Here is a 144,179-nt window from a genome sequence, read left to right as displayed (position 1 = left end):
AAACACGCAAAGAAGTGTGCAGTGTGTTATCATGCACATGCTGATATCAGTTTCTCATCGACCTGTAAAGGTCCAGCGTGTAATGTTTACAGTTTGCTTTTTGTGGACAAAGCCATTTATAATGTACTTAAGGCAAGAGCCTTACTTTACAGTGATGCTTTACAGTCTTGGATTTCCATGTTTCTACAGTAGCCCAAATGGACATGCCAGCCACAGGGTGCATTTCACAATATTGAAGCAGAAGACTTCCACACATACGAAGAAAAATGACATCCATTCTGCAAGGTTTTGCTCACCATGCACACACACAGATCACGGACAATGCATCTATTTATCTTTATGCCAACAAGACAACACCATAGGTGACTGCTGAGAGTGAACAATATATGTCTGAAGTCCTTTTCCGGGCAGCTTTTTCTTGACCTCAGTTGAAAATGTCAACATTTATAAGGATTGGTATGAAAAGACAGACTTAAGTTCCAAAAGTCATTGAATCTGTAGCAACTGAACTTGTAGAATGAAGCCCAGTGACAAAAAGTAATGAATGATGACCTACACAGACAGCCATGCTATTAACAAAAATAACCTAAATAAGTCTATAGGATGGACAACAAAAGGCCCCATGTTTACAGTGAAGCTAACTTCTTAGCAGCTCGAGATTTTCAACAGCTCTTACTGTGGCTGTCACTAAGACACTTCTGTGTCACATGACTCAGTCAGAAAACTTCCTCGGGTTCAGGCCCGTGTGAAAGCACAGCGTCCACAGACAACAATCTCTCTGACCAACACTGACTGAACAAGCAGCCACACAATAGCAACAGCAAGGTGCACGTCACGCAACGAGGAACAATCGATCACGTCTTACCTTTGACATTTTCTTTGTTGCTTCTTCATGACGGTGGCTGACACTGATTGTTTGGACTCTATGTATGTTCTGTTTTACTTTGAAATCACTATCTTGTGTTTTTTTTTACTTCCTGTCTTTGCGTTTCCCCCCTCCTCCTGTGATTGTCTGCCCTGATGTGTTTCACCTGTTCTCTGTCACCACATGCATGTACTATAGCCCATTTAGTCCCAGCAGTCCTTCAGTCTGTCTGATTTTTTTTTTTTTTAGGTTCTTTTATTTTCTGAAATCTGAATTTTGTGGGCCACAGTTCATGTTCTTACTTTTGTCTGTTACTCTGTTATTCCTTGTACCTGTTGCTGAATTGTGGCTCTGCTTTCCTGCCTGCTTGTCATCCAACCTGCCAGTAAGCCCTTTTTTTATTTATTTATTTATTATAGGACCACTTCACTGCTTCAACCTATGTGTGCATTTCTACATGTTTTCAGAAAGAAACCAACCTTGAAAGCCTTGTCTGACTGGATTATAGACTTTATAGAGACCTCAAGCCTAACTTTCAGCATGGCTTCAAAATGACCAGCATCTCTGTTGACAAGTATTTGGGCCTGTTAGCCACCAGCCAGCCTCCAAATCAGCCATGTTCTAGTTGTCAGTCTTGGGCTCCAGAGTGACGCTGCATGTCTACTTTAACCTGAGGGTCAGAGGTCTTCTGCTCTGTGGCTGCTTTAGGTTCCTCCTTGAGAAAGACAGTTAAACTTGTCTGTTATGGCATTTGGGCTGAAAGAGGACAATTATTTTTACAAACCTGGATAAAACTCAATGATATTTCATAAATGCAAAGACTGGAATTTAAAAAAATAAAAGCTTTGATGCCAAACATGGGTTGTTGTAAGAACATATTGGTGATGGAATTAATAGATTAAAGTATCAAATTGAACCTAACCTATTTTTGTTATTAATGCTAAGTATGTTGGGAATTGCTTTGAAAACAGGTAATCGTACCCCCACATGTATCTATGTAATCATTTTTCTATAAATCACTTCTTAAAAAAACATTTCTTGGACAGCTAATGCAGAAATGGGATAATCGGGCACATAAAGGCAAAGCCGCAAAAGTCAGGACACCTTATGTAAGTGAGGAAAATAAGAGTGATAGAGAAATAAAACGATGGATGGATAAGATGAGAGCAAATAAAGGAATAAAAATAAGTAATAAAATACAAGATGAAAAGATAAAAGGATAGAAAGGACGATGATTGGATCTGGAGGGAGGCGGTGCTGCGTTAGGCATGGCCGTGCCAACTGCCATGAAAGCATCAAAAGAAAAGGTGAAGAGGAGGCAAAGAAGGCAGTAATGCAACATTATTGACAGCCTAGTGGAGGTTTGCACATTGAGTTCTTTCTCTACTTTTTCCTTAGCTCCTACTTCATTACTCATCTTCTGACCTCTCAGATGGAACTGGTGACCCTTTGTACGGGGGCTGACCTCCATTTAAAAGTGTCTTGCAGTAAGATAAAAATGTGAGTATCTTTTACATCACCACCGGTAGATCATTAAATCAAAGAATTACAGACCTGAACATTTGCTAAAACTCAAAAATAGAATTTATGAATAGCATTTTAAGACGGACAAAATGAGGTTAAAACAAAAATATATTTGGAAACCAAATGTCATTGTTCACAAAATGCCACAGCTTTTCTAAGATAAGATACTTTTAAATTGCTCATTGAACCCAAACGTGTTTCACTGTGGAGCTCGAAGCAGTTGGAAACGTTAGAGCTTTTAAAAATCTGTCATTTTGATCAGTTCAGTTTGAGCTCTCTGTAGTTTTTAAGGTAATGAACCTAGTGCCAATTGTAACGCAATTGTAAAACACTATCAACCATTTGCTTTTAATTTTATACATTTTGCATGATCAAGTGCACAAAATTACAAAGATTAGGGAGAAGTAGAAAATCCATTGGATTTACAATATTTAAAGCCTCCACCTAAATAAGAAAATGCACTGTAATACAGCAGATAATGAGCTGAGGCCTGACTACAAGACCAACATGTTTACAGAAAATATCAGTCACTATCATGGTTCCATTGTACCCATAATATTCTCACGTGTGCAATCCTGTGCAAAACCAGAATGAACCAGAGTGTTTCATTTGGTGGGATTACATAATCCCTCGAATGGAAACCTGTATACAATTGCAATAACTGACTTTCACCACACGGTGGCGTCTTGGGCAAATGGAGGCTTTGTGTGTGCAGAGGCAAATGTGCTGGTGAACATTTTGTTTAGACTCCATCTCTAACAAAGAAGTCGTTTTTCCACCTTAAATGCGCTCGGTTTGCAGTTTGGAATCTTTTCACATTGTAATTCCTCTTCATTATAAATGCACGTGAGGATGATGAGGACGCACGCGGACACCGACTGTGTGTGGAGGAGGGTGAGGGAGGATGTGTGTGTGTGTGTGTGGTGGGGGGGGGATCACACGCGGATGAGCTTCTGCTAGAAGGCGTTACAGCTCAGTTTCCACCGCGTCCAATGAGCGTCCTCCGTGCGCCTTCACTCAGCCTGGAAGAAACTCGCTGGCGACCAATCAGAGACTCGCCGTCCCAGTTCTGCTCATATAAAGCTGGCCCCTGCTCTGTGGTCGTCGGTACCGGAGAATGAGAGAGACAGAAACAGAACATCACACGACGAGACACTGGACCTGTCTGTCCTTTAGTTTTTATTTCGATTTCCTTGTTTCTCCAGGTAATTATGCTCCTTTATTTCCAAGTACTGTGTGTTATTTGTCTGATTTGTGACCACGTAATTTAAAATTACGGATTTGGTGAAGAATTTTCTTGGAATCTAGATTATGATTATAGGAAGATGCTTTTCTAATTTGGTGGTGCTGTGGGGAACAGATTGTCCTTTTTACGCACCGCCTGACTCGGTCATTCTTTGTGAGGCTCCATGAATGTCTGTTTACGTTGTGTTCTCTTTGTGAGCACTCGTTTCACTGCAGTGACTACAGCGTGTGTGTGTGTGTGTGTGTGTGTGTGTGTGTGTGTGTGCGCGCGCGCGCGCTACTCGTCTTGGTTATGTGTTTCTGGTGGGGTACAATACATGCTACATTACCACGAGGAAGCCCCATGATGCAACGTTGCCTGACTTTGTCTGTGTGCTGTAGTAACCGTGACAACAAGCGTGTAGGCAACAGGATGTACAGCAGGAGATGCGCCGTGTTTACTCTCGCTTGTCTTCGATGCGGGGTTTTCCTTAATGCCAATGAACATGTGCTTGGTGGTTTTCCATGAGCCATCGTCTGTGTGCTGACTCCTGTCTTTGTTAATTGAGACAAAATGGAGAAAAGTGCCTTCCTGTGTGGGAAAACCCTGGAAATGTGCCACATCTCACCTCCTCGGCGGGTGTTGTCACCCTCCTCGTTTCGGGAATAAGAGACAATGGAGGTGTTTTTGCGCCCCCAAACGCGGTTACGCAACGTGTAAACGCAAGTGGTGCAGTCTAATGCCTGTTCTGTGCTCTTCTTCTCCTCAGGGGTGTTATAGAAGGAAATAAGATGGCCACGTCTGAGAGTTCCAGCTTGAGCAAAGCTGTTAAGCAGCAGTACATGGAGCTTCCTCAGGGAGACAAAGTCCAAGCCATGTACGTCTGGGTCGATGGCACCGGAGAGGGGCTGAGGTGCAAAACCAGGACACTGGATTCAGAACCCAAAAGCATCGAAGGTAAGCAGCTCTTTAAATCCTCCTGTAGCTGATAAGGATAAGTGTAATGGCTCAGGCTCCAGCTGTTGCTCCTCCTCATCATCACCACCTTCCTCTTGTAGATCTCCCGGAGTGGAACTTCGATGGCTCCAGTACTTACCAGGCTGAGGGCTCAAACAGCGACATGTATCTGGTTCCTGCTGCCATGTTCCGCGATCCATTCCGCAAAGATCCCAACAAACTTGTTCTGTGTGAAGTGATGAAGTACAACCGCAATCCTGCAGGTAAGCAGCTCTCTCTCCACTCTCATGAGTAAAAAAAAAAAGAATAGTACAATGTGTGTACTTGATATGAAACCGAAGTTAATCTGGTAATATCAAAAGGATGTGGATAAGTAGGGGCATAGACACATGATGGATGCAAATGAGTGGACTGAACTAGATTTGGTGGATAATTACCCGACTTTAAGGTCACTCTAACTTTCATTGCATGGGAAAACATAGTGCAACTGGATGAGAGGGTTAATCTGCGTTCTGCTGAGGAGAACATTCTTTAATTGTTAACTTACTGCAAGAAGCAAATAATATACAAACATTGGATGTGAAGCAGCAATAATGCAACCATGCATCAGCAGCCACTGATGCTCTTCGCCACTAATTGAACTGGGCACCTTTTGTTGAAGTGAAGGAATGAATAGCTCAGTGGTGGTGACTCTAATTTAACGTTTTGCCCACTCGTGGCTTATCTCGGGAGAACTGACCCAATATTTTTTTGAATTTAACAATTTGTTATTGTTTAATTATGCTGAGGAGCAGAGTCCATGACATTTATTTGGTAGTTTAATGTGATTTGGACACATTGGGGATTTTCTAATAGTTTTTCTTCCCTTCTCTGCAGAAACCAACCTCCGTATTAGATGTAATAAGGTGATGGACATGGTGAAGGACCAGCATCCATGGTTTGGCATGGAGCAGGAGTACACTATTCTGGGCACAGACGGACACCCATTTGGATGGCCATCAAATGGTTTCCCTGGACCACAGGGTGAGAAGCTCGGTCAAAGCTTTTTGTGCGTGTTGTCTGTATGAACATGACTCCCAGTTACTGATTGATTTAACATTTTCTGTATCTGCAGGTCCATACTACTGTGGTGTGGGAGCTGACAAAGCCTATGGCAGAGATGTTGTGGAGGCCCATTACAGAGCTTGTCTATATGCTGGAGTCATGATTTGCGGCACTAACGCAGAAGTGATGCCTGCTCAGGTAATGACAGTAAAAGTGTTTTGTTTTTGTATGGTTTTAAACGGTGGCTAAGAAATGTAACTTAAAAAGAATGTTATGTGTGTTTAGTGGGAGTTCCAGGTTGGACCCTGTGAAGGCATCGAGATGGGTGACCATCTCTGGGCGGCACGTTTCATCCTGCACCGTGTCTGTGAAGATTTCGGTGTCGTCGCCTCATTTGACCCCAAGCCGATCCCTGGCAACTGGAATGGTGCAGGCTGCCATACAAACTTCAGCACAAAAGAAATGAGGGAAGATGGTGGATTGAAGTGAGTGTCAAAGACCCTTTCTTTCGTTTTAGGTGCAGGGTCGCTGCAAAAGTACGATTTTTAAAATTTCCTCTTGACTAACCTTGTTTTTTCTCCGCTTCCAGAGCCATTGAAGAGTCCATTGAGAGGCTCGGGAAGAGGCACCGCTATCACATTCGTGCCTATGATCCCAAGGGGGGGCTCGACAATGCCCGTCGCCTCACTGGCCGCCACGAAACCTCAAACATCGACGAGTTCTCCGCAGGCGTGGCTAACCGCGGCGCCAGCATCCGCATTCCTCGCAACGTCGGCCAGGACAAGAAAGGCTACTTTGAGGACCGCCGCCCGTCGGCCAACTGTGACCCGTACGGTGTGACCGAGGCGCTCATCCGTACCTGTTTGCTGAACGAGGAGGGAGACGAGCCTACGGATTACTAAATCCACAACTCATGGACTGACTCTCACTGCCCTCCTGACTTTATCTTTTCTTTTATACTAGTACTGTATCTTTTTTTTTCTTCCCCCCTTCCTCCCCCCACTGAGAGGGTTTAACCTGCATTTAATGGCTTAAAGTTGGCTGGTCAACTTAAAACATGATAAGGTAACTGAGATACTTGGTAGTTATAAGCTGGTTAATAGCAGGGTATATCTTTCCCCTCTACTTTAGAAGGGATTGGCTTTTGTAACACTGTTTTATAACCCATGTCATATTTCCTTTTGTCTGTAACTGGAGATAAAAACTAAAGCACATGGACACTGAAGAGTAGAGCTGCTAAGGCTGGACACCGTGTCAGACTTTAATAAATTTGACTAGTACATGTATTGTTAATATATGTTGACCTGCCTTTTCAAATACCCAGTCTTTGATGTTACTAATTGATTTTTATGAAGTGTCTATTTTTTAAATGGCAACGTTTGTCGTCAGATCTTTTGGCACACACTGTTGATTTTGAGGAACTTGTGGTACACTCTGTAGATGTCTATACCCAGACGCATGTTGTTTAAAATGTGGTAAATCTGTCCATAATGCCATTTGTAGATTTCCTCAAGGAGTTTTATCCTTTTGTTAACTGCGATATTGTAATGCACCCGATTTGGTAAAATGTCACGTTTACTGAACCTGGTGTTTTTTATTGATGCATTTAAAACTTTTATTTTTATCACAACACAACTGTCTTGACTCATGACTTTAAAAACAAAAAAAAAGATTAAAATATGAGGTCAATGTTTTGGGAAATATGTTCCTTTATTGCAACAGAGTTAGAGGAGTATTAGTCGTGAGTGGAGACCTGTCCAAAGCTCACTACTTATGACACCGGTACCTTTGAAAGAACCAAGCTGGCTGTACATGAAGCTCATGAGCTATTACCTGTAGTTTAAAATAGAATAATATCGATGTAGGCCTTTGTTTCAAGAAGGTTTGTTATTGATTTTCCTTTTCCAGTGCAGACTGGGTAATTCATAAAACTCCACATGTCGGGGTCAAAGCTCAAGTGATGGTGAAACAACAGTGTTTATTTCTTGGCACTTGGTCATCATGTGGCCACAAATTCAATAGTGCTCCTTCAGTTGAACTGAAGGAATGACCAGTGGTTTTAAACATATCATGATGCAGCATTCTCATATTGGTACACAGCAAAATCAAAAAAAACAAAGTGCACATGAAAGTATTTCTAGTTCTGCTTTCTGTCTGTACTTTATTTTGGTAAGTGTTCTGACGTTCCAGTCTGGCAAGAGCTCAACAGCAGCTTTGTTCAGGCCTGTTTTTTTGTGGGAAGTAACTGGAAACTGGTGTACTCACGAGACCCTTATGAGACTCCTCCACTGCAACAGCCCGAGGCCGCAGAAGCCAGAAGTGCTGTGTCATAAACGACTACAAAGATTATTGTGTCTGAGGGCTTGCCTTGTCATGACCCTGCTTTTTCTTAGGACGAGAACAAAAACCTCGAAGAAAACAACCTTCATGCAGTATCGTTTTGAGGTATTGCTCTGAATTTCATGAATTCAGTGTTTACATATATGTCCCAACACATGACATTAGCGGAATTTTACAGATAGAAACACTATGAAGACATTCTTTGTCTCAGTGCTGACAACAAGAATTAATTTCACTCCCGACACACTACACATGACTTGCAGGAAACTCTCGTCTCCTTTTTATGGGTCACAAACATTTACTTTTGCTGTCGACTCCCCACGTCGGGGGAAGGGCAACAAAGTTTGCTTTGAGACCTTTCCCCTACATCCCAGCTGCCTTCACAACAGAACATTAGTCAGCTCGCTGAGTGGCTGTGCAGGCAGCAAGTTAACCAATCATAAAGCTGAGGGCAAGTTGAGTCCGATAACAAAGGATGTTCCTCGGCCTGCAGCCAACACGTGTGCTCAGACGTTGTTTTCTTTGGTGTTTGTTTTTCGCCAAATCTGGAATATCGCTGCTCTTTACACTTTGCACTGTGCATGTATTTTCAGGCTGGTGTGAGTCACTGAGTGCACAGTTTGAGGAAAATTTGTAATTTGTTTACACTGTGAAATGAAACATTGGTGCTATAATACTTAACATAAACAAAAAAAGCATAAAGGCTGTTTATGGCAGAAAAGCAGATCCATCTCTGCTTACATTCAAATATCTTATTTGTACTCATAAGTAGATTTCTTATGCAGTTTTAACACAGTAGCATCCTTTGACAAACATCTTCCACACAGCATAGGCATAACAGACACAACAATAAGCCACATTATTAAAAAAAAAAAGAATAAAATAAAAAGATAAAAGTGTTCCATTCTTAAAATATGTAAAATAACAGAACCAGTCATGCAAATACAACCAAAGACCTTGTCTAGACATATCCAGTAATTCAGTACATTCACATGCCGTTACAGGAAAAACCATTGATTGTGTACATGTACACGTTAGACCAACTGTAATAAATCAAATTTCGCCACATAGCGCAGTGGAGGCGGCCACACTTTATTCAATAAAACGACTCCGTGCTAGTGCTTGTACACTGGGACAAGGACAAGGAGAGCAGTCCAGACGAATGGCTACAACTGCAACCTGACTTGACCATTCATGGAAAATTACTGAGTGGTAGTCAGCTCCTAGTATTCCTAGTCAACATTCCCAGGCACAGCCAGGGACATTATGTTCTTCTTCCCCAGCCCATCCACCCACCCCATTTGTTACGCCCCTGTAGACACATGAAAAGGCAGAACATTAATATACACATATATGTGTGTATATATATATATATATATATATATATATGCACACACCCAGTCACCATCTTCCACTTAACTGCTTTAAGTCTTAATTATGAACTTCAGTTTGTAAAGAGGATCCAAACTCCCTCCTGCCTGGAGAGCTCAAACGATAGCTGGGGGGGGGGTGCACTGGACACAGACAGAGAGAGATGCTGGCTTGTTGCTATGACAACCACCGGATCGTTCAGGCTGGATCGTGGTGGCTCTCGTCTGGAGTGAGAAAAAAAAACATATCCCTCTTATGTAAGCATGAAATGGGGTCTCATAAATGGGACTGCACCATAGCCCCCCCCCCCTCCCTGCTGTCAGTTCATGACCACTCACACTATAGAATCAGGAAGAGCAAATACACACCAACGGTGTATGTTTCTAAATATTATAAAAAACAGTATGTGACATGGATGTGAAATAAAATGTGTGCACTGAGCATCATTTTGTGGTTTTCTCTGAGTCCAAAAACATGCAGAGGTTAATTGGACACTCTAAATTGACCATAGGTGTGTGAATGTGTGTTTGTCTCTGTGTGTTGGCCCTGCGATGGACTGTCCTGTCCAGGGTGTGACCCCGCCTTCGCCCTATGTCAGCTGGGATTGGCACCAGCAGCCCCTGCGACCCTCAGTTGGAGGATAAAGCGACAGACAATGGATGGATGGAATGGATGGAATGGCTTTGCTGTCAGTGGACTGCACGAATGTCCTTCCTCGTGTTGTCTTGTTGTGTAACACATCATACTAGTTCAAACCAGCGTAAGCTCTGGAGCGAAAGAAGAAGAAGGGAACCGACCTCTCTCCATACTAAGTCATTAGTATGGAGAGAATGATGATCTTTGCAAAACAGCATAGAATTACTTCATACCATTTCTGCAGGTGATGCAGAGAAAACACAAGGACTACATATTGTCTCATGACTAATTTATTTGCAATATGAGATACTACTACTACGACTTATAATAATAATAATAATAATAATAATAATGATCTAAATGGGTGCGTGTGTTTCTTTGAGATCACAGTGACAAAAATATAGTTGTTTACGTGAGCGTGGTTTCACCAGAAGCTAAATCCAAATTTCGGAGAAAAGCTTAGAACCCCCTCTTTGCAGGTCCGACTCCCACACATGCTCTCAACACTCACGCTCACTTGCACAAGAGAAACAAAAAATAATCACACATGGTCACAGGAATTCTTGGAAACACATGTTCTCGCTCAGCCTTGTGTGCAGAGGAAGAGAACACCAAGGCTGCTGCATGTCCGCACACACACACACACACACACACACACACACACACTAGGCTTGGACTGAAGGCATCCTGACTGGCTGAATGCTGCGGTGTGATTGGGCTGTTGCTCGAGCTGATTCAGCCACTTCAGTCTTACCTGCCTTCCGATTGGTCACGTCTCTATGTACTGTATGACACAGTGACACATTTCTGACTGTAGTGCTGCAGCACAGCTACAGTCAGTCTGCAGACAATTCTTCATGGAGGAGGCAGTAGATTGTTGACAGATTTACTGCTGAGCATATTATTTTATCTTGTATGCATTGAAGTTTTTACGATTCTGATGCTCTGTTTTTATATTTACTATTTATTATAAAGGCAGATAGATGTATGAATGAATGAATGTGCTCATGTGTGTATAGTGGAATAAATGGTTGGACTATCAATCTTTCTTCTCTTTCCTCTTCTTCCTATTTAACCAAGTAAAAGCAAATATCTGTTTATGTTTTAAGGTTATAATCCATCCACCCGTCTTCTACCACTTTATACTCCACATGAGGGCCAATCCCAGCTGATATAGGGCGATAGGCAGTGTTCACCCTGGACAGATTGCCAGTCCATTGCAGAGCCATACATAGAGACAAACAACCATTCACACTCACACCTCTCATTTTGCATGTTTTCAGACTGCACACACACACACACACACACACACACAGACACACACACACACACACACACACACACACACACACACACACACACACACACACACACACACACACACACACACACACACACACACACACACACACACACACACACACACAGGGAGAACATGCAAACTCTCAGAAAGGCCCTTGTTCCGACCGGGTCACAAACCTGGGTCTTCTTACTGCAAAGGCAGGTGTGCTAAGATTATAATCCCACAACTAAAAATAAAAGGTTGGACAGGTGGGTTGTTGCACTGTAGTCATACTTGGACTGCTGCACAGAATCGGAATATAAATGATTTGCCCCTTGAGTAAACACTTCTCTTGCTCTGATGCTTTAAAATTCTCCTTTCCGCAAAAAACATGTTGCCAAAAACTTTGGTCTTCTGCTTGAGCAATGGGATCATAACTGACCAAATGTGGCTTTAGTTCACAAGCTGTTCCGGTCACAAACAGTCCTGCTCAGTTTCCCTGTTGTTCAGACACTCTATGACTTAAATGGCTGGACAGATGCCAGTACTCTTCCACAACCACACACTCAAGAAGCTCCCCCCTCTCCCCTGAACGCCTCTTGCTGATTTATCTGCGGGGGGTCGTCCCCTTTTTTAAACACAAAACAAAAGCTGACCCCCATACCCGCCCAAACCCCCCACTTCCACTTTCTGTGTATTTTTCCATGATGTGATGCAACAACAGGACGGGGGAAAAAAAGCTGTGTTCCAACTGAAATTTAGTGATGTTTATCCAGTTAGACTGATCAAAAATATCAACCAAAACTGGTTTATGTAGGACATGCGATCACATGGTGGTCATTCAGTCTATTTAAAAACACTTACCCACAAACACGTTAATGTTTCAGGTCATTTTAGCCAGTGAATGAACACTTGTGCCAAGCAAATACTTGATAAGCAACAACAACAACACCAGCAGCTTATGATGACAGCAAAGAGTTAGTAGATATTTGCAGCGCGAGTACAATATTTGCGTATTTAAGTACAATATTTAAGTACTTGACCTAAATAAAAGCACTTATTTTCCTGTCACGAGAAAAGACTAGTACATAATAACCGGTACAGTTCATGACTATAATAATAAGATGTATTGTTTGCATGGAGGAAACATGTACATAGGAAACATAGGCCTCCTTTCACCAAAGCAGCATTTGGCTCCAAACTTCTTGACATGTTGTAGAGTGAAGTTAAAGTGACCTGTGTCTCATTTTGACCTGTTTTACAGTTCACCATCTAATCAAACGTGACATTAATCTAATTAAAATCCTCAAGGAGGCAAATTAGATTTTACTACATAACATTTGCTTTGCTGCCTGTCACGATGTTATACTGAGCAAATAATCAGAGCAAGCAGGTTGTCAATAAGGTAGCGGAAAAGAAAAAAAAAAAATACACACAGGAGTTTCTTTTCAACAATATTTGTGGCTTTCTCTGTAGGGAAAAGTGGGGAGTGACTTCCTGATGGATTCCCTTTAATTTTCTATCAACTACAGACTTATTTTCATATTTTATGGAATAATAACCAATCGTGTACCTGCTTAGCTGCAGATTTCTCCTGACATCCTCTCTTCATGATTACAGGCAGTCTGATGCACAAGCTCCTCAAACTGAAGCCTTTTTTTTTTTTTTTAAATAAACTACACTTATACTCTCTGGCTTTATTATTAACTTATTTACTTTTTCCCCCAGAGCTATGTTCCTTTTAAATGTATAATTTATTGTTAAACCAAAGCTTGGAGAGAGTTTGGGTCAATGCAGTTTGGTTGTGTTTTCCATGAACAATCATTGCTCTTGCCCACACTCTGGGTCCCCCTGCAGGTGAGTAAGTGTAACACACATGTACTGTATATCACGGTTGTAAACAGAAGTTGTGTTTTGAGACCCTCCATAGACAGCATGCTCACACCTGGATCTGTTGTCAAACTAACAGAGAAGAAACAAACTAACCTGAGATGTAATGCATACGTGTGTATGTGGCTAATTTTCAAGTTACAAATTACAGGAAGAAATCCACGCCGTGTCCTTTGGCAAAGTTTATATTTGGATCAGTGACTACACATGCTGAACTGAGCAGCATATGGCACAAATATTCCACATGGTACTTTAACAGTTTTATTGCCTCTGCTAACAAGGTTATGTGTTTGTGTTTTTGGCCCATAGAAGAAATTATTAGATTTTGGTGATGATACAGAAACTGAGCAGCCTTGGCAAAGATTTACACTCTCTGAATCCATTCTCTGGTTGGATGTGACATCAGTGATAGTGACTGTAGAAATAATGAAAGAACTATGGAAGCATGTTGATATGCTGTAGTTAAATACTGCTTGCATTATGCGAGTATCGGAATACCAGGATAATGTGCACATAATACATACTACATACTATATACTCAATAAAACACAGTAAAACATAAACTCCAATTATTGTGTGATAGTGGTGCAACAAATGATATAATGAGCCACATTTGACAGGTTTTCTGCATTAGACATGATAATAACACCTAACTCCAGATGCATTAGCATAAACACCAGACTTTATAAGGTGATGTCTGCTGTTTATCAATTAATTGCATTCACTTTGTGGTGAATGAACGTAGCAGTGAATATGAACTCCTACTTGCCTTGGTGCAATGTAAATACTATGTACTGCACTGTGCAGTTGTTTTGGCCTGATATCACCATTAAATATGTGCGGACAAAGAAATGGTTGAGTTCTAATAATAATAATAATACTACATCCTGATATCTGAATGTTTTGCTCTTAAATCTCACTTACTTCTTAGCTCAAACTATCACAAGAAAGAAAGGCATTACACGATTAATACTTTGTGATACAATCATTTACAGTGTGAAAAATCTCATTAAACTGCTTGTAAAACTGGACGCACAATCATCGTTCTTCCCCTCAGCTGAGCTCTATCCAATAACAGCGCACGACACACAAACAGCTGTAAGACAGAACTGTACTCAGCTTAAGACAAACACTCTGGGTAAAGTCCGTTGTTGTTGCTTACGGGGAGGGAGTGATCTCCTCATGTCCAGAGAATGACAATGATTGTCCAGAGCGTAAAAAAGCACCAATGCTTTGTTTTTCTTTGTTCACATATCCACATGTTTCTGGTCCTGACCAGTTAAGACAGGAGAGGCCCGTCTGTCTGTTTCCCCTATTGAACCCCTCTCACTATTGTTTTTTTAAAACAGAACAAACAGAATGCTTATTCCTCCAGGATTCATGTTGACCTTTTTTTTTCCACCTCCCTTTAATTGCACGCATAAGCATAAACTTCAGCTTCAGGGCTCAAACTACAATGTCAGTCTGTTTCTTCATCATGGAGACAACAATAAGAATTCTCCTTTATGTATGACCTCAGTCTTGATAAGGCACGTAGGTGCATTCAACGACTTCAAATTTCCAACATGCAAACAATAAAGGTATTTCTCTCTGAGACATATTAAGATGCTGCATAAAGAGCATGATGATAGCAAAAGTATATGCTTTGGACTGGTCTCAGTAAAAGACCACTTTAGAAAAGACCACTTTATTGTGCAGTTTATCAAAATAAAAACACCTTCTGGGATTTGAAATAAGGGACAGAGGACCGGTCAGTTTCTGCTACGATTACTTCAGTCATTCATTCATCTTCTACCGCTTTATCCTCCACATGAGGGTTCGCGGGCGAATGCATAGTTTTCCAGATTTCTTGTCTTGAGTACTGTCACACACCACATATTGGTGGCCTAAGGACAGATTTGTGTACAAAAAGAATAGGAGCGTCCTGGTTGCATCACACTTGAAATTAGAGACAACCGTTGTGATTGGGATTATCCAAAACGCATGTTAATGCCCAGGTGAACGGGGCGTTAGTTCTCTCTTTTTTTTAAATGATTTGTATATGAAAGGTTACTCACAGAGACACTGGCAAACACATGTTTTCTTTTACAATGGAGTAGAAGTAGTAAGCACTTCAAGTACTCGAGTGTGAATGCACTTGTGTTCCATATGCAGTGACACACCCTGCTCAGGGAATTGTGGGCAATACACACCCAGTGTGTGTCACTGTAATCTCACCCCAAGTTTTGTCATGTTGTCATGTCAGGCGTGTTTTGATGAACATAAGAGAGAGGACCAGTCGAGTTATAGGGAAGCGTTTAGTTTCTCCTCGGTTAGTCACGCTGGGCTGGACGTTTCTGCAGAAATGCACATACAAGTTTGGCGTCATTCGAACCAGCTCAGCAAGATTTAACAGACAAAGGTGATTTGAGGACGTCCCATAGTGAGAACATTTTAGAGTCTTAATCTGTAATGGCCTGCGATATAAACAGGTGATAAGATGAAAGCAGTGATGTTAGATTAATGATTACAGACGTAAACTGTATTCCTTGCTTTTATTTATTCCCCGCACCCCCATGAGTGATATGCTCTACAATGGGATTATGTAATCTGGTTGTGTGTGTGTGAGCGAGCTAGAGCTAGAGAGAGAGATGCTGCAACACATGTTTGGTCTCTGTGTGAGGCTGATTTAGACAACAGAGAAAGATCGTGAGGATTACATAACATTTACATTGCAACAGCAACACATAATACGTCTTTGGCTTTGGCTGGAGTTTGCTTTGAGGAAATTCATTGAGCACTTGTGTTGTCTGGAGTTTCCCATCAATAACTGGTCGTCCAAACGTCTGCATTTCCATCAGCCTCAGTGGATCAGCCTGAAATGTCTGTCAATTTGAATTGTTAATTCAAACTGCATGAAGCCATGGATGAGTATTTGTATATTTATTGAACATTATGTCGTTTTTTAATCACAAAAAAATTAAAACGTTACTACTTGGTTGCTCATGTATACACGTTTTAGTTTTCTCATTCTCTCTCTAATAAAGACATAGTTTGATAGTAGTGTGATAATGCACTTTGTTCACATCACACCACACCGCATCACATCACGTGTTTCAAATCACAGAAGCCGCCAGCCGCTTGCTGTTGTTGCGTAATTGCTTCAGAGCCAAAGACGCAACCTCACGCACGTCTTTACGTCTCCTTTTGTTGTCTTGCAATCTGCCGGTATTTGTCTCGGGGAGAAAAACAAATCAATTTGTATTAAATGACGACAACAAACGGCAGACAAATCGCTCAGTGAATACTTAAGGCCACCTTCTAACCCAGAGATTTCAAAACAATTACACAAAAGCAGTGCCCTTTCCACCCCCATAGCCCTTTCAGCTGCAGTAAGATTAAAGGCTGATCATGTATCTGATGGTGCCACACCAAGTTTTTCTTACTGCCAAAGGCCTAATCCCTGTAAATCTGTTATTCTCCTTAGTACATCCAACAAGTCTGGTTCCCTTGACGTCACAGAACATTGCAATGACTTAGATTACTTTCATGGAGACTTACTCTAACCTTAACCATAACAACTACTGGCTTGTCGTCGCCCAAAACGTAATAATTGGCATTATGGAGGCTTGCTTTTTTGTCCCCATATGGAAGACAAGTCTTCATAATGTGACTGTGCCAAAAGATTTAGGTTCCCACAAAATGAGTAACACACAGATCTAATAGCATTAACTGACCCAAAACAAGTCCTGGTGAGTAAAGAAGCGGAGAATAAAAACTGCTGTGTCGCTTCTCAAAGGACTGTCATCAATGCTGAATGGGTTTGTCTTCTAATCCATAGCCAGTAATCAAAAAAGAATGATGCACAGCAGATGGGTGTGACGCATTCTCCCATAAGACTGATTTCTTGGTGTCCGTCTGTGACCTGTTCAGATTAACAGGATCACTGCAGTGAAGGGCCAGAGGTTTGGAGGAGGTCATGAAGCAGTGGGGTGCAGCAGGCGCTTGATTGGACAGATGCACTTTTTGTCCAGTTTGAAGCCAAAAAAAACAAGCGTCCCAGCGCGTGTGTGTGTGTGTGTGTGTGTGTGTGTGTGTGTGTGTGTGTGTGTGTGTGTGTGTGTGTGTGAGAGAGAGAGAGAGAGGATTCAATTCAATTCAATTCAATAAAAGAAAAAAAATCATGAAAGGAGGGTTCTTTACCAGTGTCTTCAGATTTGGGATTGATCACATTGCTCAATCTTATATGATGCAGGACCAAAATGTGAGCAAATAATTAAAAAAGGGATTTCTTGAAGTACATGATACATACATCTACAATTATGTGGTGACTCCAAGAGACAAGAAACATCACATCAAGAAACCAGGAAGTACACAGGTCGTAGAGCCTTAATAATGTATTTTTTCCCTCCTTTTTGTCTCCAAAAACTTTACCTGCAGAGAGTATGCGTTATCATTATGATAAATCTTTGCTTTGAAATGTAACTTTTACAATATATGATTTGCAAGTAGCACAATTTAATGCTGAACTGTTTCTTTTCTCTTAAAGGACTCATAATCAAAATACCATAAGAATGAAGCACTACAGCAGTTCAATCACCCTGCCAAAACAATTGATATCAGCCACAGAGGCTACTGGGAGCTAACAGCAGTTAGCTTTAGGAAAAGTGATCATTTGCAGGCTCTAGCAGACACATTGCCATCATATATAACATGTATCCACTGGACAGATAAATCCTCTGAGGCTGGAAGTTTGCGTAGGACTCTGTGCTGCACTGTGGAGCCAAGAATAGAACTTTTCGCAATTTCTGTTTTTTTTCCGCGAGACAACAATTCCAGGAATTTTGCGCATTGTGACGTCCCAGTGAGCGCGGAAGTCAACATCGCGTGTTTCATCTCCTGTACTTAGACTGAGGAGGACCACAAAAACACGAGTGAGTCATCTTTTTTTCACACTTTGTTGACTGATAGGACCTCCAGAGTCCCAAATATAAGGATTTACATGATGAAAAAGTTGATTTTGCATAATATGGGACCTTTAAAACCACAGCACTCATCATCTAAACCTTTCAATGACACGTTTATATTGTATCCACAACACTGACAAATAGAGCCCAAAAACATCTCAAAACATAGTGGTTAGTACAAGACCCAGGTTCATGACCCAGTCAGATCAAGAGCCTTTCTGCATGGAGTTTGCATGTATTCTCCAGCTTCCTCCCAGTCCAAAAACATGCAGATTTGGGGATTAGGTAAATTGGACGCTCTAAATTGACCGTAGGTGTGAGAGTGGGTGGTTGTTTGTCTCTGTGTCATCTGACTTACTGATTGAGACCATTATTGAGTTCTTACGCAGTATTGAGATAGCAGCTATTTACGTCGCATTAGCATTTTACTGATTTGTAGCATTAGTATCAGTTTTTTTTTTTATTAGTCTTTTGAAACTTTTACTTTGCTATAGCTTTGTTGTTCCATTTGCCTTGAAGTGATTATGTTACATTGGACTGTTAAGAAGACAGACAGGAGCAGAATGAAGTTTAAGGATTTATTTCCATCACAACCGATCAGGCAGATGGTAGGTCAGGAACACTCAGCAGTGGAGAGTTAGTGCGGCAAAACAGGATCACAATTTTAACAAGCGTATGCAAAGACACTACTGAAACAGCTTGGCAGTGTTACCACAATCTGGTCACGAGTGGGAGGAGAGCTGCTGTAGATTATAGGGAGCTTGATGAGGAGATTGGAACCAGGTGTGTCGGAGGCGAAGACCAGGTGAGCAGCTGATTGACACACACACACACACACATTCTTGTACTTGCTGCATACTGAGGACTGGGTTGCTGACAAAGTGAGGACCAGCATTTCCACTTTATAAATCAACACAATTACAAATATCTACTTCATGAATGACATCTACAAAGAACGCCTGGTTGCAGTACCATAAAATGTCTTCAGGTCGAGCCCCAGAGCCAAAAGGACTGGAAAACGTATAGTTTTTTTTTTATATAAAATTTTTGGTCCAAAATTTTACAATAACATCATACTTATACTATGTCGACCAAAATTCAAAAATAATTTTGACCAAAAATGTTTGGTCCAAAGTTTGACAAAAACGTCATACTTATACTATGTCGTCCAAAATTTGAAAAAAAAATTTTTTTTTAAAAAACATAATGAAAAAACATTTTGGTCCAAAATTTGACAAAAAAAGTCATACTATACTATGTCGTCCAAAATTTGATTTTTTTTTTTTGACGAATTTAGTATAGCATGTTATAGCAACCCAAGGAAGAGATTTCAATGAAAACAAAGTGAGGACCCGCCAAAATGTCCTCACTCCGTAAAAATGACCTCACTTTGTTGGTTAAAAACACACACACACACACACAGAGATTATTTGCTTTCTATAATTCAGGCGATAAATAACTATTCTCTCTCTTGCATGGCACCAACTACACTGAGTTTTCTCATCCAACGATTAACAAAAGAGGAAACTATGAAATAATTTGTTCCAAAAATATTTATTGGGTGCAACTGTTATGTCTGTGACAGCTCGTTTTCTTCATTACGGACGGTGTTCACACCACTCACCTTGGCTTGAAGAAAAGCACTAACCTTGTGTGATCCTCCGCTTGGGCTGAACACCAAGTCTTTACAAACAAAAATAAAGTAGATATCACACTGATAATCGTAGGCGGTGCAGCTGTGTCTCCGTGAGACAAATGCGTCAGCAGTAAGGTAAACCTGCAGGGTGGATAGACAAACCATAATCTCTCCCACAAATGTTTGGTTACTCCCACGGTGCAACGGAGATGTTGACATGCAACTCTATCCTTCAGATAAAAAGACGCACAACATTGTGTAGCTTTTGTAGTTTGATATGTCAGTTATGTAAATTCACCATCATGAGAGGCTGTGAAATGTGTCGGTTTTCAGTTAAACGCTGAGCCCTTTAAAGAGCGTGAGAGGTGAAAGAAGTGTGAAGGCTTTAGAATCCTTCTTCAGACATCAGATTGTTCCAAAACTCCAGATGGTTTTGTTTTTACACCTGCTTGTTGCTCCGTCACCAAGTCCTCTCCGACTTTCCATAACATTAGCTGGACAAATAATCTTTGGTAAACAAGGGCTTATTTTTGAAAATGAGCATGAATTTCCAAGACCCAGGGGTGTCTCAAAGTTACCCCAGAGGAATAATAGCGATAGATTGGAAAGGGGGGGAGGGGGGGGGGCAATGAAACTGTATAGAGCCATTACAGCAGGGGTCTCAAACTGGCGGTCCAGGGGCACCCCAATTGATTACATGTGGCCCCTCACTTAATAACACATTATAATGAAAACTTGGCCCACGACCTCACCTTCTTTTAAACAGTGTGTAACTGAGGCACAGCTGCCAGCAAGGTGATAGAATATAATACATGTTTGCTAGCAATTATTTTTATAACAGTAATAATAAGACATAATTATCACATTATTAAATGTATCATATACAATATTCAATTACACATAAAGTAGCTTGTTAGGGCCAGAGCCACAAATGGCAGAGTCCGAAACAGCTCCTGGTACACACTATTATTTATGTAATTTAAATGCCTGTTTTTGATATTTATACATTAATTTCGCATCATAAATAGTATAATTAAAGGTGCATTATGTAATAAATCTAAAACAATTGGCCATAAAATCCTCCTAATATGTCACAGAGACTCAGGAATAATATTCATATAACAAACTGAACTCACCAACAAAAACAATACAGCCAAAATATTTGCATTAAAAAAAATATTTTGCAGACTGCAAATCATGTTTATGTTTTGAAATCATGTTTTGGCACGTGGCGCCACCTACTGCCGCCTACCAATCATTGCAGTTAGTAGAGTCTCAGCTGCCCAGCAAACACGGGTTGCCAGTTACGTCAGAAAACGAAACCTAAAAGACCTCGGTATTTTGAATTTGAATGTAGTAACTGTTTTTGGCCACATTCTTACATATGGCACCTTTAAGAATACATGTGATATCATGATGCAATATGGTGAACAGTTGTTTTTTTCCCCCACTTTTTGTTCTTGAGACCAGTCCCCTCTTGACCACAATAGATGGGCATTGGCCCCCAGGTCATTTGAGTTTGAGACCCCTGCATTACAGGCTTCCTTAAAAGCACTAAAATGATTAAATATACCACCAGCTGTAATATAATACCAGCTGACTCAAAAACCAGGAGACCCAGAAAACACAAAACGTAAGGCAACGGCTGCCCGGGAGACCTTTGATAAACCAAAAGGCTGAAGTCACGACAAACGCTCCAGCGCCACAAGTAATACACTGGGAAACAATTGACATCAAAACAACACGCAAAGGAGTTGGTGTTCAGCGATGCATCAACAACTTAAGAAGCCACAGGGCGAAGCTCTCACTGCCTCTGAAGGTGAGACAGTGAGTCAGCACAGAGCACTGGAGACTCAGGGTAAATGAACACTCCCCACACATGGGCTTAATCAACGCCAATCAGTGCCACACACACCTGACTGCAGTGAGCTGATTCTCCCACCGAGCCGGAAGATTGAGTCCCCTCACATATGTATATATAGTTTAAATACAACAGATTTTTTATGTAAATTGTAACATTTCAAAATGAAAAAATGACAACATCATTAGTCGTACCAATGTTATTCTGATTGAGATGGAGTTTACTGACCAAAGCCATTGTGATGGTTAGAAATGTTGGGTTGAAATTGAATGTACGTATAAAGATTTAGTGAATAAAAGCACTGCTATTTCCACTAAAACTGTTTGACTTCCTTTTTTTAGTTGCACTCACGAACCACTCTGAGGACAGTGATTGCCTCCAGCGGCCACTAGAGAGGGGATATGGAGAAAGAAAGCAATGTTTATGAGGAATAGCTTAACTATAGATATGTATATATATATAGATCTTACAATGGCAACATATTTAATTTCATGACAAACTCACGTGAATAACTTTACCAACATCTTCATTATGTCTAACATTGAAAGCAAATTCTAAGCAAAAATTTAAAAAAGACAGACACTTATTCGATGTCTGTGCTTTTGTCTGTCATGACTAAAAACATTATCACTTGCTGATATACATTTGGATTTTATACCCTATACGTCCTCTTTATGTAAATCCAATCTGAATCCATTTTAATACAACATTTTGTTGATTTTGTCATGATCCCACTGGACTGGTCTTTCTGTTGTCTTGACCCTGGGCTTTTGGTTCTGGTTTTCTGTTCCTTGATTCCTTTTTTTATTCTGTACTTCTTTGAGTTCCTGTCCTGTTCCCTGTTGATTAGCTGTTGATTAGCTGCTGCGCCCTAATGTGATTCACCTGTGTCCTGTTTGTCTCACCTGTGTCTGAATACCCTGAATAACCCTCGCTGGTGTATTTAGTCTCTGTGCTCCCAACTGTCTGGTTGATTAATTTTGTCTGTATCAGGTCACTTTGTTCAGTTTTTCCAAGTGTTTCCCCCTCTTGTCATCTGTGTTTCTACTCCCTGTGTTTTGAGGACTGTTTTTGTTTAGCAAACCCTTAACTGCATAAAACACGATACCTGAAACTACACTCGCTGTGACTCGGCATGAGAGATTGTTTCAGATCTTTCCAAAGTAAATTTGTCAGGAAAGTATTTGTTTTCTAAAGTGGTAGAAGATGATGACAGTGATGTCTGGAAATGTGCCCTCTGGAGAAACACGCACCTTTACTGAGCTGTTTCTTCTTTTTTTTTCTTTGTGTGTGAAATCTTCCTTTTAAGCACATTCACTTCTACATTGTTTCCCCAAAAAAGTTTTCACTTTTCATTATCATCAATAAAATGTATTTGTCTTTGCCTTAAAACAAGAGTACAAAGTGATTGCAAGGTTTTGAAACTATAACAGCAGACAAAATTGTTTATTTAAAGGTGCATTATGTAATAAATCTAAAGCAACTGGCCATAAAATCCTCCTAATATGTCACAGAGACTCAGGAATAATGTTCATATAACAAACTGAACTCACCAACAACAACAGTACAGACAAAACATTTGCATTGAAAGAAATATTTTGCAGACTGCAAATCATGTTTATGTTTTGAAATCATGTTTTGTCATGTGGCGCCGCCTACCGCCGTCTACCAATCATTGCAGTCAGTAGAGTCTCAGCTGCCGAGCAACCACGGGTTGCCAGTTACGTCAGAAAACGAAACCTAAAAGACATGGGTATTTGAATTAGAATGTAGTAACCGTTTTTGGCCACATTCTTACATATGGCACCTTTAACAAAACTGCAAAATAAAAGGAAAAGGGTACAATAAAACACAATTAGAAAAAAGAGGGAAAAGGCTTCACTGATGAAGCAGTAACTCAGAACCTGGAGTTCATGCAAAAGTTCTGAAGTAACCTTTCATTAGTCACTTGAACTGTAATGTTTTCATATAGTTTTTTTTTTAATATATATTCTCACAGCTTCCACTAAATCAGTAAATAATTTCCTTGCATGCGAGGGAAAATAAAGACTCTCAGGTAAACACACACTAGTGCTCTAATTACACCACACAGTCTGTCCCAGGTCATTCACCATACCGTGGGAATCGGTGTCTGTAGAGATCGGTGCATTGTGGCACAGCAGCAGTCAAGAGGGACAGCAGGATAAAACAGGGATTGTCCTTCAGCATGGACCCAATTCATCCAGTTGGCACAGAGCGGCCTGTTCGTGTAACAGTGTAAGGTCACCTGACTCGACCCGAACCAAGTCAGGCTTTGATGAGCATCTGATTGCTCCTCTCTGGGGCGCAACAGTGAGCACAAAGTGAAGGCAATGTTGTTCGGGCCAATGCTGCTTCAATGCAACCCATGCACGCAGTGATTATGCTGAGTCATCAACAAGGACAACAAACGGCCTCTTTAGGTTACAGTGACTCTCTGACACCTGCGTCTGGGTTTTAACGAGATATTTTTCTTATGGAGTTCCCACAGGGTAAATGATTTGACCGCAGAACGAGGATGAGTTCATGGGTGTAAAATCGGCCATGAGTTCGTGTGAGCTTATCGCTGTCGCCGTAATGATAAAATTTTACCACCTTGAACTTTACCGTCCTTAACTGTGGTTACAAAATGTCAGAGGAGACAGTTCTGTGTCAGTGATGGATAATATACAGTGCTAATACTTTATACTACAGTACAACCACAACATGGTATGGCGGCAGTATTATGCTAGTACTGTCTTCTAATGCAATTTCCACATTTTTAATAACAATGATAACAGTGTGGTCGCAAGGGGGAAATGTGATGTTATTTCAGTCTAGATTTGATCATTATTATAGAAATAAGATGCTAAAGATGATAGAATAACTAATCCATGAATCTAAATAAATCCGCAGCATTGTCTGGTCAAGAAAAAATGCTTATTGTACTCTCACTGCCAGTCCGGTGCAGTCCTACTTACTCATCAATTGATATCTCCATCGTTATATTGATATCTATTCAGGTCACATTTCTGTGTAAAAGGCCACAACCTTTTTGCTGCAGTGTGATTCTGGAGCTACAGTACCTTTATCCTCAGTTGACTGTGTGCGCTCCTGTTGGTGGACACGGGTCAAGGAGAGGTCGGGCCTCACATAAAGGAAACCTAATCAATAACCTCACTCTTGGACTATTGGTCTCAGTGCTACCTGCAGCAGGAAACGGGATGAGTGATGACCCAGTGGTCATTGTACTGTATGTGGGCTGTTAAATCCCAAGAATTTCGAAAATGCTTTCAAATCAGATCAATACTTTCCACTTATGCTATTGCGTTTTAACACCGAATGAAGGAGCTCGCATTCTTCCTTCCATTATTTCCCTGGTGTGGGACCAATAAAGTCAAATCTTATCTAATCTTTGTTAAATGGGTTATCATTTGAAACAATGGTTTTAAAAATTGTATCACACTGCAGTAAAAGAAAGAGGAGATGTCACCAAATGTCCACACCCGTCATCACGCAAAGTCCAAACTAATTCTGACACCATGAAATTTCATTCGGAAGCCTATTGTGTGAGGCTGTATGATAATTAGAGCTGGCCTTGGTGGCCGTTTATGTAACAGGGGCTTTTTTATTCATACTGAGTTCAGTTTCTGTGAAAGCCCATTTGGAGCTCAATGGCTCCATTATTAGGAGAGTGAGGTTAAAGCCTCTTTCAAACTTCAAACATTAGAAGCCGTCCACGCAGGCACAGTGTGGCTTGGTGATCTGCAAATCTAGAATGTAATTGCTCTGCATATGTGTGCAAAAGTGTGCAGAAAATTGACAACAATCTCAACATATGTTGCCCCTTTTTTTATAGCTTCCTAAATTGTTAATATGCAAGCTCTGTTCTCCTTCTAACTGTCTGGGAGACACCTGAGTTTGCTGTGCTCCTGTGTGAATCTGTGACTACAACACCACTGCAACGCAAAATCTCTCCATATGTTCTTCATGGCACCAACCAAGGTGAGAACACCTACACACAGCTGGGCCACTGTTCGTAATAGTGGCTCAGGAGTGTGCAAAGCCTCATTAGAGCGGATGTCTATAAGCCTCTTTAACTGAACTCTCAGTGCCGACAGACACTGAACCAGGTACGAGCTGCAAAGTAACATTAGAAAATAGCATGTTCAAATCCTGATTCATGAGGAGGGGAAGTATCTCCATATATGGTTATGACTGTGGCATCAGATCAATATGCAGAGTTTATGGCTGCACTGTGTGTAGAGAGGTCTACAGTACACATCCCTTATTCACTGTGGTGTACCTTTATTGTATTCTTTTACTCAACGTCCACTTCACTCTCTTTTTACCTGTTCACATAGAGCACTGGTTTAATAAAGACGTGATCCTCAAACGCAGAACAAGCAGATGCACCGATATGTTTCTCATCACATCTGGTTTTAATGCATCAAATACAGCAGTATTGTCCAGTTGCTTGCCTTTTTACGTTGTATTAACTGACAGAGGATCTACAGATCTGGACATGTGCGAAAGTAGTGTCACTTTGTGGCATCCTGATTACGCTGATCTCACCATCACGATGCCTGCGTCACAGAGCTGACCATTTGCCAACCACTGGGTAAGAGATGCTGACACCATGCACCGTTGTCCAAGCATCTCATAAAAAAATTTGAACCTAAATGAAAAAGTGTGTTGTACAATTAAGTTGGAAAAAAATTCGAAAAAAAACAATACTCAAAATGTTAAATGAAACAGACAACATTCATGCTTCCAGTTTCAAATACGCAATAGTGAGTTAAATACAAAATAAATGCAGATGTATTCATTTCCATTTGTCAAGTTGTCAAAAATATAACCGCATCATTTTAATTATACAGTATTAAAGTAGTTATTTGAACATTATGTCCATTAGATTTGGGAAATTGACAAATAAGTTCACAAAACTATATCTTCATTTCTATGTGTAGTTGGATTTAGATCACCTTTCACCCGGCAACATTCCTGCAGACAGATGGCAGCAATATCACCATTGCGCTAGTAAAGCAAGACAGATGCAAACCGTTTCAGAAGTCAATTTTACAGCTTGTTCAATGGTTTGTTCGGATAAATGCTTGTTGCTCCACCTTCCTTTTGCTGGCCCTGCATACACACAAATGCTCCCTCAGTTGGGTCTGATAGTAGTGATTGACAGAGCCTGTTTCCAGATGAAGGATCAAGATCATGTTCACAGAAACCAAACAGAGGCATGACATTAACGCCAAAATAAAAAAAAAACATCTTCTAAATGTATACACATTTTAATAAAATATATTATTTTAATTAGAAATCCTATTTTTGGTCAAATGTTAAGGATAATAACATCACTGGTCACTGGGTTGTAAATTCAAACTTACAAATGTCACATAGGATATTTGGACCATGAACATTTTGGATTTGGACAAAATGTTTTAAATATTGTGCAAGCGAAATACTTCAAGACTTTCCTTTCCCCATTCTAAGTCTGCCTTTTATACAGTGATGACATCCAAATACGTAAGTAAAAACCACCTCCTCCAGTGTGACCACAGTGTACCCAGTAACCAGTGTGTCAGCGTTGTGCAAGGGAGGCGACTTTACTCTTCATGAGTCAGCTGTGTCCAGACTTGTGTCGAGCGAAGTTGAGGAAACAGCTGTTTCCTTGTGTCGCCTGACACTTTTATTTTTCCACTGTGAAACACTAAACCTGACTATCTCACACAATGACTTTCTGCTCATAAGTGTCTCCCATATACTCATGTATCTAACTAATACACTGCATGGTTTTGTGGATTATAGTGGACAGTTGGATCTCCAGAGGAGAAAAGCCTCTGAATGAAAAGGTGTTCTAACACCTGCCTGAATGTCTGTCTGGCATTCACTTTGTCCATCTCAGTAACTCGTCTTAATGTCTGGTGTTCAATTTCATGTGATTCTTTCATTAGTCCTTTCTCTTGGTTTTCCACGGCTCAGACACAAAGAGGTGAATACGTGTAATCAGATCAGGGAGAGACAAGGAGTTGTTCAGTTCAGGTAGGTCACTGCCCACTGCAAACACCTGTTCAAAACAATGTTGACCACCCCCGGCCAGACCACTGAACTGGTCTGGCCGGGGAATCCATTTCACAATATGTTGCTCAGGGATGAACATATCAACTCTCCCCTTATTTCCCTGTTGTTTGTGTTCACTAGAACTGCACATGTGAACAAAGTGATACTCTGAATTGGGGGGGGGGGTGCATTGCATCAAATCCATTATTGGAATTGAGCTCAAAGCATATCTGTGTTTAAATGCAATATGTGGTCAGCATGTATTTGACAGATAACAGATCTGCTGTCCACCACAGGTTTTTAGATAAGAGATTCAAAAGATCAGCGCGTGTGTAAATGACCTAATTTCAATTGCAGCAATAAAACACTTTTAATGACACTTAACATACACTCCTGTCTGGTTATGATATGCACTCATACACTCACTACTCTCAGGAAGGATTCTTTTTTATTACTCATGCTATCACCTGCTGTAATCCACTTTAACAGGCCTTCTTTGCTGACACACTGTAGACAGGACAGTGCTCACTCTCTTACGGCTAAAATTAGCGTTCACGTACTTAACCTTGACTCGTGCATAGCTTTGACGCTTTGTAATGACAAGGCAAGTTTTCAAGTTGAATCAGCACCAGAGAAAACTGAGGAACTGTCATATTTTAAACCAGGAAGTTGACCGGTAAAACACACAGTAGGTCATCTAATCTTAATTAAAACCTCTATTTGTTTTAAAGTGACTTTTAGTTTTCTGTTGCTAGGAATGAAACAGAGAAAATTATTTACAATTTGTTAATTATTGCCACAAGGTTTGTTGTTTGTGGGTGATATCAAAGTCAAGATCTAACCGTCTCATGGGTTTCAATATTTTTTTTCTTTCTTTTTTTTTTTTTATGTTTTACCTTATTGGTGTCAGAAGTTTGGATGAAATTGTTTGCCAAACCTCTTATATGTTATTGTCCATTTTGTACATATTGTGCAATATTTTATATAAAGATCAGAGTCTGATCTGGCCATGGGCAATAATGCTGTAATTCTTTTTTCTTAAAGTTTCCAGAGATTAACGTTGGAGAGACCAACCATGCACAATGATCCAGTCAACACATTGCACACGTCACATAACTGGCTTTGAAATCAACATTTGTCTTGTGGAGCTAACATGTGGGTTGTGTGTTTGGAGCAGCTCCTATTGACATTACCTTCTGGTGTTGTCATACTTTTGTTTTTCTGTCTGCAGCCAACTTGAACAAATCAGACAGGATTGTTTGCAAGGGGTCAGAGGTCATGTGATAATAGCAAGTGACTTCATATTTGCTTTTATAAACCTGAAACAGAACATCTGAACAAGAGCAAGTACCTGGAAAATACTCTTATACAATCACAAGTGAAAGAACACATTGCCTCAACTGGTTTAAACCTGATGCCCGCACTGGCTGGTGACTTTACTGGGGAAGTAGATGCACAAACCCCAATTTGGGTTGGGGGGTGTTTCAATGTGTCCGTGTGTTGGATCCAGAGAAACAATCAAGCTGTGGGGACAATACCAAGGCTGTCCACTGACTGTAGGCCCCACACCACATAAAGACCTGATTATCCACCCCATCCTCTCCACCCCCCACCCCTTTGGCTGGCCTTGTGGAGTGGACAGACAGTGAACTCAGTATTTCCCTTCCTCTGTGGAGCAGTGGGGACTCTCCTCCAGTCTCAGCCAAGGCATAGCAATTTAAGGGGAGCTGTTGTTTTGGAGAGGCACTGTGGGAAAGTCATTAAAGAGTAAAGCATCTCTCTTTTATTTCCCTCTAAAGGACTCCTGGAAGAGGCATCCACCACGGCGGTGGATGGTAATGAGTGCTGACACAGATCGGCAAACCCCATCGTGCTCTGTGCAGATTCCTGCTGGCACGGCAAACTGGTTGTCTGATTAAAAAAAGGGTCCAGTTGGTCGCAAACTCGGACGTGCTTTCTCTCCTCCACAGGTGGCCATTGATGGCAAGCAAACTACTCAATCAGGTCCATTCTCCTGACAGGAAAAGGCCTCTGGTGGCTGGTGGTGGTGTGTTTGTGTGGTGGTATTCCATCATGTGCTCCAAACATCGGTCTCTCATTATTTCTTTTTTTTTTTTTTTCAAAGAAGCCATAGGTAGTAAACACCTGATATGCAACACGTAGCTTTTAGCGATGCTGAGATAAGGCCTTAAATTTAATCAAAGGTCACTCCTCTCGCTGATTATGTAATTACATTTCCATATAATATATATTTAAGAGGTAAACTGCGGAGTGTACAGGTGAGCGCAAAACTATCATTCACCCGTGACATGACCCACATAGCGAGCTACTGTATTATCACGGCATTACAAAACCACACAAGCAGATGTAATGGCACCCATGGGACAAAGGTACAATAAGTGGCTATTTTCACAGCATTGTAATGATAGGAGAGTGCCTTTACTGCAATGGAAGTTTCCTTTATACAAGTTATAAAACAATGTGACAAATACAATACTGACAAATTGTGTTTTATGTAAATGTCCAGATCACTCTGATGCAGTAGGAGAGACAGTATAATGTTGCAGAGTATGGCAACCTCCTTTAAATGTAGAGCACACAAACCGGTCCAAGGCAGCCTGCTAAGGAGAAGTGTTGTCTTTTTTTCACCAATTGTCCCTGAGTTTCCTTGAAGAATGGGGACCTCTGCTGGAACCTGTTAGTACCACAAGTTGTTTACCAACCCCTTGTACCCAACGACATCCCAATACAGTTATCACTTGGCTCTCTTTGGTCTGTAAGCATGCAGCCAGGTTTTATTCTCAGTGATCTTGTGAACCCGTCACAACATGTTATTTTGGTTTGCTGGACTTATAAATAATTGACCATCCTCAAGTATTAGCACACCACTGTTCTATTTTCAGTCTGTCTATTGATTAGTTTGGGTAAAGGGTAAACGGGGCAACAAAAAAAAGATAGCATTCACAGAAAAGGTCAAAGACACTGTGTTAAGGTGAAGAGAAACAAGTGGAACTGTACACAGTGTGTGTGGTGGTAATACTGAAATCTATTGGCTCGGTTAATGATGATTGATTTGAATGCCACTGAAATAATGCAATCCATAGATCCTTGTGGACACACCACTGTAAACAGGTTCTAGTGCCTCTGTGATTTCCCACAACTGTTTTGGGATTCTGTTGCTGTACACTACTGTGTGCATATGTTTCCATCTCGCAGGGCCCACATATAGACCCGCGAAAGACGAGGTTATGCAACAGCCCCGGCCACTTGAATAAACTGCTTTACCAAGAGTGAAAGGAGGAGTTGAGAACGGTGAGGAACCCATTGTCAGTGGCCGTTGGTATTCAGACCACAGCGGCATTACAATTAGGACCCTTGTTGATTTTAATCAAACTCCATTGTATCTTTAACCCTGAACTGTGAGGAGCTTTCTTCTCAGTGTCACCACCAACACCAACAGCCCAGCAGTCACGAGTCCCGCTCACGCGTAGCACATGGAAAACCAAAAAAAAAAAGAAGACCACTTGACAACTCTGTCTCCTCATATGGGGTCAAAGGTAATTTGCGACCAATCTCGAGTTAACATGTCCCATGCCAGAGATAGACTGAAAAATGCTGCTAAACCTATAGACCGTAGATAAAAAATGGGCATAGTCTTCCAGTTTGCTGGTCAAGGCCAACCAGGAAGTAAGAGTTTCTGGAATAGCATCCAGAGGAAATCCATTTGAGTGGAATGCTATGAGAATTCTAACTTGTATTCTTCTCACTTCACATTTTATCACACCAGTAAAAGAGTTTTCTTTGTTCTTCAACAACCAAATGTTGATTTTGTAAATTATGTGTATACATGGTGGGTCAGTTTTTAAAATACTGACATACAACTATTTTGATGCTCTGTTTGAAGTTCAGCAGTTTGTCTTGACCATGTTTGTGTGCCTAAATGCATCAAGTCGATTAGATGTTTGTATTAATGAGCAGTTGGACACGTGTACCTAATAAATTGGGTATGTTAACGCTTTTGTCTGACAAAACAATCTGTCAGGTCTTTGTAGACCTGGGGGACGCAGTGTTTGAATGAGAATTTGAGTCCCATTGTTCCATGAACCAGACAGTACTGTACGTGCACATAACCAATGACCTGGTTCATTTTAGTCTGATCACAAAGATTCACTCCAGTCCAGTAAATACTCCTTTCCCACCCTCAGAGTCTGTCTTTGGAAGCAGAGGGAACTGGGTAAGGGTTATATAACATGTGCCTGCTCTGCTCTCACAGATCCTCGGCAGCTCGTCTTCCCCTAATCTTTTCAGCTTGATTGTGCCCTCCATCCCACCCCCTCCCCCCTCCTCTGCCGACTCATTCAACTGAGAGTTTTCTCACACACAAGCACATCCATCGAGGAGCGCGTGAACACAGTGTCAGGATCCGCCGTGCACCGGTTCAGAGCGGATGGAGCACTTGTGTTTGCAGGTGTGTGTTGTTTTGGAGAGCGTGCGTGTGTGTGTGCTCGCTGCATCTCGATGTGACAAACAAGGCGACATGCAATGTCTGCATCTGAGATTAGCCGTTCCGTGCCTGAAATTTCCGGACCTTTCCAGTAGTTTGCACCATATCTCAGCACCAAGAACAATCAATCTCAGTCATTACTACAGCTTTGATATGAGTGTGATGTTACAATCAGCTTGAAGATGTCAAGAAAAAAAGAGACTGTACCCTGATAATACTTGACATATTGACTGCCTTGTCAGTTGTTTTGAAACACACAGTGGTGCTGAAAGGAGCGTGCTGATACTTGAAGTGTTTCTGCGATTCATCAGTATGGATGCGGCACACAAACAGTTTATGAAGGGGTGTCAGCAGTTACTATTGCTCGTTCACAATGTGTCTGTGCCCCTTTAAGGCATTTTCTGTCACCGTTTCCCACATAACAAAAGCTTAATGTCACCATTTAAAGAAAGAGAGTGAGGCCAAAAGATTGAATACTTTTTCTATAAAAGCATATGTGGCATGAAACAGTCACGCCACACAAGAATCACAATTTAAATTCAGCAAAAAATGGTGAGAGCACCCTTTGTGCCCATTGCTCAAAAGGAAAGGAACTGATGTGAAAGTGTTTTCTTTCTTTTAGTGCTTATAAAAATGGATTTTAAGAGCGGTTTGAGGACATGGGGAGACATGGTGGTGCAAAGGGCAGAGGTTGATGTCCATTTCATCCTTCTTTTTTAACAAGTAAGCTAAATTGCAGCAGTAAACCTCTGACGCATCTCATTACCTTTACTTTCCAGGAGCATAAACATGTAAATATACGCCTCTCGCTCCAGAATACCTACACACCTTTTCACCTTCACAAGGCAGTAAATATTCCAGGTCCCTGCTGGCTAAACAGTTAATGTGTTTTATGAGCCTCTTAAGTGAAGGCCAACAAGCAAAGGATTCAGGAGATTGTCATATTTCATCCCGACCCCATGGGAAATGCTTTGTGTCAATGCACCTCAGACTAGTAAGAAGGTGAAAGTTGAAGAGTGGCTTTGTGGATTCGGAGGTTTCATATTTTCTCACAGTATTAACTGTTTGGGTGCAGTCTTGATCGCACAAAATCCCATTATATGCTGCAAATATATGATCGCCTCAGAGTCTTGGCTGTGTGCTTTGACCGGCTTATTCAGGAACAGTGACAAGTCCAGACGTACACTGCTACTTCAAACTCAAATCTTAAAGGTGCATTATGGAATAAATCTGAAGCAACTGGCCATAAAATCCTCCTAATATGTCACAGAGACTCAGGAATAATGTTCATATAACAAACTGAACTCACCACCAACAAAAGTACAGCCAAAATATTCACATTAAAAAAGATCGTTTGCGAACCGCAAATCATGTTTGTTTTGAAATCCTGTTTTGGCATGTGGCGCCACCTACCGCCATCTACCAATCATTGCGGTCAGTAGAGTCTCAGCTGTTTCAGCTGCCGAGCAATCCACGGGTTGCCAGTTATGTCTGAGCTACAATGGCGGAGAAAACAAAACCTAAAAGACCTCGTTATTTTGAATTTGAGTGTAGTAACCGCTTTTAGCCGCATATGGCGCCTTTAATGACAGTTGCAGGCCATTGTCTATAAGCACTGTCGTTGTTGTGGAATAACTTTCTTAGCTTAACAGGGAAGCTGTGACATTGCGGATCTAATCTCAAAGTCAACTGTAAAAATTCCCCTCCGTGCTTATGGGAGCCTCTCTAATAATAATTTTAAAAGGTCCCCGAGTCCATTTTGTCATCTGTGAGCTGCCGCAGAAAGTGGGACAGCTCAGATCTGTGCCTCCATCATTTCATGAGCACAAGGGACATAGTGGAGCTTTATCAGCACTGTGGATATTGAAGACAATCTTCTCATAACGTGGATGTAATTAGCCGAGATTGCCAGACACAGACAATGCCGGGATTTCACTCGGTGATAAGAAATCTTACAGAAACAACGTGTGGACCATTAACACTTTTATCTTGCAGACAAAGCTTTGTGTTAACATCAGATCATGTCTACTGATTCTTACTCTTGTGCTGTGTGCAGTGTAGTCCGAATCACTCAAATGTGATCTCATACATCATTTGTCCTCTGAAAGGCCAGAGACAATGGCCCTGAGATACTTGCTGTGATGTACTGACATCTACTGGTTTGATGCGAAACGACATTTTATGTAACTTGTGTGAAAAGTCATACACGTGGCTCTGGGTCCCTCCAGTGGCGACAAATTCACACTCACACGTAAACAGAGCCAGATGGAGCTGGATCTTTCACTTAAGGCCACCAAGATTATTTTCAGTTCTTCACACCAGCCCTCGTAACAGCCCACCATACATTTGAACAGCAAAGTGTTTGTCGCTGGAACTGAAACTGTTGTTTAGACTGTTATTCACTTATTCAAATGGCTGCATCTTGTTTTAATCAAATAACAGTTGCATCACTGGACGTGACTTGTGACTTCATTATAAAGTCACTAACTGCTATTCCACCATGCGTCTAACATCTGATATCCTTCAAGATCACAGTGAATTTGAATCAGATTTTTTTTTATTATATGTAACACATAGTTGTTTTTTTACTTCATGATGACACAAAATGTAACAAGTACACCATGACACCATGTCATGCCACACATACATAATGAGACAAATGTGTGTGTGTGTACTGAAAGAGCCTCTTTATTTATGTTTTACACGTCATGAGTTACTTTCAAAATAAAGAAAATGAAAATCTTCACAAAAATACCATATCCTTTACATTTTACACTGGATTTTTGTTTAAGTGCTACACACATTGAAATACACGAATAACACTGATAGTTCACAACAGTGTGATTGCATTCCCATAATTCAGTTCTCTGAACATGCAGCGTTAAGCTCGGCACTCTAATTAGGCTTGACAGGACAGGCAGCCTTGACAGGGAAACTGATCCTTTCAAGGAGCAGAGTCCCAGTAATCAATGGGTAAGTGAACGCTCTGGTCAGTGCATGTGTGTATGCAGGAGTTTCAGCTCCAGCTATCATTTGATTTCAGAGATGAAATGTTTCAAAGCCATTTGCATGCATTTGTTACATCCACAAAAACAGATGTTGAGGCTTTTCTTAACAACATGGAGTAAGAATCCAGAGGCAGAAAAAGAAAGGTTTTCGGAGGAAAACTGCTATTGTGCATTTTTATATAGCCCTCGTTAGTTTGATCCTGATATCTGTCTAAGGCAACTTTCTCCAAACCAGTCAGGTTTATAATGCCAAGAAGACTTCACAGTGATGGGGAACAAATGTTTTTTTTATGCAATCTGAATATCTTGTGGCTTTTCCATAGGTGAAGCAGAGGTTAAGGTCCATCTTGTCATGGTAGACATGAACAATAAAAGATTCACATGTTCTCATTGAGCCAACAATGTAACCGCTCTTTCTGTGTCCAATCACACTGTATAATTCAATTTCTAGCTGTTTTACAAAAGTCTCTATTTTACATGGATCATGATCCAAACTGCATATGCTTGGATCATGAGACTTAAAACTGACTTAAAAACGCAATGCTTATGGTGTTTAAGTTTATGTGATGATTTGTCTCTTGTCAAACTACGAGAATCATGATTCCTCAGGCCAACATTGTACACAATTACATGTTAAGATACAGTAACACATACAATGTTCATTACAAAGCTGTTGGTTGTAGACAAGTGTCACGGCATCACTTACTTTTAACTCTAAATGGCTCGAATTTAATCTCGGGTGCGACCGTGTTGCTTTGGGACACAAGTGACCTTTAATATTCTATGCACCCAAAACAAGTTCATCATGGAGGTTGACAAAAAAAAAATCAAATGTCATCGCATCCATGCACGTCTGTACAGATCAACTCTGGTTTTCAATTCTGACCTTTCACATTTAATCTTTTACATTTTAAGAACAAGTCAACAGTCACATTTTTTTTCAGAGGAGGCTCCTCAAACCAATGCTGGCAGGACAGGTTTTCACAGACAAGACGAACAGCTACGGATAAATGTTTATGGTTTCAGACACTGAGTTCAAAACTGTTCACAATGCCCTAGTTAAAACAAAGACTTCGAGGACAGCACAGCAGATGTAGGAATTTGAATTCCTCTACCCATGAGCCATATGATACTTGGATTTTTTTTTTCTTTCTGCATGCTAGTTACTAGTGGGCAACACAGCGAGGGAAATCAAAAGCATAACTGCTGAGAACTTGTCACAACCAGAAATATTTCACTACGTAAACTAGATGACACAATCACACTCAGCCGGCCCTTAACTCGGAAGGATATTTACACTGCTACCACTCTGGCCTTGGAAGAGTTAAAGCCCTGCTAGGTGACGACTTCCTCGCGAGGCAGATTGAGCCTCACCTCCCCTCCTGCTGCTGTGGAGGCCGAGTAGACTGCTGTGGCAGAAACAGAAGAAGGACCATTGGTCTCCATGGTGAAGAGTTTGCAGGAGCTTAGTGGTGCTGCATCAGGAGCCTCCATCTCTGGGCTGGACGCCCGCGATGATCCAGGGGAAGATGTGGGGCTGAGTTGCACAGCTGTAGTATCCTGCAGAGTGTGCTCGCTGGTCTCAATTTCAAATGCTGCACCACCAGTTAGCCCAGTGTGTCCCATCAGTCCTGTGCCTTTGCCACCCACCTTTGACCTCCTTGAGCTGTGGGGAGGCGGCAGACGGCTGCACACACAGCAGGCCCCGAAAAAAGAAAAGGCCACCAGAAGAAGGATAGGGCCAATGATGATCGGGGGGTTGGCAGAAGGCACCAGTGTGCTGAAGGCGAATGCTCCAACCAGAGTAATGTTGAGTCCTGCCAGCATGATGCATAGGCCACAGGCACAGCAGAGGGCTGGAGAGGGCAGACCATGAGGACGAGATTTCCTCCTCTTCTTCTTCTGCGACTCCTTTTTAGGTACAGGAGTTCCAGTGTTCCTGTCTGTAATGACCATGTTTGACTCTCCTGTTCTCTCTCTTTCACTTTTTCTCCTCCTATAGTGCTATTAAATCTCCCTGTATTTCAGTCCGAACTCTTCCCCATGGCACGGTCTAAATAAACTGTGTCCAACTGACAGCATGGAAGCGTCTTTGTCTGTGAATGACAACACATGACAGATGTTTTTAGATAAGGAAAACAGGTGTGACTGTGATAAGTGCAGAAGTAGCACGATGTAATTCAACAGCGCAGCTTTGAACATTCATCACACTGCTCTGCTACCTTTACACATTACAAACACATACAATACATTTAGTCGAAATAGTGAATAAGACTGTCTTTCTTCTGTAATAACATGAAAGTATATTTTCAAAATCTGAAAATCTGGCACACTTGATGATGACAGAATGTTGTGGTTGTTGATGATCAATACCTAAAAAGTTGGCTATTCATGTGTCTAAGGTCTGACACAAACATCAGGAAGGTTTGTTTGTTCAATTTATGTTCCATGACCTGGTGTATAACAATAAATATCAATAACTAAAACATCGGTTGGAGGTGCCGTCTACTGCTGGCACCGGAATCTTGTCTTACATGGTCCAAAATGTACCCTAAGTGCAGAGCAACCCACTGTAACTGTGTCAGACAACAAAAACATACAGTATTTAAAGATGAAAGTCATCTAAATGTGATAGCCTGGTGAGAGCAGCTGTGTCTACACTATAGCTACACAGTAAGTTTAAAGTCACATGGTTGATATTTCATATACTGATGAGCCACAACCTTCAAAACCAGTTGCTGTTATGTTATGTGGCACTAAGTGTCTTCTTTGCAGTTCAAAAATCACCTGTTATACATGTACAGGCACAATGCAGCTGCTTCAGTTACACCAGATATGCTATATGCCACTGGTGAGTCACTATAAACAACAACACCAATAATAACAATGTTTTTTCTTTTAATTGTTGTGTATATTAAAAGACAGTATATCATTTTCAGTAAAATCGATGACCCTGATTTGACCCCTCATTTAAATAGGTGTGGATATGAACTGGGTTTTTGCCCAGAACACAAATAAATGTGCTGCATTGTTGTGAAATAAAAAAATATAAATAAGAAAAGCATCTTACCTTGTGTGTCGATAAGCTGAAGGTCTCCCCATCGTTGAGTCTATTGATTTGCAGTGCGCTCCCACAGCCTTTAATTAGCGGCTGTGATTACCGAGAGGCTGAAAGGACGCGCAAACACCAAACGAGGGACTTCCGATTTTTACACAGCTTCACGCTCCTGAGGGCACAAGTCATGATGATGAGGAGGGTGATGAGGAGGGTGATGATGAGGGTGACAGCCGTTCAATGAGCGGTCACGCAGACACGAGCAGAGGCGCGCGCTGACCTGCAGAGGAACACAAGAAGAGGAAGGAAGAATGAAAATCCGAGAAAGAGAAAGGAGGAATCACTTGTGTGATTTTTCTTCTGAGTGAACACACCCACACACACACATACACGCACACACACACACACACACACACACACACACACACACACACAAACACACACACACACACACACACACACACACACACACACACACACACACACACACAGAGACGCACCATGACCGTGATCCGCGAACGCAGCAGCCGACAGGTCATTATCCTGCGGCTGCGGACGTGAAGGAGAAGCCGCTCATGATGAAAGCCACTGTCTGTCCAGTCTGTGCCACTGCTGTGGCTGTCAGCGTGAAAGCGTCACATTATTCATTATTTCATACCAGAGGAGCCCCACACTCATCTGGACTCTCCTCCTCCTCCTCCTCCTCCTCCTCCTCCTCCTCCCAGCATCAGCTCATCCTCTACCACTGTTCAACCTGTTGTAATGTATGTGTGTGTGTGTGTGTGTGTGTGGGTATCTCTGTGAGGATCATGGCTTTATGTTAGGTTAATTTAGGGTTAGGCATTTAGTTGTGAGGGTAAAAATATTTGTATCTAGAGAAGTGGAGAAAAAAAACAACACCGAATTATAGACCTAGTCCTTCCATTGTTTGTGGTAAATTGATGAAATGAAAAGTACCCCACTTATATTAAATGATATTTGGATTGCATGTACATGTACAAATGTGTACTTCTTCATGTACTGCATTTAAGTGTCAGAAATGGCTTCATATTATTATTATTTTAATATTTGGCATTTGTGACACACAATAAAACATATTTATTTAAAGGTGCATTACGTAATAAATCTAAAGCAACTGGCCGTAAAATCCTCCTAATATGTCACAGAGACTGAGGAATAATGTTCATATAACAAACTGAACTCACCAACAACAACAGTACAGACAAAATATTTGCATTAAAAAAAACATTTTGCAGACTGCAAATCATGTTTATGTTTTGGCATGTGGCGCAACCTACCGCCATCTACCAATCACTGCAGTCAGTAGAGGTTGCCAGTCACGTCAGAAAACGAAACCTAAAAGACCTCGGTATTTTGAATTTGAATGTAGTAACCTTTTTTTTGGCCACATTCTTACATATGGCACCTTTAACGCCTTAATCTCTAAATTAGAGATGTTCACTTTGACTGAAAAAAGCTAAGAGCCACTGCAGAGGAGCTGAATAAGGTTGCAGACCCCTAGGCTAGAGAATGCATTAGATCTATGAGTGTCCTCACTATGACTGTTGCACAAACATGTTTGTTTGGTTTTCAAAGCCTATTTATAAGCCTCTTATACGTCATTCCGACAAGGATCTCCTTGTTTTACAGAGGCCACATAATTGAGGAATGTTTCAATGTGAAATAGGCAGAATAACGTCCTACATGTAGGACACCATAGTTTCTTGATGTGCTCGGGAAAGGAAAGGTCCATGCGTGTGTGTGTGTGTGTGTGTGTGTGTGTGTGTGTGTGTGTGTGTGTGTGTGTGTGTGTGTGTGTGTGTGTGTGTGTGTGTGTGTGTGTGTGTGTGTGTGTGTATATGTCCAATGTACTTATATTCTACTTTTTTTCCAGAACAGAAGCAGATCATTTTGATAATTTCCCATTTTATTTAGAAATCAAGTGAATTTACTTCATTTGTTACCACTGTCAGGCTGTAATGGTTGGATCAAGCCTTTGATGTAGACCATAATGTGGTGTACAACCAGCACAGCTCTCTGTGGACTACATGCATTACATCTCAATGCATACATCAGTGCAGCTATCCCCATGTTGTTCTGGTTGCACACCGTTAGATAATACTACACACATATATATATATATAGTACAGTACAGTATAGCTGTGCAGTTTTACAATACATATGTCACTTTAAATTAACACATTTTTCAAGAAGAGAAAGACACAGCTTCTATATGGGTGTTATTTAGTGTAACCTGCTCTTACACTTGAACAACAGACGATCTGTTGCACCAGGTTTATTCAAAACATGCTTGAGCATTACCTACACATGAGTAATGAGTAAGACCCACTTTCAGTCACATCCAAATGCCAATGATAACAGATTTCCCAGACATGAAGACTAAAAAAAAAGCTGGTGGTGCCTTGAGACTTTTGCACAGTATACTGTATACTTGTTTTTTGACTGTACACGCATTCTGAATGATGTTCAGTTAAATTGTGTCTCATGCCATTCAATGTTTGTCATGCAGACAAAGGGTGGCTGTGGTGAGGCATTGTAAATTGAAGCCTGGCAATCAAACTGATGGTTGTCATCATGGCGCAGCATAGTCCTTGTGCTCCTGTTGCAGAAAACCACACATCAACACGGCCCGGCGTTATTCTGCCTCAAAGCACCTCACGCTTTTTTTTATCAGAGCACAGCGTTCTTTCCCCTGCCACTTCCCATGCAGCACCCATTCTGTCTGTGCTCTCCTGAATATCAATGCTTTATGTCTCACTGCGGGGTGCAGTTCACTGTGTGCATGCATGTGTGGACCTACACACCATGCATGTGTTCCCATTAGTGCCACTCGTATCAAATGAAAGCCAGGGAACTTGAGCTAAATCACACGAGTCCCATCATCACATAATGGCCATAATTATTTCTTAATTGGTAGCTGGGAACATTGTGTGAAGATGAGATGAGCTGCAAGCAAGTGGGGTTACGCTGGGCTTGATATGGTTCACTGAGTATCAGGAAGAGTAAAAAGTACTTCACTGAAAGTCAGTATTTTGTCTTCAGAGGTGCAAATTCTCAACAAATACGACAAAAGATTCAACACAGCTACAGAAAAATATTGTGTCACACTTGAAAGAAGCATGGTGAAAAAAATCAGAAGCTGAATCATGAGGGTCAGACAAATCATATGATGACATCAAGGCAGGTCTTGATCGGGAGATGACGGCTTTTGTTTCCATCTTGATAAGACATCTGGCATTTCTGAAGATGTCCTGCAACAGACCAAAGCATGAGTCACGTACATGTCTTCCTGTCACTCAAACAACCGTTGTTATTTCACTCTACCCATGTGTACAGAGCTGCAACATGACTGAACTATGATAGATAAAAGTGCAAAGGGGTTCTTTGTGGATAAGAGCAATAGTCTGTTTAGAATGTGGATAGTAATTGTCCTTTCAATTTTAAGAGAAACATGCATTCTGTCAGGTCGGTCCATTGTGGCGACGCACTCAGTCGCAGAGGCTCGGCTCAACCCTCCATCTGACTTCGTAATGTATTTGTCCAATTTCGGTTGTATAATAACAATAAAGATCATTTCCTTCATTTGTTTTTTCGTTTAGAAAGCCCATAAAGTATAACAGACCAGAGCTGTGGCTACTCTTAAAATAGCCATGATTTAATAAAGGATTTCCATATTTTTCTCCATTGTTATCCCTTTCTTTGGACCACCATTTACACTTTATGGACTTTCTCTGAAGACTGAAATGTCAGCCAATATTCAGAATTTTAAGTGTACCATAAATGAAAGATTGTTGGCTTTTATTTGAATAGTAACATTCAGACTTTACGGCTTTAAGTGCATTCAGTCTCATATAGTCATGCTGAGGTGTTACTGCTTCGAGACTTGGCATGAATTATTAATCAAACTTTTATCAAAATCGCAGTGAGTGAGTGATCTAATCTGACATGACAGAAATCTATCCACTGTCTGGCGTTACCACAGCAACTACATCCCAGGTGACAATAAAAAGGAGGCGATGCCATGTAATGCTCACTTTTGAAAGTCCCTCTTTTCTGCTCCTAATGGACTAGACAACAACAACAAAAACATCTTATGTAAGGTGTTTATAATACTGACAATTTTGCCATGATAAAAAAAATAATAACTGTCCTTAATTGAACTTTGAACTAACAAAATTCTGCAGAGATTCACTTCTCTAAAGACCATGTTGTGCCTTTTCGTCAGCAACAGCAACAGCCAGGGCCTGAGGCTTTTTTAGGTTCAGGTTACTCATCCATTCGCATGCTTGTCGCCCCACGTTCATGTAAAGACCATATCTCCTGAATTTTCTGAGAGATCTGGTACAAACGGTCACGTAGACTTTTGGATGGACTGGTTTTTTTTTTACTACTGTTTAATTTTGAAAGTGGTATCTTCAGAATAAACTACTATTTTAATGTGGATTAAAAGATGAGCAGATTCGATTTTGGTTTTGCTGATGGCCAAAGGTCAAGGTTGCAGTAACCCAAGATTGATTGCTTTTAATGTCCTTTTACCCCTCATCCGGGTTGGTCTCAGCCATCGGTCCGCCATCCACGAAGGTGCCCATTCGACTCTTGCAACGTTCCAGATTAAGTTGGCTCTGTGTCCCTGAAAGAGATAAGATAAGACACACATCACCAGTCAGTGTTACATCCAACACACTAAGAAATCAAAGTACGAGACTGTACCTAAAAAAGTACAAATGCTTTGTCGCTCCAGTTGTACCCTATCAGGGTACAAGCACTGTACCTTAAAATTAGTACCTGCCTGTTTGTACCTCTAAAGAAACATTTCTGCACCCCTAGTGACAAAAATGTACCTGTACACACTGAGAAAGGTACAGTGCTTGTAGTCTGATAGGGTACAACTGGAGTGACAGCAAGAGGTACTCTTGTGGTTTGATTTATTTGTGTGTATAAAAGATGTTGTATAAAAACTTGGATTAATAAGTTACAGAGGTTTGTCAGAGGAAAGCTACCTGCCTGTTTCACATAACTATGCTCCAGGCAGACACTAACCCACACATGTTGTGAGGAAACCTCTCTGATGAGAGATGAAAATGCTGTTAAGAAACTCTTTAAGAGAGTCTAGTTGCTTTCTTCCTGAAAATGCTGGATGGCAGAGAATATTCACAGGCTTTTCTTGTTCTTGTGATGTTTTCTATTTTGGTCCCTTGCAACTTTAAAAAAAAAAAAATCAAAACGGGTGTTGTTAAGATGCTCCTTCTGCCCCTACATGACAGTGTCCCAAAGGGTGTCCTTAGAGGATATGATACTCAATGCTGTGCCAGGCTCCTCTCCTGTGGAACCAGCTCCCAGTCTCATTTTGGGAGATGGACACTCTCTCTGTATTTATGCATGTATTTAATATCACATTAAAACATGTCAATAACCTTGTCCTTTCTCTCCCTAGTGTGCTTTTCCTTCCTGTCCTCTCTCTCTCTCCGTCATCCTCATCTTGCCGGCTGCAGGATCCAGATCCAGTTTCGATATGCTATGGTTACCTTGAGCCTACCAGTGGTGCCTGCCCCAACTGTGCTCTGTAGGTGCCCTTTTAATTTTCACCCCTTTCCTTCCAAATGTCTGTGCACATCACTGACTCAGACAATCATGCTCACCATCTCTTCTTATGGTTTCAATTGCTTGTTCCGGTGCAGGATTGGCAGCTGCAGGATGCACTCGGAAATTTCCTGTTGAAGTTAAGAAATATTTGGAACCAAGCTGTTTCTTTGATAGAAAATGTAATGAACAAAATCCAGATGTGTGACGGTGTGATGGAACGAGATATGAATGTGTAATTCAACTTACCAAAGGATGGAAGAATATGGTTGATGTTCAGCCAGGCTTTGATGAAGGGATATATTGATATGAGCAGGCCTGTAAATAAGTGGCCATGCATCATGAAGTATGCCACATGATGCATGTCTGTGCCTAAAATGTCATGAAACTGCAGAGGGAGCGAAGAGAATCTGGCAAGGACACTGTGTTCATACTTATTAGTCAGCCTATGTGTTGGAGGAGTCAACATGTCTCATAAGCCCTGGAATACACAAGTAGCGTCAGAGTGAATGTTCCTGTCAAGCTGCTGTGCACAGTTTTGAATTGCCAATTTTTTTGTGTACATTTTAACCATCAATTATTGAACGCTAATCAAATCATCAGTAAGAATGTGTTTCACATTAACTATATATGACGATCTTCCACAGATCAGAAGTCCTGTCCTTTTGTCTTCCCATCCAGGAAAGCAGTCTCATTTATCTTGAAAGTGCAAGTCCTCCAGCTATCAGCTGGTTCCAGTTACACTGTTGTATCAGGTGATGACTTGGACATGGTCTGTTTTTCAAGAACAGTGGAAGCAAAATGTCACAAGCCACAGACCTTTATTTTTGACATTTGTTTAAAAACAAACCCAAAAAATAGTATACAAGAGAGAAGAGTCATATTTGGACAATTGGGTGTTATTACCAGCTCCTCTTATACATTGTATATTCTGATTTTGTTCTTTTTTCTTTGCCACAACCTTACCATGCACATTTAATGAAAGTGACAAAATATGAAAAGAAAACTCAGAAACTATGAATATTAATGTTCATGTTAACTAGTTGATGTGTATAATATTTTCCACTTATCTTAGCTTTTTCCTACTAAAGTGAAATTTGTAAATCACTTACTCTCATGTACCAAAGTCCATGGAGAAAATCAACCTTTTTAACTAGTGGGGAAAGTTTGTGTCACTAAGATAAATCTGAACAAAGGTTTTCAAATACCGAAAAGTAACAGGATAACACACTTGAACTTACTGATGGAGTGTGCTGTCATGTAAAATTGCAGATTTTCCCTATGGACAGTGAGACTCAATGTAAAAGCTTAGAATATCATATACTTAAGCATGAAAAGACTTTTGCCTTATAGCTCTGCTGGTATCCATGTTCTTAGTACAACCACATCTGAACCTTAACTAGCGATTTTAATCATTTAATACATTTTCAAAGTCAGTCTTAACAAGGAACAAAGAAAAACTCACCAAGGCCCCCCGCTCCCAGGAAGATACCTCCTACAGCATCAGCATCACACTCCCTGGAGACCCCAATGATGATGCAGCCCGCCACAATGCCAAGCAAGGCTGAGCCCACCCGTAGCCCATGATACTCCCCGACACTAACAGGGTTCATTCAGCAGGTGTAGGCCCCCCCGCTGTGCTCTGCCTTGACTTTGGCCCTTTACAGTCATGGACACGCGCCTCCCCCTCCCTATAGTTTCACTCTCTCTGACACAGAAGCACTTTCTCTGTCTTTAGTCTCCACCTCTGCGCTCTGTTGTTCAAGATGTCTCATGCATCTTTAAAGATGGAGCTCTGGTTTCCATTGCCACTGAAAATTAGGAAGCTTGGGGTGCGGACTCTTATGACAGTGATATGGGTGTTACAAATCTGATCATTGCCTTCTTGATACCAGCACTGGCATCCAGTTTCAGTGACTGCCCAGGGTCTAATTTAAAAAAAAAAAGAAAAGACAGTGCATTAAAAAAAAATAAACAGCTGTGCTTCTGTCTCGTGCATAGAGTGTTTCAAGGACTTAAAAGAAAGACAGTCGTATTACATAGCAGTGGAAAGATGAAAGAGAGAGATGGGGAGAGAGGACGACAGAGTGTAAGAGTATGTACTACTTGTGTGATTGTTCTGCAAGCTTGAAGGGAATGTTTAATGAAAGGTTCAGAGAGTTCTCTATGGTGGGGGCCCGAGGCCATCCATAAAGGCCTGCCGTTGCCATAGGAATAGCATATCCATGGCAACAAAGGGGAAAATGGAGTAAGCGGGATTAACACCAGTGACTAGGATAACAAGTGAACTTACAGTGGAGCGGAGCAACAGTGAAGTAAACTGTAAACATCTCTCAAGATGCACATGTCAAACACCATCATTTGATTTATTGATATTTTATTAATCCCCATAGGGAAATTCCTCTCTGCATTTAATCCATCCTCTATTAGGAACGTTCCTAGAATAAGGAGCAGAGGGCAGCACTGAGTTACCTTGCTCAGCCCTTTGACATGGGTACACACTAGGTTCCCATTCCACTTGTCCATGGGTTTCCACTGGTGCTGGTAATGTGGGGTTTGTGTTTGTGGGACATATTCAGACTATAGTCTATGGTCAGTCTATGGTTCGTCTACAGCAGGGGTGTCTAACTCATTTTCACTGAGGGCCACATCAGCATAATGTTTGCCCTCAAAGGGCCAGATGTAACTTTAAGACAGAATAAATGTAACTAAATGTAAACGCACCCTCAGGAAAAGACTTGGAAGCATGGGTGATTTCTTCAGCCACAATAAAGCTAGCTTTCACTGCCGCATTGTTTTTGGTTATGGCTTTTGTGAACACATTCTGCTGCAATCGCAGTTTCCCTTTTAATTCTTTGACAATTTGTGTCTTGAAGGCTAACTTTGGCATACTTGGCTCCTTGTTTGGTGTCAAAATGCAGACATAGATTGTACTCTTTGACGACCAACAGCGCCTCATAACACCAAAGACATACCGGTTTTTTTCTCCTTGAAGCACAAACATGTATTCGCCTTCCCATCTTTCTTGAAACTGCCTTCCATCTGCATCAATCTTTCTCTTCCTGGATATTATGGGATCATTTGTGGATATTTCAATCTCAATTTCAATCGTCGCATGACGCATATACAATGCTACACATCTAGTGGCGGGATGCCGTGACTTCACAGTAACACAATCGCCATTCATTGCGGGAAATGTAATTTATGGTCAACACACGCATTAAAGCAGCTTAGACCTCGTGGGCCACATACAATGACGTGGCGGGCCACATTTGGCCCCCTGGGCCTTGAGTTTGACAAATGTGGTCTACAGTTTGCAACCCATGCCTATTGACTGTGGCGAGTGATCCTTGACGCAAAGTTAGCACACAACTTCAAATGAGGTGAAATCTCATCAGCGAAACTCAAGCAAGTTGCCAATATCTGCACTCCAAGATAAAATGACCTGGAGGACTCTGAATATTCATTGACATGTTTTCACACAACCTTAAGACAGTATATTTCAATGTTAGCACATAAAAGCAGAGTGATTGCCAAGCTTGTGGATAATCTCTTCTTTTGCGTTTTTCGACAGCAAATTAATCAATTAGAGAGAATCTTTAATGGACTTAAACCTCACCACCTAGGAATGGCAGGGCAAACTAAAAGTACACATAGCTTTTAAAGGTGCATTATGTAATACATCTAAAGCAATTGGCCATACAATCCTCTTTATATGTCACAGAGACTCGGGAATAATGTTCATATAACAAACTGAACTAACTAACAACAGTACAGCCAAAATATTTGCATTCAAAAAATATATTTTGCAGACTGCAAATCATGTTTATGTTTTGAAATCATGATTTGGCATGTAGCGCTCCAACCAACCACCGTCTACCAATCATTGCAGTCAGTAGAGTCTCAGCTTCCGAGCAACCACAGGTTGCCAGTTACGTCAGAAAAAGAAACCTAAAAGACCTCAGTATTTTGAATTTGAATGTAGTAACCGTTTTTGGCCACATTCTTACATATGGCACCTTTAATGCTTGAAAATGAAATGTGTCAGACACCAAAGCAAAGCTTGACAGAGAGTTGTAGGAGCCTTGTTGAGAGAAAGAGAAAAGGAAGAGAATGAGGATGGATAAAATAAAAAAGCTAAAATTAAAAAAACAATATTTGAGAGGAGAACAATGCAGGAAAAGCTTTTACTAGGAGTAAAAGAGCTTGGACCAAAGCAGCTGCAACATATGCTGTTTTCACTGACATACATACCAGTTATCACACACAGGGTCAGGACCCACAGTTGGTTTAGGAGATATATTTTTGGCTCACCACATACATTTGCTGAAATGTTCAAGTCTTTTTGTTGAGATTCATTGACTAACACATGTACATTTTAATGATCTGAGTTTGTGTTCCTGTTATAATGAGTTCAGGCATTTATACCACATTGTTTTGCTTATTTTTCGCAGGGGGCAATGTGGGTTAATTGAGACAAATTAGGGGGCAACTTGTTGTTGCTGTTGTTGTGGTTCCGGGTGTAGGAGGTGGAGCGTTGTGCTCTCATCTTGCCTCCTCAGCATAGAGGTTATATTATGCGCAGATTTGTCACCATCTTTTGAAAATTGATAGTTTGTTGTCTTTTAAGATGCACAAACATTTATTCTATCAATACATTTCACCAGATGTCGTCACCCTACCAGCCAGTCTGGAGCGAAACGCAGCCTGAGAAAAGGCACGTTTGTTTGCAGTGCTCCTTTGTTGTGTCAGAAAACACACACTTCCACACTATACTTTAGAACAAATACAAGTGTTTGTTTCATTAGTTTATTAAAAGGTGCAGGTTTCACGTCCATTCTCTGACTGAACTGTAAAGAAAAATGAACAGAAACCAAGTGGTAGCAGCCTAACCCAATAATTAATATTCATCTCTGTTGTGTTGGCTATGAACTTATCCAAATTCTGTATATGAAGGTCTTAAACTGTAAATATTTACATTCCTTTCAGATGTGATTAGAAACCTATGATAATCTCAAGGCACAGCAGTTTTGCACCTGCATTTTAAAAGCTGCCTTGCAGTGTTTCTTGAATCTTTAACAAATGCGAAGAAGAAATTGACATTTAATGCCCATTTTTGGATGACTGACAGTTAACTGGTGAAAGCAGGGTCTGATGTGGAGTTTGAGGGTCAAGGTTTGAGATTGTGGTAGGTCGGCTGGGAGCTGGCAGAGTTTTGATATAATTAGTGGCTCATGTATTTGTGATATCTATGGATGTCAATAAAATGCAGGCAACGTCCCTTCAACAAGTAATGCAGAGTAGCCTAGCACCATCTACTGGACATAAGTTGCTGTAACACATACAATTCCACTATCGCCTTCACTGGCTGCACAAGATTGTGCTTCATGCAAATAACATGAAGTAGATTTTCCACTGCAGAGTGAATGACTCTGAATGAATCTCTCTAACAGCTAACTCTTTAAATTGCAAATTGTATTATTTCTGTGGAGCAGTGGTAAATGAAGAGCTCGTAAGACAAAGTGTTTCCTTGTGCTCCTGGCAGCACGTCTGCATCAGTAAATGTAATGGGTCGACTTTCAAGAGCTGTTTATAGCAGGATAATTTACACCTGCCCGCGAACAAAGGGGACAATCTGAAAACAAAAATGTATGCGTTGGCCGGGAATCGAACCCGGATCAACTGCTTGGAAGGCAGCTATGCTAACCATTATACCACCAACGCCGTGTAGCAATCGGCACGGTGTTTTCCGGAATCTTTCTTAACAGTCAGTATTTCAATTTCATTATTGTTTTCTAAAACTGTATTCGAGTTTTAGTGATGGTTGCAACAAAAAAAAAAAAATACGAAGAATGTCCTTACGTTTATCAAAACGGGCGAACAGCGCCCCCAAAATCCCTCTAGTGGCCAAAGATATATTACAACAGTTGTCCTTCTTAAATGTTTCCAATGCATTCTCTATGATAGCACTTACCACTACGGATGTATTATATTTTTGACCACAAGTAGGTTTTGGGGGCGCTGTTTCCCGCGTGGCATAACAGTAAAGAGACGGCCTTTACTGAGTTCCTCGACATACTAAATTTTTGAACTTTTAAAAGTGAGTGAAGGCTCTTTTCGAAGTAAGTGAAGGCTCTTTTGTTCAATCATTGAGTTAATGCTTTTTAGTCATATATATGAATACTGTTTTATAATAACTGGTTCCAGGTATATAATAGGATATATAATATATCTAAATATTATTATTAATAGATGTTATAGTATTATATATATTGTATGTATATATATGTATATATATATATATATATATTGTATGTATATATATATATATATATATATATATATATATATATATATATATATATATATATATATATATATATATATATATATATATATATAGTGGAAACTAAAATGTTTATTATTTATTTGGCAGATAAACTGAGTCCACCTTCCAGCTATTCAATAGCTATTTTCTTGCAATGTGGGTGATGATCTATTGATGATAGAATTGCACACGAGCCACCACATTGGGCCTTTGTGCATCCACCATACACTGCCACCAACTGGCCAGGTAGTGCAAGTGCAACAAAAACCAACAAGATGGCCGACGGGGGGGAGGGAAAAGCCAAGTAGCTCGGGAATATCCTGCCGATCCTTCTATAATAGAAGACCCTTGCAGGTAAAAAAAAAAAAATGGTAACATTGTCTGACAAGTAAAGAGTAATATAATTTAAAAAAAATTAAGGGTAAGCCTAACCCTAACCCAGCTCCATAAAAAAAAAAAAAAAATTGTTTGTTTGTTTGTTTTTAAATAAATTCAGAATTTTTTTTATGGCCAAAGGTATAAAAACACTTAGGGGAAAAAAATCCTGACTGAGGTTATCATAATTCATGCATGAAAGGGTAAAAGAGGAAGTCAGCAGTGCAGCTAACCGGCCATTTTCTGGAACGTTACGTAACACTTCCGGTAAGAATTTCGTAGGAGTTTGACACTTTTTGCGATCAATAAGTTTTACCTACTTCTCTCTTCCTCATACATTTATAACATATACTGAATGCACAGTGTTGTTAAGCAGGACCTCGTGGCGCAACGGTAGCGCGTCTGACTCCAGATCAGAAGGTTGCGTGTTCAAATCACGTCGGGGTCAAAGTTTTTGCATTTGTCGGAAAGGAAAAACAATTATTTTTTGTCAAGCATTCTAAATGTACTTTAAACGTTAATTAGAAAAATATTCTAAACGAATGTCGAACATAAAGTCAAACATACAACATTTAATCAAACACATTAAATACTGTATTTTTAGTTACACCCTATCGGAGTGCTGTTCTGAGAAATGTATTGACTATTCTGACGTAAATGACTTTAAATTGTCTCTTTAGTTCATATTGTATGTAGCGAATTCAAACAAAAACAGAGGGCTCGTCCGGGATTTGAACCCGGGACCTCTCGCACCCTAAGCGAGAATCATACCCCTAGACCAACGAGCCAGATGCGACGGTGTGGAGCTTAAGTCACAAGAAATTCATACCAACTGTCAATGTCTTGTAATTATTAAAATCTGGTAAGCCCGATTCGTTACTTCGGTAACAATATAGACTCGCTGGACAGATAAGACACAAAGTTTTATTTAAATGATGATCTTATTGTTAATCTTTACATCTGAGTTGCATGATCTGACTTAAATGTAATGCTGCCCATAGAAATGAATGGGGAACAAAGATAAAAGGCAGACTTTTGCATATGAATGCAATGTTTTAGGTAGCAAAGTTTCAGATGAGAAGATACTCACTATTCAAACATATGATATAAGGATAAAAGGGTGACATAAACATCAAATATATGTCGGGGGCAAAGAAGGCAGATTGTAAGAGAACAAGAAGGCACAATCACAACGCTATGGATGCCAGTTTTCGTAAAACACCAACAAACAATCGGATGACATCACATGAAGGCAAGTCTTTCACCAGCATCACTGTTTTTCCAAGGCATTAATATAAAAGCAATGTTTCAGTTACAGTAAAAGCCCTGCAAATTAATAATCAAAGTGATATAAAATTATTTGTCATCGTTTCTACCAGAGGCAAAATAAGAATAACATTTACAACAATAAAAACAACTTCAAAGTCATTCATAAATGCAAATATTTAGTGCTCTGCTATTATTAGTCTACAGGTTGACTAATAATACTCAAATGAATGTGCATGTACTTGGAAACGGTGTGCTTTTTGATAAATCATTTAATTTTACTGTATAAAAAAGTTCCCTCTTAACAATTTCTACACCAAAGAAGAAGAGGCATACACAAACTGTTTCCTGTTTTCCTTTTTATTAATGTGAGGTTCGTCTAGCATCAGTAACGGTTGTGTGTCGCATAGGAACGCCTCTTCGCCTAAGAACACGTAGCAGTCAGCAAATGTTACCGAAGAGGCATTCGGGTTTTTTCGGGTATCATGTGACCTTCGCTCAGCCATCTTGTGGAAATCGGAGAGAGAGGGAGGGGGCGAGAGGGGGAGCGAGAGAGTTAGAGCTAGAGTTAGAGAGAGAGAGCGAGAGAGAGCCACTCCACTCGATTACAAACCTTGTGCTGTCAGAACAAGCAGAGGTAAGACAGCAAAAGTTTAATACACTAGCAAAGGGAAAACGTTCATTCGATCAAAGTGCACGTCATATAGTCATGTTCCGATGAGCTGCGGCGTTTATGACTCTTGTTAAACCAACATGTTTCCTTGGCCTCGCAGCACCGGACTCTCGTGTCTGTGCGTGCGTGTCCTGGACGTGAGAAGTGTGGGACGGCCTGACGAGGAAATGTTGTTGTGGATCTCGGCAGCTCAGCAGGCCGCGTTAGCTAGGTGTTAGCAAGGTGTTAGCATGCTAGCTACAAGTGTGGAGAATATGGTTAGGCTACACGAACAGTGTAATTGTTTTTTGTCAACGAGGAGATATGCCACTCTATATGACCCCTTCCCCTGTTGGAACATAATTTGCTGCCAACAACACGCGTGCACATTAATTCACGACAGCGATACATGAGTTGGGAGAAAACGCTGCTTGCTAGCAGGGCTGTTAGCCAGAGCCACTGATGGCTTGTCGTTAAAGCTCTGGTGTGGCACCAGCATGTATCAAGTTGCACCTTAAAAACACATGTGTTAGCCCAACTTTAACCATACCGTCAACTTTTTACCGACAGTATAGCATGTTGACTGTTGTTAGTTGTTCAAGTTGTGTTGATGATGTTAATTTGGTTGCTTAACCCAATGCTCTCGCTAGCATAACGTAGCTAACAGGAGTATGTCCACTCGGACCTACCTCGGTAGATTGTGACTCAACTTTTAGCATAATTAACTCGTGTAACAGTTGTCAGTTTCACAATGGACCAGTTTGTGTTCACGTGTTTGCGGTATCCTCACTTTAACCACTCTCTACTCGACGTTAAATTTTACACGGCGACCAGGACAACTTCTCAGTAATGCAGTGATCAGGCATAAATCCACTCTCCTGCTGCCCCCACTCATCTGAAGTCAAACTCGAGTTGACCAAAACTGATAGTAGTTGTATTTGTTTTTGTGGCAGAATCGTCCTTAGACAGTTTATAAAGTTAAGTGAAACAACCAAAACCATTGGCTTTCACTTTATTTTGGTGTTACCAAACGTGCCAAGTGATAAGGAGAGTTGTCAGAAATGTTGCTCAACTTGAGTTGCAAATGCTCTAACTATATACACGTGGCTTGTCCTGTCTTCCATATGGCCAGTGGCAGGCATGGCACGATTTGGGGTAATGCTGTTAATGATACCCCGACACATATTACAACATACCATTGTGATTGTATCGGCGACACGTACATATACACAAGTCGAGACTTAGTTAAATATTTACAGTGTTGGATCTTTAAAATTAGACAAATCAGTACCATATAAGATGCCTTTAAATTATTAACTTCTTATGCAATGAAAGGATGTTGACTGAATATATGAATTGTTTACGACGTGCACGTAGCTTTTTTTAACTGGCTCTGAAAAAAATAGAAAGAATACATTAAAGCAATTTTCTCATTGCTTTGTTTCAAATTTGATTTACAGTGGACACACATGAACAACACATTGCTGACATGTAGCTATTTACTGATTGATTGTATGATTGTAGGAAATACTATATCTGTTGTCAATTACAGGTGTCTGAAATACCCCCTACTCAGACTGGGGGACGTCCTAAAATAGCTTTAGCAGATTGAAATTGTACACTGGTTGTGTGCTGGTAGGATGGGCTATAACTGAAGGGGTTGGAGTGCATTAAAGTGAGTTTTACAAAATCCTTGCCAACAGAACTGTGCTGTGGTTAAACATTTACAGATCTAGATAAAAGAGGATTGCACATTTATTAAGTTTGTCCACTGTCAGTAAAGTATAAACAATAGTTTTAACTTTAATTTATTGTCAAACAAATTTGACAGTACTGAATATGTAGTATTGTCCAATGTTTAGTGAATTTATATTATAGATATTTATCTTCTACTGTTTATTGGACAAAACATAACATTTGAAGTTATAGGTTTAGGAATATGTTGCATCATTGACCACTAAACCAAACATTTGGAAATATTTTATTATGGATTTGACTTTTATATGTATGTAGGATAATTTTATTATCTGTGCAATTGGGGGATTGAACTTAAACACAAGAGTGCTTCATTTTTGTCTTGCTGTCATAGTGGTTCTAATCCCTTTTTCTATTTGTAGAACTTCAAGGAGGAATGGCTGAAACCCAGACACTTAACTTTGGACCAGAATGGTAATTGAACTTGCATGCATTTATGATTAATCTGATGATTCATCTTGGGTGGGGCAAGTAATTTATATGTTGTGAAACTGATTTTAGTTTAATGCTTGGTGCAGCTTTTCTATACATGTTCAAACATGCAAGTTGCCACCACAGCTATAGTATTGTCTGTCCTTCCTCTGTCCCCTCTAGTTTTAAAACCTTTTCTCTCCCTGCAGGCTCCGCGCCCTCTCTGGAGGTGGGAGCAGCAGTGGTGGGGGTGGAAGCAACATTGTTGCCTCTCCACCCCTCTCACCTGCTTTGCCAAAGTATAAACTTGCCGATTTTCGCTACGGGAGAGAAGAAATGTTAGCACTTTATGTAAAGGATAATAAGGTGCGTATAACTTTTTAGTAGTTGCTGAAGTCCTGAAGTCAACATGCCTGTCAACATAAGATTAGTTTTACACCTTTCCTATTCAGTGTGTTATAATGCATCATATCAGCTACATCTTAACGGTTAAGCCTGTGATTGTTACTTTTTATCCTCCAGATCCCTATAGACCTACACGATAAGGAGTTCCTGCCCATATTGCAAGAGGACCCCTTGCCGCCTCTGGCACTTGTGTCCTTTACAGAGGAGGAACAGGTTGGAAACATGTCAACATATCAGGTCACTATCTTGATAAGAAATAGTAAATTCAGATATAACCTATGAATTGTTGCGATAATATGGTTGGCTTGTAATTGCCATAACTTGGAAAATACTTTTCCGTCATTCGAGCCACCAACTCCAGAACAAGTGTCAAGAAGAGAGCCAAGTGTTGCCTGTTGATCTTCTTTCCCTGTTTGTATTTGCAGAGAAACTTTTCCATGTCTGTAAACAGTGCCGCAGTACTTAGGCTGACGGGCCGAGGAGGTGGTCCAATAGTAGGGGCACCGAGAGGTCGAAGTACCTCAAGGGGTAGAGGTAAGAATTAAACTCGGATCATACATTTTCATATATTATACATTGCAAGTAGCTGCAGGTGGACGCAACACTGGAGGTAATATAGTGGCTTTGTACTTCAAATGGGTCTATTTATCTATTTATCTATTTATATATTCTGTCTATTCAGTATCAGACTGGCAACAACTGCAGATGGTTAAGATGCCTTTTGAAGAATTCCACCAATTTGGTCACAGCTTGAGACAAGGGATGTAATGTTAGCAGTGTATAGATATTGTGCTTCCTCTTTGATCACAACTTGAGCTCATTGATCATCAAATTGATCATTGAACAACGACCCTGTTTTAAAACCAGAATCAGAGTTATTTGCATGATCAATTTCAAAACAAAAGTCCTGGAGTAATGGCAGGAAGAACACAATGGGGATCCATGATCCAAGTTCAAAAACTTCAATAACGTGTGTCCACCATTAGCCTCATGCAGAGCGGTACACCTGCGACATCACCAGGTTGTCAATCGTGGCCTGGAGTGATCGTAGAATGATGCACATTCAGTTGTGTTGCCACAGCTGTAGCACTCAACCCAGCACTCAGCATGCCAATGGCACACTCCCTCATGATTTGTGACATCTGTGGCATATTGACAAGTGACAAAAGTCCATATTTTGGTGTGCCCTTTTATTGACCAGACCATAAGGAGTGTCTGTGTACTGGTCACTCATATTGACCACCACTCTGCCATGCTCATGACTCTCGTACACTAGCAACGCAAACTAAAGACGCAGATTTTTTATATGGGTTTTGGTGCGTGAGAATGATTGGTCTGCACAGCAATGCAAACTTTAGTTCCTGGTCAAAACAGGCTGAGGTAAAGCAGTGGACAACATATCGTTTAATCATGCACTTGGATGAGATTATTTGCAGTGAGTGATTATAAAAGTGTTCATGACAAAAAACGTACAGCCAATTCATTCTTATAATCGGCCATGACACCTTGTCAAAAAAGTAAGACTTTCTGTTCATCTGTCGTGTGAAATCTCAAATTTTAAACGCTATCAGTGACACTGTGTCCTCTGTTTGTAATGTTAAATATACATACCACCTATTTTTGCTGCTACATTTTACAGTCATGAGCAAATAGAGCTCATCAGGTCGTTTTTTGCTTCTTTCAACCTGTGATTGCTTTCAGGCCGGGGAAGAGGAGATGGAGGGTTTTACCAAAGAAGTTTCGATGATGTGGAAGGATTTGGTCGTGGAGGCAGGGAGATGCATCGCTCCCAGAGCTGGGAAGAAAGGTATTGCACTCATGTTTGATGTCAGGTTTTGCTGTAAAAAAAAATGGGCCTTGTCTTCACGACAAACAAATATTCGATATAGACATGTGTTCTTTGTATTTACTTGAGCTGTGTAATTTTTTTTTTATCTTAACCAGGGGAGATAGACGGTTTGAAAAGCCAGGCCGTAAAGACCCAGGTTAGTTTCAAATCTTTAAATCAAAAAAACATGAGGTACTCTTTGGCAAGTGCAGTGACTGACCGCTCCTCTCTTTGAATTCAACAGAAGTTGCTCCAGGACATTTTCAATTGAATCACGGTAAGTTTGTAACAAAGGAAAGTTAAAGATTAAGTGAGTGAGATAATTTTGACAAAAAGTCACTTTTGTTAATGAGTGAGAAAGGACTGCACTTTTCACCACTGCCATAACCACTTTCGTCTTCTTTGCAGTTCGTGGAAACTATGAGGACGGCGGGACAGGCCTACAGAGGAAGCATGACCTTATACGTTCAGAGAGTGAGAACTGGCGTACTTCTCGTGATGATCAGAATGGTGAGGATGATGAGGGGGGATGGCGATTGGCAGGTTGTCGACGGGACAGTGACCGGTGGTGCCCCCTGAGCCCAGGTGGCCACCGGCCACTGACTGTGTATTAGTATTTTACTGCCATTTGTATGGACTGTCTCAGGATAAGTTATATTTGTTTTGTTTTGTTTTTTTACCAACTAACCAACTTGCGTTTTCTTTCTGCTTTGGAACCATCTTACATGTTCTATGTAAGAAGAACACTTCAGATGCACTACTGACTTCACTTGCACATGCTCAAAAATCACACTTTCATCCTGTGTTATTGAATGTGGATACCCTTTAGTTTGGTTACACTACTGGTTGCCAAAAAGATGTCTATCCGTCTCATTGAAACTAAGGTTAATTGTGAGTTCAAGACTGGTTATACAATACTTGCCTTTATTTTGTTTTGTGCAGATGCGCCCCGGTCAGCAGGGTGGCGGGAACATCCAGACCAGCGCCGCCGTTTCCCCTTTGATGCGAGAGAAGATGAGCGTGGATACAGAAGGCCACGGTCAGGCAGCGGCAGCTTCGAAGATGAGAGAGACAGCCTGCCAGAGTGGTGTCTGGAGGACGCTGACGAGGAGGCAGGCACCTTTGACTCATCGGGGGCCTTTCTCTCTCTTAAGGTGAAATAAGACTTTTGGGTAGTTTAAAATAAATCGGTTAAATTAAGTACTGATGTGCCTTATTTGTAGTAGCTACTAAGAAGCCTTCTAAGATGGTAAAGATTCATATGTTTAAACTTCATTGGCTTCTCTGTAATTTTATGCTTTCCTGTGTTATTAGAAAGCGTCCAAAGAGCCCATCCTTGAAGAGGTAGAGCTTGACTTTAAGCCCTTGGAAGAGTGTGAAGAGGGCCTGGAGGAGGAGGACGGTCAGGCTAAGGAGACCAAAGAAACTGAAACAAAGGCCAAGAGAGAGGCTGACCGGAAAGGTCAGTATCTTTACATGTACTTAGAATTTTTTAGGTAACATGCATGCATTGCACATGGAGTCCTCTACCTCACAGCCAGAATTTAAAGATGATCTATAGAAAAGCAACACTGAAGCCGTTTCCTATCTTAATGACATTCAGGAATCAAATGGGATTTACAATATACTGTGTTGTTGTTGTTGTTGTTGTTGTATGTTTTTATTTTATTTTATTTTTTTAAGAAAAGAACCTCACAATTTATGTGATCTCATCTATTGTTTATTTTTAAATAGATTTGGCCAGAGTTTCAGAGGACAATGTTAGTCCACCTGGGGCACCAATGGTCGAGCCTCAGGCCCCTGCCCAGTCTTCGTCCACAAGCCACCCCTGCAGAACAGACGAGATTGAGAGGCCAGCTGAACGGCAGCCTCCCCTGGAGCTCCCACCAGAGCCCTGCAAAGTCCCCCTGCACATCCCTTTGTCCAACAGCATGCTGGAGTCCCTGCCCATGACCCACATTTCTATCAAGCCTTCAGGTAGGCAATTGTTCTTTAATTTCACTCTGTCCTATATATGATTTTTGTGGTCAAGATTATTTCATGTTCTAAATTGTCCTGATGCTTTTATCTGACTAACTTGTTCATTGTCCTTTTTTAATGTATGCATTGTCTCTTACTTTTTTACATTTTAAATGTAAATATATAATATAATATAATATTTTTTTATTTTCTTTCTCTTTGATATGTTTGGGAAAAAATTTAGTTTAATTTTGAGCCAAGAAAGAGTATACTTTACATATATTAATATACGTTTTTTCATTGTTTATATTCATTTTGTCATTGTTCATAATGATATGCAAAATCATTTATTTCACTGGTGATGGTTTGCACACACACAGCCACACCCTATTTAAGATGGCTTCTCATTTTGGAAGAATTGTTTGGATATGCAAAGTTTTTTCTGCTCTCTTTTTTACGATGAATCCTCATTGACATCTGCTTTTATACATTTCCCTGTGCTATGCAGCTGCTCCACCGCCCAGTATACACCTGTCGCAGCAGAAGCCCATGGACGTTCCTGTAGCAATGAACCATCCTTTGCATTTCTCTTTAAGTATGGCACCTATTGGCAGGCCCACACCTGTACTACATGACACGGATGAAGATGAGGGACTAAAACACTTTGAGCAGGTAAGGCAGAAGCCTTAAAACACATGACTGCTGTCCCCCTCCACAATCCCTTCAAGTAATCTCAGATTGCTGGGTTTGGTTTGTAAGGTCCATAAAGCAAGTTGTCAAAAGATGCCTGACTTTAACCCCACCAATCATGTAGATGACTAATGCGCCCTGTTAAGTTGTTGTTTATAAATAGGGTGAGGAATAATATAAAATGTATTTAAAAAAAATAAAATAAAAACTTTCCAGGAGGCAGAAAAGATGGTTGCATACCTACAAGATGGTGTGATCGATGATGACAGACTTGCACTGAAGATTTTGGAGAAACCCAAGTCGGCAAGCCTGCCCCTTACCCATGAGGCTGCTCTCAAGTGGTTCTACAAAGATCCCCAGGGGGAGATACAGGGTGAGACTGAACGAGATGCATGTGCTTAAAAACATTTTTATTTTTTGTTATATATGTATTTTTTTTTTTTTTTTTTTTTAATCCCCCCTTCTTTTTTTTTTTTAATTTCCATCAGGTCCCTTCAGTAACCAGGAGATGACCGAGTGGTTTCAGGCTGGTTACTTCACAGTGTCTCTGTTGGTAAAAAGAGGGTGCGATGAAGTATTTCAACCACTGGGAGATATCATGAAGATCTGGGGAAGGGTACCATTCACACCAGGCCCTGCACCTCCACCTCTACAGGTATGTGTGTGCAAAATGTGGTCTACTATTTTACCCCATATTCAACGGTTGTCTTTGTACATCACCTTTAGCAATGACCTGCAGGTGGTGTTACACTCCACGCTTTTGACCAGAAATCTGTATCTAAGGAGTCCTTCAGATATCATTGTCCGTGTTATACTGATTATTTAGTTACAGACAGACACAACATGGCTGGACGTCAAATGTCTGAAGGGCTACGGGGATGTGAAAAGTTTGGGAACCACTGCACAAGATGAATCAAGCTTTTTTCTTTTTTTTTTCTTTTTTTTAAGCTGCCTTTGGTAATAATTATTTGTCTGTTTTTCAGGGTGATGGTGATCAAGAAAGGTTGAAGAGGCAGCAAGAGCTCACTGCGCTCAACCTTTACCAATTACAACAGCTCCAATATCAATACCTCCTCAGGTACTCCAGCCTCTCAACCCCAAAAACAGATTTAGCCTTTGGTACATTATGCATTGATAGTATTTGAAACTTTTGATTTATCTTATCCACTGGTTTTCCATCCATCCTCAGGCAGCAGTATGCTCAGGCCCTGGCTCAACAGAAGGCTGCAGCTCTTAGCTCAGCTCCTCTACAACAGCAGCAGCAACATCAACAGCAGATCAACCTGCTACTACAGCAATACCAGGCACTCAAGATGAGGTCAGCATCATGCAATATTGTTAAACAAACATATTGTGCATACACAGAAGCTGTAAATCTGCATCTATCATGCTAGCATTGTCTTTATTACTTTGTTTATTTGGTCATGTTATTGTAGAGCCTCCGAGAGCCTCCTACCTCCTGTTACCCGGTCCTTGTCTGTAACAGACTCTGGTTCTGTGTGGGAAATGCAGAACCCGTCCTCTCAGGCTTCCTGCACACCAAACCTCCAACAAGCTGCTCCAAGCAGTGAGTGTCAACTTACACTTTCCTGCCACATTGGTTTCCTTTGACTCATATGAGAGGGAAAAAAAATATCTTGCCTAATGCATTATATTCCATCATTGTCAACAGCGTGGGATGGCAGCAGTGTTTGGGATTTACCCATAGACTCCATGGCACAAGCGCCAACAATCGAGCAGATGCAACAATTAGAGAAATCGAAGGCTGCCAAGGTAAAGAGTAGTTTTGCACATTATTTTCTTTCCTTTTGTTATGTAACTAAGTCCAGCTCATTACGGTTTATTTTTAATAATACACAGATTTGCACACAATCATACTATTTAAGTTAAGTGTTTAATCTTAAACTTTGTATGAGGAGTGCAGTGAGGTGAGCAGGCCAGATAAACCTGAGAAGGAAACCCTTAACATTTGGGCCAAGTTAGAAATGTGCTTGAATTTTTCCATCTGAAGTTGATAACGTGTGTATTTTTATTTTTTATCATCCACCAGTTGGAGCTAGAGCGGCGTGAAGCAGAAGTGAGGGCCAAAAGGGAAGAGGAGGAAAGGAAACGATTGGAAGAGGCCCTGAGAGCTCGACAAGAGGAGGAACGGAAACGCTTGGAGGAAGAGGAGTTGGTACGGCAAAAACAGGTTTGAACATAATGTTGAAAAAAAAATACCAGTCATAAGCATTTGAAGCCATGTGAACGACGGTGACTTACCCAGAATTGTCAATACTTAGGAAGAGGCTTTGAGGCGGCAACGAGAGCAAGAAGAAGCACAGCGGAGGCAAAAGGAAGAGGAGGAGAGACTGGCACAGGAGGAAGCCCTGCGGAGGTTAGAGGAGAGGCGGAGGGAAGAGGAAGAGAGAAAGAAGCGAGAAGAATTCCTACGCAAACAGGTAAACTAACTCTGCAGTTGATGGCTAAAGTCACAAGTTGTTCTAAACATCCATTCTGGAGTTGTTTGCTAACTTTGCATCGTTGCAACGTTAACTAGGAAGAGGAACGCAGGAAGCACGAGGAACTCGAAGCACTAAGGAGACGTGAGGAGGAGAAGCGAGCAGAGGAGGAGGCAGCCGCTGCTGCTGCTGCTGCAGCACTTGCTCTTGCACAACAGCAACAGGAGGAGCAAAAAAGGAGAGAGCAGGAGGCCCAAAGACAGCAGGAGCTGCAAAGACAGAGGCAGCAGCAACAGGAGGCTCTCAGGAAACTTCAACAACAGCAGCAGCAGCAGCTCGCACAAATGAAGGTCAGCTCTCGAGCTTTCATCATATAATAACATCCCAGGAAACAATAAAGAATTCAGTCAATACATTTATATTTGACTTCTTTTGGCATATTAATTTATGAAAATTCTTTAAACTGGTAATGGTATAAGAGGAATACTTTATGTACTACCAAATTAAGTAGTAATAACTTCTCCTGAGGCGCTTTTCCACTATGCAGTTGTTCGACTAGTTTCTACTCTTGCATTTCCATTAGGGATAGTACCTGTTACCTGGTGCTCTAAGAGGTTCCATGTGAGCTGAGCTGATATTAAAATGGGACATATGTAGGCTGCTGGCATGATTGGAATAGAGTTTGGTCACTGGAAGAGTCATCAGCACGGCATGTGACACAATAATCAAACTGAACAGTATCAGACTGTAGATCAGTTGGAAATACTTGAAAAACCTGCAAATTTTCAACTTTTGCCAACATTTAACAAGGAAATTGCTGATATCTCAATATTTAACAGAGCCTCTGGTGTATTTAGAGACAGCACTGTCAAAAAACGGCAGTCGTGAGCCGAATCACAACTCCTTACGCCGTATTTTAGTACAGTGTAAGACGGAGTTTGTGCTCAAAGCATGCAGGACGCACGGAGCTAATCTTTTAATGAACTGATTCTAATGATTCAGTACACCGAAAATAACTCCTTTTCTCGTCACTCGTTTGTGTGTCGCATTTAAAAGGATGGTACGGCAGTTATGTGCAGCCGTGCTGTGATGACCCCGCCCATGTTGAGGAGACATTTTGGAGGAACGGAAAACGATGTGCGTGGTCCCCAACCTTTTAGAGTCATGCTAGAACTGTATAGGGAGAATGTGCCATGAGAGGTTCATGTCTGAAACGGCCCCATCCATTCTAAGTAAAGGCATTATTCTCAGTTGAAACGCAAGCCTGAGAGAGGGCTTCACCATTCCAAACCATACTGTACTGTGCCATGATGAAAACGCAGCCTAACCCTCCCCATATGTTTTGCAGCTTCCATCCTCTTCAAAGTGGGGTCAGCAATCAGTCACCACCGTAAACCAGACTCAGAACGCTCTGTCACTAGCTGAGATCCAGAAACTTGAGGAGGAGGGAGAACGACAGATGCGAGAGGAAGTAAGGACAAAAACAGCTGACCTTTTCTTTGTGCCTCATTCCGTATTTCTCATCATTTCTTAAGTTATATAAGCATTGACTTTCATGTTTTTTTAGTGTTGTTGTGCGTTTACCTCCCATGGCTCTACACCAGTTAAATCCTATCATAACTCCTCCATTTTGCTCCTCGGCCCACAGCAGCGACGTCAGCAACAGGAGCTCCTAAAGCTACAGCAGCAGCAGGCCTTGCAACAGGCTCAGCAGCCTCAGGCTAAGTTGTCTGGTTGGGGTAATGTGGCCAAACAGCCTGTCGCTACCAAGTCCTTGCTGGAGATTCAGAGGGAGGAAGCCCAGCAGATGAAACAGCGGAAGGACCATCAACAGCCACAGCAGCAACATCCCGTTGTCGCTCAACAACAGACCCGCACTCAAAACAAAACAGTATGTAACTTGTATATTTTTTAGCACTTGGCTGAAAAGGGGATAAAGGATTTTTCCTGGGTTCTGTTCGACAAGCAGTAGTCCATCATCAGAAAATCAATGTCACATTCAAGTGACGGTTTATAAACCCAACAAATGGAAAGTTTGACGATCTGACAATAAACAATTTAAATTCTCAAATCTCAGAAAGATATACAATCATGTAAAATGTCAACAGGTCTGTGTTTATGTTGCCTTTTTTAACCACAAGCTAAAATGAAAATGACACAAAGAAACAAGTCCGACGTTAAATTAATCAGAAACAAATTCACATGATTTAATGAATGAATCAACGATGTATAATTCCGTAATAAACAAAAAAATTAACATTTTGATCCATTAGACCAGATAACGTTTCAGACTGTAGGAAATATGTTCTGAGTTCGTCTCTTTTTATGGCATTTTATTGATCAAATAACTCCCAATAGTCAATTCTAAAGAAGAAGACTATATGCAGAAGTTACAGAGAGTGTCGAGCAATAAATTATAGGATTTTAGCAGAGGCTGTGCACAGAGAGAAGCAGCAATGATCTGCTGTTGTCCCTCACCACACTTTAAACACTCTTTTCAGGCCATGTTGAATACCTCAGGGATGATGACTATAACAACTACTGAAAAGACTTTGGAAACACTTTAGATTGATATTGAACATTTTAAACAAGGTAGTTGTAAGGTACATATTGGTGCAAATCGTCATAGCGTTACATTACAACAAAGTGCCATACCAATAAAATAATATCTCCATCTCCCTATCGCTCTCTTTTCACAGACTTCTCTGAGTAACTCAGTGTGGGGCTCTATGAACACCAGCGCCTGTACTAACTGGGACTCCAGCAGTATCTGGGGTGACACCCACAACTCCAACATGGGCTTCTGGGATGAGGCTGTGAAGGAAGCTGTCCAGCAACCTCCTCCAACCAGGAAAGGAAGCACACAGAAGAACAACAAAGGCAACGCCAACCTTAGGTATTTATTAAAAGTAACTTTTAGAAGCATGACTGATCATATGATGGATATGAGTAATTCACAGCTCCTGATTGCTCCCCCCCCTTTTCCTCCTGCATTTGTTTGTGCACATAAAGTAACTCTTTGAGTGGGCGAGTCAACAAGAAGGTAGAAGAGGAGGAGAAGCTGCTTAAGTTGTTCCAAGGGGTCAACAAGAGCAAACAAGACACCTTCATGCAATGGTGTGAGCAAACCCTACACACCCTCAACACAGCCAACAATCTGGATGGTACGTCTTTAAAAATACGGTCTGCAAAATAAAGACACTGCACCCACAACTACTGATGAACCGTTCCTGGAAACCAAACATAGCAAACATAAATATTTTCCCATCTGTTTCTTTGCCAGTTCCTACATTTGCTTCCTTCCTGAAAGAAGTGGACTCTCCGTACGAGGTGCACGACTATGTCAGGGCCTATCTAGGGGACACTCCTGAGGCCAAGGACTTTGCCAAGCAGTTCCTGGAACGCCGTGCCAAACAGAACGCTAATCAACACAAACAGGCACCACAAAACCAACATCAAGCCCACAAGCAACAGCAGCAGCAGGTGAGCAACTTGTTTAATTATTTCAGCATTTGGGTTCCATGAACTTTGGTCCCACTTTGCTTTGTGGTCAAAAAAGGGGTATAGCTCTCCCTTCAGTTCCCTTGAATTAGGGTTTATTGGTTCATATCTGCTGGAAATGTTAAAACATGACCACTACCCTTCTCCATATTTCTGTCCTGACTCAATCTTGTGTCATTGATTCAAATACGGCCATAAATAAATCCCTCTGCATACCTCACATGATGAAACTTAACCATTGAAAGCAGCATTATCTTTATTTTTAATGTTGAATAGTCTGAGGAGCTGTTGTTAGCAACTGTTGTTAGTTTCAGTACCCACTGACAACAACCCATTAAAATGTATTTTTGATAATTCAGCATTCAGGTCTTTAGCAAGCATATTTCTGCTCTAGTGTTCTACTGCTCTATAAAGCTGAAAAGATCATGGTAACTAATCATGATTTACACTCTGAACCAAATGTTGCATCTATTCTCTGGTTATCTGTCTTATTGTACAAGAAAATCACTTTGATAAATGGTAAACTGAGCTCCAGCTTTATTTGGGTTCGGGGTTCATTATTCAGACGTTTACCTCTTTCTTATGATTGTTTTTTATGTTTTAAGGATTCTGTATGGGGTGAAACAGGATCATCGTCACTCTATCAGTCCAATCATACGAGCGTCCAGCAGCAGCAGCAGCGCTTTGAGACCGTCACCGGGAAGAAAAAGAAGAAGCAGAAGATGGTCCGTGCAGACCCCAGCCTTCTAGGTGAGCGCAAACATCCGCCTGTTTAACATTTGCATGTATTTGTTGCTGCTTTTTTTTTTTTTTTTTTGCATTTCCTCTGCTGACAATGTATTTTTCAATTTTCAGGTTTTTCTGTGAATGCGTCATCTGAGAGACTGAATATGGGGGAGATTGAGACTGTGGAGGACGTCTAAGGGACTGCAGCCCAGCTGTTTCACCCAAACTCTTACCCCAGCCTCCAACTGTGACTTTCACCTTTTTATTTTGAGTTTTCATCGATCAGACGTTCTGTTATTCCCCCTGTAGAGTCTAAATTATTAACAGGGGCGCTCTGAGGCAGGGTGTGTTTTCCTGTTGGTAATGGACCTTTAATCTGACACAAAAAAAGAACATTGAGAGAAATGGACTGGAGCAAACTGACCAGTGGACGATCCCACTCATCAATGAACCTGCAGAGGAGCTTGGTCCTCAAGTTGATGTCCTGTCATAGAATTTCAGTGACAACAAATTCAATCATTTGGGATTTTTTTTTTAAGTGGGGCTATATGAATGGGTTTGTGGGGTGTCATGAAAAGTTTAGGGAGGTTATATTCATAGTTTTTGTTTTATTTATTGAAAGGTTTTTTCCCCTCACTTAAAAATCCCCTTCTCCCTCTCGTTTTCTGCCGGGTGTTCATGGATAACGATGGCCAAGTAAAGCCCACGTATGTCCTGTTTTAAGGACATGTTCAAAAGTTCCATGTAGTTATCTATTTCTTGTAAAATACTAGGCTGTTTAAAGAATAAACTTTCAACTCTGCATCTGTATTATAATATATGAAAATGATCTGCTGGAGTCATACTTTTTTATTGCGGTATGTAATAATAAAACAGTCTGTGTGGGCTGTTCAAACCTGTGTCTGAAGCATTCAAAGAAAACATTCATTCGACAGTAGACTCAGAGTTTCTCAACATATAAATGTCATCTAGTTGTCGAGAGTTGAATGAATGAATGAATGAATGAATGAATCGTTTATTTCGGGCATGACAAGTAATCAACATATGCATACATCAGCATGATGTTAAGTTAAATTGAACATTACACCAAAACCAAGTATTTTTGCATTAATACTTATTTAACACATTTATACAAATGTGTTACTTAACACGTGAGCATTTTAAGTACATTGGGATACCTTAACTCAGCAGCCATTTTGACATGTTTTAACAGGAAAAGCAGTATAGGGTTCACTCATCACATTAATGATGGCTGTGTTCAGTTCATGGAAGTGAGGAACATGTGACAGTGAATCACGGTGTGGACCCCGCAACTGAGGAAGCGCCGTGGTAGACTGCCATCATCTACATTCATTTGTTTATTTTTAAACCTTTTGATTTTCTCACTGTGATCTGTTAAAATGGCTGCTGTGCAAAGCAGCCATTCAGTTTCAAATTCTGAGTAATTGTACTATCTTTTGATGTCTCTGTGTGGGAGCGACAGCTGAGGCCAAGGATTTTCAGTTGCACATCAGTCCATTCTTGTGTGACTCATCTAAGAGCATCTTAAGAGAAAATCTTTTTTTTTGTCTTCTGAATACAAACACATTCAGACAATCCTTTCAAATTTGACTTGGACTTGTGAATTTACAGTGAAAACCAGTGAGGTTTGTATGGTATTATGTGCACTTCACATTATGTGTGGTTTGTCATCAAGAAGTGGGTCCCCATATTAAGGTTTGGCAAACACTTGTGTAGACTGAAACTAACTGCTTCAAAGTTTTATACACTACTGGCTAACACTTAACAATAAGGGTCCCTAAATTAAAGTTAGTACATTATTAAGCATTAATTAACTGCTTAATAATATATTAATAATCATTATTATGTATTACTTTGCATTACTTAACATATTATTAAATGCATTTATAATGTAATTAATGTTTACCACTTAAAGTTAGATAATAAATGATTAAGCATAATTAAAGTTCAATATCGTAATTAGCAATCATTATGTATGCATTAATTAACACATTAGTTAATATATTAGTAAGCCGTTAATAATGACTCTAGTAATTATTTACTAATGGTGTTTATATGGAGTGAATAAGTATTAAGTAACAGTAACAACATCTATTAATCATTCACTATATGGTGTTCATGTTACCTGGATGAGCATTAATAAACAATTAATTTAGGTCTTAATTAATCATTTACTAATGCTGTGCATGCATGTCATCAGGTAGCCCTTACCTAGCTGTATGTAAGGTATTACTTAACATGAGTAACCTGACCTTACCCTTAATAAGTGCCTCATTAGCATCAATTAACCATAGTTAACCATTACTGAATGTTTTTTGGACCCTTATTGTAAATTGTAAACATGTATCTCGTAGGAAATGCATAACAGTGGTAAAAAAAAAAAAAAAAAAGGCATTATTTAACCACTATTAGTTGAAATGTGGTTGAACAACATAAAGCATTTTATTGAAAACACATTAAAACAGATATTTAGAGATAACATCTCAACTTGCAGCGGGCTCACTGTCGGTGTAGTGGTTAGCGCTCTCACCTTTGAAGCAAAAAGACCCGGTTTCATGGGTTTGAGCCCTGGTTGGAACAAGGGCCTTTCTGCAAGTAGTTGAGATGTTCTCCCCGTGTGTGTGGATTTCTCCAGGTTCTACGGCATACTCAAACAGTCCATTAACATGCAATATTTTGGTCCACAAATTGACAAAAACGTCATACTACAGCATGTCGTCCGATATTTGACAAAAGAGTCATACTTTAGCATGTCGTCCAAAATTTGGCCAAAAAGTCATTCTATACTATGTCGTCCTAAATTTGACAAAAAAGTCAAACTATAGTATGTTGTCCAAAAATTGTCAAAATTGGTCAAGAACGTCATAGTATAGTATGTCGTCCAAAAATTGTAAAAAAAGTCACTATAGTATGTTGTCAAAAATAGTCAAAATTGGTTAGAAACATCATTGTGTAGTATGTCGTCCAAAAATAGTCAAAAACGTCATAGTATATAGTATGTTGTCCAAAAATGGTCAAAAAAGTCATAGTATAGTATGTCGTCCAAAATGTGACCGTTTTTTGAAAAAAACTATTAGGTCCAAAATTTGACCCAAACGTCCTACTATACTATGTCGTCCAAAATTGGACAATTTTCAAAAAAAGATTATTTTTACCCCAAAATGTCACCAAAACGTCATACTATACCATGTCGTCGACCTCAATCTCATACTACACTATTTCGTCCAAAATCTGACCTTTTTTTTTAAAAAAAAAAATTGGTCCAAAATTTGACAAAAAGTCATACTTTACTACGTCGTCCAAAATCGGACAATTTTTTTGAAAACATTTTTTTAACCCCAAAATGTGACCAAACGTCATACTATACGATGTTGTCGACCTCGATGTCATACTACACTATGTCGTCCAAAATGTGACCATGTTTTAAAAAAGAAATTCGGTCCAAAATTTGACAAAAACGACATACTATACTATGTCGTCCAAAATCTGACAATTTTATTTGAAAAACATTTTTTTGGTCCAAACCTTGACAAAAACGTCATCCTATACCATGTAGTACGTCATACTACACTATGTCGTCCAAAATGTGACCATGTTTTGAAAAACAAATTTGGTCCAAAATTTGACAAAAACGTCATACTATACTATGTAGTACGTCATACTACACTATGTCGTCCAAAATATGACCATGTTTTGAAAAAAAAGATTTTGGTCCAAAATTTGACAAAAACGACATACTATACTATGTTGTCCGAAATCTGAAATTTTTTTTTGAAAAACATTTTTTCGATCCAAAACTTGACAAAAACGTCATACTATACTATGTAGTACGTCATACTACACTATATCGTCCAAAATGTGACCATGTTTAAAAAAACAAATTTGGTCCAAAATTTGACAAAAACGACATACTATACTATGTCGTCCAAAATCGGACAATTTTTTTGAAAAACAATTTTTCGGTCCAAAACTTGACAAATACGTCATACTATACTATGTCATCCGAAAATAAAACGAAAAAGTCGTTTGACCAAAAAGTCATACTATAGCATGTCTTTCACAATTTGACCAAAAAGTCATAGTATAGTATGTGGTCCAAAAATTGTCAAAATTGGTCAAAAACGTCATAGTATGTCATCCAAAAATGGTCAAAAAAGTCATAGTATAGTATGTTGTCCAAAAATTGTCAAAAATTGTCAAAAAAGTCATAGTATAGTATGTCGTCCAAAAATTGTCAAAATTGGTCAAGAACGTCATAGTATAGTATGTCTTCCAAAAATTGTCAAAATTGGTCAACGTCATAGTATAGTATGACGTCCAAAATTGGTCAAAAACGTCATTGTGTAGTATGTCATCCAAAAATGGTCAAAAACCTTTATTTTATTTATTATATAAATTGTGTCTGATCCATATTATAGCGTACTTGCAACTGTGTTCTGTGTTTACTGTTTTTCTAATTATGTGTCTCCCTACCTTTACATAGACCTTTGTGCTCCTACGTGGTAAAGGTCACCGATTGTTTACCCCCTTATTCCCAGCTATGTATGTGGCTGCAGGAATTTTGGAGTGGGTTGGTCCTGAGGTGATGTCCTCACAAAGTCCACACTGTCCACAGACGCTCCTGTGCACCACCCCTCAGATACACCTACCTTCCCTCCACTCCCGCGCTCCCCCGTACTCTTCTCGCGCTCCTCTGCCTGGGTGATTCACTCGTTTCAAGTCACGTCTTGAGGAGTTTCGGAGGCGCTCTGCTCTGCCTTGACAGTTGTCCATCACAGCCACCATGGTTCACAGCAGCATCTGCAGACTGTTCCTGCTGGTGCTCCTCAGCCTCCAGGTCGCCTTCATACACACAGGTAAACCTGTTGATTTTAAGGTCATTTTATGGCGGGTTTGGTCACAGCATGCGTTGACAGTAATTTTGAGGAAGACAGTGATATTGTACGTTCACAGTGCAGTTTACAGTAAATGGACAGAAGGCCTATGAGTCATTACAGCAGAAATAACTCCATTTTAAATCGCTTTTCTGTTTTCTGAACCCAAACATTTCAAATATGTTGATTTCTAAATGTACATGTTTTACTTCAGTGTTTATTTGCAGATAAACAGGCAATGTTTTGGTCTCAAATCCAGGTGTGTGAGTGTATACGTGTCATTTTTCTTCCACACACACACACACACAGGTTTGGATGTGAGCGTGTCTGCAGCCTGATGTAAATGATGCAGTTGTTGCAGTTGCGCGCTGTGAAAGCTGCTCTTTGACGAACAGGATGACTCGGTTGCTTTCATGGTGTTTGTTTGCATGAAACTGAGAACTCACTCACTCACTCACTCACTCACTCACTCACTCACTCACTCACTCACTCTCCTCTGACTCTGGATTATCTGAAGTGAGTCTGTGCAGCCGCTCATCCACAGGTGCAGGGTTTATTCCGTGTGCTTGGAGAGATTTTGGAGGTGTTGGCAATGATAAAATCACCTCTTTGTCCTTGTTCACACCTCTAATGTTTAAATTAGACAACTATCTCACAGCAGAACAGCTCTCAAAGCCCAGATATGAACGTAGATAGTAGTGGGGATGCAACGCATAAGAGGGAAACACATTTACATATACAACCTTTATTTGTTCAAGATTCAAATCAAGCATATAGAACCCCTTTTTCACCCTTTTTATTTGGATTTAAATCGCCCTGTCAATACGACAACAAATACACAACAAGGTGACTTAAAGCTAAGCTCAAAAATAATACGCCCGAAAAAAGATTTATTGCGCAGTTTTATTTTGATTAGTATCCCTTTAAGGTGCTACTCAACCATTTGGTCGACCACACTTTAAGTCACTATATCTCATTGAAAAATGCATCGAGCTGAACTTACTAATACTTAATTAATGTGACTTGTTCTGAATGTTGTACTTTATAAATTATGCAAACCAGGTTTATTATGAACAGACGTCTCAACCGTTTGGTAGAGGCCTGTATTTGTAAGTACTGTAGGGTCTAATTTAAAAAAATATATTGATTGCTGTTATTGATATCATAAGTAAATAAAATTAAATAATAAAAAATGCAAATAAATAATTTTTCCTTCGCTTTTGTACTTGGTGCGCACCTTTAAGGGTTAATGAATCCATTCTTAGTCACTATGGTGAGTTTTGGGTGTTAAATGAAGGGGTTTATTCCAGAAATCCAATTTTATATTTTCCAGTATGTGTGGATGAGTGAGCACATAAAAAGTGTGTGACCTAAAAAATTTTTAATTATTTCTGTATTAACTGTACAACTTTAAAGAGGAAACAATATCCACGGAAATACTTTTTTTTTTCGGCACATTAACCATTTTCTCACGGGGGCGTTTTTGTAACGTTACAAACGTGTTAATATGAATGTGTTGTACAGTGTATGGTGTTTTCAGCCTCCCATGAACCATGTGACTGCACCAGCGTGACATGCCGGTGAGTCCGTTTATGACTCATCATGAGAAATTGTCAAGAAAGAAGTTGAAAGATTGTGATCCTTTCTCACATTTGATCTCAATCGAAATAACTTCCTCAAAACAGCGTAGGATTCATCAGCGTATTTTACCACGAGATGTGACGTTTTCTCTAGCAACCAAACCCTAGTCCTCTGTGAGTCATCATACAAATGTACTGGTAATTTATCAAATATATTCCTGTAAAATATGTGGCCACTTTCTGAGGAGATAACCGAGGGATCAAGTTTCATTTCAGTGCTAGGCCTGGTTGCTTTTCACACACACGCACGCACGCACGCACGCACACACACACACACACACACACACACATCTATGCACTTTGTTGTCTCTCTAGCTGCTGTGAAATCCTGAGCCTCATCTGAGGTACAAATAAATGCCTTTCTGTGTTTTCAGAGTAAAATCAGGCTTCATAAACAAAGCTCCTAATTCAGTTTTTTCCTCTTAGTGTGGAACAGCTGTAGCTCTAAGTAATAACACAACATATTTAACCGAAAATGAGGGATAAACTAATTAAAATACAAACTACTTTATCGGTGCACAAATATCTATTCAGCCAATCATGTGGCTGCAGCTTAAGGCATTAAGACATGATTAAAGTGAGTGTGAAAGGATGATTGAAAACTGAGAAAATAAAGAGTCAAACTAAGAAAATAAAGAGTCAAACTGAGAAAATAAAGAGTCAAACTAGTGCATAAACAATAATATTTAAGCAGCAGCGATACATAATAGTCAGAACCATGGCAACCAAAAGCAATGGCAATTAGGTTTCATGGAAAAAAAGATACCAATTAACGCATTAATATACTTAAAGGGCCACTTCACCCAAAACATTTTTTTTTTTCAGTTTTTTCCACTAATTTCCAGATCATCAGACAGTGGTGGATCTGAGATACACGTCTCATTCCCACAACAACAGAGGAGGTAGGGATTGGAAAATAAATATATAAATCAAAGTCACTTCCTTCAAAGAAAATAAAAGCCCTTCGATGCTGCTCTTTGCTGTTTTCCTGTCAAGTTTTATGAGTAAGTGATCTGAAAAAAATCCAATAAATAAGTAAAAAAGATTGATGATTTTAAGTTCATTCTTCATTTAACTAAGTGGGAAAAAATGGGTGAAATCACCCTTTAAAATGACTTATTTAGAACATTAGTGGTGTTGCTGATAGAGAGGGGCTGTGGGGGGAACATCAGTCACAGGAGCTTCCAGTAAACTTGATTCCATTCAACAGGAATGACGAGCTTGAGTCAACGACTCCTCATGGAAACAAACACCGACGGAAAACATGGTGTTATTATTTTTTGCCTTCTTAGGCTGTCTATAAGGGCACAGCCTTTTAAACACACACACACACACATAGACTATTAAGTAAACAAGTTTGTTTGACATGCAGTGCCCAGCCGCTGCCTGCTTTGGGCCTGGCCGGTTGTTACTGGTTGCAGTCCTGCCGCCCAGTGTGACCGCACAAGCTGCCTTTTGTGCCCTCGGCTGAAGGCCTCATTGATGGCTGAGCTGGCCTCAGGCCCGGGCCTCCAGACCGTCAGCCAGCCTGGACAACAAGCTGCACACTGGGCTGAGAGAGCTTTTGGGGGGGGGTAAAAAAAAATAGCATAACTAACAAGACACTTTCATATGTTTATGGGTGACTCGGTCATCTTTTCCCACTTCGAGACAATGAAGTGATTTTGATAACGACAGAGGGAAGAAAGCTGTGGCACAGGGTGAAGGAGTTTACTGAGGGCGTCAGACACGCTCAAGTAAATATGTAAGAAAAAAATGAGATGAGTGTAAATATGTTTGGATTATGGTTTTGTTGGTATGAGTCGAGTCAAGGACAGGTGTGTGTGTGTGTGTGTGTGTGTGTGTGTGTGTGTGTGTGTGTGTGTGTGTGTGTGTGTGTGTGTGTGTGTGTGTGTGTGTGTGTGTGTGTGTGTGTGTGTGTGTGTGTGTGTGTGTGTGTGTGTGTGCGTGTGAATGGGTGGGCCTGTGAGTGAGTGAAGAGTTTGCTTTTTCTGGGTGACGAAGGATCAAAATTTCCCCCCGTTCCACTGGATTTCAAAGTCTGTCCAATTACCACAAGGATGGTAATTGCTGGTGTGGGTCAGACCAGATGCTAGGGTCACTTTGTTTACAGTTGTTTTTCCCCTTTTCACTAGAAAAACTTCATTTTTTTTTAATGTATTATTTAACAATTTAATGGTTTTGATTGTTCTTTCATTTGTGGAATATGAATAAAAAAATAAGAGTAGTAAATAGAGAAAACATTGTGGGAGTTTAAGCATTAGCCTCTCAGTTTCCCACAGTGTCCACGGTAAAATTATTTTAGTCACTCTTATGTCATAGATTTCTATTATTAAACATTTATTTATATATATACACACACAAATACTATTATAATACAAAGTACAAATACTCTGTTAGTGTAAAAAAATGTATTTATATTTATATTTTTTACTCCACTACATTTCCTAGTCTTTCTAACTGTCTTTGTTACTCGTTACTACCAAATAAAATCAGAAGAAGAAGAGTTGGTTATGGTCTGTATTTATATAGAGCTTTTCTAGACTCTATGAGCTGCGTTACGTATTGTTGTCATTCACACATCTTTCATACCCATTCACATGCTGCAACATGGGGTTAAGTGTATTGCCCAAGGACACATATAGACTAGCAGGGGCAGGAATTTAACCCACAACCTTCCAGTTGAAAGACAACTCACCCGACCACTAAGCCATCCTGGCTCAATCCTAATCCCCTCACTTAACTTTTGATACTTCAGTACAGTAAATGTCATATACTTTAAGACTTTCACTGAAGTAATATGATAAAAAGTGATTAAAATTTCTACCATTCATTTCCTGGTATGGTACTTTTACTCAAGTATCACTACTTCTACAAGACTACCAAGAAGACACTGTTAAGTGTTCACACACATCACTACACACTGTGATTTTCTATCACAAAAAGGTATAAAGCATAAGTTAAAAAGAGGTAAAGGGACTATATCATATGAAGGCAAGTTTGTACAAAGCCTGCACTGTGACATAACACCTGCACATTTGACTGCATGTTCTACATTTTATCTCTTTGTGACTAAAAAAAACTAATCCTTGAGAAGTGACACAATCGCAGTCACAGAGGCGTTTTTATTGGGCTTCATTGAGTTGTGTTAGGGAACAGGATTGTGGTCTTGAGGAGAGACCTGGTTTCTCTGGCTCCGGCTGAGGTGTGAAAAGTCTCAGGGTAACTTCATGCTCAGAGGGCAGAAATGTTGGACTGCAGTTTGGTGATGGAAAGAGAACAGACGCTTGATAGATCTACACTGGCAGGGAATGAATCTCTCATATCTTGGTTTAACGTTACCGTGCATAACTATTGGTGATTTATTTTGCTGCTGTTGATGTTATTATTCAACATCTGTATGGTCTTTGTGGATGTAACCTCATTAGTATGCTGCATCCTTCATCTGAAAACACAGATCTGACTAGGGAGTGTTTGTGTGTACACACGGGGTGCACAGGGACGGGCGGGGATAAGCAGCATTTATCCTGTCAAACTTAAATGATGGGGAGGGTTTTCTAAATCTTTTCGTGGGCCCTTTTGTTGTGTTTTTGGTCACACTCCAACTTGTTTGCAGCCATCTTGCTTTACCAGCACAATGATACTGTTGCCTACTTCTGTCTTGACATAAAATCAATCACTTCCTGTGTGCAGCACAAGCAATGTCACCAGGTAACATAAGTACAGCATCATCTAGAGCTTTTTATGCAGGGCTTCTGCATTGTGGGAACTAACGGTTTGTTTACATTTAAAAGTCACACACTACATTTAAATTATTCTTTAAAATAAATAAATAAAGGTCCCATATTATGCAAAATCAACTTTTTAATCATTTAAATCCTTATATCAGTCGGCAAAGTGTGAAAAAAGATGACTCACTCATGTTTTTGTGGTCCTCCTTTAAGTACAGGAGATAAAACACGCGATGTTGACTTCCGCGCTCACTGAGACGTCACAATGTGCTAAATTCCTGGAATTGTTCTCTCGCGGAGTTCCGCTTTGTCCGTAAAACATGTGAGAGTGCTGGCGAGGGCAACGGTATCCGTAAACCGGAAGTCCGCGAAAAGTTCTATTCTTGGCTCCACAGTGCAGCACAGAGTTCTACACAAACTTCCAGCCTCAGAGGATTTATCTCTCCAGTGGATACATGTTATATATGACAGCAATGTGCCTGCTAGAGCCTGCAAATGATCACTTTTCCAAATGCTAACTGCTGTTAGCTCCCAGTAGCCTCTGTGGCTGATGTCATTTCCTGTCTCTTAAGTAACGTTTTAGTTTTTTTAATTATTGTTTTATTTTTAAGGTGGACCTAAAGAGATACTACTAAACAGAGTGTTCTGAACAGGACTGTTTTGGCAGGGTGATTGAACTGTTGTGGTGCTTCATCCTTTTGGTATTTTGACCAAAGCATGTCACAGACATGTTCATTAGGACACCAGGGAACTAGGTTAACTTGGAGAAATAGGGTATAATATGACTCCTTTAATAACTTGAGATTGGTTAAAAAAGAGAAATGTGCAGAGGCGACCTAAAGCTCAAATGGACAAAATGTTCATCCTCTACAAAGACGTCCTTATGCCCAGGTCGGAGTCGTTAACCCACTGAGACAAGAGAGAGGCTGTTGGAGTCACTACAGATGAGGCCGTGTTACAGCATGTTTTGCTGTGTGCGCTCTGCCAGTGAAACTACAGCTTTGAGAAAACACGCACTTAAATTGACACTTGCAAGCAATCAGTGATTTCACGTCCACATTAAAGGTTCAGTGTGTGGAAATCAGTGACGTTTAATGGTGAGAACGTAAACAGACGACTCGTCCTCAGACACTTTCTTTTTCCAAGTGCATCAGGGAACTACAGTGACCTTTAACCCTTTAACACAGAGCGCATCGAAGACGACAAGTTTGCATTACCGCAATTATGTGACGGTTTGTGCTATTGGAAAGATTCCAGCGTGCAAGAAGTTGCACGTCAAAGTCAACATGTGGTTATTACGGTAATTTCACTCGTGCTGTTGCAGGAAGCAGGCGAATCAGCGTCTTTGTCAAAATAGAGGATAGAGTTGGAAAAACGCCTAAACATAGTTTCCATTTTTTGGCTTGTTTTTGGACATTGAGACAAAAACTCAAACAAATGTTATATTAAATGTTTTATATTTTTTACATTTCACACGCAAAATCTAGTGTTTGTGTACAACTATGGTGTTTAAAAACTACAACTATGGTGTTAATTTTCAACCGTTAATACGCCATTTTAACATGCAGTACATTGGAAATAACATCCCGATATTGATTATCTGGAAAAATGAGCAAAAGAACTCACTTCCAGGACATTTTCTGGTCCTTTTATGGTTAAAATAAGCAAAAAAAAAAAAAAAAAAACGTGCAGACGAATATTTTGAGGCTTAGGTGTTAAAGGGTTAAATACCAACTCTCTCCACACTTCATCTTTTTCTGCAATTTCCTCCTCTTTTGTTGGTTTATACATTAGGTTTAAGTGGTTTAAACAAAGCTGACAACAATTGTCACTTAAAAGTATGTATACACTTATACAAGTATATTCAATTTCTGCCATTAAACCTTCCTAAATGTTACAGACTGGACCTTTAAACAGAGGCTCATGTGATTTGTTTTTCCTTGTTCTTGTCCTGTAGACACTGCTGCAGACACCGTCTTAACAACCAGGGACAACCAGGACACTATGTCCGGAGAGCCACCCAGCGACGTCACCACCAAAGACCCCTTTCAAGACATGACAGAGCAGTCCTTCACCATCGACTACGAGGACATCACACACTCCCTGACCATGGACGAGGACGAAGGTAAGACTGACTCTGAATCTGTCTAGCACCACATTTACTTACAATCATGTGTTCATGTGATTAACACAACATTGTGTGTGTGTGTGTGTGTGTGTGCAGGAGTGCTGGGGCCAGGAGCCATCACAGCCATTGTTATAGCAGTGTTCCTGGGAGCATCTGTCCTCCTCGCCCTCGTCGTCATCACATTGAGAAAGTTCACCGCATCTTAGGGTGAATGTGTGTGTGTGTTTGTGTGTGTGTGGGGGGGGGGGGGGGGGGGGGGTGTGTGTGGGTAAATGTCTCGAGCTGGTTGTGAGGACACGTTCAGATTCAAAACCATCATTGTGAGCACACACTTTTTGAGGGCTTCATTGTAGGTTTAAAGGTGCATTATGTAATAAATCTAAAGCAACTGGCCATAAAATCCTCCTTATATGTCACAGAGACTGAGGAATAATGTTCATGTAACAAACTGAACTCACCAACAACAAAAGTACAGCCAAAATATTTGCATTAAAAAAAATCATGTTTATGTTTTGAAATCATGTTTTGCCATGTGGCGCCACCTACCGCCGTCTACCAATCATTGCAGTCAGTAGCGTCTGAGCTGCCGAGCAACCACGGGTTGCCAGTTACGTCAGAAAACGAATCCTAAAAGACCTTGGTATTTTGAATTTGAATGGAGTAACCGTTTTTGGCCACATTTTTACATATGGCACCTTTAAGGGTAGAATTATGTTTAGAATAAAATATAAATAATAATAAAAAAGACTTAAATGTTCTGTTTTGTAAGTGAGTATCAAATAACCATATTATTTCTAATTGATCTGAGAGATGAGATTGAGGAATGGCTGGTTCAGGCATTTACTTGGTTACTTGGTAATGGTTAAGCGGCTGGTGAATGCATATTTTTAAGAAGTGTCCTCACAGCTATACAGAGACGTGTGTGTGTGTGTGTGTGTTTCACCTCAATCGTTTGACTCCTTCCTCATCTTCTTTTCAAAGATGAGCGGCGAGTCTCTGCTTTGCCATAGATGCTGAAAACTGTGGCAGGTCCCTCTATTTACAGATTTCCCCCTGTAAACACACAAACAGGTCTACTTTATACCTGATGATTTAATGTTAGAAACTGGCTGGCTCTTCCAGTGGAAACTGAACCATGTCCATACAACCCCCCCCCACCCATAAGACATTATGCAAGCTCTGTTTGCCTTTTAAATGTTTGTCACCAGTTTTGATTTCTTGGCTTAAGAGTTCGGTGCATAATGTGCTGCGTGTGTTTGTGCATGAAGTGCGAGTGCGTTTGTTTGCACACACACACCGGGGAGTATTTAGTCGTTCACAATTACTTTACTAATATAATATTGTCCCTGGTGTCACCCATGGACATGTTTTGAAGGTTATATTTCGCCATGAACAAACATTTGTGGAGAGAAAATCAGATGAAACGTCTTTTTATAAAAAAAAAAAAAAAAAGGCACCTTCTTTCATGAACGTAAACAGCTGGGTTTGAACTGCAGTACAGTAAATAGGAGTGTGCATGAATGTGTGATGTGCACTGAATTGAGAGTGTGTGGGTGCGTGTGTGTTAACCACAAGAGGAAACTTATGTTAGAAAAATAGTTCTGTCTTTTGCTCTGTGCATAAAAGTAAAATTAATGCAAAATATTTAGATATTTGAGTAATTCAGCACCCGTCTACTTGTTCATGTTGTTTTCTGTTTTGTTATCCTTCCTTTTTTTATTAGGATGTTGCCATGGTAATTTCACTGCCTAATGTTTTTCCTTTATTATTATTACATGTTTTACTTTGATATGCAAATTTAAATAAGTTAATACAAATAAACCTGGTGCCAAATGTCTATTTGTTTTTCTTATGTGCTTGCTTTAATGTAATGTACTTTATTTCTATAGCCCTTTACAACAACCCGCTGTTGACCAAAGTGCTTTCCAAAATAAAAGCATGACAGATACACGGCATTAAAAGCAGACAGTAAGAACAAATTCATGAAACATAAATTGAAGCATGAAAATACCAAATAAAACACAAGAATAAGCAAAGTTATATTTATGGAAAAAAAGAATATTTTCTTTACATTTTGTGGAATTTTATGGTACTCAAAAATGCAACAGAGAACAGTTGAGAATAATTGTTATGCCTGGGCCTGGGGGTAACCTGAGCGTAACATAAAAGCCCTTTCTCCCACATCCCAGAGACCAAAAGTTGCAGTCCAACAAATATATTTTAAACAAATGGTAGTTTAAAACTTCAGGGTGAGCAAGGCCAAAATAACAAACTACATCTCTATCAACAGAAAAAACAAAATTACCATTATTACAAAAATAAATAGTGAAAGAAAATACAGAACTCTTACCTGCCTCCCTAACATAAAACAGGAGGGGGGAAAAACAAAATGGCTACCCACCCCACCCCTACATCTCCAGCAGCTTTTGGCCAATCAGCATCTCCACTCACCACCTGCAAAAATCAAGGGAAGACACAACATAACAGGAGCAGCACCTCCCTCTGTCAGGGAGGATTAACTACATAAACACACCCAAAATACACATGATCATGACAATAAACAGGAAAAAAAATTCATATTCAGATTTAATGGAGAGGTTTTCAGCACGGTCGGCTGCTTCAACAACAGTGTTTTGTCAGTGAGTCTTAAGTGACTGTGTCTCCAAAGAAAGCCATTATCAGAAATGGAAAATGTGATTTTAAAATAAGAGATATTTGCATTTTGTCCGACAGAGTTGACTGACTTTTACCTCATTCTCAACAGTAGGTGGTGGTGTGGCACTAGTGGCTTCACTGGCATTTACAGGAAAAAAAAGACATGACAAGTCAGATCATATCATTGCACACTATAGTCCACATCTGCATGGAAACGGCAAAAAACTATATTTTTCTTTGCCGTTGTCAAAAAAGATGTTTTCAGGAAATAATTCCGTCCACACGGAACCAAAACACTGTCGTACATTAATGGCCTTAACTGTCTGTAAATGAATCACAGTTTTTGACTGGTATATTCAAAGTGATCTCCACAATCATCACCATCAACAGCTCTTGAAATTTCATTGTCAGCATCTGAAACCAGGAAACCTTCAGATACCACACATTAAATTCACATTAAATCTTCTGTTTAGATCTGTTAGATCTGTTGTCACAAGGTGCGGTGAATATTCAAACAATGATGGAAGTTCGACTCAGAGGAAATATACACCACAATCTTACAGAGAAGATCTTGTGAGAGATGTGAGCCAGCACTGCAATTTCCTCAATTTGATTTGATTTCATAACTGATTTAGTGAAGGCTTCACTTGTAAAAATAAAAGTTAACTTTAAAAAATGTTCACTTCAAAGCTGTGACTACAACCTACAGAGGCGTAGCATGAATGTACAAATATTAAAAGTAATTAATAACTATTGCAGATTATGAACAGTTTGTGTCTTTGTGTTTTTTAATTTTCAGCCAATTGTACATTTGATGTTGACTAAAATGACTTTTAGTCACCCAAAGGAATAATTGTGATTAATCAACTGATCATCATTCCCATGCAATGTCAAAAAGCGAATACATTTTGCCCGTCACACTTTCTTAGAGTGCTCTAAGGTCCCTGTTTTATTCGACACACAGTCTCGAAGAATGTCCGAAATCTGAAAACACACGCATGGCGTGTGGCGTGACTCAGGAAGTGGTGATGAAACAACAAAGGTAGCGAAAGCAGAAGTGCGTCTGCCACTGATAGTCTGGCAGACACTGTCAAAACAGTAACAGGAGAGGCTGACGTCTATGATGTGAAGACGTGATCACATTTCACACTTTCTTTCCCCCTGTCAAGAATTCAGCACCAGGTGGGACTTTTTTAATTGTTGCTTTAAAATTCTAATGAGCTGAATGTAAGTGTAGTTATGTGTTTTACACTTTAAATGCAAAATAAATTAAATTAAAATAAATCATTTTATATCTATTTAATTATCATCACGCAGTCCAGTAGACTTTTTATGACTTTTTATGAAAATGTAGATCACAGTAAAACACCTCAGAGATACTGCATTAGTTTGTATTACAAATCTTTTAGCACAATTTTTTTGTTATTAATTATCGACTAGTCATTAAACAATAAAGTCAAGACTGTCTATGTGAAATATGCAGAGAGTGAAAACACTGTATAGCTGCAGGTGTCTAATCTGACGCATCGAAAGTTGATTGTGCTTCTTTTTTCCAAACATGACCATTTTCTAATAACAATACAGATCTGAGTCATTACTTCTAGATTTAAAAAAAAACAACAACAACATTGTGATTTAACTTCATTCTCTGAGTAATTGCCTGTGGCCTTCGCATGAGAAAGCTGACACAAAAGCAGCTCTTGCTCCCACACACACACACACACACACACACACACACACACACACACACCTAATAGGTTTCATAGGGTTTGGTACACGGTGTATCTGAGCTCTGTTTCTGTGTGAAGTGCATTGACAGGAAACTAAGCTTCTTCTCACACACGTTTGAGCTTGACGTTGAAATTGCGACAGAAATGTTCAAATCAAATCTCTTTTCTTGCAGTGCCACCATGACAGCCAACTGTTCATTCGACGGAGTAGACCACCTGATGAAATATCTGGAGCTGGTCATCTACATACCAATATTCATCTTTGGTCTGATCCTGAATGTTGTTGCTCTTTTGGTGTTCTGTGTCTTTCTGCAAAAACGGACCGAGTCGACCACTTACATGACCAGCTTGGCTCTAATGGACCTGCTCCTCCTCTTCCCTCTTCCCTTCAAAATGCACGCCGCCAATCACCTGTGGTCTGCAAAGCTCCAGACTCTCTGTTCAGTCTTGGAAAGCCTGTACTTTGTTGGTATATATGGTAGCATCTACACAATCATGTGTATAGCCGTGGACCGATGGGTTGCCATCCGTCACCCTTTCAAAGCCAAGCAGCTGCGTTCACCCACAGCTGCTCTGGTGACCTGTGTGGGGGTGTGGGTGCTGGTGTTGGCCGTGCTCTCACCAGTCATCTACCGCTTCAGGGAGAACGGACCCACAGACTTCCACTGCTTTCACAGGTTTTCAGAGAAGGGCTGGAGCCCTCCGGTGATCATCTCTCTGCAGGTGTTTGGGTTCCTGCTGCCTGCACTGGTGGTGGTTTACTGTTCCGTTCAGACCATCTGGGCGCTGCAGCAGTCTGGGCAGCACAGCCCTCAGAGCCGCGCCTGTGTGAAGATCATCTACAGCAGCCTGAGTGCCTTCCTGGTGCCATTCACACCGAGCCACCTCGCTATCTTCCTGCAGTTCCTGGTAAGAGAAACTACACCATTTTGAAGTCTGGGTGTTAAACTCATTATAGTTCCGGGGCTACATACAGTGCAATTTGATCTCAAGTGGGCCAGACCATCCAAATATTTCCCTTTGTTCTACATTCATTTAAACATATTTAAATAACCTATAATGTCTTGGCAAAAACAAGTGCAATTTCAACAATTATAAGCCTAAGTTGACCATTTACACGTGTGCATTACAACGTACAGATCACAGTCGATCTACGAAGGCATAACATGCACTACCGTTCAAAAGTTTGGGGTCACCTATACAATTTTTTTGTGTTTTACATTAAAAGTCACACTTTTATTTATCAAAAGAGTTGCAAAGTGAATAGAAAATATAGTCAAGACATTGACAAGATTAGAAATGATGATTTATATTCTAAATAATAATTTTGCCCTTTAAACTTTGCTTTCGTCAGAGAACCAGCAAAACTGTAGCTGTGCTAACATCATTGCACAATGGTTTTCAAGGGTTTTCTAATCATTTAATAGCCTTCTAACTAAGAACACTGCAGAGATGGTTGCTGCAAATGGGCCTCTAAACACCTATGTACATATTTCATTAAAAAACATACGTTTGCAGCTAGAATAGTCGTTTACCACATTAACAATGTGTAGAGTGCTTTTCCTTCAAAAATAAGGACCTTTCTAAGTGACCCCAAACTTTTGAACGGTAGTGTATTTATATACACAGGTATCTGAACAGGCCGCACATTTGACACCCCTGGTCGAGTGTGTAACATTTATAAGGGATTATTGGCAGAAACTGAATGTACTAATACGTATGTTTGTGTATGTTTTAGTTTTAATGACCTTAGATCAAGCCTTTTGTATGTACTTTAGGTAACGACCTCACTTTATGGAGGCCCGACAATGCGTGTTTCTACATCAGTCTGAACGGACAATCCAACCAGAAAGTGTGTTTCATGTTTTGAAGTTGGAGAACAAATATCATTTATGACACACAAACGGTTCTGCTTCCCTGGCACGCTTTGGAGAGGGAGGGCTGAGCAGAGTCTTCTGTTTGTTACAGTTCTTTCTAATCCAGTCACGGCCTCACAGACAAAAGGAGGACGTGTGAATGGCTGCAGAGAGATCTGTGGGTCTGGTGGACTAGAAATGAATGTGTTCTGAATGTACACTACCGTTCAAAAGTTTGGGGTCACTTAGAAATGTCCTTATTTTTTGAAGGAAAATATTTTTTCTCCAATGAACATAACATTAAATGAATCAGAAATATACTCTATACATTGTTAATGGGGTAAACGACTATTCTAGCTGCAAACGTCTGGTTTATAATGGAATATGTACATAGGTGTATAGAGGCCTATTTACAGTGTTCTAATGGTTCATTGTGTTTGCTAATCGCGTTAGAAGGCTATTGGATGATTAGAAAACCCTTGTACAACAGCTGAAAAAAGTTTGTCTTGACTATATTTTCTATTAATTTTTCCAACTCTTTTGATGAATAAAAGTGTGACTTTTAATGGAAAACACAAAAATTGTGTAGGTAATGCCAAACTTTTGAACGGTAGTGTATGCCAGACAGATCCTACACACACAAATTATAATGTTGACAACACTGGAGAAATTATCCCGCCCCCCTAAAAAAAGAGAGGATAGTTTATTAATGTACCTCTAACCCTTCATTATTCCAGGTACACCAAGAAGTCATCCAGAACTGTGGTTCTAAGACCGGGATCAGCCTGTTCATACAGGTCGCCATGTGTTTGTCAAATATCACTTGCTGTCTGGACGCTCTGTGCTACTACTTCATCGCACATGAGGTGAGGAGCACCAAAGACACCTTCAGGAGGTCAGTGATCAGCCAAAAACGAGCCACCTTCAGCACGTCAGAGCTTTGAACAGAGGACTCAAGAGGACTGTTCTCCGTTAAATTAAACAAGATCTGGCTGCGTGGGTGTTAAGCAGGTCAGTGAAACTAAAGAAGAGTCAGAGTACGTTCAGTGGTTGATGAGAAAAGCGTGCCATGCAGGATACAGTAGGTGGCAGAGAGCTGTGAGAACGGCAAAGACAGAAGACGATTTGGTCCAGAGACAGGAAGCCAGTCTCCATCTTGTTTTCTTTTCTTTTTCTTGTGTGAAATGCAAGAATATAATCAGCCACTTCATATCGGGGACCAGACTGATTCGAAAGATACCTTTAAGAGACACAACTAATAATAAAGAAAGAAATGTATATATACTGTATGTAAATGTCCTTGTATGTTGATCAAATCAAACAAATCCCACAAACACTGACATCAATCAGTTGTGGGTTTCAAATACATTGAATACAGGTAGAGTACATATAACAAATCATAATAGCTCTGATATGAACGACAAGGCAACTAAAGGCAGCTGACAGCAGTTTTAGAGTTAGAAACTGACTGCATTGTTTCTAATGCGTCCTTAGTTAAAAGGTCTTAACAGTAACTGCGTTGTAAATAAATAAATGATGGCATTAAATATGTAAAAAGAAAATGTAACGTATACCTTTTTGACGTTGTTATTTTTTTTTTTTTAAATAACTTCATACGTGTGCAATGGTGTGTAAGGTGTAATGAAAGTTGTAATAAAGCTCTGTTAATTCATTGTTTTTTTACGATAGTACTGTAAAACCAGTCAAATATTGCCTCCTAAAACCAGCCGCGGGACATTGCGGGAAACTGTCAGGTTTCAATTCACATCGATTATTTGTGTCTTGATACTTTCATTTTTGCACTGGCATTACTTTTTTTTGCACTGATATTTGTTTTGTTCCAGTTTCTATTACATTTCTCTTTCTCTGGTCTTTAGTACAAAGATGATGTAAATGTACATTTGAGTATTTATGTGGGCAGGAGGATGCTGTGTATGCTTTTGTATATGGCTGACTTTGTATAATGTCTGTTATGCACACTTTGATACACTGATACCACTGTATTTTTCAAGGCATTAATCAGCCATATTAATGCCGGACCACATAGAATGGTTGAGGTGATGTGTATTACTTTGACCACAATACAGCTATGAGGAAGTTCACAAAGAAAAGAGTCTGTTACGGATTAACGCACACACGCCAAGAATAAAGATTGATTATTTATTCTTAAAGCAGCAAGATATTACAAGAAAGATCAACTGTACAGCGAAATATGTTATCCAAGTCTTTGATGTACGAGCACATCATCACAGCTCTCCACAGAGACTTCGTATCGTTCCGTGATGCACATTAAAAAAAGACATCTTTGATTCAAGTTGGGACAAATCAACGTCGTATGACAGGAAAGAAAGAAACGGGAAGTGGTGAGAGCTAATGACGACAGACAAATCCAAGTAAAAGAGAAGGAAGAAATGTTGAGCCTTTGATATAATCTACAGTGAGTGATCTAGACTATAAATATTCTTTCTACACATTTCATATATGACACTATGTTTAGTGACTGCAGATTTTGGTTCCTCTCGTCTCCTCTGAAGCACTGCTACTAATTACAGTCTAAAGCCATTCATATCCAAAGAGTAGGGAAGTGTATAAGAGACATAACGGAATGATCTTTCACAAAACAGGTTAATTTCAGATAAAAATCTATGCATGTAACAATAGGAAATCTAAAAGAAAATCAATGTACAGTCGATATTGCTTAGGAACAATCAAAAATTATATACACCATTCAGTAATGATTACAAACCAGCAAAGAAACATCTGAACTACATGAGGTATGTTTGCCATTTTCTGACATCCCAACAAAAAAAAAAAAAAGAATTAAAGAAACAACAAAGACACAAATATGCACAGGAGTGCACAGTGCAAGCAGCTTCCAAGTAGCAAGTCCGTCACCCACAGAGCACTGGGTTATCAAATGATGGAAATGTCACTAACCAACAAACATTTACATGAAGTTGCTTCTTGCATAACATGACAAGCTACAGGTGTATTCAATCACATTAAGAATCCAAATACACAGACCAAACTAACTGGGAATTTTAAAAAAGGACAAAAGACAAAAAAAAATAAAATAATTGAAACTGAAACTGCTGGACAAACACTTGCTCTTAAAGTGCAGTTTAAAGACTAAATAATTCAAGAGGTAAGATTTGGAATTGCCTTCAGCATTGGATGGCTTTGATTTCCGTCTCAGATTTAGAGCCTGTTGCAGATGACGGTGTCAACCACAAACGTGTTCTCGAGGTGACGAATGCTGTGGCACCTCTTCGTCTCACGCCTCTCAATACCTGGAAGAGAAGGCACGAAATCTGTTCAGTACTGAAACTCAAAAAGGGCTTGCAGTTGCAGTTGCACTCGCGTCCTTCGAATCACATGTGCAGTTGCCATGCCTACGCTGTGAGTCAGCACAAGTGATTCCCTGGAATCACATCCTTATATGTACTGGGAGGTGGGAAGTCCGCTGCATCATTCTGTCACACACGCCAATCAAAGGCAGCAGCTCAAGTGATATGGCTCATGCACATCACCACCACCACCACCTCCACAGTGTGTGGACGGCACTACAAGTGACTCACAGAGCAGGAAGTTCCCTGGCTGTGCCCACACACACACACACGCGCGCGCATGGACGCAGACAAGAATACCAGGCTGTTATGTGGAATCTAAACTGCAAGTATTCACCAGGAAATCCCTATTTGGTGATTTTTTTGTTGTTGTTTTCTACATCGTCACTCTCACTTTGTTCCCTATGACGCACTGAAGGAACGATTTCCCTTCTTGAGGACACACATGTCACAATAACGCTGTGTTTGGACCAAACGGTACAGAATAGTTCAGAGTAAAAGCCTGTTTCCACCACAGGATGGCTGTGTAGGCTGTGTAGGCATCGCACCATTGTAATCTCAATAAAGTTTCACTTGAAGGAAGAAGAACACAGTGTTTTCTGCAATCTGCCCATCATTTTATTTGATTTTATTATAGCAAAATACTATAATTTCTAATTGGCCTGATTTCATTTATTTTATTATTAGCAGCGACAGCTAAATGTAGCAGTTAATTTCTTAAAAAATACAAAAAGTTATGCACCACTGTCCCACTGGACTCAAAAAATGTATCATTCCATTTTAAAAGTGTAACTTTTAAAATGTTACAGAATATTTGTGTTATTCTTCCAGTCCTGTTTTTCGCACAGAAGTGACAATCAAAAACCAAATGTGTTTAACCTAACTGTACCACTTGGCTGAAATGTAGTTTCACATGACTTAACATTTCATACTTTACTTAACATACATAGCTCATCTTTTAAGCCTCTAATACTGCCTGAATAGGCCAGAATAGGAACTGCACTTACGTCGGTGCTGGCTGCGTCGTCTGAGGCGGTACGTTTCTTTGCCGTAGCAGAGTCTGTGGATGAACGGGCCCAACTGCCTCATGTTCCTCACCCTCCCCGTCACCATCATCTCCTCGTGAATGATGTAAGTCTGAGGAAGGTACGTGCCTCTCTGTGGAAAGAGATACACGTGAATCACTCAATTGAACACTGGAGGCAGGAAGATCAGAACATGCTGTCCTCTTTCTTTCTCTCTCTCGCTCACAAACAGTCATTTGACTCTAGCTCAGTGCCTCACCTTGACATTGACGAGCAGCTCCCACAGGTTACGCGGAGGCATCACCAAGGTCGTGTTCAGCTCAGTGATGTAGCATTTGTCTAAAGCGATGTCGTGATAAGCTGTGAGGCCCTAGGACAAATAAAAAAATGAAACAATTAAAACCAAAGATAATAAAGCATTTCAATACATCAAGAGGAAAATGGTAAAAGAGGAAAGCAGTCAATTTAAAAATGACTTACTCTGTGAAAGTCGTGGATGATATCAGCAGGATCGCTGCCTCCAAAGTGTGGCACGGGTACGCTGATCTGCTCGTAGTTGTCATCCAGGTAGATGCCGACGTTCTCCTCCAGCTCTTGTCTGTTCCTCAGCGGAGCGTACACAGAGTCCTCGTAGACCACCCGACAGTGGAACAAGCTGTCTTCAGGCATCTGCTAATGGGACACAGAGGACACCAGTTAGCACAGGTCAACAGCTTTTTTTACATTTTCTGCTGATTATAGAAGGAGTGATGTACAATGAACTGACCTGAGGTATAAAGTAGTAGCGATAGACGTAGACTGAAGCCAGCACCAGCCCTGACAGGAAAACCACCAGGCCAAAGGTGAGGCAGCACAGGCCTGTTGGAAATGGCTTCTTGGTCCGGAAAGGAAGAACCAGGTGCTCCTGTGAAGAAATAAAACTGTCTGGTTAGAGGACAGGTCAGGACAAATAAAGGATGCAGTATAAAAAAAATACTTTGCTGTCACATCCAGTCAACAATTCACCTTTAAATAATATAGTAATCCCTTTTTTATGTTTCATTTATCTTGTTTTATTGTCACTTATTGTCTACCACATTATTTTACTGCTGTTGCAAGTGAATTTCCGCAGTGTGGGACCGTTCTATGATGGAGGATCAGTGTATGTTATGTCCTCTCACACCGTCACGTTGTCACGTCCTAACAGAGTTAATTCTGACGACAGGCGTTAGCCAGGTCATTATTCAAGCAGGGAGATCTTGCAGACGTAGGACGTACTGGGATGATGCATGCCAGATGCTCACCCACAAACTCTCAATCAATCTGCTGCCTCTCTCTCTCTCCCCCCGTGCAACGGGTTGCTATGGAGACCGGAAGCAGGGAGAGCAGATTGTGCCAAGCTGTGACGAAGACACTGGCACGAGGACGTCTGGGTCTATTCTTGGAGGCCTACTTCCACACTCCATATTTGCAGTTGGTTCTCTCGCGCCCTGAGACTGAGGCAAAATGAGCACAGCTACGTGGAGCCGGAGTCCCTCGGCAGAGGCGTTCGTATTAATAGATCTACACACATTGGCTCTGACGGCGAGCCTTCTGCCGCAGCCAATGGAAATAGACGCGGCCTCTGAGTTCATGTGTTACATGTACGCTGACGCAACAGGTGAAGAAACATGTAAGGATGCGTCAACAAGTTTTAATCTACAAAGTGTTGGGAGGGGATGAGGCACAGACAGGCAAACATCAATTATGTGCCAGAAATCTAATGATGATATATAACTCCTGGGAAGTAGTCCAGAAAACAGGCTTCTTATAATTCTTACAATCTACTATCGTTATTTTTTAGAACACATTTTCATTCTGTCCAGAATGTGACAACAATGGTTGTTGTCTGTGACTGAGGATTAGAGTATGAAGAGACCCTGTTAATCTGCCATGGAGCAGCTTAGGTTAAGAGCATCAGATGATCACTTCCTCTTTCTGAACCCCTATTTTTTAACACAACTCTGCTCCTCTTGAGTAAAGGAAAACATACAATTGGAGTATTTATCCATGTTCTTGTTCATTTAGACGAGCTCTTTTCCAAATGCCTATTTTGAGAAAGGATAAAAAGCTAATCTGCCTTCCGGGACATATCCACTATTTTTATAAAACACAGTAATCCTGGATTATCTCCTCTCTCTCTCTCTCTCTCTCTCTCTCTCTCTCTCATACAGGAGGTAGCCTCTTAGGCGCAGCCTGCAGGGTTCATGGGGTATAACACCTTGTGACGTCACCAAGTGCTGCAGTTGCTGCTGCATCAGACAGCTCTGTTGTTCTTACTAATAAAACGGTGGAGAAGGAAGATTAGAGCTATTTTAACTCCCACAGATTAAAAAGAATAAGAGCTTGTACGTTTTAAATATTCAATAGTTTTATTTGCCACATGCATCGTTAGACTCAGAGTGAAATGTAACCCTGAGTCGCTCTAAGACTGTAAACATAGAAGAATATAAAGAAATATAAAGGAGAAATATGTGTTAAGAAACTATATTGAATAGTCTAGTATGTACAGACTATAAAAATGTAAGTATCTACAAATACATACTAAGTAATAAATATCTAAACTCTGGGTGGTGTTTATATTTCCTGCTGAAGGGACACACACACACACACAGTGTGCCCTTCCAGAGGAAAAGAAGGTGATGTAATGTCAACATCCCCAGGCTGGACTAGGGTGGTCAGCCCGTTTCCTTGTTGTGCGTTTGTGTTTTATATTTATGCTGCACCAACAAAAAGCAGGATATTTAATACACCTCAGAATGACTTGTGATTTTCAGCAACGAAGCTCTAGACGTTTGAAGACAAGAGTCACTGAACAACCACATCCCTGCACCTGTGCACCTTCATGACACTTGATTTTGACATTAATAAATAGCGAGTCAATATCAATAACTATCATGTTAAATATTGATGAACGTTGTGGAGATCAGTTCAGTGAAGCTTTAAACTACTATTTAAATATTCAGAGTGAACAAATATTGTTATTATACCTGCGTAATACATTATACATTACATTATATTGATATAGTCTTCAGTTATGTTGCTATTATTGCCCTGCCCACATTGAAATTATACCCACGTTGCATTTAAAGGATTTGCACATATGCAAATATATTATATACAAAAAACATACGTATGTAGATATCCTGCAGATGTCCATACAGTTCGTAATTATTTGCATGTTAATACCCACGACTAGCAATAAACAGATTCAGATTATTCAGACTAGATGCATGACAAACATAGTAATAATTCAAGCAGGTCATAATGGAACAGTTGAAGAAGTGGAGACTGCAGCACAACACCACAATGACACACACACAACAGACTCCATATAAAGGAAAACAAAGAGAGCAAACTCACGTGAGCCTGAGGCACAATGATCTTGTCTTCTTCTGTCTCTTTCTCGCGCTTCTGCGCCGACACTGGCTGGAACGTGATCTTCACCATTTTGTTTGTTTGTTTGCTTTTTCCCTTTCTTTCAACGTGTGTTCGCTTTGTGAAGGATTTCTTTGCAGTTCGCTGCTTTTCTTCCACCAGGCCGTGAGGACGGTTTTATAGCGGCGGAGCTCCCTCGCCCCCGGATCACAGTGACCTCACAAAAGCGTCTTCTCTGACGAACAGTCCCTGTGTGGGTCTGAAGGAAAAGCCGCCCCGCCGCTATCAAAATAAGAGCTCCCGTCTGATTTGACGCTTTAAATCTATCATGGCTCACAGTTTGTGCGCTTTTTGTCAAACAAATACATTGAATTCAATTCAAATGCATATGCTCGAGTGTTAAACGTGGTCTAGTACATGGAATCATGACGATGTGCTACATTTTGGTTGTGCTAGGATAGGATAGGCTTTTATTTTGAAGGCAAATGCCAGATATGGTAGTGCTTTCCGTATTTTATTAAAAGCTGCATCGCCTTTTCTCAAACGTGTCAGAGTTCTCAACATTATCATCCGGAAATGTTCCAGACTCTCAGACTGCAATAAAGTTAGCACTGGGTCACTAGTACTTTAATACTGCTTATTCTTTAAATATTAGTGCATAAATATGTTATGTGTCATTAAAGGTCCATTGTGCAACGTTTAGGATGGTTGAGTGGCAGAAAAGTGAATATGCTGCCCATAAAGCGGTAGATAATGGATGGAAGTGTGTGTACAAATGTGTAATTGCTTTGATATTAAAATTCCGTAGTCCTATAATAAGCCATTTGTCAGTAAAGTGCTGCCATTTTGTGCTGCCATGTTATTACAGCAGCCCGATTGGTCAAAGCAACCGGAGCAAAGTTACTTATAATATAAAGCAGAAGCTTACTACAAAAATTAAGACCAATTTTGATATGCAAAGGCTCTGATAAGCCTTTGTTGCATTGTTTCATATAGACTGAGTTTCCTCAGTGAAACTTCAGGAAGAGAGAATATACCCAACACCCACCAGGGGGAAAATTCTTTTAAGCAGAAGTCTATTGGAAAATGAGCTTACTTCTCACTTGATTTATAACATCAGTGAACATAGACAGGATAGACTTACTCTCTAGATTTCAGGTCTTCTTCAATAGAACATTTGAACATATTATGTCATACTCAAAATCATATATTATATAAGTGGACCAATAGGAGCCTGCTTGCAGGTGACACCTCAAAATGTCAACCGATTACTGGCCAAACTGCAATTCTGGAGGCCTCATGGGAATTTAGATTATTATGGGTGACTCACAACCACATGCCACTAGCATTATGTCAGTAATCTGACATTGAGGACACTTGAGAGTGAAGTACTTGAAAAGAGGCTCTACACTTCCAATTCGCTTTCTCTTTACAGAGGTGGTGGATCGGCCTCTTCTTCATAGGTGGATTGATGGCTCACACTCAACCATGAAATAGGCCTGGCTGACTAATGTGAGAATTGGCGAACATGTTGCCTAAAGTGGTGAGCACTCAATCAAAGGCAATGTTTAGCAATTACATTAAAGAACAAACACTTTGACTAATTAACTGACACTTCACGTCAGTTTTATTAGTCATTTAATCTGCAGGACTTGTTTGTTGTTTTTCAGTGACAACATTAAATGTGCTGTTTTATGTATATTACTGTACAATACATATTTATTTATATAGTGAAACCATTGTGTTGATCCTTATTGGGTGCAATATTGCCAAGGACACCAAAGTGGACATGGCTGGCCCTGGTGTATCTGTATCTGTACCATTACAAGGGTGTCCTGTGCAGACAAGATATTATATTATTTTACCATTATCTTATTATTAAACAAATCTATACCTGACACTGAAAACTGTGCTTTTCCTCTCCATCAGACAGAACATTTTAGCATCTCTCTTGAGCAGCATAAAATACCTCCTACCACAAAGAGAGGGTGAAATTTCACAACACAGTGACTCAACAGGGATACGTTTGGATACAGACCAATGTGTATGTGTATGAGATTTTCAACCATCCTAATCAAGTCCTGCACCTCACCTGTAGTTAAACTAACATTATATGTCATGCTCGTGTATTTGTGTGCACCTACTATTACCAAAACACAACCTGTCTATCCAATAATCTCTCCACAGATTACACAAACGCATAATAACAATTTAGATGCAAAGCAATTAACCCTGCCATGTTTCAAACTCACTTGAGAAATCAACAGTTTACAACAGTGTTTTTCTACCACACTATTCACACTACTGTGCCGAGGGGAATTTTCCAATTGGGTCCACGACGGGTAGAGTAATACTCCTCCATGTCAGTAGTGGTCTATAAATTAGTCACACTACATGATAATAACAATGCCAACACAGACAACAACAGTGATGCATGATAAACATGATCAGTGATGAGAACATGAACGTGGATCAGAAGTACGACAGCAATGGATAGATATTTGGAAAGGAAAAATGCAGACTCTGACCTGGGTTACTGGTCAAAATTCTTACCCAGATGAGATGATTCCTGGTACAAGTGATGTGAAATACCTTTATTATGCAGACGTGTTGATTGTGTTTCTATAAAATAAGACTATCATCACTTTCATGGACTTAAAGGTGCATTATGTAATAAATCTAAAGCAACTGGCCATAAAATCCTCCTAATATGTCACAGAGACTCAGGAATAATGTTCATATAACAAACTGAACTCGCCAACAACAACAGTACAGACAAAATATTTGCATTAAAAAAAATATATTTTGCAGACTGCAAATCATGTTTATGTTTTGAAATCAAGTTTGCCATGTGGCGCCACCTACCGCAGTCTACCAATCACTGCAGCCAGTAGAGTCTCAGCTGCCGAGCAACCACGGGTTGCCAGTTACGTCAGAAAACGAAACCAAAAAGACATTGTTATTTTGAATTAGAATGTAGTAACCGTTTTTGGCCACATTCTTACATATGGCACCTTTAATGGACTCTAGCAGTGAAAACTAAAATCAGATTCAAATTGACACTTTCATATGCGTCTACACCAGGCGTGTCCAAAGTCAGATTTTGTACAACCTGCAACTTCGGCTTTATAATGTATTTTTTATGGTCTGGAACAGAGTAGGATAGAAAATGGGCTTCACTCACTTGTCATCCCCATAATTCAGCTGGTAAGGAGTTGGTCTTTAAAACCAGAGTCCTGGGATTGTAATCCAGCTGTGACAGACAGACACATACATTAATTTTTATTATCTCCAAATGTGAAAGCAAGGTGATTTTTTTAAATGTGCTCACTCCTGTGTGGCATAGAGTTGGTTCCATTGCAATTTAAAATCACAATTGTGATAATTAAATTAAAATGTATTATAAAACAGTGCATTTGTATGTAACATTTACTGTTAAAAAAAAAGGTCTGCAGGGACCACTGGCCCCCGGAAATCTTCACATTATCAAATCTGGCCCCCCAGAAAACCGATTGAGGTCACTTCCGCCTGACAGTGTAAACGAAGCCTTTGGGAGCAGAAGCTGAACCACTGTTGTTTGGCGGGTGCGAGCGTTGCGCGCCCACGAGGTGTGTGTGTCCTGCTGTCGTTGCCAGTTCACCTATTCACATGTAAATGAGCCGTCGTTTAAACCTCGTACTTGCCCCCTCCTCTGATCAGTGTGTGTGTGTGTGTGAGAGCCATCTGTCTCCACCAACGAGTTGTAACGGCTCTCTGGATTAAAACACCGCCAGTATCCACCACCAGCCTCAGTCCAGTCCAGTCCGGCAGCAGCCAGTGGGCTTCAGGCAGCAGCTCGAACAACAACATGGCCCCCACGCGTAACAACACGCACGGAATGGATGTAAACGAGAATAATCACTACAGTGGCGTGAAGACTGACAGAAAGGTGAGGACTTGTGTGACTAATTCATGTTTAACTTTTAACTCTCGCTGAAACTGACTCCTCCGCCCTCACGTGTGTGTGTAGATGAGGAAACCTCTGGTGGAGAAGAAAAGAAGAGCTCGCATCAATGAAAGTTTACAAGAACTGCGAGTTCTCATCGCGGACGCAGACGTAAGACTTTACGTGGCGTCATTTAAAATAAATAAATCAACTATCTTAATTTTGGCCCGCTTGGGTTGCCAGTTCCTGCTCCTCCTCCTTGTGTTTGGCTTAGCTCTTTTTGTGTGTGCTTGTCTTTCTTTTTGTGCAGTTGCAATCAAAGATGGAGAATGCTGAGGTTCTAGAGATGACAGTCAAACGGGTGGAGAGCATTCTGAAAAACCGGGATCAAGGTAATAACCAGACATGGGCTCAGTTCACAAGGGAATATTTCACTTTCCCCCTGATTATAATGTAGCACTAAATTTCTGCTGACCCACTTATTTTTACGTTAATATATAATACTCCAGCCTCAGGTGTGTGATACAGCTCAGCCAATCACAATGTTTTTGTTTTTTGGAGCATTTTTGAAGCCAAAGTGTAAATGTGAATACAATTCAACAAATAAAAGTACATTTAAAAGCTTGTACATTTTGCTGCTCTGTAAAAATGGAAATGGCGAACAAGAGGAGATGGAACATGGAAACCACAACATCCATCAACTTAGTGCAAGAAGTAAAGAATCAGAAACTATTTGTTGTTGTTGTTAACATTCTCATGGACTTTATGTCTTCATAGAGGTGAATGCTGTGAACCGGGAGGCGTGTGAGCGCTTTGCAGCCGGCTACATCCAGTGCATGCACGACGTGCACACGTTTGTGTCCAGCTGCCCTGGGATTGATCCGACAGAAGCGGCCGAGCTGCTGAACCACCTCCTGGAGAGCATGCCCTTAAACGACGAGGAGCGTCTGCGGGTGATGTTGCCAGACGCCGTGGCGGACTACCCCAGAAGCAACAGCACTTGGTCGTTGTCCGAGAGCATGTCCCCAGCCCCGTCCACCACCTCCACCGATGACCTCTGCTCCGACCTGGACGAGACTGACTCGGAGCAAAGCCACATTTCTTCTTCAGAGGAGGCCGATGGCCAGGATGTTCTCGCCTACTTACCTTCTCTAACTTACTCTAAATCTGTGTGGAGACCCTGGTAGACCGTCTGAAAAGAAGCTGTGTGTTTTAGCCTGGAGTAGCTGATTTAAATGTTTGTGTTAGGATGTTGTTTAGGCTTCGCTGCAGGAAACTGCAAAAATTGTTGTAAGGAAAGTTGAAAAGCTCTTTGTAGAATTATTCTGCATCTACAATTACTAAACTAAAACATATTTAATAAATAAAGTATGTAATTAACGTTGCATTGGAGAAGATAGGGTCTTCATTTGGAAATGTATTGGCCTTATATGGGCCTGCCTTCTGTGAAGGGGGTAAATGCATATGTAAATATTTACTTGTTGAATAGCATTGGGTTGTATAGGAGTTAGACGTCCCACTAGGATTGCATTGTTAGCTGTGTGTAAATTATTTTCTGATGTAGCCGTTTTAATTATACATGTGTATTGGCCGTTGTAGTCAGCAACTGCATCCAGTTTCCTCAGGTTTCAACTTTTCATTAAATATCACTTTCGACAAACTGCCTTGTTTTCCGCTCTTTATTTGTTCAATAGCCCTCATTTCGCACAAAAGGCTCCCACAGAACCACCCACCCAGAGCTGTTTTCAGCATATTAGTTATTACTCTGCAATTGTAGGCCATTTGTGTGCAGTGTCTCGCTAAGAACCCTTAGCACGTCGTAGACGTTTGTGAGGTGTGAAATGAGTAATCCACTCGCTCCTTATATAGGCCTGGTTGAAGACCTGATGAGTGGGATTTATAACTTCAGCTCCTCCAGTTTTAAAATAACACTAGCACATAACTTGCTCAGTCATGACTCTGGGCTCTTAAACAATAGTTCCACCACTTTCTATTTTTGTATTATATTGTGTGTTATTTTTATTAAACTACACTACGTGGGACTTCCATGCAGAGGAATCAAAATAGGTCATTGTTTGCTGAATACTACAGAGCTTATGGTTAATCAAATGTCTGCATGAGGGGGGCCGAGGAGACCCTTTGCTAATTCACAGAGGCACCACAGAGGTCCGTAGACGTGACCTCTGTGGGCCTGGTGACAGCCACAGACACTGATCTGCCTCTGCGCCGTCAGCTCCCACAGACACAAACGAATACGAAAAGACAGAACAATAGATCTCCAGTGAAATAACTCGTCTGGTGTTCCTGTGATGTTCACACCAAGTGTAATTTCTTACACTCTCCGTGGTCAATAAACACCCCATAAACACTGAGAGGGATCTTTGTTGAAATGACAGGAAAAAAAGGATTAACACAGTGAGCCTAAGCCTGTGGTTATTAGTAAAACGTTTCCTGGGAAGCAACTAAGAACATCAAGTGCTGTCACTTACAGTTCAAAGTACTTGATAGAAGAAAAAAGGCTGCTACCTGATCAAATTCTAATACTTTATTCTTCACCTTGATCTTATAAAGTGTACTGGTCAGTTCCTTAAGATAAAACATATTTAATAGCTGTAGTTAATACAGTTCTTTAAGACGTTTGTAATCATTCATCAACTGCAGCTAACGCCTGAAGATGAAAATGACCTGAATGACTAAGAACCATCACACAGTACTGCTTACATGTGTTCTATATTTAAATGGTCTTCGGAACAGCGCCTTCTAAAAGAAAAAGAAAGAAAAAAAACTATTTAGCTCTGTTAAAAGAAACATATTATATCATTGTAAATCCAGAAGCTATTTAGAAGACTCAAGCAAACAAATTAAAAGAATGATCGTTATGATTGTAGTTTTGAGGTTTTGACACATTGACTTTGCTGTTCACTGTGATATCCATGATTAAGCCTGAGACCCTGAGACCCTGACACTCGCTCTCAATAACAATAATGAGGGGGGGGGGGGGGCATAAAAACAGCTTAAATCTATGCCATGAATATGTTTGCCACATTTGAAGAGGAAGTTTGTAAAAGGCTTACTGTCCTACACCAAAGGTCTATAGAGAAAAATCAGTGGTTTTAGCTCACATGGAGACACGAGCTACTGGTCTGCTGCTGCAAATGACATGATTAAAAAGATAACATATTTTACAACTCCTGTGATCCATTATGTAAAATTGTCTCTACATATTTTGGTGAGGGGTTAAGATTTTTTTTTTTTTTTTACCCTTTCCTTTTTTCAAGGAAAGGGTATCTAGTAGCAAAAAAAAAAAAATAGAAGCTCTTTATTTAGCAGTTAAACCTGTTTTCCCGTTCTGTCCTTGTTGTGACCTAGGTTATTAGTGAGAGCTGGTGCCAGTCTGCTCATGAAAATGGCAGCGCACTCAGTCGTGACCTCTGTGAAGTCAGTGTTGATAGTGTGTCCATACCCCATACAACCACACCTACAAAAAAAACAGAACTATCCCTTTAATCCGTGATGATGAACTAGATTGGTTCAAATGAAGCAGAAATCTGTGGAATTGTTCACGGTTAATATTCAAATTGGAAATGTACAATGTCACAGCAGCAAAGACAGTAAAGATAAAAGGTAATACATAACAAATGTGCATTTTAACATCTGTGAATGTACAATATTGAAAGATATTGATCAACGAGGCTATAAAAGGTAAAAAATAGAATGTAAATTATAGACATTAAGTGACCAGATTATTTTTAAATGTTAATCATCTGCAATTAACATTCTTTTACTAATATATAATATTTTATGCTGCATTTTAGTCTCTTGTTTAACTTTGTTTTTGTTCTTAACACTTTATTATGTTATGTTCAAATTGTCAGTACAAATACTTTGTTACTGTACCCAAGTACAAAATTCACATATCTGTACTTTGCTTTGTTATTTATTTATTATATTTCTGGCAACTTTTACTTTTACTCCACTCCATTTAAATCTAACTATCTTTGTTACTTTAGTTACTACCAAATAAAATCAGAAGAAGAAGAGTTGGTAATGGTCTGTATTTATAAAGAGTTTTTCTAGTCTTGATGAACTGCTTTACACTATAGATTAAATATTCACACATCTTTTATACCCATTCACACTCTTGCAACATGGGGTTAAGTGTCTTGCTCAAGAACACACTAGCAGAGGCAGGAATTGAACCCACAACCTCTCAGCTGAAACACAACTCACCCGACCCCTGACCTATACCATGGCTCTATCCTGACCTCTAAAACCTTAAGCACATTTTATATCACAAATTACTTTTATTATTTATTACTTGATACTTAAGTACACTAAACGTCAAATACTTTAAGACTTTTACTTAAGTAATATTGTTCAAAAAAGTGACTTCAACTTCTTCCAAAGTCATTTTCTGCTACTTTTACTGAATTATCCCTTTAAGGTACTTTATACAAGACTGCAAATTGTAAATGTTCATGTTTCCAAACAAATGTTTTTATGTGTCAGAAATGAGGTTAAGGTAAGGGATAAATCCTTGTTAGACCTGCGTCTAAATGTGCGTGTGTTACTAACGTTGTGGGGACCTAAACTGTTTACACAGTCACATATGGGGACTTGTCTGCTTTGTGGGGACAAAAAGCAAGTCCCCACAATGTTAATAACTAAATGTTTTGAGGTTAGGGGTATGAGGGTATGGTTAGGGTAAGGTAGTCAATGCAATGTCCCCTGAAGTTATGAAAACCTCACATGTGTGTGTGTGTGTGTGGTGACCATACCGGATTTTCAGGTTCCTGTAGGTGTGAATGGTCTCCACAGGAGCGCAGCTTGTAAACGTTCACACCTCGGCTTTGACTTTGGAAGAAGGAGGAGAAGGAGGAGAAGGACCAGCAGCGTATGTAGATGTGAGAGCAGCTCTTTGATCAGAGCCGTCCGTCCGTCTGTCTGTGGTCATCATGTCATTTACATCAGGAAGGTGAATGTCAACCTTTGGCTAATTAAGAGCACCGCAGCAGCTGCTGTTAATTAGGATAAAACAGCACGAGGCTGCGCGGTAGCTTTTTAAGGCAGTGAAACCAGCGACATTATACTTCTGCGTCGTGGTGACGGTTACGCACTGCAATTTCCCGCCCGATCAGTAGGGGTCGCTACGCAAGGTTGTTGTGCGTTTGGCTACAGTGAGCAATGGCGCCCGAGAGAGAAATACTTTTGTTGTTGTTGAAACAGTGGCCATGTCTCACTTTTCTGTCACGGAACGCAGTTTTAAGATGATTTGAGGCGAGAAATTGGCTAACCCTAACCCTTACCCATGTGCTGTGTGTGTTAAGATATAACGTATTTACAGTTTGGCAGCAACGTTGTCGGCGGTGATTAGCTCCGCCTCTGTGGACGCTCGGTGCGCACTGTGAGCCTGCACAGAGCAGCGTAGCTCGGCCTGTCCTGAGGACCAATCGCGGCTCTTGCCGTCTCCGTTGTCCCTTGACGGAATATTTCGTGCAGTCGGAGACGAAGCAGAGGCTCCCCGACAAAGCACTTTACACTTTAAGCAGTATACTCGAGTATAAATTGGTATAACTCGTATACTGGTCACAAGAAATGACGTCACAGCAGCAAAAACACACTTAAGACAGACAACACACAACAAGCAATGGTTAAAGACTGGTAAAACAGTCAATGTGCGTTATGTACAAGACAAATTTATGGGCATTATGAATGAAGTCTAGAGAATATTGCACGTTGCAGGTAGATGCAGAGAAATATAGTGTATGTCTATGAAGTCTTGCCTTAAATTAAATGTATATTCTTGCAACATGTTATTTTGTTTTTAGCAACTTATCTTACTATCTCACTTTCATTGATGTTATGTATTTAATCTCCTAGAATGTTTTCCATTTTAAAGCATATTAGTTACTCTTCACTTGTATTCCTATTTATTATTTATATTTATTTGTAATGTTGGTGTCTTCTTATATACAAACTGGTTATTAGCATTTAATCAGCTCCTTCCCTCTCTAATGATCTACTTTGTGTGCATGAATTAGGTGACTGTGTTTGTTGTGGTAAAGTTTATTTCTGTGCTTTAAGTGCTGTGCAAAAATACAAAAGACAATTCAGTTACAACAAGGCATCCTGTTCAAATAGAGCTGAAAGTGAGATGAGGTGATTGTCTGTGTGTCTGTCTTGAGAGAAACCTGTCAAAAATAATAACCATAACATGCTTCACTGTCAATTAGGCAATATTTTATTGTCAGGGAATGTGACAAACATAAGAGAATAATCTCAATTAAAAAAAAAAAACAGAGGGGGAGGAACAAAATAACAAAAACAAAAAGGTGCCTTGTTGTCAGTAAAGACAAATATTCCAGTGTCTTTTTTCTCAAAATTACAGCATGAGCTTCAACTTTTAAGAGGTCACAAAATAATAATAATAATTTAGTACAAAAAAATGTTAAAAAAAAATTAAGTGAAAAAAAAGTGCTGAGGTTTAAAAGCCAGATTTCTGGCATAGATTTTTCGTCTCCTTTTTAATCCGATGTATTTTAGTGTTGTGGTTTCAGAGTGAAGGCTCCATACTGTCACCTGGTCTCTTTATACCCGTGCAATAACCCTAAAGTCTTCACATGTGAAGTGAGCACACATTTGTTCTCATTCATCAATGACCTTCACAGGATGCTCGTCTCCATATTTATGAGGTGGCAACATCAGACAGTTCACAAGTGACATGTGGCTCACTTTTAAACGTTTAAAACATCAAAATTCCCTCCAGGGATCCTGTTGTTTATTACACAAATAACATTTGGAAAAAAAAACCCTTACTAATAATCTTGCTTTTGAAGCTGGGTTTTCTGTCATAACTTAAAAAAATATACATGTATGTCTAACACACACAGAGTTAGTTATTGTAAGTAAAAAAAAAAAAAGAATACAGTGTATATAAGTCACAGATTGTCAGAAACATTCACAAAAGCCGCATCATTTAAATAAATGAGAGGCATCTGCAGTAAGTACAGGGTCAGGAAACAAATGCAACATCCAGTGGTGCAATGAGAATGATATGAATCATTTCAATAACAAATGTTACTTCATTCAGAAATGATGTGACTTGATGACCTGTGTCACACCTGTCAGTCTTTTTGTGACTCAGTGTCACCATATGTATATACACATATGTATATGTGTATACAGTTCAATAAATAAATTAGTTTTTCTGCAGTCTGCCTATAATACTTCAATTATACATGGTATTTTTTGAATGCAGGACTGTGCAATGTGATTTTACCACAACTTAGGATCTAAAGCAATGGATCCACTTTTAAAAGATGACACAATATGTGACCCAATTAAAAAAATATAAATCATGTCAAGGGCAAATTTGAGCACAACATATCATTCAATTTCTGTATTCTTTCTGTAAGTTACAGAAACTGCAACAGACCACTGTTACAAACAGACATTTTCGAGTTACTTGATAAAACTGAAGTAAAACACAAAAAAAATATCTCTTCTGTGGGACCTGATCCACAGATCTATAGGACAGTGAGAACGTGAGCACGTCTTTTCGCTGACGGATGTGGTGAAAGGCTTCAGAGACCATCGCTGACTCTGTGCCTGGATAGATACTGACCTCACTATATGCAGTAGTAGTAGACATAGAGGCATCTCATCACATTGTCGTCATAAAATGCTAAAACCACTCATGATAACACCAGTCAATACACTACACAGCCACATCCCGGCATGCGAATAAAGCCGCCTCTGCTTGGCTGGTGTTTGTTTGACCTCTGTTTGCTGTGCGTGTTTGTTGGTCTGTAAGACGTGGAACACAAAAGCCAAAACAAAACAGAGCAATGAACTCTGCAACACATCCTGATGCAGCTGATAATATTAAAATAAAATCTGATGTCATTTAAAGTCTATAGTTTACATACAGTATATACAGTATGTACAGTATATGAGTCACTTTTGCCTTACATCTTACAGCAAGACAGTGACATTAAATAAGAATGTTCCGTCATGAAGTTTATTGTCTGATTGGTCGTGTCTGAGAGCTGGAGCCAGATGAAGAGCCAGGCCAGGAGATGATGACAGAGTTCGATGGCTCTTCTCTGGCCCTCTGTTGACAGACGGTCTCTGCTGCCTCTGTGTCACTGATGTCCAGTTCTGGCTGATCCTCCACTGCTGCTGCTGCTGCCTCTGAAGAACCGTCACAGCAGGAGCACACCTAAACAGGTAACCATAAGGCAATGAGTATAAGGTCTTCTTAAGAACCCTTAGAAAAACTGCTTCTTTCTTTTACTATGTTAACATGTATATACAGAGGCTATACGAATGTGCAATATAGAGCGTCTTATATCCTTTTTTTCTCCCCAGCACAACCTATAAGCAATCTGATGATGTGATATTTCAAAATAAATCTCACATAAAATGAATCATAATTTTGATTCAACAACACATAAGATGATGAAAAACCCATTTTGTAAAGCCTGCAGATGTGACCTATAAACCCCCCCCCCCCCCCCCCCCCGCAGGATGTCCATATAAGGAGGTGTGTATTATTCCCACTCCAATTTACCAAGGGTGCCCCTGAGCACAAAGGGTTAACATGATCACGAGTAGACAACACTAAGGCTGATGCCACACAATGTGCAATGAGTCAATTTACTGACTAATTTAATGACTTACAGATTTTAAAAATACATGTTAACATTTTAGAATAAACTCCATTTTATTCACTTCATTTATACACTTTATAGTTCATTATCAGTGTGTATCATTGTTAAGACTCATCACAAAAATAAACTTGAGTAAAAGAGAGTTTTCCCCAGAACAGAATGACACTGATTTGAAGTTAAATTCAACTGAAATAAATGTTGATGTTGTACCTTGATGTCAATGGCCTTGGGCAGACCTCCCTTCTTGATCCAGGGGTGCACCTCAATCAACTCCTTCTTCTGCTCCTCAGAGAAGCGTGGCTGGCTCTTCTGAAGCAGCTTTAGCTTCTCTCTGTCTTCTCTGAGCACTCTCTGGATGTCACTGTAGAGACGAGCACACACAAAAACACAGTGACCTTCAGTACACCTAACATGCATGTGATACAACAACAAAACAATGATGACAATGATGACAATGATGACGGCCTCTGACAGCTGAACTGACTGCTGATAACATCTGCATCTGCTGACTTCTCATGAAGGAGCTATGGTTTGACTTGATATAAGGATGCCACCTTGTGGTAAAAATCTGTCCCTGCAACTACAACCTGAATTTCTAGTGAGCAACACCGATTCAAAAGGACAAACCAAGATAACGTAAGGGAAACATAAACAACTCGACAAAGCCAGCTGCAAAACTGTTTTCTCTTCCCATTTGTTCCCATTTATTTTTTTTAATTAAAATGACAACAATACTGAGTTCAAACAGCCCATATGCAAAAACAACTAACACCTCAAGTGCCAATGAAGCAGCAGTTCTACCGTTTACCAAATGACTGCAGCTCACAAACAAGTTTCCCAGTGAAAATACTGTAGAGATGTATGGGCAGTCAGGAGGCAGAGATGTACAGTAGTGTGCAAGGTCTCTTTATTCAAACTATATATTCTCTTTATTCTTATTTTATGTGATGATTAAATTGGATTTTTAGTAACTTTTTAGTAATTTTAGAGTGTTGAAGAAAACAGCTGAACTTGATTTTTGCGCATGAAGCTCAGTTTTGTTGTTTCATGTTTTTGTGAACAGAGCAGATTAAGGCACTTGGGCTTGGGAGTTGTACTGTATGTCAATATTCAATTCATTATTCATTTGAGATGTGTTTTAGGGAATTTAGGTGGTGTTAATCAGATCTGTGTGCATTGTTTTCATGGACTTGGGTCTTGTTGGTTTCATGTTCTTCTCTGTAGTTTCGTCCTCGTGTCACTTCTCATGTGACTTCCTGTCATTGTCTGGTTTCCCTCTGTGGTAAATGTCTACCCCACCCTGATGTAGTTTACCTGTGTGCAATTATCCCATTTTAACCCAGTTCTTTCCTGTTCCTTCTATTTGTATTTCCCAGGTTTTTTGTTTTTTATGGCGACCTTTTTTGTCTTATGTGTGTTTTTTATTTAGTTAATTGCTCCAGCCCTGCATTTTGGTAAAATTGTTGTTGTAATATGGCATTTCTGGAGCAGTTAGGGTTAACGTTATTATGACTTCCAGCTGAATTACTATCCTCTATTCGCTGTATTAGTTACTTATTATTAGTATTAATTACTGTGAATGTTAATTTAAAGACATTTCATTAGTTATGTTTATATGGACAAATTAATCTCAATAAAATCCTGCTCTAAAAGAAAATTCTCCATGTAAACATGCTAATCTGAATAATCTGGTCCTATACAGCCCATTCAGAAAGAAATTCCAGTCTGATCAAGTGGGTGGTTTATGCCAAATATCCTTCTGATTGGTGTTCATGTAAACAGTTGGAGCCTCCACAGTTTTTAATGGGATACTTAAAATAACTCCACATTGTAGGGCAGTAAATGATGTGTGTTTGGATTGATGTAAATGTCCTCCTGTCCTCTTTATCAAACACAGGAGCAGTATGAACGGCTGAGCCTGTAGATTCATTGCAGTAAACAGAAGAAACTAACATGTAATGACAGCCACAGAAGCGAGAGGAGAGAAATGAAATCAGTGGAAGTGAAGCTTCTCCTACTACTATTTCTGGACAAATCAGACAACTCTGTGCACGTCAAAAGGGGATTAAATGCAATTGGATTACTTAGTTTTACTTCCATGAAAACAGTTAATTAGATCCAAACCAATTTGCACATGTTGACATATCTACTGTCCTCTAGTTTTTGTGTACAGATCAGATCACGGCACCTACACCAAGCTTTTTACTGCCTCCTGGCTGAGCGCACATCCTCCATAGTCTAAAAATGGAAACCAGTCTATTACATAGGAACCCTTCCCTTCCACAACAAACAGAAGATTGATAACCTATCCTACAGCAGTGTCTAAAGGGCCACTATCCCACTCCTTATTGGCTAAAACTCCTCTCCTAATCACCGCGAGAGGAGCTGATAGATCATCATCACTTTGTCATCAGTGTTGACCATGAGCAGCCACAGCTGGTCCTGTAGTACATACTTGATGAAGTTTTCGCTCTGCTCCATCTCCACGGGCCTTCCGTCGCTGCCGCTCAAGTGACCTTTGACCTTCTGGCTGTTCTGTGACGAGTCCACACTGCCAAAGTATTGGCTACTGTTGTTGCTTCCTGAGAACAGTTAAACAGCAGAGTATTACAAAAAAATACTGTGACTTTAAAAAGGACAAAAACTTAAAATGTGACAGGTTCTGCTGCCCCTGATGCAATTATATTTGCATATATGCAAAACTTTGTACTGATGTGTGTGTGAGGTGACCTAATAATACGCCAATGTTGAAAGTTAAGTTCAGACCTGTTCCACTGCCAGAGTTCCCACTAGCCGACGCTCCGCTGCCTGATGTTTGGCTCTTAGAAGTCCCGCTGGCTGAAGAGCCACACCCATTGGAACCCGAGCCCATGGACCCCGAGGTGGCCGAGCCTGTGCCTGAACAAGAGTCCTCTTGGAGAATAATGTCCAACATATCGCTGGACGAAGAGTTGACACTGTCACTGTTGTTCCCGTCGCCCCGTGAGCTCGCCTGCCAACACACAAACATTACAAACGTTATAAGTCTGACCAACAGACTGCAGTGCTCCCTCCATCTGGTGCCTCTGTAATATCCCGGCAGGTGCTGTGTTGTGTTGCATCTCACCTCTACATTTTAGGCTCCGACAGGAAAATATTTCTGCAGTGAGGATGGAAAAATGTCCATCTGATCACCAGAAACATATCAGGCCATTAAAGGACCAGTGTGTAACATTTAGGAGCCTGAATATACACTACTGTTCAAAAGTTCGGGGTCACTTAGAAATGTCCTTAATTTTTTAAGGAAAGGCACTTTTTTAAAAAAAAACAGTTTTGCTGGTTCTTTGACGAAAGCAAAGTTAAAAGGGAAAAATTATTATGTTTTTGAGCTTTGATGTGGAAGTGTACTGTGTATATGAAGAAGAGTGGCCTTTTTTCTGGTATGCAAAGGCCACCGTAGTTCTCTGACACGCTTGGGAAAGGGAGGGATGAGCAGAGTCTACTGCAACCCCTTTAAAACCCCTTAGTGATCCCGATTCTTTCCCACCATTTAAAGGAGGGCAAATATATTTGTAAATAGGAAAAAAATATATTAAGAAAACAACAAGATGTCTCCAGTGATGCAGAAAAGGTTTTCACTCCTAATGTTTCTATTATAGTTGAGGTCTGAGAGGCCCTGCATGCAAAATCAAAGAGTGAATGTACTGTATGTGTACACATGAAGTCAGTTCAGAACACTGCTTTTGCGTTCTTTTAGTTTCTCCGCCTTAAGCTTTAAAATCAATGACACCATGTGCATTATTCTTTGGTGAATTCATGGGAAAAAAAATGCAGTTTCTAAATCATAATTCACAAAAAAAGAGGGGGGAAAGGAGAAACTGTTGAGGATATAATTGACATATGGAATTGGGGGGAATAGGATTGGAGAAATGAAGAGGTTTTCTGATGAGGTGCCTACCTCATTGCTTTGAGCCCTCAGTCTAGAGCACACTTTATCCCAAGACAAACGCTCACAGACACAGGGCAGGCTCGTGCAATACAATGGTCCAGGTGGACCAAGTAGACTGAGAGATGGCTAAAGGGATAATAACATCATGTGTTAACACCCTTGGCCACATTTCATCAGAGGAGTCTAGATTGACTGGACTTTACAAATGGCATAGCAATACAACATTTTTTATTTTTTATTCTTTATCTGTGATTTGATATGATAATAACTATGCCCTGAGCGATATAAGATCTGTCATGGGGAATCATGCCACAGACCACCGACTGGGGTCACACGAACCCCAAATTTAAAGTTCAGCGAGGTTTTGACATTTATTCTGGCAGTTTGAGGAGGCTACAGGTGAATTAACTTTGGAAGACATAGGGAAGGAAGGAGTAAGACAGAAGAAGTTATTTCCTCGTTTGCCTGCCTAAACTTCCTCACCTTGGTCTGTTTAGCGCTTGCTCCTTTCTCCCTTTCAGCCGCGTTATTCCCTTGTCCTCCAGGGGGCAGCACCGCGTTGTCCACAGATAGCTCCAGCTCCAGCAGGTTGAGTGGTGAGCTGCAGCCAGAATGGAACAAAGGTGGGGATGCCGGACCTCCACCTAATCCAGACTGGGGCGTGGAGGGTCGAGATTGGCCCTCCATGAGACCCTTTGGTGTTTCCGATGCTGGAGGGAAGTGGTACATTGGGGTCATGTAACCTGCTTGAGGAGCAAGCTGGGTATGGGGGAGGAACTGGTTCTGAAGGCAAAAGGCAGTTTGAGCAGGGAGAGTGTTCTGTCCTGGAAAGACAGCTGGACCAAAAGGTTGTGTTTGGACTGGGAAGCCTCCAGTCTCTGCATGGTACACTGGCTGTTGTGCTGGAGGCCACATATAGTTTGGCAACATGAGAGCCACAACGGGAGTGACCATGGGTGCACTAAAGGGAGCAGGTTGGATGGGTGGAGGGCAGGGAGGGGCTTGAACAGCCTGGTTGCCCCCAAAACCTCCTAGAGTGGCATCGGTGCCAGGGGGTATGCAACCCTGAAGTGGGAAACCTGGCATCATGGGATGGTAAGCCATGGGAAATGTAGACTGTGAGGTGTCAGAGCGAGACCACGAGGTAGGGTTTAGACCATGGTTCAAAAAAGGTGGCCGCAGATGCTGTTGTCTGTGCTGAGATTCCGTGCTGTCCGAGGACTCGATCTGCTTTGCTCGCTTCGACTTGGTCTTCTTATTCCGCGTGCCTCGCCGTGTGTGTGCGCCTTGTCCACCCTGCTTGTGGGAGCGAGTGGCGGGCAGAGCTACAGGGTCAAAGAATGAGAGAATATGAGGCACATTTTAATTCATTTAAAAAACTTGTTTAAAGGTGTTAGATGTAAGAGGAGTAATATATCAAGTCATAAGATGACCATAACATGTCATTACAGATTAATATTGAATTTGACCATCACATAACAATAATGCAGCCAATATTTTCACAATTTTTAATTGGGTTGCCAGCAGATTAACCGTCAATGTTACCAAACCTAAAAAGCCTCACTAATCTTCTCAAAAGTTGAGGAGTTAAATGAAGGTCTGCAGAGGGGATGTGTTTGTGTTAATGACAACGTGGTGATGAAAGACGTGTGAGACCATAGCAACATCGCTACAACAAAGTTGAAAAGGGCAAGAAACAAATCCTCTTTCAAACCCAGTAGTAAACACAATATAAGAACTGCTGGGCACCATGTGGGCTGTTCCTCTTGCCAACTTTGTTTTAGCAATGTCCAGAGTTTTATATAATGTAGGTGTGGCTGTGGGGGGTCAGTGGGTCAGTACCATCGCTGGGGACCTGTTGCCTCTGGCGCTCCAGGTACTGAGAGCAGTCGTCTTTCAGTGTTGTGAGTCTACGGAGTTCTTTGAAGCGATGCAAAAAGACCTGTTCCTCCTTCTGAGTATGGGCAGCCAAAACCTGCTTGGTCAACCCCAGTTTCTTGTAAGACTCCCTCTCCTGAGTGGGAGGTGAAACAGCACAAGGAGGAACCCCAATGTTTTGGCAGGGTTCTGCCATCTCCCCTGTTCCTGGTACATCCTCTATGATCTCTGCATGGATGACAGTGGAGAAAACGACTTAAACATACTCTAAAAGCAGTGCAGTGAAGAATAGAAGAAAGCAAACCACTGAACAATCCGCCCTGATTGTCACCTCACTAATTGCAAGTACTTTGCTGATGCATGAAGCTTGTTGCATCATGTTATTCAACCAGTGACTGTATGTAAAAATGGACGTAGTCTTTCGGGTGCACAATTAACTCCCGTTTTGAAGCCTCCAGATTTGCGATTTGGTCGGCGCTGTGTTTACCAGGCACCTTTTGGAAATGTACCAGCTGTCAATCACACTGATATTTCCAATATCCTAGGCTTCACTTTTTAAACCAAAAGATATATATATCATATTGAGTTACATCCAATTAGTACTAATATATGGACCAGTATTTTCTATGTCTGAGATATGAAGTAGATTTCCACAGACACACGCACAGAGCCATTAAGTTGCATTTAAAGTGCTGTGAAAAAAACTTGAACTCTTTCATTAATTTTTCTTCTTAGGAAAAGAGGTAGAATTTTTCAAACTGCGAAAATGTAATTAGAAAAAGGGATTTTTTTTAAAAGTCAAGCATCAGATACAATAAAACTTGAATGAGTAAAGTTCTATCAAATTTCTACATTTCAAAACAGTTAAAAATAAAAAAATACAGATATAACTGCAAATCGTCACGCTGGCTGTTTTTCAAGTCATACATGAATAACAGTTGAACAATATGTTCACTCTGATAATAGAGAACATCATATAAGATGTGAAAATCTTTTCACAGCACTGTACCTGACTCTGGTTGAGGTTTCTTGTCCCCAACCTGCACTATGGTGCTGCTATAGCTACACTGGCTGGTTATGGACACCACGCTTTCGGGTTTGTTAGGTACAGGTAGGGGCAGCGAAGTACCCACTACTGCTGTGGCCGTATTACTGGACTTTTTGTCTTGATCATCCAAAGCGGAAACACCAGACTGATCCTTCAACAAGGCTGGTTCTGCCAAAGAGAACAGAGAAAAAACATACTGACAATGGTCTGGCATTGTAAAGTCTGAGAGAGAAGAGAGATGTTTAAAGTGTCAAGGACGTTAAAGGGCTTTTTAATGATGAGGTGACAATAAGTGTCTTGTATCATTTCAAAGTATGAAGCCACACCTTTAGACAACTGCGTGTTGCTGGGTCCTTTCTGTTTGTCTTCGTCCGAGTTCGAGGACATGGTGAGAGAAGAAGAGTGGCACTTCCTCTTCATGGTGATGGGAACATTACAGCTCTCCAAATATCTACAGGAATCAATGACAAAAATACCTATAAGTTCCTGCAATTTCACCATCTAGCGCCATAAATATTGCAAAGTTTGAAGTGCAAAATCATTATTTTGAATACAAATCATTATTTCTAATCTTGTCAATGTCTTGACTATATTTTCTATTCGTTTTTCAACTCTTTTGATGAATAAAAGTGAGTTTTAATAGAACACACAAAGAAATTGTATAGGTGACCCCAAAGTAGTATATTAATAAAATGCATTTTATGCCACTTTGTCATGCACAGTTGTGTAATTGTCTTGTACCTGAAGACGCTGTCTAAACAGCTGATCTGTTGGTAGGAGTGCACGGTCTGATCATTGAGGGTCAGCTCCTCTTGGAAAGGTGGCTTACTCTCCTCCACATTTGACCACGTCTCCCTCCAGTTGAGAGGTGCTGCTGCTGAGTCTTTGGGTCTGACCACTGCTGTGCTCTTATGTACAGATTCTGTTGGGAAGAGTGCAGCATAAGGTTAATACATTCTCCCAACATCACAGTCACAAAAAGACAAATCAGCATCCTCATGGTCTCTATGGCTACTTACTGCCAATGTTTTTCTTGTTGTCTGCTTTGGTTGCCCGTTGCTCCAGGCACTTCTGAAGGTGAATACCCTTGCAGATTTCCTGAAAGGTTCGCTGTGATATAGAGACACAAGACAGTGCATATTAAGTTCTGTAGAAAATGCATGTATCTGTATAGATACTGTATGCTTTATTGTAAAATCTTGCCAAAGTGTGACCACCAGGGCAGTATCTTTTGGGTTTACTCACAGGTCTGACCTTGCTGCTCAGTTCCTCCTCTTCCTCCCAAAGCATCTTAGTCTTACTCACACTCTCACTAGAGGAGGACATTCCTAGCAGGTGGTCATTGCTGTTCAGACTACCGTAGCCACTGGATGTGCTGTTATGAACTGGCTAATCCGTGATTAAGACAGGGAAGAGATGGTGAGTCACATGGCAGAGAAGGTGTAGAACTGTCTAAAACCAATAAACGTGTCACTCTACCACTTCAGTTTGACATTTTAAGGTGATTAAGTTCCTGAGGTTGCTCTTACATACACTGTCATTATCTTTATTAGATTTGATTTATCTTTTTAGTTCCTCTGACACCTCAGCTATGTGATCGCTGTTCACTTTCTCACCTGAAGCAGGAGGCGGTGGATCTGCTCGGTAACCTCCTGGATGTCAGAATCCACGGAATTCATCTCACTCACAGAGGAGACTGGGGCTGAGAACACATCTTCATTCACAGGGCCCCTGTTACGAAATAAAGACAAACACCAATAGATTAAGATACATCTACATCAAACATCAGATTGTATTTATTTTTGGATTTTTAAATCAGACATTACGAGACAATACTCACATGCGGACTTTGTGTCGCCCAATGACAAACGAGACTTTGCGACTCCAGGGATTGACAAAACTGGACCAGCTGGTGTCTAGAATGATGTACTCTCCATTTCGTGCACAGAACCGGACGGATGAGTGGTCAAAAGGCTGCCCTGCGCACTGATGAACTGCAAACAAAGCCACAAAAACATAGTTTGAATACTGTGCAGACATAGGAAATATGTGCATTATTTTTTTCTAATCGTGTGCACTCACTCTTTCTATGAATGGCCAGCATGATCGGTCGGTCATTGGGATGCAAGTGGAGTAGGACTTGGGTGCCAATCAAGTCCTGGGGGAGGTACCCAAGAAGAGGAACTGCCCTGATGTAAACAAAACACACATCATCTCAGTTTGTTAATTAACTGTGTATGGTTTGACCCGGGTGATCTCAGAGAAAAATACCCAGCATGTTGTAACTTGTGCCAAGGCTTACCGCTCGTCCACATCCTGGAACACACAACTCGGAGTGTGTGTGGTGGTGAAGATCTGCTTGTCTGTTGGGATTCTGGGAGCTGTAAGGGAGAAAAAAGAACATTGCGAATAATTGTATGTTGTTCTAAACTGAATTGGACATAGTCTAATATCTTTAAACACTGGGGTCTACATTCTAATTTTGCCCAAATTTTAGTTTTTAAAATGTGGTTTCAGATGCAGTATGACTATCACCAATCATTATACACATTAAAGTAAGATTGATATCAGTGACTAGATAAACTACGATTCAAAAGTTTGGGGTCACTTAGAAATGTCCTTATTTTTTAAGAAAAAGTGCTTTGTTTAAACGAATATACCATCAAATTTATCAGTAGCTGCAAATGTCTGTTTTTTAATGGAATATGCACATAGGTGTATAGAGGCCCATTTGCAGCAACCATCTCTCCAGCGTTGTAATGGTACATTGTGTTTGCTAATCCCGTTAGAAGGCTATTGGATGATTAGAAAACCCATAAAAACAATTAAGGGTGCAATTATGTTAGCACAGCTGAAAACAGTTTTGCTGCTTCTTTGATTTCCAGGTACTTACCATCATAACCAGAGTGAACCCTCTCAGCCAGGAGAAGGCAGCAGAACTGGTCCTCAGCATGTACAGGATCCTGTACCTTCATCAGATAGGGGGTCATGCGGAATGGATAGTACTGTATATCGCCCTCACACTCCTTGCCGCCACTGCGATTTATATAGAAAAAGAGCTTTGTTATTAAATAGGCAATGTTTCACTCAAGCTTTCCCATGCTCAACTGAGGTATATGGATTTTGGATTACGAGATTCTGAACACATGGGGGCAGTGTTTGACCATTTTTCCAGCCATCTCCATCATGCTTGATGAGGGCAACTCAAAGAGGATGTGTGCATTTAAGACTTCAAGTGACGACTGAGATTAAATCATAATGAAAAGATAATGAAATCCACAGAACTGTGTGTGGTTCCTGTCTGCTGCTTAAGTGTCAACCATTAAAGTAAAGCAAAAATGGTACGTATGTGCATATGTGTGCGTCACTTGCCTCCTGGAAAAAAGCATGCATCGCTTATGAGGTCACAACCTCATTGAAAAGCATCTAGAGTGGAATCTTGTGAATAAAAACTACAAAAGGTACTAGCAGCAGATGGCTGCATAATGTGCCACTCACCTGATACGACAAAAGAAGGATTTCTCCTGCATACAGTCAGGCGGGGATGACTCTGGAAAAGGGAAAAAAAACATTTTAATTCATAAGTAACACTATACGACCTATACGCTGAATGGAAACTCAGCTCTTGCAGGCAATTTCAGCACCGCCCTGCAATTAAAAGCAATTAATTGAAAAAGCTATTTATTTATACCCAGGCGTAAGACATGATTTAGACGAGACATGTTTAGACAAGTTATTAGGCCCAGTCCAATATGTGTTAAACTGGAGAGAAGATAATGAGCCCTGTTTTGAGGAACTGAAAGAGACACAGAAAATCTAAAAAAAGGCAAAAAATCATGACCTTCTGTAGCTACAAGCCCAAGACTAATACGCTATTCTGACAGGAAATAAAGGCATAATTTGTCCATAGAGACTGGAGAGTTTCCGACTCTTGCTCTTTTTTCAGCTTCGTTGAAAGAGGAATATGTGCTTATTTTCATGAATGAGATCGGGTCAACTTAACTTTGTTGACAGCAGCCTGTGCCTGCGTCATACTTCCTGTCCGTTTTTTATCCCGAATCTTTAGTCTGTTTCAGCTTGCTTCTTCCTTAGTCTTTCTATTGTACACAAAGTGCAATGCAAATGAAGTAACAAGACCCTGTCTGTTTGAAAATCTTGTGGCTCATGTGTCTATACTGTAGATACAGTATGCTATATAACTTTTATGAGATTTTTCCCTCTTTGTACTCATCTGAATTGAGAAAAGGAAAGAAGGACTTTGAGACATATTAAAAAAATTCTACTTGACTTATCATATTTCTGTACCTGCACCAGTGGACATGCTCCAGGAAGGCAGCCGGTAAGGTGTTGTAAAGCTATAGAATACGCTGACGTCTTGCGGCGTAAGGAACTCCACAAACTTGGAGTTCTTGAACACATCTCTTTTGCAGTTGAGGATGGAAGCAGCCTGATCAGAAATGTAGACGATCCTTCCCGTGATGAGCGACACCACTACTGCAAAAATGTCCTGTAGACAACACAAAATGCAAAAAAAAGATTTACTCAATGACTTAACTTTTTATACATCATCATATTTTGATGTATCATTCAGTTACTCACATTGTTTTTGAGGGTGTATTCAGAGGTAATGCTGTCTATTTCCTTTATTGTATAAGAAGACACATCCAGGCCCGAGGGTGGGCTGTCATTGATCTTTAGAAGCTGGTAATACTCCTCATTGGCTGCAAAAACAGACACGATCACTTGTCACCGTCCGATTAATGGACTCAATATGCCTCTGCATTACTCTAAAACAGATCATATCCTTAACAACCTTCTGTTCTGTTGAACCTCTGCAGCTAATTTCTGTTAGTGCACCATTGCACAGGAAATGTTCCCTCCTGTGTGTTGCCGTGTTTGCTTCACCATTAGCCCGTGGATATTTTCTTGTGAACTAATTCACAAAGTACAAATGCAGATAGTTTGAACAGGGCCAGATTACAGAAACACTTGCTGTAAACGTCAGTTCACATGCTGCGTCTTTTGTATACACAAGTGTGACACAGTCTTTGTTAACGAATCTCATTATCCTCACAGCTCCTGAATCAGTTGGTAAATGAGATAATGCGCACAGACATGTTTTCCATACCCTCATTGAGGGATATGCAAAGCCAATAATTGATGGTCTTTGTTTTCATTATTTTTGCTGAGTTTAAAGTGTTTATTAATTCATCTCAACAGCTCCCATGTGTTGTTGCTTAGTAAAGACACATCAGGACCATGCTTTTTTCCCATTTGAATTCCATGTATATATTTGCATGTAAATGGTTAAAGTGTGAACTTTAGTAGTAACCCACGAGACAGACAGAGAGAAGGGTGACGCTGAAAGCCCTTTACCTTCCACTTGTTTGACACAGCGCAGTGCATACTTCAGGGTGTTCAGTGTCGAGGACTTGTTTTTATGTCTCTTCTCGGCAGGCAGGTGAAGCTTCAGCTCTTTCAGGGTCTTTATCACCTCCTTCTGTGTCTTGGCTTTAGCCGACTCCTGACTACTGCAGGTTGGAGAACAACACAATCGGATGTCAGAAAAAAAAAAGTATGGAAATAGAATAAAACGTTCAATATAAGTGCTGTTAATTTAAAAAATAAACTAGTCTACAGTTTGGGTGACACCGTCACTGCACTTACCTGCAGCCACTGGTTGAGGGATTGTCCTGCTCTGAGCTCAGTAGACTGAAGGCATTGGAACTGCCAGGAGGAGATGAACTGTGGGAGTTGGAGCTATGAAGGGGAGACAAGAACAATGCAAAATTTGGCAAAAGCAAACAAACAAATAAATGAATGAATGCATTAATAATAAGAAAAAACTGGGGTGGTTGGGGTAAGAGGCTTTGAAAGTGATTTGAAATGCTCCTGTAAACAACACTGTACAAAGGATGACATTTCTGATAGTTAATGAATGCACTTCCTTCTCCTTCTGTTGTTGTTCAGATGCTGAAATTAACTTATTACTAAAAATAAAAACCAGCCTTACAATGTGGGGTGTTGTTAAGATGACCTGAATAAAGATCAATGGACCCTCTGCCTTTGTGGACATGAGTGGAGAACAGCAGGCCTCAGGTGCAGCTTCAATTCTCATTTAAAAGTAAAAACACTTCAAATTTGAGGTCACGCTCACTGCCCTGAGGATCTTAAGTACTTTTCCCACCTCAAACAGTAATACACGTGCTATTAAAAAATAACTTCCAGTTCCAATTTATGAATAACACCTGCTGAGACACCTGCTGTCGTTACGGTGCTTAAAAGGACAATATGTAAGATATGTAAGCACAATGCTGTCCTCCACACCCCTTCCGCACGTTGTGGGTTGCCAAGTAGTTGCCAAAAGATGGACTGACAAGGAACTACACTTATACCTGAAGTGAAACTGCTCATGTGCATCGACAGACACAACTGTCCGACTGTCTGCTTTATTTATATAGACCTAAAACATATTTTATCAATTTTTGTGAGTCAACAAATGGCAGAGGTAGAAAGTGTGTCTGGTGTAGTTTAAAGCATAATGGACATCAGGTCCACACCTATGCTCAGGGTCCCCAGTGTGTGCATCACACCGAGAGGAGACGGCAGTTTGCATGTATCTGAGAAACTCAGAAACTAGCAGACTCTCTCCAGTGACATAGCATCATGGTGCGAATCGAAACTGGGAGGAGTGCACAGCAGCATTTAATGAAATCTGACAAATACAGATATATACAGTGCACACACAAAAAATAAAGCCAACTTAACTCAAGTATCTGTGCTGGGCTCTTGTCCACTTAACTAAGGACTGTTAGACAACAAGCTTAACCTAAGGCTATTAACAGCTGTCTGAGACATTACACTACTTCAAATTACCTGATTACCTGGCTAAGAATAGAAAGAAACCTTTATAAATAGCCTCTCCAAGTACCAAATATAGCCTCCAACAGCTGGTTTTAGACTTGACAGACTGAACATGTATTAGTGCTTAGCAGGTTCCTTTTGCAGAGTGGTCGAAATATGCGACTTCAAAAAAAGCACTAGAAGGTGCAGAGGAGTTTCCACTTTTAGTTTCTCTACTCCAAATGCCAGGTGGTCCTGGCTAATGAGAAACTTTCCACGGATGGCCCACATGAACACCTGACCTCTTAGCACATCAGCTGTATGTCAGGATATCCCGTTACACTGGAGGGACATGAACAACACAGTTAAACGGCTGAATATGAATAAGGCAGAGGTGAGCGGAGGTGGGCGAAAAAGCCTGGTGTGTGTGTTTTTCCATTTTGTACGATATATGAGTAACACGCCTTTGAATAAATTCAAATAAATGTGTATAACGTGAATAAGTGAGATGGGCCCATGGTTCTTGATAATTGTAATTGTAATTGAATATACTATGGGCTTGGCTTTACAGAGAAGGCCATTTTGCACCACTATGTTGCTTTCTACAGCAGCCTGAACAGCCAGTATGGCTGCACAATATATCATAAATCTATCATCATTGCAAACAACTGCTTGACCTGCTTGAACCTGCTGCCAGTCCTCAATTTTTATAAATATAGTATATTTTTGGCGGTTTTTGTTATTTAGAATTCATTTCATCATATTGTGAACTGTATATGAATAAACACAAGTGATATCGTCATTGCAATATTCAGCAACTTTATCGCATATCCCATGATTTCCTGATATCTTGCAGCCCTATCATCCAGTGTGAGCATTGCATGTTTTGTGACTGAAGATTACTACACAAACAAAAGAAAACATCCTGTCTTGGTCTTCAAAGGCCACTGTTGTTCCATGTGGGTGAGTGGAGGAGTGCTCTGTTCGGTAAAATCTGTAGACAAGTGTCAACCGGAAAACAACCAGAAAATATCTTTCAAACCTAAATACAAAGACGATAAAAAAGCACTTCACTTCAGTGATGCTCAGATTTGCCTATGTGTGACCCGATGATTAGCCCACAAGCTTATCACCTGTGGACTGATTCTTCCAGGACACTCCCTGACCTTGTCAATACAACATGTTGCTATAAATAACAGGATTAAACGGATACAAATAGCATCTTAAAGCAAAACCAGGCAGGGACCAAGATGCACAAGTACAATGTCATGTTCGGCTTTTGTTTACACAGCATCCGAGTACAGGCCAATTTTTAACAAGTAGTTAAAGAGCGTGAGGAGTGGTTTAAAAAAGAGTAAGCTCAGAGAGGAAGGGCTGGGAGTGAGAGGAAAAAGGACATGCAATCTGGGATTATTAAAATAAAGTCCTTCTCCTATAGTCGAGTTGTACAGTATGCTGTAAAATGTTAGGCAGAGAGTTGCCACACGTTGCCACTGACAAGTAGACTCATCACGCTAAATAAAGCATAATCCAAGTCGGGAGTAATACAACTTGTAATGCAGAGTACACGCCAAGGCTAAAATAACATGTGGCACGAATATAGGACCATAAAAAGACACCCAAGACATAAAATGGACAGGGAAACACTGCAACCAGTGTCTTTTCATTATGTGTACACAGTATCTGCCTGTTGCTGCATATTCATTGTCATCACATATTTGAAAAGGGCCATTTTTATTAGCCCGAGTCCAAAGTGTCTGTTTGTTCTGTGTCTGCGGTTTGAGAAAAAGTATGGTTGGGAATAAATGGAAAATGTAATCAGACTACAAACATTATTAAATATAAGTGTAATCAGTATGCTCAGTACAATGTTAGCACAGAAGAAGTGTCGGTAGAAGAACATGACCATGCAGAGTTAGTGTTCTTGTCCCAGTACTGTAATGGTGGGGTAACATTTTGTTCTTCTTTGTTAATTATCCTCAGCATGAGGCACAATATTTTCCCTTGCCTAAAATGTGAAACGCGGCTTGGAGATGAAAAATCTGGCTACAGCCCAGAACTCTGATGCTCTTCACAAACGATGACGCAGCAAACCTTTTTTTTATCATCTACGCAGGAATCTTTTCAAACAGTGCAGTGACTGTTTATGGTTGACAGCCAAGACCTAGACTCATTCATGGTTTACCATGTGGTTAATAGAAATATCACGAAGACAGGAGGAAAATAGCAATCTGCAAAGAAAATGGCCAGAATTTCATTATTATATATATTATAATATCAGATTTGGGTGAAGTCCAGTTGTTGATTAATTCTGGACCATCAACTGAACATCAGATTCTGCTTTAACAGCTAATCAGAATATGTGGTCCCTTCTAATATTCGAAATAATCTAAACATTAATATATCGTGCAGCTCTGATGCAGGGCATCGTGAAGTGCTGGATGAAAATTAGAGTAGCAGAAAAAAAGTTGTTAAACTGAAAAATGTTAAACAAACAAGTATGAGATGAAGTGCAGGACGTTGTATTTAAGTCAAAAGTTTTTTGATGAACAGCATTTTCATATTGGCAGGTTTTTATTCATGTCACTTGTACCCAGAGTGGGTCATTGAAATCACCATCATTTATTTCATTTTTGGTTTGTGGTCAAACTTTTATGGTCTAACAAAACGAACATGAGCGAAGTGGAGTCACTAATGTTTCCACTTCATTTCCTGTTCAAGAGTTTGATGGCCATCGCTGAAGCCTTGGCCCACACTCATTAGTCAACTCTAACGAACACAGCCGACACTGACGTGACTGGTTTGTTTTTTTAATCCGCTAAAGTTCAGAGACATCAGTCTTTGTACATATGTAAAGATTATCTAAAAGATAGTTTCGAACATTTCACAAACGCCACTCACCTCTTGTTGCTTTCCGAAGACTCCAGCAGGGCAGAGTCTTTGCTGGTGCCATTGGAGCTGCCCACTGACCCGTGGCCGTTGCTCTCGTTACCGCGACTCCCGTTGCCGTGACTTTCATTGCCGTGCGATTCGGTCCCGCTCCCACTGGACCCGCTGCTCTTCATCTCCACGTCTTCCTCGGGGAGCAAATGGGAGTGGGTGTTCTTGCGATGGCTGTGCATCGTGGCAGGAGACTCCTGGCTGCTGCTGTCACTGCCCTCTGAGGGGAGGCCAAGTTCAGCGGCACCTTGGTTGTAACCTCCTATCCTGTGCAGCTGAGCCATGGAGCTGCACCCAGAGGCCCCCCTTGTCATGGAGCTGCTTGAGGTGGACACTCGGCACCCCGTGGCTTTATCCTGGTCCTCCAGAATCTGGAAGTGGTAAGGCTTTGAATCTGAGTCGTGTGACATGAGGAAATGTGATGTCCTGGACTTGTTCCAGGTGAGTTAAGTTGATGATGAAACAACAGAATCACCCCATCAATCTGTTGAGAAAGAGGAGAACTGCATGTTAGTCACCATCATACAATGTAATTCATTCATTAATCAATATTGAGTAGACAAGCACAACCAGGTTAATACATTTTCAATAGATGCAACGCATCTTTTTAGTACGTTATTACGTTGGCAATGACATAATTTTGACTGTTGTGAATAAACTAATAAGCTATGTGAATAATTGCACTGCCTCAGGGTGCATATTTTAATGCCGTACTAACAGGAACTTAAATTAATGGTTTTGTGGAAGACTGAAACACATATTCATTTAGTAATTATTGATTTGCATGTGCGTATACATTCATGCAAACGCGAAAAACATGCACAAAGTTAAATGTAAATGTGGGGCTTCAGTCCTTCTTCAGTTGCCTTTCTTGTCTGGTACAATAACAGAGTATGTTCTCTGATATTGGGTTGAACTTCTGACCTCTGCAGACCCCTGCAGTTGTTTCTCTGATGAACAGTGCAAAGCTTTTGCAGGTGGAGACTTTGACCTTTACGATCAGCAGATCTGTCCCGTCTGACAACCTTTTACAACCTTTGCAACAGGACCATAAAACACTTGACACCATTTGTGCTCCACCATAGGGCGACACCTGGGAGTTAGAGCAGTTTTCTGTAGCCAGGTGATCCAGCAGCCTGCAGAACACAAGTGTCATTGTTGATACCAATGCCAGATTTCGGAAACATGGGAAAGAGGCATGAGTAACTGTCTAGCTAAACCACTCCATGTTGGTTACATTTTTCTCAGGAATGTGTCAGATATTTTGGGAGCATTAACAGCGAGGTGTTAAAACTGGAAAGTAACCATGATCAGATGGAAAAACCTCCAACATATAATGTTGAAATGAATGCATGGAAGCAATTGGAGGAATCTTCTGCTTCAGTCATGCTTGTGTCCATGACACATAATTATAGTGATTATGTGTGTTTTTACTCTTCAGTAAACACACTACCATGAATTCCAGTACAACTGGTACATTGGTCTGCATTACTGATACATATACCAAGGATCTGGGCAACATATAGTCACATGAAAGCCACATAGCATCGGAGTATAGTTTCTGGCCTGGCTGTTTTCCTGGCATAACTTGACTAGCTGCTGACACGCCATTCTCTGCGTCATGGAAAGTCTTATTTTTCTGTAGACACACAGCTCAACAATACCGTTTACCTAAGCTCCATGGTGATGTGCAAGTGTTTATTTAGTCAAGTATTTAGAGTCAAGCACACACAACCACTTAAGCCTCTGTGACGTAGGTTTTTACCGGCCGTGACTCTAACATTGTCCTCAACGAATCCTAACAACAACATCAATAGCTGTTCAAATGTAGGAGGTTTGCACTCTTTAACACTGTTATTAAAAACCAAACATGACGGATTAACACTGGCCTTTAAATTGTTAGTTACCTGCAAAATGCACTACTTGCTGCATGGCAAACACAGAATAGTGCAACATTAGATTACATACAGGTAACGCAATGAACATTTTACATCCTAGAAATCATTTGATATAACTTTTCAGTGTTGAACTTTAGCGCGTCTGACTGTACGCTAAGACGAGTGAGTGCAGTAAAATGCCTATTAATGATCAACCTGTCTGAAGGACCACTGCCAGATGGAAGCCAGGAGTGAGTTCACTGACCTGTCACACATACTTGTTCCTACAGCTGTGAAAACTGGGTCATGGTAACGTCACTGTGTTACTGAGATAGTCAAAGGAACATATAAACATATATTTATGGCCAGAACATTGTGACCTCACTTTGAGTGAGCTTTGTAGAGCAGGGAGTTTGGCAATGTCTTGTAATGTAAATAAAAACAGCATAGATAGTCTCCTCAACCTGGGAGATGTGATTCAGCCAGTCAACCTAGGATAAGGAAGAGCAATTAATAATTTTAAAACTACACAATGAGCAAACTGCAAAGGCCAATATTCAACCTTTCTATTTTGTTAGGGTTGCAACAGTTATTTGATTAATAAAATATTACTAAATTACCATACTATATTTAAATCCATACATGAATATTGAACTGAAGCCTGAAAAAATATAGATCACAAATCGCAATATATGCTGAAAGAACTGGAATTTGATATTTTACCCAATTCATTCAACCCTAGTAACATATATAAAATATTCTGCACTAGCTCTGCAGCATCTTTTTTTGGCAGGTGCTGCTGCAGAAGGAGTAATTATTGCTCCAAGTATAGTCTAAAGTTTAAGAACTGACTGCCAAGTGCCAACATTTCACCAAGTTTAAGAGTTCACACTCTTAACAGGTATTCTTCCCTGTATGTTAAATGTGGAAGACAGTCAGAATGGCCCATCCATTCATTAAATGGTGAGAGTATTTGTTAGTCACCCTGAAGATTTTTGTGTAAAATAATTATTTCGTTTTGCTAGTTTCTTTTCAAATTAATAAAATCCCAACAAAAAGAAAGAAAAGGAATTGGAACTTGGAGAATTTGGTGTCTTAGGGTACATTATGAATCAAATATTTAGTATGACACAACAAACAAACATAGGTTAGTTCTGTGTTTATGGAAACATACCCAAACCTCAGCCTAACCACCTGCTTACTATTTCTTGAAATGTGCTTCCCTTTAGACCCAGATTGCTACATCTGCTGTAGATTGATGTTGCTGCTGAAAATAACAACCATAATGTGTGTTTTTCTCTTTCACCTGACAATGACACCCAATTAATTCAATTCATCCTATTGTGCTGTCGTGGGGAAGGAAGTGGAAGAAAGACTTGGGACACAGGTTAGCTGCAGAAAACCAGTAATAGTATTAGACCGAGTTAGAGGGAGCTTGACGCGTGTTCTTCTTTGCCACTGCTTTTGCACAGCCATTATGAAACATTTAGGCCTTAAATGTCAGACATTTACTGACAAGAGTGCACAGCGTTCTGCAGCAGGTCAAATGTCCCACAGCAAGTGAGGTAAATCAAGCAGCAGGTGGCTAACAAGGCATGAGGGACAACACTATCACCAGTTCCATATGTAATGCTGTACGCGGGCACATTCAGTCATTTAAATGATATCACAGAGTCATTTCGGGCTAATGGGAACATGCTGCTGAGTTGGCCTTGGTGGGGAAAAAATCCATTCAGACCATAAACCATTACAACTGATGTTGTAGTCGTGGTCGGAAATGTAACTTTGATTGCATTTGTTCTTAAGGTGGGAGTGAACAACTATTTCCTATACAGGAAGTCTCGATTCAATACTTTAATATCTCAGCACCACACATGTAGGGTCTGAAAATCTGTCAGTGAAGCAGTTTAATTTGTTTTGAAACATCATGTCGATGGAACAGGCATGTTTCGACATCTCTGCTGAAGAAATCTGGCTACTAGACTACACATGGTTGCAACACCAAGCCTCTGAACAGATTATGAAAATATTCAATTTGTTCTCTCTGGATTCTTATCAGTATAGTTTGGACTGATATATATCAATATCACTATGCAGCGCTTAAGGTAATAAGTGCCTGTGACTTATCTCATGTGAGCACATGACTGAGGTTGATCTACAGCTTGCTCCCCCTACAGTGACCTACATCTACAGTATATGCACTCACATAACATAGCTGTAATGGATACCATGCATACTATACACAATGTACTCTTCCTTCCACCTAAAGGCTTCTCATTTTCCTAAATCCTGACACAGGACATTGTGTGGATTGGTATGTTTTCTCCTGCACAGAGTTCAGTTAGGGTCTTCTACAAACTGAAAAGTAAACATACTGTACATTTTGTACATCCTGTACATCACACAATCTGATCTGGCACCGTCCAGTGAGACATACATAACGTCGGGAGTGCCCTGCTCTGAGAACTCCCGTTCAAACACAAGATATCCTCTAACTGAAGCGGAGAAGGAAAAGGCATTTGCAGCCACCATCTCATGTGCCAAAATGGTGGGTGGGGGGGACATTTGTACCCAGAGCGACTGCTGCAGTGAGATAAGCATGTTGTACAGAAGTCAGTAACATTTTCTCCTCCGTTTGGATTCACAAAGGAGAAGCTGAATCTCTCTCCCACCATCTCAGATGCAGCTGATGTGTTCCTGGACTATGTCACGGAAATGTAGTTCAGTGTTACTCACGCTAACAGCTGAACATTTGACTATAGGTGAAATCATATTTAAATGCCACATAGGAGAATCGTTTGTATAATTTCTTCCTTTGCTTGAAAAAAGCCAGTGGCCAGTAATGGTGCACATGCACAATGTGCCATGATTTTTAGGAAGGAAAACCTCCAATAAAAGCGTATCTTCCAAACTTAAAAGAAACAAATTATTTTTATTTTATGATCCACTGAGATGATTAAATTATATGAACTGAGTGACCAATAAACAGTATATTATCTTTTTAACTCCCATCATTATTTTTTCAGTGAGGTAAAAAAAAAAGACTATCTCCAGATTTGAGGAGATCACGCATTCAAATGATGACCTTGCTGGTTAATTTGGTGGTTTTCCACAATATAAGAGTTTTTAGAGGACATGAGGACAGGACTCTGCTTGTTTGCCCGCAGTTAATGATCTCACAAATGTCCTCATGGGGCACTGCTGGCATTTAAAAGACAAACAAAAGACAAACTCCCTTCTGCTACAGTCAGGCATTCCTTTATAGTCTAAGGTCAACGCTAGGGTTGGACATATGAAGAGAAAATTCAAAATCAGTTCTGCTTGCTGAATTTCAGTTATTTAGGATAATCATGAATGGGAACATTTTGGTGACTAGCTAACTGTACTTTGAAGTGCCACAAGGGGCGGCTAGAGCCAATCCCAGCTGACATAGGGGTGAAAAGTGGGCTAAACCCTGGACAGTTCACCAGTCCATTACAGCAAAAACATAGGAAATGAATATCCACATGCAAACGGGGAGAACAAACGCCACACAGGAAGGCCCCTCGGTCCAACCCAGATTCTAACCGGTGACCATCTTCATGTGAGGCAACAGTGCTAGCCACTACACCGCCACATGACCCGCATTCCAGTCATTCAAGGAAATGATGTTTCCTGACATTTGTGCCATGGCTGTTGAACACAACTGACGAAATAAAGCATGTGCATTATCTTAAGAAATAATCATCAGAGGAGATTGGTACATAACATTTTCTTTATATATTGTGTTCTCTCATGCAGCAAAGCACCAAAGCAAATTCCTTATATGATTATGAATTACTTGAATTCTGATATACAATCTTGCTAAACCTATATTTGTTTATTGATAACAACTGACTGAAATTGCTTAACCTTAATTGACATTTATGGGACTACACAGTCTGCATGTTGTGTGTGCACTGCAGAACACTTAGATATAACTCCACATAAAATTAGTTAATACATGAAATAACTTTTCAACAGTTGTGTGCACATCTCAGCATTTATCAAGTTTCAGTGTGTGTGTGTGGGGGGGGGGGGGGGGGGGGGTGCAAACTTACATAAATAATGTTGATAATTAGCATGAATACAGACAACTGAGGTTCTCATACATTCTATTCATCATATCAGACCTCTTTTGATCCTAGATATTTCTGATAAGAGACATCTGCAACTTTTAATCTGTCTATGATTTTCAAATATCTCACTTTGACTGTCATTTTTATGATATAATCAATGCTGAGATTTATATTTTGTAGTGTTAATTAAGGACAGTTACATGTATACATGTATTTTTATGTTAAAACAGCGTGTCAGTGTGAACAGTGACAGGCAGCGAGCGTGTGAACTTGTGCTGCTGCAGTAACGCACTCTTTATGTAAGGCTGAACATGTGACAGCGTGCAGCGCGGGAGCCCGACTGTGTAAAGTCTGCAGCATCGTGATATAATATCAGATTAAGAGTAAAGATGTTCCCCTTCATATCATATGTAACTGCGTTAATACAAGTGGTGTAGCGCTGCTGTCACGTCCTGTGGGCAGGGCTGCAGCTGCAGTCCACTGACTGTAGTCCAGTGACCAGGATTGACCCTCTCTCTCCCTCACTGCACTGACACAGTTATGCGGCTTTCACGCTTTACGTCCACGCAGCATTAAAATAATAATAATAAAAAAAAATAATAATAATAAACTCAGAGAAAGCAGAGCTGAGCTTGTTTTACTGTAACTGTTGACGTCTTCATTGTACAGCTAGTGTAAAGCTAGTAAAAACAGCGAATGCAGCTGGTAAAAACAGTTAAAACTAGAGCAAATAGCGAGAAAAACTCTACCAACCTCACGTAAAGCGGCGCCTCTGTTGGAAACTCGGTGTAGTTAATGAAGCGTCGACTGTGGAGGTGACCGTCACTGAAGCCGCTGCCGGTTCCAGACTCGGGTTTGGTTCTCTCTCCACTGAAGTTCCCTCACACCCGGGAATCTGTCCTCTCACTCTCCGGCAGACACTGACCTCATTTCCAACGCTATCCCTAAGCTCCTCCCCCAGCTCTGCGCCTATTGGCCGGAAGAGCTGTCAGTCACTGCGTCACGGCGCTTTGAGCCAGTCGGCGCTTCCTGCCTTCACGCGGGCGGGGTTTGCGCTGCCACTGGTCTCCAATGCTGTCTTTTTTTCTTTTTTTTTTACATAAGGGTGTCACTACTTTCACGTGGAAACCCACGGCCACCGGTGGCATGAGAGAGGCGGGACCAAATCACTCCGTCGCAGCTGCCGGTGAATGAAGCGATGCCAATGGTTGGCTCGTGGCGGCTCAGCAGCGCCGACTGTTATCTAAACTGTTATACAAGTGCGTGTGTGAGGAGGACAGTGCGGCGGTTTGAACTGCCTGGCGCAGACATCACAACAAGTTCCTCGCAAAAATGTGATATAACACAATGTGTCTTTGAGTCTGACCATTATTTCATTTACTGGCATCAAACCTTACATTAAAACAGTCAGTGCAGTGTTTCATGACTGTATGAGGCCCAACACAGAACCTGACAAATCTTTTGTCAGTAAGCTGTGCCGTTTACATCCATAGACATATGTATAACCAGCTGCATTATGACAGGCAACAAGTTTGGCATAATAAGTGCAGATGACAGAGTATGTTCCATCAACACTTCCCCGTTTTGGTCAAAAGAGACAACAAAAGCTGTTTTTCCACTGAGTTTTGCAGTTCGATTCAGTAAGGTACAGTACTTTTTTTGCGTTTCCATTAGGAAAAGTAACAAAAATAACTAGCCCCAGTCGTTCCATTTTCCAGTACCAGTTTCCAGGAAAATAACGAGCTGCTGGACGTCCTCCATTGTTGGTTGTTGCTTTTCATGGTCGTCGCAGCAGCTGACCCAGGGCTTTACCGTTCCAGACCGTACTGTACTGTACTAAACCCAACTGTACCGTGATAGAAACACGGCTAAAGAAAATGGTAACCATGAAAACTTGCTTGAAGTTATATGAGCTGAACTACTGATCAAGTATGCATGCATGAAATCCTAGACTGACAGAGACCCTGGTTTTATAATGAACAGATCCGTGGTGCTGTGTGCACATGTGACGCAGCTCTCCATGGACGCAGAAGCATGACCTTGCCCTTAACCTTTACTGGTGAGCCAAACTTTTGCACCAACTAGTGGTAATCTTGGGAGAAAACAATCAATGGAAAGACATACATATGCATTTTTTTTTACTGAGAAAAACTGCATGAACCAGCAGTATTTATGTTCAAGCTGTTGATATAATATTCCATCTTTGTATGACATAACTGTGTTTCACAGTGGTTTATGCAGCTGTTTCATCCTGTGACACAAAAATGAGTGTGAGTGTGTTCTCACTACTTCCTGTAAAAGTGTATGTTGTACATTACTTCAGTATCTTATTTTTATTATCATATTCTTCTTTTTATTGCATATTTTATTCCTATATTTGCCACTATATAATAAAGTATATTACGTATTAGCAGTTGTAATTGCAATTGGACAAAAATGCGCACACTTTGTATTAATACACTTTAATGTACTTGGATGATTATTATGAGTTCTGCTGTACAGAGAAGTCAGTCTAAAGTCCCCCTAGTGGTAGAGTTAGGTTCTGGACCCATGTCAACAATACCTGCACTCAAAACCAGCATCAGCTGCCCCAAAAACCAAACAATCTAACAATAATAATAATAAGCTTGTAATCCTTCTGGATTTCACAGTGCGGCTATTTTTAAAGTTTTATTGTAGTGCTTTCACAGAGTGAAATGAGTGTGACATTTCTCTTCCATCTTCTGTTGCCTGATAAATGACATTCATTGCAGACATTTCTATTTCTACTAATTACTTCAGTGTATTTCCCACTTTAAATTTATGTAAAAATAAGCGTAGCTTTCTTAACAAGAGTGGGAGGTCATTAAATGCAGTCCCTGAGGTTGCACAGAGGATAGATTCAATAATATATTTTCAGAAAAAAAAGGATTTGTGGCACGTAGCATCCACATGATGCTCAAAGGGTATGTTGTTGTTTAAAGTGATGCTCAGATGATGATACTGCTGCACCATCTCAACAAGTCGAATGTGGTGCACAGGATTCAGAAAAAGATCCCTGGGCAAAAACGTTCTTGTTGATGTCATAGCGAAATGGACAGACCACTTCAAAAAAAAAGAAAGAAAGGCAACAGTAACTAAAACAAGCACTCAATACAAACAAAAGCATGCAGAAGACCGTCTCTGAATGCACATCGGAACTGAAAGCAACTGGGCTACAGCAGCCCAAACTGGCTAAACCATTGAAATAATTAAATATTTATTTTCCTAGATCCTCAATACCTTCTTCTACACTTATATATCCAATATTTATGAGTCATAAGGGGCTGAGTTGTTTCACCGCTCACGGTGGGCGAGAGGTGGTGGTAACACCCTCAACAGGTTGCTAATCTATTTCAGGACTAACACACGTCAACATACACATTCACATGTGACCAAATGATCTGGATTCTTCACTTGTGTTCACTGTGCGATGAGATGAGTAGATGCGGAACCACGAAAAAGGAAGAATCACTAAATCGGTGCCCATCCTCATATTCTTTCCATAATATGAATGAAGCCACAAAACATTAGCATATATAATATGTATCTCACATTTAGAGACCTATGTTCACGTGTAGGTGCTGTGATGCTGTCTTACCATCTGTTCTGGGTAGAGACTGATCAGATCACGTTTTTCACGCTTTCATAATATTGAGAAATTGTCTATTGTCTAATCTATCTATCTATCTATCTATCTATCTATCTATCTATCTATCTATCTATCTATCTATCTATCTATCTATCTATCTATCTATCTATCTATCTATCTATCTATCTATTGAAACAAAGCAGTTTTTTCACAGTCATTCACGATGGTTGTTGTCTTTATAATCTTTTCAGAGTGTGCGTCCACAGACGCAGCAGAAGTGTTATTTTCCACACTGAAAAACAAGTTTCCACATATGGAAGACAAGGAACACCAGATGGTCGAAGGAACAAGCCAGTTTTGGTTGGTTCTGGTTGCACATGTGCTCTGGCGTGAGCCAATGCAAAGGGGAAAAAAGGTGAGAGGATAGATGAGCGCGCCAAGCATGTGTGGCCCCAGACACAACCTCAGTCACATCCTCTTCTACTCACACATCCATGGTTGGATAAATGCTGTGCTGACGTACAAGATAATTCAGACTTGTAAAAACGTGTGTCTTCCACATGCACAAGAATAAAAATATTCCATGAAATCACACAGAAATACAAATGATTCCCTGACACTTAACAATAGCAGAAACCTATTTGATGACAGTAAACTCTTGCTTGGTTGCACCAGTAACTAATTGTTGATAATGGCCCATGAGGACAGCAGTGACGGAAATACAATAAATAAACCAGGTTTGAACGTCATGGAGGCAATGGATAACCTATTCTGTTTAAGGAAAATGCACCTCTATGTGGCTGACAGTGATTGCCTAGTCAATTATTTGGAGGTAATGGAGCATGTGGGTGGACTGAACAACAAACAAACAAGCAGGACAGATTTGGTTCCTGCCAAAAACAAGCTCACAGACCCTCAAACAATATTGGATTTTCAGAGTACTTTTCTGAGTAGACTGATGTCATATGGCAGAGTTGACATTCTGATTTCTCTCAAAAAAACTGAGCAAAGTTCACTTTGTGCTTGGTCATACAGCAGCTCAGAAAATTGCTTTTGACTCAATATGTGACAAAAACAATCTTGAGTGACTGAAGGACATTAACTAGATCCACCGTGTTTAAATGTATACTGTACAGCACGTCTCAAATACGTCACATTTGTCCATAATTACCGAAATCCGGGCTTGTAAGAACTTTGTCAAAGTAAAGCCCCAAAGAAATGAGCAGACTTGCTATTTGAAATCCAAGCAAGCAGATTCCTAAACACAGATTTCACAACAAAAGACTCTCCAAAAGTCTCATCAGCAAGAGCTTTGATGTGCGAGTCCCTCACAAATGTTTCGCTCTCAATTATTTGTAATGATTCACCCGTTCTGAAGCTTCACGAAACAGTTTTAATAGAAACAGGTCCTTCGTCTTCTCGCTTAGAACTGGCCTGAAATCCAGTAATACTATAAAACTGTCTTCGCCGTCCCACTCAAACTCTTTAGTTACAGTGTATGAATATGACAGTGTGTCTCAAGTGTCTGTTTGGAGCATAATCCTTTCAACAAATGTGACCCTAACAGCTGTAACAGCTGGATTAAAAGTCAATTTGCTGCTCATAAAGTCGAGCATGAGCTACAGAAGCCTATTGTGTTTCAATACTGTTGTATATAGGAGTTTTCATAAGCTCACTCTCCAGTTTATTTAAGGTAAAGCACATGCAGTAAGGTTCCAGCTCTGTCAGGTGGGCACAAATGCATCCTCCATTCAACAATGTTTAGTACTATTCAACATAAAGCTAAATGAATCATTCATTAATCATAAGTTAATGAATCTTTTTCATATACAAAATGCTCCCAGCTTCTTACATGAGAATATGATCCGGTTTCTTTGCTGCTTTGTGACATTTAACTGAATGTCTTTGGTTTGTGAATAAAAAAATAAAAAAAACATTCAGGACATAATTTTGAGGAGAAAAAAAAATGATCACAAAAATAATAATTTATAAAAACATCAAAACAATCATTAGTTGCAGCCCTAATTGGAGTGGCAACTCTCCACGTCACATCCAGTCGATCAGGTGATCCCTCCTAGTGACACCCATGGAGAAAATAGTGTGTGTCAGTGCAACATTTTATGGAGTTGATAACTGACAAATGCTCTGTTCAAACTGTTGTATATCAGCAGGCAACTGGGTTGCGTGCGTGACAGTAAATGTGGTATCCATTTATAGAAAGCAGAGTCCCGACTGCCTCACTGTAGTGTGAACACACTCCTTCCCACATGCAGTTTGTCAGTGTCACGTAGGCGGGCGTAAGTGCCTCCTACAAAAATCTCCATATTCTGCCGGAAATGTGACGTATGCACCAGACTGAATCAATCAGAAGTTTAAATCTAGCAGTTGAACACCACCATCACACGACTTCATCATCATTAGTTCTTCATCAATAGATATACAGTATATATAAACTGTATAACCTGGAGTGCAAACCAAATAGTGTGCCAGAAATGCAGATCGGGGCAAAGGTGACAGTTGGGTAGCACTAATGGAGGTTTTCAAAATCAATTCATACGATTTTCTCAATTAAATGGCTAGATGTCATCATATAAAAAAATAAAAAAAGGTTTCCCAAAACCTCAAAACCCCACTGTTTTGTCCAGAATCCAAGGATATTACATTTTCTGTCATAGATAGCATAGCAAAGAAACTAGAATATACTCCCATTAACAGTAAAATGCGGAAATCAAGACAATCTATCATCAAAACTGTTGGTTTATTCAGTAATCGAATAATCACTGCAGACCCACTACCATTCAATAGTAAATTCAGGTGCAGATGGGGCCAAAACGCCAATGAATGGAGTCAGATCTTCAAAATAAACTGGTTTAGTTATACGTGCAAGTGCTACTAGGTATATTCTACATAGTCATTTTTGATTAGCTTTAAATGGATATTGATTATTCTCACCTGAAATGACCTCAATTCACATATTGTTGCATATTTTACCTCCTTTACTCCATCACCCTTAATACAAGACAAGTAGGGCACAGTTCATTAGGTCTTTCCTGCATCAGCAAATCTTTTCCTAGCAATCAGCAATCGGAAATGATTCACTCCCACCATCTCTCCAAGTTTGGATTTGTACAATGCGTCCATGTGGGAGACGTCAGAAGAGATTCAGTCCATTTAATCTCTGATGCCCACTTCTCTTCACTATCTGTGAAGGTAATAACCTTTTAATAGAACTTAGATGCTGATCTGCGTACACCTGTGACCACGCTCCATCCCACATGCAGCTTGGGAACGTGGGCGGCAATTTTCCTCTAGCAAGTGGATTTTTCTCAAATCAAACGTGACATACGCCATCGATGACGTTGGCGCTCGTTAACGAGTACAGCCTCACCACTGCCAACTACACATATCCTGTACCAAATACCTTGTTGTGTCATTCAGGTAGTTTGTAACCAACGCTCTAATAAGGCCTGGATAAAACTCAATTAGGAGTATGTGGCTTTTCTACACACAGATTTATCTTCAGCTCCTCTTCCCTGATTGGAAAGGTCACAGACTGATACGTCACTCTTTCAGTTTAAATCATTCAGATGCCTTCAGCATCCACAGGCCACTCTGTTGACTGCGTCATTCTGTTGCCCTGAATACACTGCATTTATCCGTTTTGTTGTGCACATTAAACCTCTTCTGCTTAAAAAAACTAATTACATGGAAAACGACGTAGCTGCAGAGTATGCAACATTTTCTTGAGATTAAAAGGAATGAAATAGTAACGTCAGCTTTGCACAAGCCTTCACACGTCACATTCTCATTTAACAAGCACTGTACATATAAAACATATTCACAAATGTTTGTACAATTCAAATCAAAAACCCCAACCAAGCCTTAATAATATAATTTCAATACCAGCAGGGTTTGAATGAGTCACTCAGTGGCTGCTGGTTTAGAATACAGAAAACCAGTGATAAGATTAACCTACTGTGAAGGACACCAGCAGTTACAGCAGCAAAGAGAATGGGCCTATACTGCCCTCTGCTGGCCAGCGACAGCCATTCTCCAAATGGATATATTAATTTTGAGAGCACTGCATGTAATTCACCATTATCTGTAAGTGTGGTTCTACACACACCAAGTAAACCCAGTGTATTGTTCACAGAGGTTTGCATTCAAAGCATTTACTGATCACTACTCGCAAAAGCTGAATGCTCAATCGTGAATAAAATTAAAGAAATGAAGATGTAACAAACAGTTCAATTTATTTTTCCATTAATACAAAGAAACAAGCTCTGTGCTCATGATGTAAACACAGCCAAGAAAGACCAATATCTTCTCTTACCAGCTTTAACTGAGGTGAGAGGTCTGCTATGAACATTTCCTTTGATGTCACAAAATGTGCATATTTGATCATCAGAGTAAACTTGGTCTTCAAATCTTACAGACCTAAAGAAAAACATTAGCGCTATAAATGGTGAATTTGGGTATGACGATTCTGATCTCTGATACTATGCAAGAGAGTGGTGGTTAGAGACACTTCCATGGACTAACAATGCAGGATTAGGATGGCCGATGAGTTTATATATCAATATCTAAAGATCAGTAGTAACAACAGGAGTGACTCCATGAATGAGCAACGTTGGGCCGAGGTCTCGACTCAACAGGTCCAGCTGGTGAAGGTAAGCACTGTAGAGGCTTGTGTCTGCGGGTGGGCGGGGCAAATATAAGAAACGCACAGCAGGTGTAGGGGTTCCGTTTTGCAAAATTAGATTGTTGACAGCAGAGATGTATTCATCTGTAAGCAGAGCAGCGTTATTGGGGAACACTTTGATGTCATCTTCCTTCTTAGCTTCTTCCCTCTCCATCCTTTCCTCATTCTGTGCAGACGAAACCAAAATCCCGCCCCCTTCTCCTCCTCGTCTCTGCCAGTGCAGCGCTACCACCTGGTCCCAAGCCACCATCTGCACCTGGGCTGAGATCCTCAGCTCCTTTAGCATCACTCTGAGCTTCTTCTCCTCCTCTTCCTGCAGACTGCAACCAGCCTCCACACAAAGGAATAGGCGGAGCCTTGCCTGTTTCCAGGCACGAGTCTCTTGAAGCACGCAGGCCAGCTGCAGCAGGAACAGTGAGCAAATGTCAACATAGCCATGGCTGTCTGGTTGCAGCAGATTCAGAGGCCACACATCAACAAAAGGCCCCGTCAGGCTTTGCTGATCTGAAATCTTTTTTCCCAAAACATCCTCTCGGCTGAACTGGTTGAAGTAACGAGCCAGTGTCACATTCTTCCCCATTTTTACAGCATCTGCAATTACTGACACATATTCCTGTTCCTTTAGGTCTTTGCTTTCCCCAGAAACCCGCACACTGGGGAAAAAGGGGGACCGCTGTTCTCTGGGGTCTTTGGTTAGACTGACTGTATCCAAACCAGAGCCGATGGACATAAGAATTTTATCTTGGAGGAGGTCCTGAGGGGTGCAGTCATCATAGAAACCCAGGACAATGGTGTTTGGCCTCATTCCACCTGGAGAAGTAGGAAACATGCATTTTAAGGTTTGCAAGTGTTTTTCTTTACCCTAAATAAGATAAACCTGCCTACCAAATCCTGTAATGAAAAGCAGGTTCTGAACTCCGCGTCGAACAGAGTCGGCTAGGGTAAGGTTGACAAAAGCCTTGATGTTAAGATGATCCACTAGAGACAGCCAGGAGTCATAACGGCTCTGCAAAGGATCAGAGGGCAAGCCATCTGCATGAAAAAATAAAACAGTTTCATTCCTACAAGGTCAGCATTAATAGTTCATTTATTTTCTCTGAGACATTTTGACTTTTTAATAGCACTATTAAACTGTCCAGTTCTGAACATGCCACTGTTGTTGGTCCCATCAAAAGTTGTACACGTTTCTTACCTAGTAAACCCAGCTTTACATGTCCCAGCACATAGAGGCCACTCTTCTTCAAGTCATTAATGAAAGTCATGAGACCTATAGAGCTGCGAGGATTTGCCACCATCAACAGCACCTGGGGCCTCCAGAACTTTACGTGGTCTTTGCGCTCATCCAACATTAACAAGTACTTCCGTACCTGAGAGAAACAAAGATGGGACAGGGGAAAACAAACAAACAAACAAACAAACAAACAAACAAACATGCTAACGTAGCTGTTAATGGAAACTTTCACATAACAACTTTTGATGTGAGAAAGACAGACTCACCTGGTGGAAGATGAGAGCCTGGCTGATGTAGCCCCAGTTGCTGATGGGACCAAAGTAATGGATGAGCATCAAGAGCAGAAGCATAAAGGCTATGCTGGCAAAGGCATAAATAGCATTGATCATGAACATCATGACCAGACAGCCAAGGATGCCCAGTGTGCAGGTATGCCAGGTAAAACAACGGAATGAGGGTCTAAATGGAAAAATGAAGACAATTGTGGAATATGAAAATAAAATGACCTTTGAAACAATACGTTTTGTAATTTAAAATCCACACAACAGCAAATTATCATACACTTTACCTGAAGTTTGGTGCAGAAGCCCATTCAAGAGCCAAACAGGCCAGGTTCACAGCAGCATAGACCAACAAGAAGAAGATGGTTACAATACCAGCGATGGTGTTCAATTTACCTGCAAACAGCACCAACTAGTGGTAAAAATGAAGAAGAGTCACTTGGCTTATACTACAATTAAAGAAGACCAATGTGCCAAAATGTCCTCCTCAGTTTGTTTTGTTGTCCTTTTTAAGAACACAGTAAAAAAAAAAAAACATTTAGATGCAGACTAAACAATATTTTCACAAGATACGCAAGATTTTGGCTTAATTTAAGTCACTGATCAAACATAAGGCACATGACCAGGCAAGGGTTGAGCTCAAGGGGAGGACAAACTGACATTATCTGGCAGTAAAAAGAAAAGATTGTATCCAGGTTAATATTGTACCTGTACAAGCAACCAGGAGACCAGCACCGAGGCCCAGGGATTCCCACTCTGAGAAGTTTTCCTCACCAGAGCCAGGACACCACCTGTACAGATTTATAATGTTAACAAAAGCAAAGTCTCTGTTGCTCATTTTATCAAATCAAATAAACAAGTGAATCATCCTGCAACCAAACACATGAAAGGATTCCTTTTTTTCTCTGGCTCTCTCTTTCTGAGTAAGTCAACAGTGCAAGCCATCTGCTGTCAAACGATACTTTCCAAATCAAAATGCCTCCACTGAGAAAACAAGACATGATGAAATTAACAAGGGTCATTTTGTCACATTTGAGATGAGAGCTTCTGCCAACAATAGGCTGAATAATCAAAATGTTGACTGGGTTCTGCAGAGCACTGGAAAACGCTGCATGCTGTCACATACAGTGAATAAATCATTTAAACCTGATCCTGACCTAAATATGCACGCAATTTGATTGAACGGGCCATGCCAGCTAAAACCTGACACTGCCATTTAACTAGGAACATTTTATTCTCTCTTCTTTGGCTTGTACTTTTTAATATCACAAATGACACACATTCTTAAAATTTGGCATCAGGACACATGATTAGAATCTTACCAAAAAGGTTGTCTTTGGACAAAGCGTACAGGATCCTGGAGGCTCCGATCAGGTTACTCATGGCAGCAGATATAGCGGAGGAGTAAATGCCAATTTTCACCATGGGCGGCCATATATTGATATCTCCCAGGAAACCGTAGTCTCTTTGGAGAAGGTGACTGAGAAAAAGGAATAAAGCATGCAACATGTAATGTCTTTAATTATGTTATTTGGTGCTGCAGATTATCGTGTCGGCAACACAACATGATCTTAATCAACTAACATGTACAAAAGAAAACAAACTCTTAAAGGTGATATAAGGAATGTACTACATTAAGACAAATGATGCTTCACTGATAATGGTCTGTTGTTGACCTACTAAAATTAAGCAAAGGTTAAAAGGTTAACAAAAATGAAATAGCATGGGCACAGCCTAATGTTGGGTAAAACTACAATTACTTATTTCCATGTTTTTGGGAAAATCTTGCAAGCACATCTCTGCAATATTTAAAAACTGGGATTGCAGTAACCATTTTAGACGCTAAAGGTCGCTGTTGTACATATTTGATAGATAAATCACTTGAGGTATAATCTTAAACCACATTTAAAAAGAGAAAACAAGCAAAACTTATAAAAGAAATGTGCTAGAATGCAACAGCTTCTTTTGAATGTCCCTTATTCAGGCAAACACAGCATTATGGGAACTCTCTCTACAGATCAGACTGACAACAATGACTCATAAAACACAAATGCATTTGATTTCTATCTATTCCAATTCCATTGAAGTATGCGAGTCTTACCGGTCACAGGACCAGGCAGCCAGCAGACTCAGCAGATTGTAGGTAACGAAGGTTACAAGGACGGCTGCAAGTGTTCCTCTTGGGATGGAATAGCTAGGGTTTTTCAAGTCACCTGCAAAACACAGAACAGAAATAAAGGCACTGAGGCACTTTGCTGACTTTGTAAAAGTTCAGCCTCCTCACACAAATGTTTGTACTTAGTAGAAGCTTGTGAATGCACCATTTGTAGTACCATGCTGTAAAGCTGTGCTCAGGTTTGCATCTCTTCAGAAGAGAGAAAAGTCTCCTTTATGGGCCATAAGTCATTTCTTTATTCAATTATTAAAATCATGTTAAAAGAGAGCTTTGATTCCTCACAAGTCTTTTCTCTCTCTCCCGGTCACTCACTCGGACACAGAAACACACAGACTCATTAAATGTGCTTTATCTGACGACCGGCAAGCATTAAAATGTTTACTGCAAGTCACGTACCTGCTGAAAGGTGTGTATAAAAGTACCTGCACATAGAGGAAATAAGTGTGTACATTTGCAGTACGGGGGATATTAGTACTAGGATGTATACAGTATACCATCATTCAACCAAAATATACCAGGATATTATTTTTTTGTCTATATCGCTGTCTTACTTGAGTCCCTTCCTTTCTGAAGTAGCTTATAGTGACAAAAATAACGACCCTCTCTTTACAAAATGTATTTACTTATGTTATTTTGTTACCACCAACTTACCTGACATGTTGGAGCCAGCCATGATTCCTGTGCAGCCATTGAACATGACAGCAAACACCGTGGCAAAACTCATTGTGACTTCGGTGGTGTAGTCTAACGTGTAACTGGCTAGAAAGAGAGACAGGAAAAGGTTTTATTATTCATACATATAAAAGGTTAATCCGTACAAGCAGGGATCTATATTCGGATCAATAATTCACCGTGGTGCAGTCTTCAGCAGCAAGACCAGGCCCAGAGCTGATACAACTTTAAAAAAAATCCTTTACATTTGACGACACAAACAGCATCACTTACCTCCTAGGTTGCTCTTCAGAGTGTGGAGGTGGAATCCAGTAAAATTGGCAAACCTCTGACTGGTGTCGTTTGGAGCCGAGGTATCTGGCAGAACAACCGCAAACGGCTGAACAATGAAGAAACTAATGAAGATGGACACCAGGACTGTCATGACGATGATGAAAATGACGAAGGCAGCTTTGGCATAGATGTGGGCTCCCACCTGTCGTGAAAACAACAGCACTCTGATGCATTTGTGATACGGCTGAACAATTCTGAATACATATCTGATTGCGATTATCTTGACAGGAATGGTCATTTCTACATCACTATTCTCATTTTTTCATTTGAAAATGACAGTGTGATATTTGTGCAGCTCTGTGTGAAACAAAGATTTTCTCTTGCAGCTGTGCATAGGTCAAGACAAAAATGAATCTAAAATGATGTTTTAACACATATTTTGGCTTCAACAAATATTGCACCTCCTGCAAAAATTGCAGTAGGCCATATTGCGATTTAAATAAAATTTCTATTAATTGTTCAGCCCCAATTTGTGTCATATATATCATATAGAACAATATTATATATATATATATATATATATATATATATATATATATATATATATATATATATATATTAGATAGATATAATCGATAATACAATTTAGTTTGGAGATTTATGATGAGGATCCACAAAGAAGATAATGGTTATTTGGAACACTATTTCTTCCCCTTTAAATTACAGTCAGTAATCTATCTTCAATCTTGTTATGATTGTGTGGCTTAATTGACTTGCAGATTATTTTTCTTTTTATAACGTGTAAAGTAAAATGAAGTGTGACATCTCACCAAGCAGACAATGAAACACAGAAAGAGAAGGACAGTGCCGTAAAGCACAGACCACCAGTATCCTGAAGGCAACACCTGAGTTAGACCCAAAACAGCTGCAGTGTTTTCTAAAAAAAAAAAAATAGAGGGACAATAAAAACAGGGGTATTTAATATAACAAACACACAGTTGCACGCCTGGATGCTCAAACATGTCTCGTGCACCTTACCTTCTGGGACGCCAAATGTTGCCATGATAGCCTCAACCAGACCTAAAACATAGAGAGCACTGCCACACACATTAGCAAAGAAAAACATGATACCAATGCTGCCACCAAACTCTGGACCCAGGGCTCGGCTGATCATGTCTGGGAATCAGAGTTTAGGAATTTAAATCAGGCTCCAGAGACTGAGATGTAAACGGAGAAGGCTCAGAGACAATAATTTGTGTGTCAATAGTGAAGCCTAAATCACAGGCAGCAAAGGATACAGTAGGCACCTCCAGCGTCTAAAGCCCCATTTGTAGAGATTGCACACACAGAGAGCACAGTCATTGTGATAATTAAATAGGCCACCAGGAACATGGCAACAGACTGATAGAGTCCTGCTTGACCCACTACAAATCCTGCATGAGGAAGGAGACAATACTTTATTTATAATATAGCACAAATCACTACAAATAAAACCACTGTTTAGAAAAAAAAGAGTGTCCATTTCCATTATTGCACATGGCAATAAGGTGATGCTTTTGACCCCGTTTGGATTAAATGATGGGTCTTTTTTGAAGGAAGTAAAGAGGACATTATTATCACTTCCAGATCACCACCTTAGTGCATTAACAATGTGAGAAGCTCGACAAGTGCTTTCTTTAATTAACTACATGTTCAGATGAAATTCGAGCAAAATTTCTAAACATTTTATTGCACAATTCTGAAATCAGATCATGAGAAAAACAAGCAACTTGTGTAGTTTATACAACTACATTTTAAAGTGAAACTACATTTGTATTTGAACTAAGCTACTAAATGTTGTTTCAATTGGCTATTTTCCTTATATTTTGCTAACAAAACAATGAATAAGTAAGGGGAGTTATATTTGCTGGTTGTGGCTATAAATGAATACATTCAACACTCATGTCTGGGTTGTTTGGTTAACATTGTCGCTTGTAAGCATGGGTCCTTTGAACGAACAGTGCTGTTACTCTTCCATTTTTGTGTGTTCTTGTTGTTGTTGTGGTCTTTCTTTCACTCACCTATTCGCAGAAACACGACGACGCTGAACATGGACAGCAGAGTTGGCGTAACCACTCCAAACAGCACACCGAGCTTTCGGACCGGGTTGTCCTCCTTGGTCTGTCCATCTTTACCGAGTCGGTAATGAAGAAGAGGGGTCTTTTCTGACATTGTGACACTCTTTAGCCTTCAGTAGCTTTGTGTCATTTAACCAGCATCGTCAGACCAGAGAGTGTGGAAAATGCAGCGGTCGATACCAAACCCGACTTCTCCTGCTGCACCAGGTGTTTGTTAATGAGCTGCTCAAATGACGTGGCGTCCTGTGATTGGCTCCCGTAATCACTTAGTTTTCACCTTGACCACAGTTTTTACAGTTGCTGTAGTTTCACAATATATACATATTAATGCCTATAAATTACTGTAAATACGTAAACATATATTATATTATGTGATATTTATTTCACAGACACTCAGAAAATAACATTTGAATTTTCCATCCATGTTTTCGACACATCGTACTATACTTGTACTATACTAGTTTGGTAGATCGTTTTTATTTTTATTTTTATTTATTTTTTATATGCAAACTGAATGAATACACATACAATATATGCATACTATATTATATTATAATGGCATCAAACTGTTTTGATGAAATATACAAAAACAATAACTGTCCTTAGATATAAAACCTTTGCATTTACAAACAGATATTCACAAACTATGAAAAAGTAATACAAGCATATGTTTAGAGCATCACATAACTTTAGAAATACAAATATTACCAGTCATAGATTTACAAGTGCAAAAAAACAAACTGCTCAATACATTAATATCATCAGGGTATAGCAGGGTATATTCTCCATTTCTTCTCCAACGTCTTTCCTAAGTAGCTTTTATATTAATTTTTATCTTAAGTGCAATGTCTGTCTAGCTCTGTAACCACCTGTACCTTTGCACCACTATTCCAGGGATAAACAAACCCAAAAACATAAATTAAATTCTCTGTTATGGCCATATGAAAAAAACTGGAGTCACTCACACAAACATGAAGCAATCATTTGGAAACTGCCAGTAAATTGGTAGATTGCAGGTATTGCATTTGTAGATCTAAAACTAAAATCAAAGAATCCTTAGCTTCAGTGCAGTCTTTCTCAGAACCGCTGTCAAATTTATCCATGGCATGTTTATCTTCCTCCATCCAGAAGTGCAGAATTTAGAGAGTTGAGTTTGAGAGCAGGGGAGAAGAAACTCCACATCAGTTCTGCTGTTTTGCACTGGTAGTATGTTTGTGTGGCTGCAGTAGTGTTGAATTCATTCCCCCATTTGTGATGTATAACAGGCCCAGTGTCACTTGTTAACGCATCTGTTTTCCAGGTTAACGAAGAACATCTCCAGTTTGCCTGAGAGCAGTTGTTTGTATCTCTGAAGAACC

General features: G+C 40.3%; 10 protein-coding genes across 12 annotated transcripts; 5 read left to right on the top strand and 5 right to left on the bottom strand.

The window, feature by feature from the left end:
* Positions 1–3,505: 3,505 nt before the first annotated feature.
* LOC310928038 (glutamine synthetase) lies at positions 3,506–7,165 on the top strand. The gene is made up of 7 exons (XM_083890500.1): positions 3,506–3,594; positions 4,384–4,571; positions 4,673–4,834; positions 5,448–5,594; positions 5,686–5,813; positions 5,901–6,100; positions 6,205–7,165. The coding sequence occupies exons 2-7, from the start codon at positions 4,406–4,408 to the stop codon at positions 6,515–6,517; spliced, it is 1,116 nt and encodes a 371-aa protein (XP_083746626.1). The 5' UTR covers positions 3,506–3,594; positions 4,384–4,405; the 3' UTR covers positions 6,518–7,165.
* A 29,325-nt stretch (positions 7,166–36,490) lies between these two features.
* Positions 36,491–37,111, bottom strand: tmem275a (transmembrane protein 275a; the record flags this gene model as incomplete). Its single annotated transcript, XM_083889420.1, has 1 exon — positions 36,491–37,111. The coding sequence occupies one exon, from the start codon at positions 37,109–37,111 to the stop codon at positions 36,491–36,493; it is 621 nt and encodes a 206-aa protein (XP_083745546.1).
* Positions 37,112–41,406: 4,295 nt separating this feature from the next.
* kncn (kinocilin) lies at positions 41,407–45,424 on the bottom strand (the record flags this gene model as incomplete). The annotated part of the gene is made up of 5 exons (XM_083889421.1): positions 41,407–41,482; positions 42,768–42,861; positions 43,871–43,942; positions 44,061–44,129; positions 45,277–45,424. 5 exons carry the CDS (start codon positions 45,422–45,424, stop codon positions 41,407–41,409), a joined length of 459 nt encoding a protein of 152 aa, XP_083745547.1.
* Positions 45,425–52,366: 6,942 nt separating this feature from the next.
* gigyf2 (GRB10 interacting GYF protein 2) lies at positions 52,367–66,917 on the top strand. Of its 3 annotated transcripts, none has more exons than XM_083889419.1 (29): positions 52,367–52,417; positions 54,550–54,601; positions 54,808–54,964; positions 55,121–55,216; positions 55,429–55,537; positions 56,705–56,810; positions 56,948–56,988; positions 57,076–57,108; positions 57,240–57,341; positions 57,774–57,985; positions 58,146–58,293; positions 58,566–58,808; positions 59,299–59,462; positions 59,697–59,853; positions 59,969–60,135; positions 60,464–60,558; positions 60,670–60,798; positions 60,917–61,047; positions 61,153–61,253; positions 61,531–61,671; positions 61,763–61,921; positions 62,020–62,271; positions 63,270–63,392; positions 63,570–63,812; positions 64,621–64,817; positions 64,934–65,085; positions 65,205–65,404; positions 66,028–66,172; positions 66,278–66,917. In XM_083889419.1, exons 2-29 carry the CDS (start codon positions 54,564–54,566, stop codon positions 66,343–66,345), a joined length of 3,909 nt encoding a protein of 1,302 aa, XP_083745545.1. In that variant the 5' UTR covers positions 52,367–52,417; positions 54,550–54,563; the 3' UTR covers positions 66,346–66,917. The 3 variants fall into 3 exon arrangements, with proteins under 3 accessions (XP_083745545.1, XP_083745543.1, XP_083745544.1); XM_083889417.1 differs by having other exon boundaries at positions 55,121–55,240; XM_083889418.1 differs by lacking the exon at positions 52,367–52,417 and having other exon boundaries at positions 54,470–54,601; positions 55,121–55,240.
* A 4,035-nt stretch (positions 66,918–70,952) lies between these two features.
* snorc (secondary ossification center associated regulator of chondrocyte maturation) lies at positions 70,953–78,748 on the top strand (the record flags this gene model as incomplete). Its single annotated transcript, XM_083889422.1, has 3 exons — positions 70,953–71,025; positions 78,372–78,539; positions 78,639–78,748. The coding sequence occupies 3 exons, from the start codon at positions 70,953–70,955 to the stop codon at positions 78,746–78,748; spliced, it is 351 nt and encodes a 116-aa protein (XP_083745548.1).
* Positions 78,749–83,107: 4,359 nt separating this feature from the next.
* On the top strand, positions 83,108–85,727 carry LOC310927471 (G-protein coupled receptor 55; the record flags this gene model as incomplete). The annotated part of the gene is made up of 2 exons (XM_083889766.1): positions 83,108–83,836; positions 85,521–85,727. The coding sequence occupies 2 exons, from the start codon at positions 83,108–83,110 to the stop codon at positions 85,725–85,727; spliced, it is 936 nt and encodes a 311-aa protein (XP_083745892.1).
* A 2,242-nt stretch (positions 85,728–87,969) lies between these two features.
* itm2cb (integral membrane protein 2Cb) lies at positions 87,970–92,653 on the bottom strand. The gene is made up of 6 exons (XM_083890283.1): positions 92,537–92,653; positions 89,922–90,059; positions 89,636–89,827; positions 89,415–89,525; positions 89,138–89,288; positions 87,970–88,073 (listed from the first exon to the last, which is right to left on the bottom strand). Exons 1-6 carry the CDS (start codon positions 92,621–92,623, stop codon positions 87,982–87,984), a joined length of 771 nt encoding a protein of 256 aa, XP_083746409.1. The 5' UTR covers positions 92,624–92,653; the 3' UTR covers positions 87,970–87,981.
* Positions 92,654–96,323: 3,670 nt separating this feature from the next.
* Positions 96,324–97,988, top strand: hes6 (hes family bHLH transcription factor 6). Its single transcript, XM_083889974.1, has 4 exons — positions 96,324–96,479; positions 96,561–96,647; positions 96,787–96,868; positions 97,254–97,988. Exons 1-4 carry the CDS (start codon positions 96,399–96,401, stop codon positions 97,661–97,663), a joined length of 660 nt encoding a protein of 219 aa, XP_083746100.1. The 5' UTR covers positions 96,324–96,398; the 3' UTR covers positions 97,664–97,988.
* A 6,501-nt stretch (positions 97,989–104,489) lies between these two features.
* On the bottom strand, positions 104,490–128,653 carry per2 (period circadian clock 2). Its single transcript, XM_083890592.1, has 24 exons — positions 128,513–128,653; positions 121,747–122,269; positions 117,670–117,762; positions 117,379–117,533; positions 116,602–116,723; positions 116,308–116,509; positions 115,501–115,552; positions 114,896–115,038; positions 114,305–114,383; positions 114,085–114,191; positions 113,843–113,996; positions 113,619–113,733; positions 113,248–113,391; positions 113,022–113,112; positions 112,744–112,924; positions 112,329–112,453; positions 111,964–112,170; positions 110,919–111,182; positions 109,560–110,401; positions 109,086–109,202; positions 107,915–108,140; positions 107,523–107,730; positions 105,359–105,509; positions 104,490–104,697 (listed from the first exon to the last, which is right to left on the bottom strand). Exons 2-24 carry the CDS (start codon positions 122,193–122,195, stop codon positions 104,497–104,499), a joined length of 4,428 nt encoding a protein of 1,475 aa, XP_083746718.1. The 5' UTR covers positions 122,196–122,269; positions 128,513–128,653; the 3' UTR covers positions 104,490–104,496.
* Positions 128,654–135,952: 7,299 nt separating this feature from the next.
* On the bottom strand, positions 135,953–142,915 carry LOC310927288 (solute carrier family 12 member 9-like; the record flags this gene model as incomplete). The annotated part of the gene is made up of 14 exons (XM_083889582.1): positions 135,953–136,881; positions 136,957–137,103; positions 137,264–137,438; positions 137,569–137,761; positions 137,871–137,995; positions 138,292–138,374; positions 138,906–139,063; positions 139,685–139,796; positions 140,411–140,518; positions 140,705–140,906; positions 141,535–141,641; positions 141,743–141,880; positions 142,003–142,137; positions 142,765–142,915. The coding sequence occupies 14 exons, from the start codon at positions 142,913–142,915 to the stop codon at positions 135,953–135,955; spliced, it is 2,763 nt and encodes a 920-aa protein (XP_083745708.1).
* Positions 142,916–144,179: the final 1,264 nt, after the last annotated feature.

This window comes from Microchirus variegatus (assembly GCF_963457635.1).
Source record: "Microchirus variegatus genome assembly, chromosome: 5".
Lineage (NCBI taxonomy): Eukaryota > Metazoa > Chordata > Actinopteri > Pleuronectiformes > Soleidae > Microchirus > Microchirus variegatus.
Note: the sequence above shows the minus strand (reverse complement) of the source record. Positions and strands in the feature narration are given on the sequence as shown.

Bases quoted from the DNA above. Each gene is read 5' to 3' on its own strand.
- LOC310928038 (XM_083890500.1), top strand. From the start codon at position 4,406: ATGGCCACGTCTGAGAGTTCCAGCTTGAGCAAAGCTGTTAAGCAGCAG. The intron at 4,835-5,447 runs GTAAGCAGCTCT...CCTTCTCTGCAG, and splicing joins GTACAACCGCAATCCTGCAG to AAACCAACCTCCGTATTAGA. The intron at 5,814-5,900 runs GTAATGACAGTA...ATGTGTGTTTAG, and splicing joins CAGAAGTGATGCCTGCTCAG to TGGGAGTTCCAGGTTGGACC.
- gigyf2 (XM_083889417.1), top strand. From the start codon at position 54,564: ATGGCTGAAACCCAGACACTTAACTTTGGACCAGAATG. The intron at 60,559-60,669 runs GTACTCCAGCCT...ATCCATCCTCAG, and splicing joins CAATATCAATACCTCCTCAG to GCAGCAGTATGCTCAGGCCC. The intron at 63,813-64,620 runs GTATGTAACTTG...CTCTTTTCACAG, and splicing joins CCCGCACTCAAAACAAAACA to ACTTCTCTGAGTAACTCAGT.
- itm2cb (XM_083890283.1), bottom strand. From the start codon at position 92,623: ATGGTGAAGATCACGTTCCAGCCAGTGTCGGCGCAGAAGCGCGAGAAA. The intron at 89,526-89,635 runs GTAAGTCATTTT...TATTTGTCCTAG, and splicing joins TCATCCACGACTTTCACAGA to GGCCTCACAGCTTATCACGA. The intron at 88,074-89,137 runs GTAAGTGCAGTT...CTTCTCTTCCAG, and splicing joins ACGACGCAGCCAGCACCGAC to GTATTGAGAGGCGTGAGACG.
- hes6 (XM_083889974.1), top strand. From the start codon at position 96,399: ATGGCCCCCACGCGTAACAACACGCACGGAATGGATGTAAACGAGAAT. The intron at 96,480-96,560 runs GTGAGGACTTGT...GTGTGTGTGTAG, and splicing joins GCGTGAAGACTGACAGAAAG to ATGAGGAAACCTCTGGTGGA. The intron at 96,869-97,253 runs GTAATAACCAGA...ATGTCTTCATAG, and splicing joins TCTGAAAAACCGGGATCAAG to AGGTGAATGCTGTGAACCGG.
- per2 (XM_083890592.1), bottom strand. From the start codon at position 122,195: ATGTCACACGACTCAGATTCAAAGCCTTACCACTTCCAGATTCTGGAG. The intron at 114,384-114,895 runs GTAAGTACCTGG...TCTCCCTTACAG, and splicing joins GGTTCACTCTGGTTATGATG to CTCCCAGAATCCCAACAGAC. The intron at 108,141-109,085 runs GTAGGCACCTCA...GTGTGTTGGCAG, and splicing joins TGAGGGCTCAAAGCAATGAG to GCGAGCTCACGGGGCGACGG.